General features: G+C 38.6%; 10 protein-coding genes across 19 annotated transcripts; 2 read left to right on the top strand and 8 right to left on the bottom strand.

Annotated features, from left to right (window-relative positions):
• Positions 1 to 4,912: 4,912 nt before the first annotated feature.
• Positions 4,913 to 10,661, bottom strand: LOC131317951 (probable trehalase). The gene is made up of 11 exons (XM_058347671.1): positions 10,483 to 10,661; positions 8,656 to 8,775; positions 7,834 to 7,949; positions 7,593 to 7,693; positions 7,162 to 7,271; positions 7,017 to 7,089; positions 6,722 to 6,889; positions 6,548 to 6,635; positions 6,067 to 6,166; positions 5,749 to 5,962; positions 4,913 to 5,099 (listed from the first exon to the last, which is right to left on the bottom strand). Exons 1-11 carry the CDS (start codon positions 10,659 to 10,661, stop codon positions 5,016 to 5,018), a joined length of 1,353 nt encoding a protein of 450 aa, XP_058203654.1. The 3' UTR covers positions 4,913 to 5,015.
• A 10,514-nt stretch (positions 10,662 to 21,175) lies between these two features.
• Positions 21,176 to 33,265, bottom strand: LOC131317948 (ABC transporter F family member 3). Its single transcript, XM_058347669.1, has 18 exons — positions 32,851 to 33,265; positions 30,598 to 30,813; positions 30,147 to 30,330; positions 29,491 to 29,699; positions 29,201 to 29,356; positions 28,340 to 28,468; positions 28,151 to 28,252; positions 27,890 to 28,036; positions 26,410 to 26,472; positions 25,754 to 25,800; positions 25,503 to 25,562; positions 25,204 to 25,286; positions 24,170 to 24,264; positions 23,419 to 23,505; positions 22,539 to 22,626; positions 22,163 to 22,248; positions 21,716 to 21,778; positions 21,176 to 21,609 (listed from the first exon to the last, which is right to left on the bottom strand). The coding sequence occupies exons 1-18, from the start codon at positions 33,052 to 33,054 to the stop codon at positions 21,487 to 21,489; spliced, it is 2,142 nt and encodes a 713-aa protein (XP_058203652.1). The 5' UTR covers positions 33,055 to 33,265; the 3' UTR covers positions 21,176 to 21,486.
• Positions 33,266 to 34,604: 1,339 nt separating this feature from the next.
• LOC131317949 (luminal-binding protein 5) lies at positions 34,605 to 39,521 on the bottom strand. The gene is made up of 8 exons (XM_058347670.1): positions 39,324 to 39,521; positions 37,555 to 37,822; positions 37,247 to 37,461; positions 36,911 to 37,153; positions 35,950 to 36,429; positions 35,649 to 35,803; positions 35,441 to 35,523; positions 34,605 to 35,344 (listed from the first exon to the last, which is right to left on the bottom strand). The coding sequence occupies exons 1-8, from the start codon at positions 39,385 to 39,387 to the stop codon at positions 34,840 to 34,842; spliced, it is 2,013 nt and encodes a 670-aa protein (XP_058203653.1). The 5' UTR covers positions 39,388 to 39,521; the 3' UTR covers positions 34,605 to 34,839.
• A 9,215-nt stretch (positions 39,522 to 48,736) lies between these two features.
• LOC131317947 (bidirectional sugar transporter SWEET4-like) lies at positions 48,737 to 52,158 on the top strand. The gene is made up of 5 exons (XM_058347668.1): positions 48,737 to 48,904; positions 49,286 to 49,322; positions 50,413 to 50,791; positions 50,911 to 51,030; positions 51,612 to 52,158. Exons 1-5 carry the CDS (start codon positions 48,766 to 48,768, stop codon positions 51,750 to 51,752), a joined length of 816 nt encoding a protein of 271 aa, XP_058203651.1. The 5' UTR covers positions 48,737 to 48,765; the 3' UTR covers positions 51,753 to 52,158.
• A 12,766-nt stretch (positions 52,159 to 64,924) lies between these two features.
• Positions 64,925 to 67,488, bottom strand: LOC131317946 (protein NLP7-like). 4 transcript variants are annotated; one of them, XM_058347662.1, is made up of 6 exons: positions 67,203 to 67,488; positions 66,985 to 67,058; positions 66,537 to 66,726; positions 66,338 to 66,456; positions 66,040 to 66,262; positions 64,925 to 65,893 (listed from the first exon to the last, which is right to left on the bottom strand). In XM_058347662.1, exons 1-6 carry the CDS (start codon positions 67,486 to 67,488, stop codon positions 65,448 to 65,450), a joined length of 1,338 nt encoding a protein of 445 aa, XP_058203645.1. In that variant the 3' UTR covers positions 64,925 to 65,447. The 4 variants fall into 4 exon arrangements, with proteins under 4 accessions (XP_058203645.1, XP_058203649.1, XP_058203648.1 ...); XM_058347666.1 differs by having other exon boundaries at positions 66,392 to 66,456; XM_058347665.1 differs by having other exon boundaries at positions 66,567 to 66,726.
• Positions 67,489 to 67,522: 34 nt separating this feature from the next.
• On the bottom strand, positions 67,523 to 77,155 carry LOC131317945 (protein NLP6-like). Of its 2 annotated transcripts, none has more exons than XM_058347660.1 (4): positions 76,904 to 77,155; positions 69,304 to 69,827; positions 68,189 to 68,236; positions 67,523 to 68,077 (listed from the first exon to the last, which is right to left on the bottom strand). In XM_058347660.1, exons 1-4 carry the CDS (start codon positions 77,115 to 77,117, stop codon positions 67,523 to 67,525), a joined length of 1,341 nt encoding a protein of 446 aa, XP_058203643.1. In that variant the 5' UTR covers positions 77,118 to 77,155. The 2 variants fall into 2 exon arrangements, with proteins under 2 accessions (XP_058203643.1, XP_058203644.1); XM_058347661.1 differs by having other exon boundaries at positions 69,304 to 69,821.
• Positions 77,156 to 80,119: 2,964 nt separating this feature from the next.
• LOC131317943 (small ribosomal subunit protein bS6c alpha) lies at positions 80,120 to 83,766 on the top strand. The gene is made up of 2 exons (XM_058347659.1): positions 80,120 to 80,599; positions 83,348 to 83,766. The coding sequence occupies exons 1-2, from the start codon at positions 80,210 to 80,212 to the stop codon at positions 83,585 to 83,587; spliced, it is 630 nt and encodes a 209-aa protein (XP_058203642.1). The 5' UTR covers positions 80,120 to 80,209; the 3' UTR covers positions 83,588 to 83,766.
• Positions 83,767 to 84,343: 577 nt separating this feature from the next.
• On the bottom strand, positions 84,344 to 88,245 carry LOC131317940 (auxin response factor 11-like). 5 transcript variants are annotated; one of them, XM_058347653.1, is made up of 12 exons: positions 87,846 to 88,245; positions 87,285 to 87,391; positions 87,060 to 87,155; positions 86,365 to 86,421; positions 86,123 to 86,275; positions 85,945 to 86,029; positions 85,626 to 85,734; positions 85,330 to 85,494; positions 85,112 to 85,225; positions 84,951 to 85,023; positions 84,749 to 84,866; positions 84,344 to 84,667 (listed from the first exon to the last, which is right to left on the bottom strand). In XM_058347653.1, the coding sequence occupies exons 1-12, from the start codon at positions 88,015 to 88,017 to the stop codon at positions 84,603 to 84,605; spliced, it is 1,314 nt and encodes a 437-aa protein (XP_058203636.1). In that variant the 5' UTR covers positions 88,018 to 88,245; the 3' UTR covers positions 84,344 to 84,602. The 5 variants fall into 5 exon arrangements, with proteins under 5 accessions (XP_058203636.1, XP_058203633.1, XP_058203635.1 ...); XM_058347650.1 differs by having other exon boundaries at positions 84,344 to 84,621; XM_058347652.1 differs by having other exon boundaries at positions 84,344 to 84,621; positions 85,626 to 85,716; positions 87,846 to 88,078.
• A 2,808-nt stretch (positions 88,246 to 91,053) lies between these two features.
• LOC131317942 (auxin response factor 11-like) lies at positions 91,054 to 95,011 on the bottom strand. Of its 2 annotated transcripts, none has more exons than XM_058347657.1 (11): positions 94,625 to 95,011; positions 94,126 to 94,232; positions 93,902 to 93,997; positions 93,207 to 93,263; positions 92,965 to 93,117; positions 92,787 to 92,871; positions 92,486 to 92,576; positions 92,190 to 92,354; positions 91,974 to 92,087; positions 91,813 to 91,885; positions 91,054 to 91,726 (listed from the first exon to the last, which is right to left on the bottom strand). In XM_058347657.1, the coding sequence occupies exons 1-11, from the start codon at positions 94,794 to 94,796 to the stop codon at positions 91,613 to 91,615; spliced, it is 1,227 nt and encodes a 408-aa protein (XP_058203640.1). In that variant the 5' UTR covers positions 94,797 to 95,011; the 3' UTR covers positions 91,054 to 91,612. The 2 variants fall into 2 exon arrangements, with proteins under 2 accessions (XP_058203640.1, XP_058203641.1); XM_058347658.1 differs by having other exon boundaries at positions 92,787 to 92,844.
• Positions 95,012 to 98,562: 3,551 nt separating this feature from the next.
• On the bottom strand, positions 98,563 to 103,642 carry LOC131317941 (auxin response factor 9-like). Its single transcript, XM_058347656.1, has 11 exons — positions 103,355 to 103,642; positions 102,930 to 103,045; positions 102,708 to 102,803; positions 100,682 to 100,738; positions 100,449 to 100,592; positions 100,272 to 100,356; positions 99,969 to 100,059; positions 99,664 to 99,828; positions 99,446 to 99,559; positions 99,285 to 99,357; positions 98,563 to 99,198 (listed from the first exon to the last, which is right to left on the bottom strand). The coding sequence occupies exons 1-11, from the start codon at positions 103,539 to 103,541 to the stop codon at positions 99,082 to 99,084; spliced, it is 1,245 nt and encodes a 414-aa protein (XP_058203639.1). The 5' UTR covers positions 103,542 to 103,642; the 3' UTR covers positions 98,563 to 99,081.
• Positions 103,643 to 118,020: the final 14,378 nt, after the last annotated feature.

Here is a 118,020-nt window from a genome sequence, read left to right as displayed (position 1 = left end):
TTCCGAATTTGCAGAAAAGCGGTCAATCCAACGTGTTGTGTCCTCGAATCTCATCACGTCGTACGTGGGATTGGGATAGTGTGAAAAACAAACGTTGCTGTTGCTGGTCAATCATTCCCCGGTAACCACCCCCGGACCTCATTTCTAATTTCTTCATTGTTATGAGACCACTGGTATTTTTCTGATTTTTTTTTTATAACCGGATGTTCGGGCCAGTTTATACTCACCTCGATTAATTCCAGGATCTTGAAGATAACGACCGGATATAACCCGCAGTGACCTCAAAATTTGAAATGTTTGGCCTCCTTGAGAATAAAACCAATGATTTTTCCGAAAACTTATCCCTTCCAGATGGTTCATTTGTCCAACGTCCCAACAATGTACGTAATGGTTATTGATTGATTATCCCATGCGATGGTTATATTCTTGAACAGATTTCACCGAGCCCTAGGGGCATGTTGCGTGTCAAGAATTAATCATCGCTCGGACCGACCGGCCGGCCTGCTCAGCTGAGGATATACTACTCGATCGATCGACAGAACGAATTGTGGGTCGGCGTGGCACAGTTCTGTTCCTGACTTCCTGGTTTATGGCATAATGGGGGGAAGTTACCACTCCCTACGACCTCTTACTCTTCGGTTATCTACAAGCTCGTGGGAGCACAACTCTCTTGCACTTTAAAGAAACCGCTCCAGTACTCACTCACGATCTAGGTCCACGACTTCAAAGGTGGCGTTCGTTCAAACTTCAAAGGATGCCTATAAATACGAGCATATATAATAGACATACACAGGTACGAACTCTGTTTCATTTCAATACAGAACTTTCACCTATCATCACCACTTCTAACTTGATCGTTGGAGGAGGGTTCACTACTAAAAACACGTACCCCCATTCATTGGGCTTGTTTTGCAGGAACCCTGGGAGGAGCTCGGAGTGACCTTCCATTTTCTCATCAACACCATGTATGTTTCTATCTAAATCCCATCAAAATTATTTCAGTGGAGAGACTGATCTCTTGTGAAACATGGTTGTGCGTAAGTCGACAGCCACATCATATCAAACGTTTCATAATTTTATCAACTTCTTTAACTTGAACTTTTAGCAAATGTGAGTGTTCAGGTTAATTTGTGAGAAACTCATCAAATTCCAAGACTCTTGAATTTAACAATTGGATTTATCTCCGGTGTCTACGGGAGCTACGTACTTTGCTGATAGAGAAAGTTGAACTTGTGAGCTGAAGAAAATAAACTCCTTACTTGCTGTTATGCGTCGACCGACCAACTCTTGGTATAACCAACTATAGTGCAATAATGAATGAATGCATGCCCGGGCCGGCCATTACATATTGTTCAGCAAACAAGACCATCAGTATCTAATGCTTAAAAGAAACTTGAAGTGGTCATGCCAATATAGGCTGTTAATTAAGTCATTAATATCTTTGAAAATGCAAAAATGGTCTCAGTTGGCGCCAACCAGTCCAGCGGTCCAGCCACATAAAATTTTGCACTAACTTTAATTGAGATCCCTCGCAAGTGAACAGTGAGATTGGTCCCTCAGAATTAATCGATATACACACAAGCTGACCCGGACACTTGAAACACGTCTGCTAATAATTATAGTAAGATATATTGACTAACACTAGTCTATTAATATTGCAAGATTACTTTTTCATTGCCAAATACAAATGGAAGGCCATGAATTTTGTAATAACAGGTGCACATGGTGGTAGATTTTGACTTCAACTTAAGATTCCTACCTCCCGGAATGCTCGGTGCTCCGTGAGCCCCCCATACCCTTATTACAATTTGAACCATCCATCATTCTTATTAGTTTCAATTAAAAAGAAGAAGTACGTACCATCATTCTTATTTCTTAATTCGCCACCTAAACTCTATTTTATAAGTAACATACGATCTTCCATCATTTGATCTAATGAATCGAGTTGCTAAGTAGACTCACTCCATTTCCAAAAATTTTGTCCCTTGTCTCTTTTTCGAATTTCCATTAATTCATGTTCGGTTCTTCTTTTTTCCCTTTTGGTTTCTCTCGTCAAGATGAATTTGAAATTCAAATATATTAATTGGCCAAAATCTAGAAAGAGTTTCCCAAATTATAAGAGTAGCGAGCGTATCGATCGGAAGGGAATTTGGAGATCTTGTAGTGCAGCCTACACTATAGGGGTTGTAGGGCGGCCAATTCGGCCGTCAATTTTGGCTTCGACGGTTCGAATTTAATCTGAGCTCCTATTGATTCGAGCCGTCCATTGCTTGGATTAAAATCATAACCGTCCATAACCCAAATGGACAACCAGATCGGCCGCTCTACAGCCTTGTAGAGCAGCCCGCTTTCGAAGCATCCATGCTTCATAGGCAGCATGGACTCTTAAGATTTGGTAACTTAATTCAGTTTGATTATCCGATTTTCTATAGTCTATCACCAATTTGGTACTGTGCATCTGTTGCTAGCCGACTCCGTTTGACCAAGTGTGTGATTGTGCATCTGGTCGTGCCTTGCCACTTGCTCATTTTAATACCAAAAATGGGTACCTGTTGGTGCCATTTAGAATACTAGCAGCCTTCAATGATTGCCACACTTTTTTCTGTGGGTACCCCGAATCTAGCAGGGTCCCTCCTACTTAGAATTAGGTTTAGAGCATATCCAATTTCTCTGCCTGAGTTAGCTTTTTTTGGTTAGATTAGGCTAATCATCTCACCACCTCTTCTTTTTTTTTTTTTTTGCTTTTTTAAATAATCAGGTGATCGAGCTAGCAGCATACGACTAACCTTGGAGCCACGAAATTAACGGCTGGGCAAACTTCTAGTAACCCCAAGATTTCTTTTTATGGACGGTGAGATTCAAATCTCTTACTTGCTGTCTTACTTCTACTTGACCAACCTGGTGAGTTATTTATCTAACCTCCTCCTTGGCTTCATTTATATCTTCCTAGTGTTATGGGTTGTGATAACCAATCATTAGTTGGAGGTTTTTTTTTTTCTCTTCCTTTGAATGAATATGGTTGTCAACTTCACCTTATCATACTATGGATGTACTGAATCTTTACAAAAAGGAGTTGCATTAAAAAATTACACTCCACCAAAAGAAAAGAAAAGAAAATGACACATATATGTATGGATGGAGAATTAAGAACTATATTTTGACAGGGAATGATCCTATAGATTCCAAATTTCTCCAATACAAAAAGATTGGTTTATTGATGGATCTAAGTTTCAGCAATTTGGTATCTGTATGTAGTTGATACCTGATGGCTCATCTCTCTTGTTTATGTGCAATGGCTATTATTGAGAGTTTTAATTTGGCCATTTCATATACTAACTTGCATGAATAAACAAACATATTTCAGTACTGCTAATCTCCTCCACATTAGGCTTTTTGGTGGAAGTGTGCATTTATCTATCTGATTAAAAGGATCTGTACATTACCCACCATCAACTAATTAGACCTAAAGATAATATATGGTGGGTCTTATGGGATGTCATACTTCCACAAATCTAGAATATGGGTTTGAGAGTACTGGGTTCGGATCCTCTCCGATCTAAGTTTTGGACGGGATGGTCCAAATCTGGACCTTACATTGGTATAATCAATGGTTTGAATTTGCTCCGATACTCTTACCGGAGCAAGTCCGAATTATTAATTGCAACAATGGATGATCCAGATTCGGACTGTCTCCTCCGGTCTAAATTAACAACATGAGAGGATCCAATTCTTTGAGATTAAGCTTATGTGCAACACATTTGTGCATTTTCTTTATTTATTGGTTAACCTTTTGCAAGTTCTTTAATTAGTTCTGATGTTGACAAAAACAGAATTAAGTAACAGGCAACTAACTCCACCGGCTTTGCAAATGATTGTGTGATCATTGTCCAAAAAATCAGTGCTGACTCCAGAGCAAATCAAGAATTGGTGTCACCATCTTCAACCTAATCTGTACTAAAAAATTTGCAATCTTCTGGAATCTTGTAGTTCTATCCCAATCCTCCATTGTTGGGGCCTGGGGGTCTATACCTACTAAGGTTTATGTTCTCACCATTATTCTAAGTACAGTTGAGGGTGCACAATCTGGCTCTCATCAGTTACTCCAATTTCGTGAGGACGAACAATCTAGCTCTTCGTCGGTTGAAATCGTGTGAGGCTTGTAGAATCAACACTTGTTTTGGTATGAACGAGATAATTCTTCTGTGGGACTCACACTGTCACGCATTTTCCACTAATTCGAGAGAGGTAACAAGGGTGAACGATATCATTCTTGGTTGTAATTTTGTAGTTCCAGACTAAGATAATGGATTTGCACAAAAGCTAAAACAAGGAATACAATTTTTGTTTTTTAGTGAAACATATGATAGAACATGGGGCTAAGCGATATGCCGTAGTTCCGCTTTAGGTCTTTTCGGGTGTTTGGGCTGTGTCCCATTTGATCTTCATTGTGTTATCTGGGCTTTGAGGCCTTTTAGGTGTTGGGCTTAGGCCCTTGGGTTTTTCTTCTTGGTTGGCGTCTTGCCAATCAAAATTTGGGTCTTGAATAGGCACTCGTTGCTTTCCTCCATGTCCTTTTAGTCTTTGTGATCTTTCAAAGATTAATAAAATTTCTTTTTGCCGTTCAAATAAAAAAAAGTGTTATGCCCGTAGTAGTGGGATGTAAAAATACATGCGTAGGGGAGCGTTCTGCCTTAGAGGAGAGCACCAGTGTGAGCGGTGGTGGTGGTGGACGAAGCGGAAGTGAGAATGTCGGTTTGAGTAACGCAAACATCGGTGAGAATCCAATCCTCCGAGTAAAAGGTCATGCTATCAAAATGGAATAGATTTGAATTCATTTGAATGTCATTTATACTTGTCACAATCAGAAATCAGAATGCAATGCTTTCCAACTTTTGGCCAATGACCAGAAACCTGGTAAGGAATTGATGGCTTTCTCAAGATGTTAAAAGAAAATTCTTCAATTCATTTCCTTGCTCAATAGCAATATAAAGAAAATCTAAGAATTTCTTTGCTCACTAGCAATCTATCTTCAGGTCTTTAGGCCATCCGAATTCCTCCAAGAATGCCAAAACAACTCCGTTTGACCACCCGAATCCCATCTGCAATATTATAGAAAACCAGAAACAGAATTGTATTAGCTAAGCAAATCGAGAAGCCGTTTTCTTTGAACACGAACGAACCTTCCAATTCCATGCAATTGGAGGTAAAATTGACATGAATCTCTAAATGTATACGATGTTCAAGAAAATTGTACCATACGCGAATGATATGTATCTTACGATTTGGTATTTTTATAAGTGAAACTGATATTTCTAATGCTTCAATAGACATGTTTGCGATACATTTGTCACCATGATACCTAAAATTTGCTAACGTTGCGATGCACGATACATGATACCTAAAATTTGCTACTATTATACCATATCATATGCTAGTTGAAAACGTGAAAGTATTTTTTCCAATACAATGAACAAAATAAGAAAGATGATACATGAAACGTATCCCGTTTTGAGAACCTTGACTATGACAAAAACGAACTTGTTTCCACAAAAAAGCTTAAAAGTAAAATGGGGGGAAAATGCAATCTCTATATTCCAAATATGATTTGGTTGAGCCGGCCGTATATAATCCGTGTGTTACTGTTATCAACCAAAAAACGTCATTTATAAGTTATAAGCCAGTTTGAGATTAATACTCCGACAAAATTTCCTAGTTTTTTAGGTATGACTTGCCTAGTATAATCCTTACCTGTGCAACGTACTCGCCACCTCCTCCCAATTCTCCACACTTTTCGACATCGTATTTTTCTATCATAGCATTCGTTTTCTTGTAAGCGACATAGTTGGTTCTGATCCACTTCACAGCAATGTCTTCTGCCATGGACTTTGCTTCCTCTGATCCAGAACTTACCAAACCTTCAACAATGAGATGCTGAAGTGGGGCCCAACCGTTTGGAAAGTCCCTATATGAAACATTTCAAAACACAATAGAAATGTGTTATCAGTGAAATCGCGTCTAAGCTTTATGAAGTACATGATCTTTTCAGGGTACTTTGAACATGCTTACCATTGTTGTCCAGAGTTCGTTAAAGAAGTTGCAATCCCAGCAGCACGGATCAGCCCTGACCTTTGAAGACTTTGTCTAACTTTCTCCACCAATTCGAGATCTTCACATATTGAGACAACAAACGTGTTCTTAGTGTACCTCCTCAAGATTAGAAACTATGTTCAATAGATATACTATACTCCATGGTATAGGATTGCCCCATTGTGACCTAGTGGTCACGGGTTTGAGTCACTGATACAGCCTTTCCGCTTGCGGGGATAAGGTTGCATATAACCAACCCTTTCCCAGAGACACTGAAGTATTAGGAGCTTCGTGTATTGGGTGGCTCTATTTTAATGGTATAGGGTTGGTAAAAAGGTACTGATTGGTAGTTTCAGTTCAGCTCGTTAACAAGTAAATAGTAAGACAAGCTGATGTTGAGCCTTTTCAAGTGATTACATGAAAGAGCCCATCAAGAAATCTCAGATGAGGCATCACAAACCTGAGTTGACTGACTCAATCGAAAGAGGAATGAAGTTTAAGGCAAATATGTTCCGATTCTGGTTTGAGGCCACCCAGTTGTAATTGTCCTAAAAGCATAAAAATAAACAGAAATCACAGCAATGAAGAAGCTTGTTCTAAGGATGCGATCATAGATCTCACTCGCAGAAACTACCTTGCACGTAGTTTTATCGCTGATCCAGTAATCTAACCATTGTCCCATCTCTTCGTTCCAAAAGACAGAGTTCATTGCCTGTTTTCTTGCTTCGGCCGCTTCAAGAAAATGTGCAGCAGTAATCTTATCTCCAGTAACATTTGCCAAGAAAGCTATGTTAAGTTCCATCTGGAACAATACGGAAAACAATCACGTTAGTATACAATATACATATTGTTCATTTATGAAGATATTTATATAGATTGTTTGAATTTGGTCTTATGAATTTGACCTTTAGAGGTGTTCTGTGCTAAACCTGGAGTATGTATGCATTTAAATCCACAGGGATGATTGAGGTTGTAGCCAATGTTGTGAGATCGGAAGCATTCCTGCAAAGCAACAGAAAGCCAATCTCAGAATTAAGCTACCAAGCTTCCTAAAGTCCAAAGTGAAAAAACCACCTCATCCATCTTGAGCTGAAATCCCATCCAGTTTCTGCACCTGAAGCCAATTCCCGGTAAAGATGCTGTTTTTCAGAAGCATTTGATAGCACGGAAGCAGTTTCCATGTCCTGAGACGAGTGTTACAAGTTTTCGAGCTAAGAACTCCATTATGTCTTTATAAACGATGCATATGACACCAAAAGAAAAACTTATTCCCAATGTTTACTGAGCCCTTTGCCCAGTTTTTTTTTCCGAGTAGAGGGTCTTTTGGTCCTCATTCAATCCTATGAACTTTATAGAAGAGCTCAACTCGGGGTAGAGCCCCTTCGACCATTCACATTGTTTTTGGAGTAAAAGTAGCATCCGAAGGCACCCCTTTGGGTGCTTCTAGTTTATTACACGGTTTTATGCTTGTTAGAAAAATGAGATTCAGGCTGGAGAGCATATACAATAGTTGAAGATTCTGGCCTGGGTTTATTCCACATTGCATAGTACCGGCTTAAAGTGCGATTGCATCCTTCAGCATCAAGAATTGTCACGCTATGAAATCCTGAAATAATCCAAGTGAATGGCCATTGAACCAGATTGACATACGAAGTCTTAAGATCCGTAGGAAGGAGACAAGTGACAAACCAACTGAGATGATCAAGAATAAACAGATACGGTAGAGAGACAAGACTTCCAGTTCACCTGAATTCCAAAACTGGTGTTCTTTCAACAAGGCGGGGAGAGACGTTTTGGCGAAGCCCATATCGCTGGTCCTGCTGTAAATCTCGTATACCATTGCACTCAAGAGTGGAGGTTGGCTGCAAAGTCCCGTGAGACTTGTAGTTAACGGAAAAAATACGACAGTAAAGGTAAGAAAAACAGGATGCACTCCTAAAACAACATTCGTATTTGATTTTTTCATGGATTACAACGCCTGTTACGGAAAAGCTACTCATATAGCTTACTTACATTAAGTGGAGTGCAACAGTCTCTATTACCTCTTTTTATTCACTTCAAATTGATGGCCGGTTGATTTTGATCATAAAGAACAAGGATAAAGGGCTGATAAATCCTCGAGAAATTTAATTTCTCAAAACTCATAACGACATTTTGGAAACCAACAAGGTTAATAGTTCGTAGTGACAAGGTTAACGAGTTCATCAGGTTCAACCGACATGAACAGCATCATGCCTTGTACATGACATGAACAGCATCATGCCTTGTACATGAAGAAAGATTGCGGTTCTAGAAATAACCAGATGATTTTGACAGCGAATTAAATGAAAAAAGAGAGAAAGAAAGATGTAAGCTTGGTAGTTAATTTATCCACAAGATAATTTCGATATGAAACTGCATCATCTAGGCATCTAAAAATATAGATACCGAGAAACAGTATTTAGAACTAATTACTTGATACGAATTCTTTAAATAAAAAAAAAGAAATTGCAAACTTAGTCGTTTATCAACAAGAGGAAGCAAACAGAGATTAGGGATATATTAGTTAAATGTTGAAAAAGGACTTACCTCCTATTAGTGTAGTATTTCCTTGCGCCGTTAAGAACAAATCCAAATTCATCTACCAGCGAAATGAGATTACTCACTATCCCCTTGGCAGTATCGTACATTTTACTTACTAACAAGCCCCTGCATGAAAAATCAATTGGTTCCACGAGAAATATGCCCGAGAAGTAACTTTAAAACATGCATGTCCACGGTTGCATTATCTACCTATTGCCTTGTTAAGAGACTAACACTGGTTTTGCAGCACATTTCAGTCCAAGTCGCACAAAAACATCAGTGAAAGAAACCTGGGAAGTAGATTTCTTTTTGAACATGGCAAATTTCATTCAAAGCCGGATGGCATTACATTACAAGCGTTTTCATCACATAATACAGGAATGAACAAAAACCACCAATCACCTAGACACGAGCACATGCACATTGTAGGCTCAAAGGGCACATAGTGCAAAGCAGACCGAAAATGAGTTTGGATGCAGCCCAGTGACAGATGTGGCAGCAGAGGATCCTTAAGGAAATCTAGCTCAAACCATAGGAGAAAAGCCAAAATGAAACTGAATACCCACCAACAAAGAGGTGAGAAAGTTCGGCGAAGGAAGAACCTCCACGTTGGAGGAGAACGGAGAAGTGAACGGAGAAGTTCACCTAGAATGTCCTCTATTTGGTGGTTGAGAAACTAGAGGAAGAGAAACTGAAAGAAAATTAAAATTAATAAGCATATATTGTCAATTGTTATTATCTCTACGAGTCTTTCCTTATTTTGCATCATGATTCTTATACTCCCAAGCAGGTCTTCAGTAATTTCAAATCATATAGTTCTGGAATGGACCCGGCTTCTCTACAGTCCAGTTGCAGAGAGGTCTCTGCCGTTACATCTCAATCGTTCATCTTTGCATGCAACGGTCCCGATTTTGAAAAAAAAACTCTTCCTTCGAATAGTCTTTCTAAAACCGGACTATTAAAAACAATTATGAAAGCCAAGATCACACAAACGGCTCTCTGCAGTTCAACACAAGACTGCAGAGACGTTCTTTTGGAATTCTCTCTCATAACTCACCAAACTATAGTATGGTCAAATCTTTCCAACTCATCATGGTTTCAATTGGCCCCTATTCCATCAAGTCCGTCATTACTAGATGACAAAACATCAGTCATAACAACTCAATTCGGTCATTTACATTCACATGGCCGGACCCAAGTTGGTGAACTTTTCCCCTAAACCAAACACAGAAGTCCTTTTCAAATTTCCACAAGCGAACCAGTAAACAAAGAAAAGCTGAAAGAAACTCATGGAAATAAATAAAAGCAAGCAAGCTACCACTTCATAGTGCAGAACTCTTGTTTGGTCCCACACAGAAAAACAAGCTCTCTGTTTAGTTCAGAATTTTGAAACACAAGCTTTAAGCAAAAATAGTCCTCGAGAATTTAAGAACGCTTTCCGGGTTTTTTTTTTTTTTTTTCTGGATTCGATTTTTCATCAACCAAACTATTCATCTTAAGCCCAAGCAAACCAAACCGAATCTTAAGTCTCAATCAACTGGGGTTGGCTACATGAATTTGTTGTCTCTAGTGAATTCTGTCAAGGGCATTGTACTTTTTTTTTTTTTGATCCGCAAGGGCATTGTACTTCGCGGTATACAAGAAACCTACGGCCTTAAGTCAATTTTTGTTGTTGTCTATCTATTTCCTTAGTGCTACTATCTACCGTAACGATATCACTCATTCAAACTACCTCATCGACCGATCCACCATAGACATATCAAAACAATCTCGATTCTATTTGTTCTCATCTTAATTTTCTTGCATACCAAACATAAAAATTCAGAAACTAACCTTATTACCCAATAAGAATCCCAGTAATAAACCTCTCTAAACCTTGACCCAGGAACCACAACAGGCTTAGACAGGGGAAGCAGAGTATGCAACTCCGGATGCTCGAAAACTCCTTCATCCACCCTCCTGCTCAAATTCTTCCACAGCTTGTGCACTTCCAACGCCCACTCCCTCCTCATGGGAAAAAAAAATGAACGGCATTTGATTTTGAGAACGCACTTCAGAATAAATTCTGTTCGATCGTGTGATTATCGATGTTCGATCGATGTTAGCTTTTTGTCAAGATGTTCATGTTCGTTTTGGGTTTCAAAACTCAATCCTTCTCTCTACACACTGTCTCTAATAAGTTTTTTCTCCAATTATTAGTTTCGTTACTCTATCTCTTTCTATTCATTACCCTCAAAACCTCTCAAAAAAACTAAACCGAACAAACTCAAGCAGACCGGATTAATTTTGGGTGAATATATTATGAGAGAATATATATAAAAAGGCATAGTAATTTATAGGAGAGTGGATATGTAGATGCTTGGTTTGTTTTGGGTGGATATAAAATAAAGAAAGGACGTGGCATTTTCAAATTAAGAAGGCGGATATGAAAGTAAATATAATAATACCATCTCTCTCTGTCCTTATTATATCTACCTACGGGATATTTAGATCTAGGTGACAAACACTAGATATAAGTACTTTAGATACACTATCCGGGGTGATAACATATCCGCTTCTTATATTCCGTCGGCAAACAAGCCGAGGTCTCTCCAACATAGGCCGCTTTATCGTTATAATACCTCACATAGGCCGGTTTTATTTGACAAATGAAATAGTACTATAATCTTTAGAATATGTCATTTTATTAGGCCAATAGTGAAGAGATTAATAGTAATACTAGTATATCATGTGAATTTCTAACTCCATATCTAGTGGAATCATAGTATTTAAAATAAGGATATATTTGACCGGACGGTAGCAATTTTGACCAAACACTTGACATATGCTTTTCTTCTCTGAATGCATAGTGCGGGTGGCGGCCGGGTCTAGGCTTCTGCTAATAATAATACAGTAGGAATTACAGTATTCATTGAGTTCCTGCCGGGAAGGTGTTGATTTTCCTTAACAACCTGAGCGCTACGTACGCTGATGGTGACGACAGAAAACGGCCTCTGACGGTCAAATTAGTCTCCGTTTCACTAAGAACTTTTTTCGCTTTTTTGATTTTGTTGAGAATGATGAAATCAACTCCAAATGATTGTGTCACATGTAAATTGACTTTGTTACTTTTCACTATTTCTAATGATGAATATATACAAGAGACTATTGATCATATCCCTACGTCTATGCCTATCATATCCCTACAATTATGCCTATCATATCATTCAATCACAAGATATGATTAGGCTCCATAGCCGATATGGAAACAAAATATTTTACATGAGACACAATCATTTGGAGTTGATTTCACCATTCTCAACATTCCCCCTCAATTTGCAGTGTATATTCATGACACTCAACTTGCCAAGTAAATGATGAAATTGTGACGTATCAAGAGCCTTGGTAAAAAGATCTGCTGGTTGTTGGAGTGTAGGCACATGAGCTGTCTGAATAATGCCAGCTTGGAGCTTCTCATGGACTAAGTGACAGTCTATCTCTATATGCTTTGTCCGTTCATGGAAAATAGGATTCGAAGCAATATGAAGAGCTGCTTTGTTGTCACAGTACAGCTTGGCTGGTTCTAGGTGTTCTACATTCAAATCTTCTAACACATATTTCAACCAAGTTATCTCACAGCAAGTTGGAGCCATAGACCTATACTCCGCTTCAGCTGAGGAACAAGAAACGGTCACTTGCTTCTTTGTTTTGCAAGATATGGGTGATTGACCAAGTAATATGCAGTAGCTAGTGATCGACCGGCGAGTATCTCGACATCGGGCCCAGTCGGCATCACAAAAGGCATTTAGCTCAAGAGAACTGCTGGTTGGCAAAAGAATTCCTTGGCCAAATGTTTGCTTAATGTATCTCAACACTCGATGGGCAACATCTAAGTGTGGAATGAGTGGTTTGTCCATAAATTGACTCAGCACATGTACCAAATATACCAAATCTGGACATGTGATGGTCAGGTAAATTAAGCGTCCAACAAGTATGAGGTATGAAGAAGGATCCGGTACAAGTGCTCCATCATGCTCATTAAGCTTCAAGTTTCGTTCCATTGGGAACCCAACTGGTTTGGCACCAAGGAATCCTACGTCTCCAACGATCTCAAGTGCATATTTTCTTTGAGACAAGAAAAGTCCTTTCTTTGAACGGGCAACTTCTATGCCCAAGAAATATTTCAAGCATCCAAGATCCTTAAGCTTGAAGCGATCACTTAAGAACTTCTTAAGTTATTGAATCTGCCCCAAGTCATTTCTTGCCAGGATGACATCATCGATATATACCAGAATAACAGTGAAGCTACATCCGTTGGAGTGGACAAATAAGGAATAATTTGCCTTAGATTGCTTGTATCCAACATCACTAATAGCTAAAGGGAGCTTAAAAAACCATTGCTGTGATGCCTATTTTAGCCCATACAAGGATTTGTTGAGCTTGCACACTTTTGTCTCCCCCTTTCCTCCAAAGCCTGGAGGAAGATCCATGTAAACATCCTCTACAAGGTCCCCGTGTAAAAATGCATTATTGACATCGAGTTGGTGGAGATGCCAACCTTGAATGGCTGCAATAGCAAGTAAGACATGCACAGTCACTAATTTGGCAACAGGAGCAAATGTTTCTTTATAGTCAAGACCCTCTGTTTGATGGCAGCTTTTAGCGACTAATCGGGCTTTGTATCTCTCCACTGAACCATCTGGCTTGTATTTTATCTTGTAAACCCATTTGCAACCAATGAATTTTTTGCCAAATGGGAGTGGTGTTAGTGTCCATGCATGTTTGGTTGGTTTCAAGAGCATCTATCTCAACTCGCATAGCAATTCTCCATTTCGGATCTTGAAGGGCCAACCTGCAGGTAAGACTTGGTTCTGCTTCAAGAGAGATGGAAGTTGTGAAAGCACGGTAAGTGGCAGATAAATGATCATAAGAAAGAGAGTTACTCAAAGGATACGGAGTTCTAAAGGAAGTTACCATTGCTGAGTCTGATGATTGAGTTGTTCAAGACGGGAGCCAGCATCCAAGATGGAAGTCTCGCAAATAATCAGGAGGTTTAGTTGTTCAACTGGATTTGTGAGTGATTTCTTGTGGTTCCATTTGGTCCAATTCGGGAGAACTTGCATTGGGAGGGACTGGCGTAAGATTGGACCTAGGAGTTGGTAAATCTGGAATTGCGTTTGGTGGGCTTACAGAAGGATTTGACTGAGGTAGATTGGGAGGAGAACTTATTGGTGGAGTGACGTGGAGACCCCCATCCGGAGTGTCTAATGGGCAAGGCAAGACAGGAGAACTAGATGACTCAACAGAACTCAAAAATGGAAAATGATCCTCATGGAAGATGACGTCATGAGAGGTGAGAATTTTGTGATTGCCAATATCATATAATCGATACCCTTTTTGCCCATAAGGATAACCAAGAAAAATACATTGTGTGGCAGGAGCATCAAACTTGGAAGGCTTTTGTGCATGTGTGGATGCAAAAAACAAACATCCAAAGACTCTCAAATGACCATAAGATGGTTTGACATTAAACAGCATCTCATATAGTGTCTTTCCAGACAAAATCGGTGTTGGAATTCTATTAATTAAATAAGTAGCAGTAAGGAGGGCATCTCCCCAAAAATGTTTGGGTAAGTTCGCTTGAAACAAAAGAGCACATGCTACATTAAGAAGATGACGGCGTTTTCTCTCTGCTACTCCATTTTGCTAGGGAATGGAAATACAACTAGATTGATGGATGATACCCTTTTTTGAGTAATAAGTTGTCATGTCAAATTCTTGCCCACTGTCACTCTGACTGGTCCTAACTTTGGATGAGATTGGGTTTCAACGAGTTGGACAATAATTCTAAAGGCTACTCCACCTATTGTCAATTGATTTTAGGTTGGAACCCTCTAAGAAATCTACCATGGTATCAGAGCTAGGTCTTGGGTGGCCACACCTCTCGTGGGAAAGTCTTTGTCATCTTTGTTGCTCGAGTTAGTCAGTCAGCTCCACGTGCATCCGGACTGCACGTGAGGGGGAGTGTTAGACTTGTCTCACATCGCTCATCTAAGTCACCCAAGTTTGGTTAATAAATTCTAGAGGCTACTCCACATATTGTCAATTGGTTTTAGTTTGGAACCTTCTAAGAAATCTAACAGAGTTTGTCCTTATTTGAATTTTTTTTGCATTTGTTCGTTTTGCGCCAAATTATTGACTTTTTGATGCTTTGTTCTCTTCACAACTTAAAAAGCATCTCAATCCAAACATAGCATGATTCGTCGCAAAAGTAAAAAAAAAAAATTTACATTTACTCAATTATTTTGAAAATGACCACTTTTAAGTATACTTTTTTCACGTTATTTACTTTTTCTACTTAAAAGTGGTTATTGTTCAAAATATTTGGGTAAAAGTAAAAGAAAAAATATTTACTACTATTCGTCTCGTTGAGACGAATCAAAAGGTCAAAAAAATTTGGTGCAAAATGAGTAAACGCGAAAAAAATTCAAATAAGGACAAAACAACACTTTTTCCAAAATTGCTAATGGAACTATTCTTTAGTTTCCTCTGAAATATAACTAATGAAACAGTAGTTAATTAAATTGTCTTGCACTGGTCTTAGTAGTTTTCACATGTGCTTGTTTCATTTCTTCTGCGGGTATTTATTGGCAAGTCACCTTGAGGCTCGTTACCATCTATTTAACCGTGATCTAGAGCCACATTGTTGTTGTTTTTTTGCTGAGATCCTTGCTTACGGTGAATATCATATCCGGGGAATACCATATTCATGATCTATATATCTGGGTGACAAACACCAGATATAAATATTTCGGATATACTATCTGATAGTAGACTTTTTGCTAATGATGGAAATTATACTACTATTACTCATTGAGTTCTTGCTGGGAAGACGTTAATTTCCCTTTAACAACCTGAGTTCTATGCCCATGCATGATGCATGGTGATGACCGAAAATGGCCTCTGACGGTCAAATTAGTTAGTTTCCCCTGAAATATAACTAACTATATAATTGCTTATTGGCAAGTCACCTTGAGGCTCGTTACCTCTATTTAACCGTGATCTATCGTTGTGACGTTGTCGTCTTCTTTTTACTGAGATCCTTGCGTACGCTCGATCTTGAACATGCCTTGAGGCCACCCGCCAACCGTAGTATTTTTCTATAAGCTGATGTGACAGATAACATATTAGGTTGGGGTGGCTTCAATCCTTCTCAGCCGCGTAATTCTTCTCGGAATGACGATTCACCAGGACGAGAGATACACACTACTCGGCTTGCCGGCTTAATTACCACATGCATGACCAGATTCAGGGAATAAGAGAGTAGAGTGACTCAACCGAGTCAGGTGATTTGATTAAGATTGCTGTTAGAACATGTGTAAAATGTTTTTCATATCAGATAAATAGAAAAATGATAGGACTATAATATACAATTGGATGACTCGATACTTATAAGATTTAGCCTTTTAAGTGGATATGAGTCATTCAATGTATATTAAGCTCAAGTGATGTGGTAGACTGTCTGCTGTTACGCACATACAAATAATTGGTCATTAAACACGCAGTGGCGGGTCGATGCATCAGACAAACTCTCAACAATTGCTTATTTTGTCAGACAAAAGATTATGCTGAGCACATATATTACTAGTAGTATGACTTACATTTGTGTGGAAGAATTCAACATGAGTAATACAAAAGCAGATTTGACAATCTTTTGTGGACGAAGTGAATTTGTCTAGTCTTGGCGAATTCAACATAATACAAAAGCAGATTTGACAATCTTTTGTGGACGAAGTGAATTTGTCTAGTCTTGGTGAATTCAACATAATACAAAAGCACATTTGACAATCTTTTGTGAATTTATCTTGTCTTCGATTAAGCCAGCATAATTAGCAAATGACCGGAGATTTGGCACAACAGCATGTTTAAGATTGTACATTTTTTTCTTTTGATCGGCAAAAAAAAAAATTTATTCAAAAATCTTGATAAAGAGTACATCAAGATGGGGGAGGGAGAAAAAGAAAATAATGTTGGGACAGAGCCCAAACACACCAGAACGGGCCAGGTCTCAAAAAATAAAACCCTAAAAATATATGGGCTTGGCCCACACCTCAAAAGGCTCAGCCCAAACAAACTTGGGCCAAGCCCAGAAAGAGCCAAAACCTACCCTACGGTAGCAATTTTCTTAGCTCAATCGGTCATGTACCAGTACTTAGGTGCTTAGAGATTCTGGGCTCGAGCTTATAGAATCGATACCCCGTGTAGTAATCTAACTTCAAAAAAACGGCTTCATAAGTGCTTAAAGCATGATGTGTAATGCCTGTATGAAACCGTGCACGGTGTTTTGTGTTTTCTAATAACGCCTGCACCCGGCGTACGTTTTTGTGTTTCCCGTTTCCTTCCTGTTCCTTCACAAAGCTGAGTCGTCAACAGAGAGAGAGAGAGAGAGAGAGAGGACTTCCCGAACACACTTTGAACGAATAAACATGGGAAACACAATGAAGGCTTCGAGGACTTCCCGAACACACTTTGAACGAATAAACATGGGAAACAATGAAGGCTTCACGGATCTCTCCCAAGTTAATCTCCACATGTAAGCCTCTCCACACAAGTAATTATCGCGTGGTCTGGGGCCCCGCCAAGAGCACCGCCATCATGTGGTGTGTAGAGCCCAAACACCTCTCAACACGATACATTTTCTTAGGGGCCATGCATTTAGCAGCAAACTCCACAAAAATACGTGGTGTTGAGAGGCGTTGAGTGACCACGTGACGTGCTTCAAGAGACTATCCTATAATTTTTCTCTCGATCCCAAAAGTTTTATTTCACTTACTTCTGGGGTGTTTACTTTTTATAGAAATTGCATAGCTGAATATCCGAATCTATGCATTCATGTCTTTGTCCATAGCATTAACAAAATAAACTAGAGACACATTTACTAAACTCCGTTATAATTTATCAAATCCGACTCAATAATTCTTGGAGCTCGGCTCAAACTCGGATCGCTAGCCTTAGAGACACTATAAAGAACTCGACCTCAACTCAATTAAAAACCGATTCAAATTGTTAAATTTAACTTGAACACATTTTCCAATAGGGAAAGTGTTTTTTTCACTCTATTTTTCGTCTTTATCCATATTTATTTACTATTTCACCCTTTTTTTCAATACATTTTTCACATATTGAAAGGCAACATTGTAAATTTGTGTGGATAAAGACAAAAACTAAAAGAATTTCCCTTCTAGAATGGTCCGTTCCGGAACCTTAAATAAGTAATTATTTTTTAAGAAGGCAATTTCAAGTTCAAAAATAATGTGTTTACGCAAATAATTTTCCTACTAATATGGATATTGTTTGAAAGATCCCATCAAGATCTTTTATACGGTGCAAAAAAAATTAAAAAATTATTTTTCATTTATATTATTTTTGAGTTTGAAAATGTGAAATAAACTGCTTATTTTTTAAGAAGGTTTCTGAAACGGGCCAAGTTTTTGAACCCAACTCAACTTAAACAACTCACTAGCTGGTCCGCTCAGCCCCTTTCCAGCCACCATACAACCAGAATGATTAATAAGCAGTGGAAGCCAGTGTTATCAGTGGCTTTTTTCAGTGCATTTAAGGAGTTTTGAATTGGAAGCTTGCCTCCCTCAGGCTTCAGCCTTTTGAGCAGGAGAGAGAGAGAGAGAGAGAGAGATGCCAGAAGATAATGGGGACATGTATATTAAACGCACATTTGACTGAAATAAGGTGGTCTAAGTGTCAGGTATGACCTCTGTTAGAAAGAAAAACGAGAACAAAATGTCTAGCAGTAGCAACATAACTCCGGACACGTCGTCATTTGGAGGACCGTCCGATATACGCAAGCACGTGCATCAAATGACTTTGGACGTAATTGTATCTGTGTTTTAAAATTGTGGTCCCAGCTCCTTGCACTTCTGGTTTTTAAAGAGATGCCAGCGGCTCAGTGGAGCCCTTTGTCCTTCGTCTTTCTGGCAATATAAATCCTGTCAAGTACAGGAGGAAACAAAACTGGAAAGCCAGGATTAAGGGACAGGGCTATGGCAGAAGACCCAACACTTGGAAGGAGTAGATTAAACCAGTCCCCCCAACCCCTCAACTCACTGCCAATTAAAAGCCTGAGACACATCTCTACTCCTAACAACTCTACTTAAATTAGCACTTCAACATAAGCCTTATTGGATTAGTTGGCTCAAGTTGAGCACTTAAATAGTGACATACTGTCTATCAGGGTTTTAAGTCGGGAGAAACCCAACGGTATCGGTAAGACGATCACATATTGGCCGGTATGGGACCGTATCGGCGATACGTAAGTAAATAAAGGTGTCAAAGGTTCCAAATCTTGTTACCTAACGGCCGATACAATATATAATGGCTTTTCTGTAAAAACCTGATGTTTATATTCTTGGGTGGGTTTGAGCCTGAACAGCCCCCTCTTCTCTATCCTTGATATCAAAAACAATAATAACAGTATGGGATAGGATCTTCACTGGTTCCTAAAAGGGACTAGACGGTCCCACTTTTATCGGACCCACTTCAATGATCATTTTTAGGGACTAGACAGTCGTGATGAGCACGCTGATCTAGAATTGATCAACAAATTTATAGTGAGATAAATGAGTTTCAATTCTTTGTTACCATCTACTTATTTTCCATATATATATATATATATATATATATATATATATATATATGAAAAATTACTGAATTAATGATATCGATAAAAGTAATTTTTTGGATAATTTATGTCCTCGACGGAGCCAAGATCCGGGGCTCCGTGCTGCGCGGCCGCCAGCACGGCCTTGCCAGCATTGGTCCGACGATCGGAGACGTCCACTGCGTAGAGCTCGTCGAATATTACAAGTTTATCAAAAATCAACTCGATTAAATATCTTTAAGTGCCTCATAGGAGTACATATGACATGGAAAATATGAATTCAGTGGTTCTGATCCAATGTTTCATATCCATTAGGATTCATTTTTTTTCAAGTTATATGTATTCTAATGAGGCACTTAACGATATTTGGTTAAGTTGATTTTTGGTACACTTGTAGTACTCAACGAGCTCTACACAATGGACGTCTCCGATCGTCGGACTGATGCCTGCAAGGCCGCGCCGGCGGCCGCGCAGCACCGGATCCGGCCAAACCATTGCAATGGTTCCGAAAGGGATTCACAAAAGAATTGATGAAACGGGACCCATCTACTGTTTTAGTCAATAGAAAGCTGAGTAGGCAAGATAGGACTCCTAGATTATAGTACCCTCCGAAAGAGGCTTCAAAAATAAAGGGCTAGCTCTCTATAAATTGACTAAAATTGAGGGAAACAGCTCAAAGGAGTTTTGTTGCAGAGGAGAGAGAGAGAGAGAGAGAGAAGTAATAAGTGCATTATATATCCATGGAAGTCTCTGGTGGTTCTTCTGATCAGCAAAGGAGAGGTGGAGGGAAGGTGCCTGGGAGTGGGACTCTGAAGGAGAAAAGAGCAAGGTTTTACATAATCCGGAGATGTGTATGCATGCTGGTTTGTTGGAGGAAGAAGGATGCAGATTAGCTGCAGATACTAGCTAGCAATGCTCTGGTAAAACCAACCATTCTGCAAGTTTTGTTGTTTCAAATGTATATTACTATTCATTTGTATCAAAACAGTGATATGGTTTTCTGTGTGCGTGCGTGCGTGCGTGTGTGTGTGTGTGTGTGAGAGAGAGAGTAGCAGGAACAACTGCAGAATTTTCTCTACTTCATTACATATTTTAAAAACAAATCAGCAGTCTGTGTCTACATAGTAGTATTTCATTTCTGCACTTATCACAAACTCAGCAGGAAACAAAATCAACCGAAAGGTTCATCCGAGTTTGAACCCAGTTCCGGATTCAAAAATGTTCTTTTTGTCAAACAAATGAAGAGATCTTGATCCAGAAGAAAAGAGAGAATGGCATGGTGAATGCATTTCTCTAGATACCAGTCAAGTCCTAAGTTTGCAATGCAATTAGAAAGTCAGTACTGCTAAAATTTTGTGTCCCAAAAGATGCACTCCCACTCTTATTTTTCCTTAATTTCGTATTTGAGGACATTTTAAGTTCCTAAGAATATGTAGATCAAACTATCAAAGAAGTGAAACAGTTTGCTACGACAGCTTTGTTTCTTTGTTTTCATACCAGAGAGCTTTATGTGGTAGTCCTATATCAAAGAAGCTAAAAACTGTACAACATTGAAGTACCAATGGTCATTTAGCGCTCCTTTAGAACGGGAGGTCGAGGATTTGACTCCTATGGACATGAGTTTGGCCCTCGTAGTAATCTAACGAACACTAACATACTAATATCCTATCGTCTGGCAAATAAAAAAGTACCAGAGCATTTTGTCAAGAGTCGTAGGACAATCCTCGTATAGATACGTACTTATGGCTATCCCAGCAGTTGCCCACAAAACACGGGTAGATAAGGTCACACTCCTGCCCTGCACAGCAGCTATGTTATCTCCATGCCCAAACACCAGATGATAAAAGAACATGGTCTGTATTGGACCACAAATGAAAAAACCAAAAGGAAATCCCCTTGTCCCATTTATCATTCATCCAATAATGTCCACAAATATGATGTCGAAAAAAAAAATCATGTTCATAAATAACTTGGGGGCTAACAATTAACCCCGATCAAGAAAGAAAAAAACCCGGGGTAACAGATAACATGTCCTTTGGATTGCATCAAAAAGCCTACATAATCATCTCCTATATGGTAAACATATCACTTGAGCCATAAACCTAGACTATCACGATGGAAAAGCTCCACAACCCGTTGTTTACTAAGGGCAACAATCCAGCAAAACTAAACTGCGATTTGGCTTAGGAATGCTGAAGTAGTTTCTTGTAATCCTGGAATGTTCCATTGAAAGGTGACACCTTGCCGTCAGTGACTGCCCACAGCTGTTCCACACTGCCCGATATCAGATGTTCATCGTGACTCACCTGCAAGTTGAAACCCAAATGCGTGAAGTTAACCCAAAAAAGTTCTACACGAGATCAAATACGGTGTTGTTGCAACTGGAAATTGAGGGGAAGAGAGGCAAAATACCATCAGCACGCCTCCTTGGAACAGGACAAGACCCTGAATTAATGCCTCCACAGCATCCAAATCCTGCATTTTAAGAATATCACTATGTATATTGCAGTGGTGGCTGCAGGGGAAAGTGAGAGAGGAAAAAAAACCCGCAAGATTTTGCATTTGCAAGTTCATGATGCTTCTATCTTGTTGCATAGCTTAAAAAGCATAAAAAGGGGTCCAGCGAACCCTAGTAGTTAAGCCTTTTGCACTAGTTTAAAGGGTAACAGCCGAGATAATTGAATCCAGAAATAAAATGCCAAGTTCCTGAGCATCCAGAATATGGATGAGCACTTGAGCAGTATAATCCCACAAACCACATGGGAACAAAGGATCTCTATACCCTCCTCCATCATACATGAGCGACATACACTCAAAAGCAAAATATGAAGCACATGAAAACACAATAGGAAAACTTACAAGATGATTCGATGGCTCATCAAGCAGTAAAATGTGAGGTTTTTTGAAAGTTATCTTTGCAAATGCAACTCTGCTTTTCTGACCACCTGAAACAGTATCCGGAGCCATTTACAACATTTGCAAAAAAAAAAATTTCAGCGATTAAGGTTAGACACTATAGGTCACAGCACGGGTTCACCATGATTAAGATAAAAAGAGTGTGGCACAGTAGTTTCTCAGTGTCATCATCCAAATTACAGTATGGCTTTACATTCAATCAACTAAATAAAATGTGGAACACCAGTCTTCACTTCCAAGTCCAATGAAGGTTTTATTGAGGGAAATGATATCTGCAACCCAAAAATTCAAAATAAAGGAAAAGGTTAAAGAAAGATACCAGACAAGGTGTACATTGGCTGTAGAGCAAGATTTCCAGTTATACCAAATGAACCCAAGTGACCTCGAAGCTTTTGTTCAGGCACTCCCTGCAAGAGGGGGGATAAACGAAGAAAGTTATATAAGATAATAAGACAAATTGTTGAAAAATCCAGCTCTAAAAACTTTTGTTCATGTCTGCAAATGCATTTATAAGATAATGTAAGTGCGAATCAAGATATCCCTGGTGTTTGAACATCTGATTTGTAGACTTGTTACTTTGTGCTTGGACCACTATTCAGCGAGTCACCTGACTCATCCTATCATGATTGCATTCCAGAGTTGCAGATCGGATATCATCACAAAACTAGCGTTCCTCTCTACGAACTTCAAAGATAGTGATACAGCTAAGATAGCGGCTTATCTTCATTGACTTGATTTACAGTGGCAGACACAAGAGGCACAGAACGAAACTCAATCCAACTATAGGATTGGTAAGCCTGGGGAAAAAGTTAACCAAGTGACGGACTATTACCATGTGTACACACCTTATAAGGAATCCTCTCCAAATTATGGGTATTACTTTTAATCGAAACATTCTACGATAATATTCGAATGTGGCGGGCTGTCACATTTGTTCATGCCGGGGGTTGGTGTACAAAAAAACAATTTGTTAAGTAATCGAAAAAGTTTTTAGCCTGAAGAATAAAGTAGAACAGACCAGCTGATTTTCAACAAGGTTATAGCTCCAAAGATGAGGTGAAAGTCATCTTGAATTTTTGGGCTATCTTAGCTAAATTTGCAATATTATACCTCGGCAAATGAACCAACCGCAATACGGAGATTAAGGAAAAAATCAGAGAGGAAGATACTTCGAAGACTAAAATAAATTAAGAACTTACTGGGAAGTTGCGCATCATATATAGAAGAGGATTTGAAGATAAGTCTAACCCGTCAACATGATGCTGACTGAACACAGCAATGCGAACCTATAAAAAGAACAACATTAGTGCCAGAAAAGTAAGGTAGGTGAAGCTACGCAAAGTTTGGAACTGGAAGTATGTGAAACTTTCAGCAGTCATAGTCATCTCCACAAAATAATAATAGTAATAAGACGAAGAAGAAAGAAAGAAAAACTGGGAAAGGTATCACACAAGTCCACAGAGCAATGATTTATGAATATGTCCAATGAGGACATAAAAGAACTTGGATGAAGCTAATAGAAGATTGAAAGTTTATTCAGGAACTTTAATTTACTCAGGAAGCTGGTTTTGTTTGGGATGTTATTTCTCATTCTTTGTCGAAATTACCCTTAACTTCATTCCCTCTCAATAGGTCCACAAGAGAGCACTTGATGATCTGAGAATCGAGCATTGATTTGGACTTGCAATCCCCGTGTCTCTCTTTCCTTCTACCTCTGCATTCTTACTATAAGGCATTACCATAGTTCGACCAGATTGGTATATTGTCCAAGGTCCGTGGCTGTGTATTTTTAGCGAATATCTCTGACTCTGTTTAGCTGTCGTTGATGGTAGCGTCATTTATTTATAATGAAGTAAAAATGGTATAAAAAAAACAAAAAAAAAACAAAACAAAAAAAAAAACCAGCTTTCCGTATAGCTCATTGTTCAATGGTGGCAAGAAAGCAAGTACCTTAGCCGAGCGGAAAACTGTCCCTGAGCTTGGTTGAAGGTCCCCAGCAATTAGCTTGAGTATAGTTGATTTTCCAATGCCATTTGGGCCAACCACTGAAATACAATTATGCTGTGTTGGAATCACAAAATTAACAAGAGAAATGAAATTACTCGCACATGTTCCCTTTTCCATGGATAGCTAAAAAAGGGGATATAATTTCCTTCTCATTTTCCCAACCACGCCAAAAAAGGAAAATTAGCCTCTTCCATTTCAGTTATTATTTCATGTTTTCCATTTCATTTCCTTTTACTCTGGAAATGTGACATTCAAGCATAGAAATAGAAATATAGAATAAAACAAGCAGTCTAAAATTGATATTGAATAGAAAGGGAGAACCCATCATTGGTGACCTCTTTTTTGAAATTGTGTATACTTTTACTATTCCATTAATGCCTCTCTCCCAAATCAATTAATGCACGCTTGTAAATTGGCATGGACGGTTACACTGGGGGAAAAAATAATTGATTAAAAATTATCTTATCATAGCCACTAGCCTTCTATGCACAACAATCCTAAAAATGTGCACACACAGTCTTTGCCAACCTTCTAGTTGATACTGAAATAAGCATTGTCAATTATCATCTATATCAATGTCTAGAAATTAAAAGAAGATTCTGTCTAAACACTAACATATCTTATCGTTAATACCGAAGAGTTCTCATTTATCATTTATCCCAATTATCATCTATATTCACTTTCTATCTTCCCCAAAAGACAGAAGTCTAACGTCTAGAAAAATCTCAAGGATATGATTACGCATAAACAGTAACTTAACCTGCAGTTATCTATAAAATGCCCTTGTAATGGTGTTGAATATTGAATGATAAGGAAACTGCCGACAAATAGATAAATGAGTAACAAATAGGTTGAAAAAGCAGAATTATTAACTATAAATTCTGAATAAGCTTGGAAAGAATCCAAATTAACCACCCAGCAATTTATGCAACGTACAGGAAGCAGGAAATGTCACCAATAAAGAGAATGATTCTTACTTGCTACGCGGCTGTCAAGATCAATCCCAAAATTTAAGTTCTTAAACAATAGTGGCCCCCCAGGATAACCAAAAGATGCATCGCTGCAATCACATTTTCAAACATCGACACCAATAAGCAGGTGTTCCACACACAGAGGGATAACATCAGTCAAGTAGAAAATAAAATCTACCATCACTAGTAAATTTTAAGTGGATGCATGACTTCATAAATATTTGACACTTGAAAAGCCAGAATAGAGACAACAATCACTTACATAAAAAACCAAAAAGTACGACTTGTAAGTAGTAATCACAGACCTGAAACTTATAATTGGTGGACCTGGTCTGTCATCTGGACTAGGGAACTCAAACTTGTAGCTGCATGTCAAAAGGCCAAAGTACTATAAGCAAAAACAGCTAAAACGGGAAATGTGAACTAAAACACATCCCCTATTAAAATCCCAGAAATTTGACTATTAAGAATGCAACAAACCACACACACACACACACAGAGAGAGAGAGAGAGAGAGAGAGAGAGAGAGAGAGATCTTTCAGGAAGAAATTCTTACTCAGGGTCATTAATAACTTCGTCCACACGCCCTATCCGCTCCAATGCCTGATGGATTCAAGGAAAAAAAAGAGGTAATAAGATAGATTATAGACCACATGAGCAACAAGAGAACCAAAGAAGATTAATAAATTAATCAAATAATGTTTCGCTCCTTTACCAGACGTGAGAACATCTTTTTCTTACTCATGATACATAAAACTTACCCACACCCACAGGCCACAACTAGGCCAAACTAAGTCCAAACCACACACTACCTCCAAAAGAGTACAACTCTTGGAGGAGTTATGAAGCTCACAAGGCCATCCAAAATGTAGAGAGTGGGTTCAAATTACTTTGCCTCTAGTGCAGTTGTGTCTCTTTCTATTCATGATAGATACTACGACAATCTGACAGATATATATTGAAATAGGTAAATCTTATAGAGATAGAAATTTAAATGAACTGAATTTTCAATTCATTTGCTAATTTCATCACCTTATATTAATAACTTGCTACAACCATAACCAATTCAAGGGAAAACTAGCCATATTACAGTTGGCGTCATTTGTACGCATCATTGCTCAAATTGTACCAACAAAAACATAAGAAATCACAGCTGAAAAAAGGGGTCCAACCAGCCAACAAAATGACATTTGACGTAATGGTAAAAAGTACCTTAATTCTTGATTGGACAAGAGATGCACGCTTTGCATTGTAGCGAAACTTATCAATGAAGGACTGCAGCATAAAAATAAACAAAAACAATACAATGTGCATATTAGAAAGTGTAGTTTTATAGCTCAAAACCACAACAAATATTTCACACTTCGTCAGTTATTTGTCACATCTGAGACACCAATTGTCATGAATAACAGGCATGTTACATCCGCAACAAACAGAACTTATTATTTCCACCAGTTGCAGAAAGCAACAGCTTTTTACACAAAGAAACGTGCAGTATCCATATCACTTGAGGATCCGTCACATATCGTATTACCTTCTTCAAAACTCATCACCATACCACCATCCTCTCAAAAAATGATTAATTAACAAACAACACACAACAACTACAACGCACGCACGCGCGCGCACGCACACAATGCCCATCTCTAAGGTGGCCCCAATCCCGTGGGGTCAGACGTTGGACTGCTTTGCTGATGGCCATCGGTGATAATTGTACCAAACTGCACAATTATATCCACAATTGCATGTGCGGCAACACAGTGTACCAACTTTATTATCTCTTTAAATTGGAAAGCCAATCATCCACCACAAAATGGATTTGTTTAAGGTGGACATCATACCTCAACTTTCATTTTCCCTACGGTGAAAAGAAAAGGGTTTTTTTGTACACAACTGTTAGAATATAGTGAGGGGTAGTTAGGTTTTCGTACTCTTCACTATATATTATTGATATGTGTGTATAGGGTTAGGTTACAATCCCTGAACACTTCCTCTAATAACAATAACCATCAGGCATATCATTCTACAGAACCTGAGGGCAGTTGTGTTTTATGGTACAAAATCTTAGCAATGAAGAGATAACAAGCCAGACAGTTAACATGCCTCCAACTAGTATGATGATTATAAAAAAGTATCAAGGACGAAGAAAAGAAGAAAATACGGCACAAGGGAAAGTATCTAGGGATTAGAACATAGAAGCAGCAGCACTTGATGATAAATGAATGAAGTTCAGACAAACCAACACAACAAGAAGGATAGATTTAATCTGATTTGATGGTGATACGAGGCCAGAAGGAACACAGGTAGAGCAATGGAAGTAGCAAGCAGGGACATGATTGCCTAATGGACTAAAATAACATGACTCTACAAGGGCCTGACTAGAAAAGAGAAGTCCATGTAACTGGCTTCAAGAAGTTTCGATCAAGTGTGTTAAATTGAGTTGCATTCTAACTTGATGAACTCTATAAAGATGCAAAATTTGAGCAAATAAATACAGTTGTACCCGCGACATCAATGCCACCAAAGTTTCAAGGCTATCTAAAATATTGAGAAATCTGATACTAAAACATTATGACCGACTCGAAATGATCAAGAAAGACACCATTAATGAAAGAACAAAAGTGAAAAAACATATACCACAGCAATGCTCTATGCAGGAAAAGCGTGTAGTAATGGAACAAATAATACAAACCTGCATATGTTCCCTCACACGTTCATTAGACTCAAATGCTTTCTGTTGGTTCTTAAGCTGCTCCTCTCGTGTCCTCTCAAAGGTATCGTAATCTCCCTTGTATGCAGTCAGTTTTTGCCCTTGTAGATGGAGAATATCTGTGACTACCTGAAAGAAAAGTTTCAAATAATTGTAGAACTTTTAAATTATGTAACAAATTGATGCATTACTTTGACCAATGACAATGATCTTCAATTAACATCCACGAGAATAAAAAGGTACCGTGTTCAAGAATTCTCTAGCATGAGAAACAACTATGAATGTTTTTGACCATTTCACCAAGTAAGTTTCCAGCCACAAGACAGCATGAAGATCAAGATGGTTCTGCCAGAATAGAGGGGTATCATAAGTCCTTTCTCAATGTAGCTCAAAAAAAAATGTGCGCGATGAGAAGAAAAACATGTAAAGCACCGTGGGTTCATCCAGTAGTAATATATCAGGCTCAATAAATAGTGCACGGGCAAGTGCTATTCGCATTCTCCATCCTCCAGAAAAGGTTTTTGTAGGCTTCTTCTGCATTTCTGTTGTGAAGCTGAGACCCTGGAGAGTTTCAAGATAGGTATATAAGAAAAACACATACAAGACTGACGATGAAAAAACTGTGACAAAGGTAAAATCAAGAAAGCAAGCTCAACTAAGTGTATTTTGCACAAAGCAAACAAAGTCAAAAGCATACTATTCCAAGAAAACCAGCTAGCCAAATCTAAAATAAATTATACACATTGTCCATCGACAGGTAGGCTCTTGGATCTCTCCAATTAAACCAAACAGTGTGGCATATGAAGGGGTTTCAGGGAAAGTGAAAGAAAGATCCCCAAACCAGTGAAAAAACTCCAAAAAGGGAACAACTTAAAATAGCGATTCCAGAAAGTCTGCAAAAATTCAACAAAGTCCTTGGAAGACTTGAAACGATATCAGAAAATGGAAAATTATTCAAGATTTCTTGGACGGTAAAACATGGCTCCACGGAGAATATTCATAGCTCTAAACTAATATGCCCAAACCCAAAAAAAAGGACCTCAGAGGAGAAAAACACAGAAAATGCTCAACTAAAGCACTTCAGGTTTCCTTCTTTCATTTTACTCTTTCTTGTTTCATTGTTCGACATTTTTATGTAAGAGTGCAACGTGTTTTTCTAATTTATAGCAGAGCTGAATCCAGCTGCAATTCACGATTTGCACAAGATGTTAATAATAACAACCCCCAGCAACTAGCTTCAAGGTCTATCCCGAAAGTTACATGGAAGTAACCAACAAAAGTTCATGAACTTACTGCAAGAATGGTAGCAGCACGTGACTCGGCAGAATCTGCATCTATTAACTCGAGTTTTTTGTATATCTCTTCAAGCCTTTGGGCGACAGCATTTTTGTCCATCCCATTTATCTCCCCTTTATCGTTTCCACTTTCAGCCTCCATCTCCAATTTCCTCTTGAGGACAAAGAAGTGTAGTCAGATACGAAATGGGAACACAATCCAACCGAGAATATAAAAAAAAATTATTTGAAGATTAAGAAAAGCAATAAGAACTACTATTCTCCAATATGGAAGAGCCCATAGTCAACCTGTAATGTAACTAGATGAGCTTCCTCTTCCAATAACTGGGCTCTTTCAACGTCAGCATTAAGAACACACTGCAAGGCTGTTGAGTCATCACCAACCACTTCCTGCTCCACATGCAATATCTGGCAGTTCGAAGGAATACCATCGATTGCATGCATGGCCATGTACCTCAGGAAAGTTGTTTTCCCAGTACCATTTCTTCCTACAAGACCTGTAAAAATCAAAGCAGTACAATACATTGAGATTAATACATTTGCACTTCAGCAACGGAGTGTCTACTCAAGGGACATCTGGTGTGCACTACATACAAAAAGGATCTCAAAACTCTACATATATTTGACAAGACTACTTTTCATCTTTCAAGAACATGGGGGATGATTGAATGGAAAGGATTTTGATTCTACGAATTGGTACTGCAATCTGATCCTATTCAGATGCGAGGCCCAGAGGTGCTGTAATCAAATGATGTTCTTCTCACATGAGTTCAGCATGAAGATAACAAAAGAGTGTCTGTTTAAATAGCCTCAAAACATCGGTGAAGTACTAGCATGAGTTTCTGTAGCTGAAAGTGCAGTAGGATCGCGAAACCAAAATGGCGAGGACACAAATACCATCAGAAACCTAGAAAACGTGTTGTTGAAAAACAAAGCAAACTCACCATAGTGCCTTCCAAATGAAAGTGTCACCGTGCCATCAACTATAAGCTCACGACCACCCACAGAGATACTGAAGTTCTCCATGTGGATATCCTTGACATTTGGTCCATCACCATGATTTACACATACAACAGGCATTCCAGCTTTGGTTGCTTCCATTTCTGCTAAATGCATCTGGTATTCTGCCTGTATAGTCAAAAGAAATGAACAGAAAAACAACAGCAAAGCACCAATCACCTACTGCCAACAATAACAAGCCAAGAGAAATGAAACAGCAAAGCACCAATCACCTACTGCCAACAATAACAAGCCAAGAGAAATGAAATTTGAACCAGCTTGACATGAAACCACTTACAAATCCACATCACTAATTACCAGTGGAATTGATAAGTTAGATTTTCAGAAACACCAATCACACATGTTCAAATCTTGATGTTGGAAGTTTTTTCTTACCTCCCTTTGGCGCTCCTCCTTTCTCTTTCTCCTTTCAAGCTTTATTTTGTCACGTTCAGTTAGCAAAGGACCATCTATCACCTCCGGCTTCTTCTTTGGAACTTCCTCTTCATCCATCCCATCAAACATTCTCAATGGTGTTGTGAGGCTTCTCACAGTTGGAATATCTTTAACCAACCCATGCTTTCCAAATTTTTCACAAAGTGTGCTACAAACCTACCACAAAGCTCCATAGCAATCACATCATTGTTTTAGAAAAAAATAAACTTACACCGAAAGACTCGTCTCTAGAGAGGGGGATGAAAAGAAGAAAAAAAGATGCTAGCATCACAATTGGAAATAAGCAGTTTTCCTTCTTGCACCTTGTTGTTGCAAAGAAACATGAAAAAGCTAAAAGAGCTCTCAAGTCCTAAGAATTTCTCTAATAGCATGAAGCATAAAAAATTTAAAAAAAATCATGTAAGAACATCTCCATCATAAACCAATATTTTCCCTCAAATTCGAGTAAAAGCTTCATTTAATATGAAGCATTCCAATGAGAAAAAACCCCAATTCAAGCATAAATTTGAGTAAAAGCTTCATCAACGCCATAGTCGTAAATTTGAGAGGCACAAAATAGTCTTCCCAAATTTGAGAAAGGATTTGAGACCCCCTTAGTTTGAGTAAAACTTTGAATAAAACTCACTTTTATATGAGTTTTGAATCAAGGAGTTGAGTGGGTTTTGAGGGGTATCTACTCAAATTTTGAGTTTACGTGAAAAAAAGGGGGTTAAGGGCAGGAGGCGCTCTAGCATCACATTCATTGATTACTATTTTATTTTTTATGCTAGTGGTTGCCAAGGAAAGGTATACAAGATAAAATATACCAGGCTCTAGTGTAAAAAAAAAAGTGTTCCAAAATAAGAACAAAAATCTAAAACAACTATTCCTTAAACCAAGTTCTCAGTTTGATTTCAAATTCAAACCAAAATTTTGTCTCTTTTGCCTTCGACTATTTTCCCAGAAACCAAATAAAAGCCATAAACTGTGCGACGTCTCAATAAAGTTAAGTAATAGCTTCTGGAATTCCTTAATCTAACCTGAAATAGGGAGGGGGGAACTGAAACACGCTCAATCTGAGTTCTCAATTCGTTTTCAAGTTCAAACCAAAAGTTTCATGTCTTTTGCATTCAAATATTTTCTCAGCAACCAAATGAGGCCATAAACCACACAAACTCCTCAAACTCAAATCAGACATATAAGAGCACCTCAAGCCCTTGACTCAAAACCAGAATTTAATTAAAAATCTCCTCAAAATCACTCCAATTTTTAATCTTTACTCAAACATATATCGGACTGTGTTTACTCATAATAAAAGAGAATCATATTTTCACACAAATTTTTGACGCATATTCATTCCCTCTCAAACTTTACAACGATACCATTAACGAAGCTTTTTCTTCAATTTACGCTTAAATTTGAGTTTGCCCATTCAAGTGATTCACACCAAATGAAGATTTTTCTCGAATTTGGGAAGGAGATGCTCTAAACGACATAAAACGAATTGAAAACAGGAGGAATTGAAGAGTTCGATTCGTATGGTGCCAGGCAACATTTGGGAAAACCGACATATAATCAGCACAAAACGAAATGAAACCACAATCATTTTCTTAATCGGAGTTCCTAATTTATTTCCAAGTTCAAACCAGAATTTCAGCTGTTTTGCATTCAATCAACAATATTCTTGGCAACCAAATGACCCGATGGTAGCCCTTTCTCTTTTTGGCGGCTCCCCTCACCTATCAGTATTCAATACTTTTTAAATATTTTAATCCAACCTTTAGGTCGCCCCTCTGCGGGTCAAATGATACCAAATGGTAGGTAGAACTCACCCTTGAAAGGGGAGGGTGCCCAAAAGTTTACATGCACAAGGTCAAGCTCATACTTAGTCGATGTGGGACATTAGAATCATAACACATAAACCGTGCAACCCCGAAGAATTGGCCTAGTAGTCAAGGCTTGGTACTTAGAGTTTGCATCCTAAGGTCTCAAGTTCGAAACCAATGCTACCAACTCCTTTGGGGCCAGTGCTCCCCGCAAGTAGGCAGTGGGATTGGCCCCCGGATTAGTATGGTGCGCATAAGCTGGCCCAGAGTTATCAAATAAACACATAAACCGTGCAACTCCTTAACATAATCAATTAATAACTTCTGAAATTGCGACATACAATCAACATAAAACAGAAGGAAATATAGAGTTTGATTCGTATGGTACCAAGCGACATTCCGTACTGTCAGAAACGCAGCCGGAATCGACCAGTAGTTCTCCTAGGGCTTCGAAAGCTCCGTCGCCGTCTTCGCCGAAATCGAAGTCCTCGTCGGCGAGGACATTGACGATGTAGTCGATGATTGGCTGGTCCACGTCTAGAGCTCTTCGGCCCAGTACGTCGTGAACGACCGTGCTCGCCACCTCCGTCATCTTTGAAAACTAGGGTTCGCTGGATTTTCCGATGGTTGATTACCGCGGTAGATGAAGTAGGCGGCCGGGATTAGCCGCGAAGGGAGAGAGAGAATGGCGCGTCCGGAGATTAACGGCGACGTAGGCTGTGGTTTTTAGTTCTTTTAGGGCTTTTTTACAGTTTACCCCTTGAAGAAAATTTCGATGCGCATTTGGCCTCTGCAAAGATCAATTGAAGCAAATAACAACAGGCGGACAATTAAACCGAACGAGCTTGACAATGTCCTCCCGCTATTGCTCTGCGTTCACACTTTCAATTTTCGTTATTATAAATTTTGGTAGATTGTTAATGTATGTTTTTTATAGACGGTTCCACATTTGGGTTCACGCTCCAGCACACACGCAAATTATGTGACTTAAGTCTAAACTCAAACCAGTATCCCATAGAATTTACTCAAATTTTTTGTACTAAAATCAAAAGAGACTCGGGTTTTTCAAACTTTTACTTCCCTCTCAAATTTACGACGATATCAGTCTTTTGGAAGCACCAATAATGGTTTGGTCCTCAAATTCTACCGACGGAACCCAACCAATTTAGATTGTGTGCATCCCAAGGCGGGAACGGTAGAGCCGTGAAGGATCCCCATTTGGAGAATTCATTAATGAAAAATAGTGAGTAAAGGAAAAGGAAAAATGAAAATCTTATCAATCATGTGGACAGATTAAAAAGCTGAGAAAGTATTTCATAGGGATGGTTCCCCTCACCATGTCTCTAGATGGGCTTTCCTTCATGGAGTGGCTTATTTACTGGGGAAGGTTGTCCATTAAGGACAGATTGGGGAGTTGGGGGATTAATCTGGATATGTCTTGCTGCCTGTGTAATGGTGCTGTGGAGTCCCATGAGCATCTTTTCTTTGCATGCCCTTATTTCTTCACAGATTTGGAACCATTTTTTCATTTTTTGGGGGATGAATAATGTGTAGGGGAGTGATTAATCTAGCTGAGGCAAGGTCAGGCTCTGCTCTCACAAGGCTGGGAAATATTTGGAGAATATTGTGCACAGGCTTTCTTTTGCTGCTTCTTTTTAATGGATTTGGAGAGAGGAAATTTCGTACCTTTCAGCAACATAGCAAGGATGTTTGTGGAATGATTAACCAGATTGAAGGGGATATGCTATCAAAAAGAGCTGTATACTGCGGATCAAAAAAAGAAGGGGATATTAGGGCCTGCATGGCTTCTTGGAGGGGTGTCCGAAGAACAATCCCTTTCTTGCAACCAGACGGAGGGTCGGAGGGTGTCATCGAGGATTTTTGTTCCATGAGTGTGAGTGAATAAGTTAGCTTTGCTTTCTGGGTTTGTATAGTATTGTGCAGATGGGCTGTGTTTTTGCTTTCTGGGTTTTTGGCTAAGGCCTAATGTAATTGTTGTTGAGCGATATAAATCTTCACAGTTTACCCAAAAGAAATGAATGGGATACATTGGTTCATCTTAGATTCTTTTAGTCTCGTATTGGTAAGAAACACCAATTTCTCGTCTTTTTTCATCATCCTAACGGGCTGTTAAGATCCATAAGCAGCAACTAAATTTTCTGAAATGTTGATAGAAATTCAAAGAGTACAACTGGAAATAGGAAAAAAATCACTTGATGTATCTACACCAAAAACATAACAAAACTAGTGAAGAAGGGAAATCATTCCCCCTAACTCTTTCAAGAGCCACAAAAATTAACAGTCCAAAGCCTTCTTGCCTATCCTGTATCTCAATCTTTCGTTCTTACCAGTGGTCACCGAATTTGTGCTTGGCTTCCTACAGTTCATCATGGGAGTCGTCGTCGTCGTCAGAATCTGCTGATCCGGCGCCCGGGGCACCACCTGATCTTTGATAAACAGCTGTGATAATTGGGTTACAAACAGCTTCCACCTCCTTGAGCTTCTCTTCAAAGTCCTCCTTTTCAGCGCTCTGGTTATCATCAAGCCACTCAAGAGCCTCCTTCACAGCTGTCTCAATCTTCTCCTTCTCATCAGACTCTAGCTTGTCGGCCAACTTATCTTTGTCGTTGACTTGGTTTTTCATGTTGTAAACGTAAGTCTCAAGGCTGTTACGGGCATCGATCTTCTCCTTCACCTTCTTATCTTCCTCAGCAAACTCTTCTGCCTCTCTAACCATCCGGTCAATCTCGTCTTGGCTTAATCGGCCCTTGTCATTGGTGATGGTGATCTTCTCTGATTTACCTGATGCTTTGTCTTCTGCCTTGACGTTTAAGATACCATTTGCATCTACTTCGAATGTGACTTCAATTTGAGGGGTACCCCTGTTCAAACAAACCGAAGTATTGGATACTGATTAGTTTCCAACTGCAGCAGAACCAATTTACATTCAACTGAACAAAAAAGAACACACAACTAACCTTGGAGCTGGAGGAAGTCCAGACAGATCAAAGTTACCAAGTAGTCTACAATCCTTAGTGAGACTCCTTTCACCTTCAAAAACCTGGTAACATAATGAGCAACTCAAGTTAAGAATAAACATGTACATAATCAAGGTTCTCAATTTTTCCACCTTTCTTTTCAGTCTTAGGAGCAAGAGGAAAAGCGAAGGTAGTATTCTGTTGGTACCTGAATTGAGACGGTGGTCTGCTGATCTTGGTAGGTGGTGAAAACTTGAGATTTCTTGGTTGGGATGACAGTGTTTCTAGGAATCAATTTGGTCATCACCCCTCCGACCGTTTCAATCCCAAGCGTCAAAGGCGCCACATCCAATAGAAGTATATCTGCGTAGAACGTTTCACATCACAAATTAGACATGACTAGATAGACTGTCTTTTGAACTCCTAGAAAATGCAGATCCAGCTTTCACTATTTAGGTGTAACTGGAATTATGAATAGAAGTCAAGTATTCATAAAAGACAAGTAATACCTTTAGTTTCGTCACCACCCTCTCCACTCAAGATGCCTCCTTGTACAGCAGCACCAAAAGCAACTGCCTCATCAGGGTTTACACCCTTGTTGGGTTCCTTTCCATCAAAATAATCCTTGAGGAGTTGCTGAACTTTGGGTATCCTGGTGCTACCACCAACAAGAACAATTTCATCTATTTGTTTCTTCTCCAATCCGGCATCTTCCATAGCCTTCTTCACGGGACCCATGGTTTTTCTAAACAAATCGTTGTTCAATTCTTCGAACCGAGCACGGGTCAGTGGTTCAGAGAAATCTGTGCCATCGAACAGAGATTCAATCTCCACGCGGACCTGGTGCTGACTGCTCAAGGCTCTCTTTGCACGCTCACATTCTCTCCTCAACTTCCCAAGAGCTCTGTTGTCCTTGCTGATGTCCTTTCCGTGCTTCTTTTTGATCAATTTAATGAAATAATCCATAACCCTATGATCAAAATCCTCACCTGCAGAAAACAGAAACTTAGCATGCGACTATAAGACATTTATTGAGACAAAAATGTAGAATTCTAACTCAATTACAGACCAACCCAATATCCAACGTCCTTTGTACTCTTATTTGAAAAGCAATGCCCCTTGTCACCTCAAAAATTTTAAAAGTTGTTGTAACAAAGATTATGCGCAAAGGGCTTCTTGACTTAATTCTTGGTTCCAAATACCCAGTTGCATACCAAAAATCTATCCATTCTCCCATGTGTTCGTTTGGAAGGCAAATAAGATGCAACTAATGGCAAGTACATGGGAAAATGATAAGATTGGGATTTAATCATTTAACTACTCAGCATTTTAGCTATGCGGCTTTAAGTGGTCATGTTCACAAATGCTACGGAATCAATCCTTTCCAAAGCACCAGAGAACATTCTGGAACGTATGCATTGTATGGTTCCGTAAAGGTGACAGAGTATCAATGACAAACATTGTTCTTACCTCCAAGATGAGTGTCACCGTTTGTGGATAGGACCTCAAACACACCGTTATCTATGGTCAAGATACTGACATCAAATGTCCCACCACCAAGATCGAATACAAGAATGTTCTTCTCACCACCTTTCTTGTCCAATCCATAGGCAATGGCTGCAGCAGTGGGTTCATTTATAATTCTAGCAACATTTAGCCCAGCAATGACACCAGCATCCTTGGTAGCTTGCCTTTGGGCATCATTAAAGTAGGCTGCAGATTGCAATAAAAAAGTACGAGTGAATACTGATTATACAACCAGGATACAGCAAAACTGATAGTCGTGCTTAGAAGAGTATTACTCACCAGGAACAGTGACAACAGCATCCTTGATTTTCTTCCCAAGAAATGCTTCAGCTGTCTCCTTCATTTTCGTCAAAATCATAGCGCTGATCTCTTCGGGGCTGAAGACCTTAGTCTCTCCATCCTTAGCCTGAACCTCGATATAAGGCTTTCCATCCTTATTTATAATCTTGTAGGGAACAAGCTTCATATCTTTTTGCACCTCCTTGTCGTCAAACCTGCAAATCAATAGGAAAATGCCTTTAGAAGTTAGAAGTTATCCCCCAAATCTCACAGCTTAACAATGAACAAAACGAGAATAGAGACATTACTTTCTTCCTATAAGTCTTTTGACATCAAAGACGGTCCTTTCAGGATTAACAGCCGCTTGATTCTTCGCTGCCTCACCAATCAACCTCTCAGAATCACTGAAACCTACCCATGAGGGGGTAATACGGTTTCCTTGGTCATTTGCTATTATCTCAACATGACCATTTTTGTAAACTCCAACACAAGAATAGGTTGTTCCAAGATCTATCCCGATGACGGTTCCCAACTTCGAGGCTTCTTCTTTGGCGATGGAAATTGCAGATAGACAACCTGTTACACAAAATACAGGTAATAAATAATTAATTATAACTCAAAGTTATCATCACTAACAATTACTCCTGAGTTCAGTCATTAAGCAGTCATTAAGAAGCAATAACATAGAGTTCAAATAGCATATGAGACTGCCATAAAATGGAAAACATGCAATAAAACATGGTATAATTCAAGAAAAGTGCTTCAATTCTTCAGAAAATTCGGCACAACTTTACCAGAATGTTGCGCGGTGGCATTTTGAAAATGATAGACCAACTTCACTGGTGTTTTGGTTTAAAACGTAAAGACCTAATCAACAGGGATTCATTTCCCGTATAATATTGTCATTTACATATCGCTTCTCGTAATTCAAATACAGGCCTGAGTGATAACAATTGAAATAACGTGTAGTTCGCACTCATTTTCAATAGGCACCACAACTACCCTAAGCACCAGTGTCAGAACAAGCTATCCAGAGTGTTAATTCTATACCTTCATTGAAGGTGTATACCTAAAGGCTAAAGTTTTAGACACTATGCAGGTGTTCTAAACCTGTAATGCAAAAGCATTGAGCCTATAAGTGTTTGTCTGCATCTAGCCATCTACAATAGAATTTACTCGACTAAACCCTTTCCAGGTTTTACAAACATCAAAAGTTTTACCGAATAACAGAAACTTCCACTAAAATGCTCACACTAGCTTTGTTATGATAACTCATACTGCGAACAAAAAAACACATGTAAGCTTATCAGTTATCAGTGGCGGATACAAGGGGGAGCCCGGACCCCCTACGCAACTCCAAATATTCACACTTACTACACTTGTTTTTAAGGTTAATTTAGTAGAATATCAAAGGGATTGGCACCTACAAGTTCCTAGAGTGATTTTTTTTTTTAAATATCCTACAGATGTGTGGAAATTCCTAAAATCTCACTAATCGATCAATATACTTGTCGCATGTAGCCATGTATAACATTAAATGATGACTATGTACATCACAATCTCATCTCTTCTCGGACCTCACAAGTAGAATTATGCATTATACACATTTGAAGTAGATTTTTTGTTATCAATATAGTAAAAACTACATGTAGTTCAAATCAATCAGTATTAGGCACAAATCATGTGTCTGCCTCTGAAGCTTATCTAGCACTACCAAAATACATCTTACCGGCCACAATTAGATCGTCACCTGCTAGAGCCTAGAGCTAATAGCTATAAAACATTCAACAGAATCGGTTTGACACAAATGACCATGCTTGCATCACAAAAATGATAAGTAAGACCGTCGATACACATCAGATCTACAAACAAGCAAGAAACAAGTTTCCGCCTAAATTGCTGTGGAAGATTTGAAACAGACGTAAGATGAATCTACACCTGACTATCAGTGCCAGATCTACTTACGTTTTACCAATCTACTAACAACAATACTCACAGACAAGAAAGCAAAAAAAAAAAAATACTGTTTCGAATGACACATGAACCAGATCTGTAGTACAGAGAGAGGATCGTTTACCGAAGAAAACAATGGCTAATGCGATCAGAGAGCCGCCGCCGCCTCTCCTCCACGACCCGCCCATGGCTTCAGCCTTCTCTCTCTCTCTCTCTCTCTACAGAAGCTGTATGTATCTGCGGAGACGATTTTTCTGTGTTCGAGTAGTGGATCTACAATGGCGTTAACAATTCCGCGAAAAGTTTATATATAGGGAGTTGTAATTTGCTGCCTTCGGAAACAGGAATTATTTTAAAGACCGACAGGAAGGGAAGTGTCATTGGAGATGACGTGGACCAATGAGATTCGGTGGCCGTGCTGGTTTGACCAATTGGAAACTGCTTTGTTCGAGGTCGATGGAATTAGCTTGTCATGGGCGATGACGTGGACCAATGGGATTCGTGGAACGGCTCGTTTAAGCCAAATGGCATTCAAATGGCAAGGTCTGGCTGGGATGACCCGGTACGTTTGTTTGTCAACGTGGCAATGGACTAGGCTTTTTTCAATAAAACTTTGGTTGTTGTTCTCCAAACCAAAGTTGTCAATACCGTACCGGCCAGCGTACCGTTTTCACTACTGGAATGGTACGTACCGGTACCGGGCTGTATCCCGGTACCGTTCCGAATTTACCGCAATTAATATTTTATATATATATTTAATATATATCTACCATATTTTAAGTATAAACATAAATAAAATGTAAAAAAAAAAAAAAAAAGAGGGTAATTTTGTACCGGCCGGAACACCGGAATATGTCCGGAACAGGCCGGTATTGTCCGGTACACCCGGTATTGGTCGGAATAGGCCGGTATTTCAACCGGAACGGAACATGACTTTTTGCGTTCCGTTTACGCACCGGTACGGTACGTACCGGCCGGTACGGAACGGATTTGACAACTTTGCTCCAAACCAATATTTTTGCGATCAAAAAAACTTTTTTTTGATAATAAACTTTTTTCTAATGTAAAAAAAATTTTGATTATAAACTTTTTTCTAATGTAAATTGATCAATTCCGAGCAGACTTATAGAGCTCCAACTTGGATTATCGCGTGGCTCAGGAATTATTTTAAGGACAGGTTTTGTTGTTCGTTTATTAAGGGTCAATAAGGTTTTGCGCATTGTATCAACGGAAAACCACATGTTCCACCGCTTGCGCAGGCTCCGATCAATTTCTTTGAATTCGGTCTTGCCACCATACTTCCCAGGCGAAGTGTTACACACGTTAGTTGGCCCTCGTTCTGCATAGACCAAAGACGAACACTTATCGTTTATGGCATAGATTACGGGGGTACCTGATGTCGTTATGGATCAACATTTAATGGGTAGCCTAGGAATATGCTAAAGGTAAATGAGTAGGCTTATGAACCCCACCCTAATTGGCCCAGATGATAACCGGCCATTATTTCGTGGGAAAATGACGGCCCAGGATGTGTTTTGATAATTAATACCCGCCAAGGACATGTTTGAGAACATTTGAGAACATTTGTTAATACTGAAAATGTCCTTGGAAGGTATTAATTATCAAACACGTCCTTGGCCGTCATTTTCCCTTATTTCGTCGTCTAGCCCAATACTCTCGTTAAAACATGGGCTAAAGCCCACTATGCTTATTTCCTCAGTTTGGCCCAATATTCTTGGTCCCTTATGTTCGTTTGTAGTCTGGCCTTCTGTTGTAGTCCCTCCCCCCATATTGTTTCCCCCAAAAATCATGTTATATTTGAAAATATAGATAAAATATTTTCGTGCATAAGTTTTTTTTTTTTTGAATATTTTTGCACCATTTTAGAGAGCTTAATGATTATTGAATTATAGTAAAGAACATCAAAAAAATTTACATGAAAGTGATTTATTTTTGTTTAAAATAATACGAATACTTCAAAATAACAAATAATAATGAGACGGAGAAAGCAGTAGTTATCACTCGAATTATACCCACAACGACGATACGTAGCATTCGTTGACAAGAATCAAGTGTAGAGAGCTGATGCATGTGACTATTTGAGATATGGCTGATGCCGGCCACTACTACTTATAATCATTCTCTCTTGAATTTTCAGTAGAGCAGGCAGTAATGTATGGGTGGAGGAGTTCTCATTTCCTTTTCTGAGACCCTCTAGGTAAAATTTGCATCATCATCAGTTAATGTCAAGCTAAAAGTAGAAAATCAAAACCTTGAATTTTTAATAACCACGCAAAATGATCAGCACACAATATCAAGTGTTTGACTATATACCATTCAATGCACTTAGATATAGGAGTGGCACTTCCCATTAATTACAGAGATGAATGATCAATACGCAACTGCAAAGACTTCTCTGCAATATACCGACTTAGAAACTGTGTCCTAGATTTATTTATTTTTGTGACAATAGTGTAGTATATATTAGTAGAGAGGATTAGCGGAAAATTAGCGTGTTAACAACCGAAGGGTGTTCAATGTCTCTCCATGCACTCGAATCTCAGACCTCCCCTTCAAGATAAGAGGTACAACCAGATGGGTTAAGAGCCACATCTTACATCTATCAGCCTAAAACATACCATGCCCGGCCCAACTGACGTCAAACTTCGTTTATTTGCCTATATTTAAATGGGTCCAATGAAACTCAATGCAAGATGGGTTAAGAAAGATTATATTATTCCTACAATGAATAAGGTTTGAAACAAAGCAGCAAGAACCATTAAGTTGGGAAAAGGGAATGAAGTGGGAAATAAAAAGCAAGCCACAAGGCACACGCTATATATTTTTATTCATATGTATATGATTTTCGTTTGTAATTTAGCCACCAATTTATTTTTTTTACATCTTTCATCCGAAAAACATGTGTCGTGATCGTTCTCCTAAATAAGTAAAATGCTGAAAGTGAGATTGATTATACGAAAATCAGTTAACGGCTAGAAGGGTCCAAGCAGGGCCGAGGGCCATAGCAACCCTATGCATTTAAGTAATCTCATTTTTTCGCGTATATGTTAATATATTTACGACAAAGTTTATTGTTTTCCCTGCTCCAAAATCTTGGAATTTTACTATAGCGGTATAGCCCCTTCCAAATGGGTTTCTTTTAATTTATATCACAATCCCTCCAAGCTCAAAATTTTGCATTAATTTGGTCTCCTTTTCGTCAGACTTTCGGCCAACAAGGCAACAGCATTGGCGAAAAACCTAATTGACTAACCCGTAAAAATAAGCTAATCCAACAGTGGATAAAATCCACACTAAATTGTGAAGAGCCATGAAAGGGGAGATTTTTTATTTATTTTTTCAATCGATAACATGCTTTATTCATCAACTCAAAGTTGAAACATCCAAAGATGTTTCCCTATATATTTAACTCGGGAAATCCTTTTGCCAGACCGTAGGGTGAGCAATAGATAGGACATATCTGGCTATAGCATTAGTCACCCTAGCTATTACAACTATGAGGAATGAAAGCAAAACAAGAATTATTTGGTGGTCTGGGAGATATTGCTACATGGTGCTCCAACACCCTTCTTCACCACAAATTTTTGCGGAGCCTATTACTATGTGTATGGACCTCATAAAAATATGTGATGTAAAAGGATATTGAAATCACGTGGTGGTGCGCCAAAACCCAAACATTCACTTTAGGTGGATGAAAGTTCCTATCAATTGATGTGACATATTTTTTTAGTGCAGTTGACATTTGATATTGGAATAGGAACTGCAATTCCATTACCATATTCTAGAAAAGCTTTTTGAGTGGGATAGCGGCACCATTTGCAGCTTCACACAATGTCATACCATAATTAGGTCACATAATTCAAGGGAGCACGAGTGTGAAAACGTTTTTAAAACACATTTTAATCTTCTAAAATTCGCAAAAGCAAAGATTGGAGAGTGTTGGGATGGAGAGCGGGAGCGCGCGACATTTTGAAGGATCATGTGACTAACGTCATTCCGTCCCAACTACAATAGATATAAATATATATGTAGACTCTATACATAACCTCACAACCAAAAATACTCATTCAAACAACAAGAACACCACCACCACAGCATTCAAAATGGGCCAGTGGATCAAGGCCTTTGTCTATGCCCTCCTACTCTCTATGTTTATAACAGGTACGTCTGTAATAATCCGTGCGTTTAATTTAAACAAAATCTTGGTGATCTAGACTAACCGATGTTCTGATTATTCTGTAGCCATGGTTGAAGGCCTCAGGTATCACGTGGATCCTGCAAACAAACTCAACGAGGTAAGCAATCTTTATATCTTTATGGGATACCGATATGATACGAGATGATACAGTGACACCGTAAAATCTTAAAAATTATGTAATTTGTTTACTTTTTTAGGGTTTTTTGTTGTTGTTGTTCGAGAGTGTAATCTTGCACATGGATGGGCCACCATGCAAGGGTGGAGGCATGTAGAGGCAATTAATATTGAAGTCACTTGACCTTACTCATTTTGATTTCTCAAATAGACGTTTTATAGTTTTGTAGTCAAATTTTTCTATTTTGACCCCGCGAAAATTCAATAAAGTACCCCAACTTGATTCAAATATTGTACGGAAATCATATACGTTCTTTTCCTTTCGAGAGTTGATCGTATTATAAATGAGGTTATCATTCATTATTTTCAAAATATAATAAATCTTTGATACCAATTATAAAGCAAGCTTATGTAGACCTTATAATTAACCTCTTAATGTAGATATATTTTAGATTAGTAAGTAGACAAATTAAATATTTTTTACTCTACCAACCGGAATTCCTTGCTCCATCTCTGCCGCCAACACCACGTGTGTGTTTGTTGAGTGACATAGACATAGAGAGAGAGAGAGAGAGAGAGAGAGAGAGAGAGAGAGAGAGAGTAGGGATGTGTATGCTGGACTTAAATTGGGAGGTTGGAAATTAGTTGAGTTTGTGTGGTTGTTGTGTAATTGCGATTTGTATAAGTACGTGTGTATGTTATCAGCGCAATGTGTATGTGGGATTCAGAGAGAAGAAGAGAGAGCAGAGGAGAGTGAGAGATCGAGCCGCCCTGGGGTGATTTCCCCATCGCGAGTTTGTGTGTGAGAGATTGTGCGTGACAGCGTGAGAAAGAGTGAAGAGTACTGAGATGTTTGTAATGTGTAATTTTGTGTGAGATTAATATAACGTTAGTTTGTGTTTGGTTGTGTGAAGTGAATTCTCTCTATTCCTACAACACATTTTTCCTTCTGATTCAGTAAGTCAAGTTGGGCCATAATTGGGCCTGTGGCCAGTGTAAAATAGCCAGGTTGTTTGGGTTATAAAATGGACCCGTAGGATTGTTATACAAAAAAATAGTTGAAAATAAATACCGAGTATTAAAAAAAATCAAGGCGAGGGCATCTTGAGCCTTAGTCTAGGGCTGAACCTGCTTGCTGTATCTGATACGTCTCGGCCGGGTATGGATATCCAATACATATTCCGAACCGATATGGCACTACTTTCGGAGTATCCATGATTCATAGCTCTTGGCTTGTAAAGCGAACTTTGAAATGTGACACTGACAAAATAAAGATAGTAAAATAAGGAAAGCAGCACGAATTAAAGAGAAGCATTTGTTATCGATTAGCTAATTAATTATACATATTAAAGTTAAAGAATTTTTTTGCCTAACGTATGTGCTTGCAGAAGAACACGAGGGAGCTTATAATGGTTGAAGCTATGTTGGATTATGAAAAACCAGGGCACAACTCAGGACATGAACAATGCAAGGGAAAGCCTGGCGGCTGCACAAATCCATAGTCCATAAGTAGTTGCATGTGGGGTTTTGCGACATTTATATATTTTATACAACAATAAATGTAATATAAGACCCATCGTATATCGGATGGCTTCAAATAAATGTCTTTGTATCCAGGTCTGTATCCACGTGTATCGGATAACTTCAAATACGTGCGTGTCCACAACATTATGGTTCCGCGAGGCCTTATTATAGGAGTGTAGTAAAAGTGACAATATGAGTTTGATTGGCACTTAAATATGTAAGCTATTAGTAATTAATAAAATGCCTAGATCTTTGATTGGCAATATTAGGAGATGGTTTTTGCCACATTGAGGTGAGTCTTCTATATACTATCACGTATGAACTTTCAATGAAATTGAGATTATAGGTCAATATCTTAACCAAATTGTTTACAAATTGAATTGACCTTTCATAAGATTTCTAACTGGGAGGTTGTATTCTCACACTTAATTTAGACCCCTATAAGTGCACAGCATTAATCATTTATTGCCTAAACAATTGTACTAGCTAGTGCCCCTATATATTACCTGAAATCTTAAAACCTTCACTACTCTCACTAAGCCTAGGCCATCTCAAGTAATGGGGTTATTGGCAAAAATTATGGCTGAATTAGTGCAGGTAACTAATTAACATTTTTCATTTTTGTGTCCCAATACTATAATTAGTGCAATATTATGTGTGACGTCGAAAATTGGTGCAGTTACCTGGCGAGTGAACTGTCAAGTGCACAATAGTTTAATTCTAAGTGGGGCCTACACCATAAACAATTGATAAAGAACCAATTTCAATTTTAAAATCCAACCATTACTAGGCCGACGCTTCAAATACAACGTACTTTTACTTGTTTTTAGCAGTTGCGGACTATGGCACAAACTCTCAAAAAAGAACTATTAAATCCGAACGGAAGAAGTATAACATTGAGGCATGAATACAAAACTGAATTGAACTCCACCATAACAACACATAGTTGACCCCCAATTTTTTTGTGTCGTTTAACAAAAAAAAAAAAGGCTTAACCTTAGTATTGGAGATGGGCCAGATGGCCTAATACAAGTAGTCCATAAATTAATTTTGTTGGGAAAATGACGGTCAATGACGTGTTTTGATAATTAATACTTGTCAAAGAAATTTTTAGCATTAACAAATATTCTTAACATGTCTTTGACGAGTATTAATTATCAAAACACGTCCTAGGCCGTCATTTTCCCTAATTTGTTTCACCAATTTTTCTCTTCAATATATATCACGTCTCCTCTCTCCCTTCCTATCGCAACAGGATAAATATTTTTTTTTTCTTATATATTTATGACTTGGCTTTTAGTTGCTCGAGTTTTGACCAATCTATCAACATAGCATTGGGCTTGATCGCAAAAAAGTATTTTCACGATCACGATTGAATTCTGTATTAAATTTTTTGGATTCGTCACTACAAATGTGAGAGAAGCTTGGAAAATTAAGCAAATTGTGAAAGAAGCATGCAGGTTGAAAGCAAGGCGAAAGAAATGGAAAATCTAGTTGACCGGCCAACTCTAGCTAAAACGACAAAGAAAGAGGCATCAAAGTGTTGGTCGGCCTTTTGAATTTGGATATGATCCATCACGATTTTTAATTCTCTCTCTTTTTCAATTATTTTGTTTGGTTTCTATTGTTGACCTTGAAGTTGTTTTATCGGTGGTAGATAGCATTTGGATCATGCATGAACTTGTGAATTCTTATATATGTAGTTGTCCTACGTTATACTCAAATCTTGTACGCTTTAATCAGGTGTGAGAAACGAACCAAACTACTGGAGTTCGTGTTCGTTTGTAAAAAGTTTTGTTTGATATCGATTTGTGAACAACCTGTTGGAAGTTTGTATGATTCATTGACCGGCCGTTGTGTGCTCAACACTTGAGAATGAGGGCATAGAGTCAGCCACATCACTTTGTCCTAATATACTAACTTTTGATGAACCCCGATTCACTTAAAAACTTAGTCAGCCATCCAACATTAATTATATGTATGTAAGACCCGACCTTTTTTATGTTTATATGGTGTGGGACTTAACATTCACAAATGTTCCAACACAAACTAAGCTTGAATATCTCTTCAAAACTCATTAAATTTTCAAACCAAACTCTATTAATCTACGCCTTGACTCGTTTGACCTATGATGTTTAAAGAATTCAACATCAAACTTCCTCCGCCCCAAATTGTTGGTCCTGTTTACTATTTGGGATATCGTAAAAAATTGGCTATATCATTTAATTTTTAATATGTGTTTTATATCAAATATAAATCTTATTTAATAAATCTCAATTAATTTTATTAATTTTTTTTGAAATCATAAAAAGTATTACAGATTGTGACATATAAACAGTTGTTTGAGTGACACAAAAGTGAAACATAACCAATAATTTGGGAGGAAGGGGAGTATTGCTTTAATTTTTCCCGTCAACCTCGTAAAGCTGGTGGTATTAAAGGAAAATGTTATGATACATGAAAATGGTCCATGAAAGTGTCCATAAAAGAGAAATGAATGACCCAGATTGTTGAGTGAATTTAGGTTATTAATTTTCCTTTTCATGGACACTTTTCTGTATTTTCATGTATCCTATCAACCCTAACTATTAAGCACCAAATGTATGGCAAGCTGATCATCAACTAACTATGACTGACCTGTCGACCATCACGATTTCTGCAATCCAAAGGAACATCAAACCAAGATAAAAGAAACAAAAAAAAAAAAAAAGCAAAGCAAAAGGACCATCCGATTCCTGCAATCCATATTTAGTTTCAGTGATTACTGCAACAGAACCATACATGGTGACATTCATATATTTGACCACTATTTTGGGTACTATATATTCAATGACATATATCTTACTTGATTGTTCCATTCACATATATATTACGTATATACCATCACGTACGTTACACGATCACTACAACGAAAATCATATGTGGCAGTTTTTTATTTTTTATTTTTTTTATGATGTGTATATTTCATTCACATAAGATACACGTACAGATTATCAATCAATTTTATGTGAGGTTTGACGTCAATCAGTATCACAAAATACATAAAGTGACCCTCATGCACGATTACCTTAATTTTACAGCTTCCACGAGCGAGAGTTGTACAACTAACCACTTTCTTTCAATGAGCCCACTAGCTCGTTGCACATTTCACTTGTTACATGATGTGTCATATTACGAAACTGGGATGTGGTACACATATGTAGGTACTGTCTCATAAAGAAGTAGTAGTAAAATAGTAATAGTCATGCACTTTTTCCTTTGAAAAGTTTGCATTTTCTATCCATTTATGTACCTGATCGAATTAATGCATTAACCAAACACCCCTTTCAGTGCAAAGTGTTAAAATTGACTGCAAAAGCAGCTATATTACAAACGTCCACCCCAAATCTTCATTATCCGCAAGCAGATAAGTCTGCAATAACTTCACTAGCAATGTGGATAAAAAAAAGTGATCGATCCCCCAAACAAATCTTTGCTTGAAGAAATGAATGCCATGCAAAAGAATCCATAACTCTCTCTCTCTCTCTCTCTCTCTCTCTCTCTCTCTCTCTCTCTCTCTCAGTGTGTGTGTGTGTAGAAAGTCATGACTTAATCCAAGTGTTGAACTGATGGATACATACATGTGCATGCAGATAAAAAGAGAGTAATCTTATTTTTAGAAGATAACACCCAAACCCAACCTGTTTTCCCTTTTCTTCCTACTATATATATGGCCTTATCTTGGTGCTTCTCCATATCTGCATTTCTCAACGAAATCTCGATATCTCTCTCTCTCTCTCCAACACACGCACGAACGCAGCCAGCCATGGTTTCGAAAGAGGCTGCTCGAACTGCAGTTGGTGTTCTAGGTGGGTTGAACTTGTTTTCATTTATATGTGCATATATAATAGAACTTCTTTTTTTCTTTTTTTTTTTTTGTGTGGGGGTTGAGCAATTCTACGTTTGCGGATCCGAGACCCTATATTATGGAGGTGCATTAATTACAAAGGTAGTGCGTGATCCGAGTCTTTTATCCTTACAATTAATAATGGTTACTTTTGGACCGCTTGGATTGCGCACTGCACCATGGTGTCCCCGGTTCCTAGGATTGCACATGATCATTAGCTGCTCAGTGCTAGCTCATCTTAGATCTCTATTATTTTAATTTTAGCAAAGTCAATAAAAAAAAAAACTTGGTCACAAAATGGTGAATGGGAAGAACTAACATGGGTTTGTTTCGTTTGTTTCAGGAAACGTCATCTCATTCGTCTTGTTCATGTCGCCATTGTAAGCACCAGTTCCAATTTTATTTGGATCAAAGATCCCTGGAAAATTTTGTCAAGGGAAAATAAAAGGACAGAGAGAAAAGAATGTGTTGGTTTACAATTCGGCCACCGACATAAATAAATAAAAAATGACGCTAGGTTTATTTTGGATGAATCACTCATTTAAGATGAATGTGATGTTGCCAACAATGTAGGGGAGTGATCTCCCACACTCTCCTATTTTATAACCGCACTCTTTATTTTTGTCATTTTATGTGTATATTTAGGCCTCGTTTGGCTAAATAAGACAATTGGCTTATTTTTTTGTCCTTATTCAATTTTTTTTTATATTTGTTAGTTTTTCATCAATTTTTAGAAATTATTGTATCATCATGACGAGAGAAATCTAAAAAGTAAAAAATTATGATTGAAATCCAATTTTTTTAATAAAGACGAAACAATTGGCTTATTGGTGTCTTATTAAAAAAAAAAGGTTTCGATCGTAATTTTTTACTTTTTAGATTCCCCTTGTCATGACGATGCAACAATCACCAAAAAATTGACAAAAAACTAACAAATACGATAAAAAATTGAATAAGGACAAAAAAATAAGCCAGTTAACTTATTTAGCCGAACGGGGCCTTACACGATTATCCTTTTATGAGTGGATATTTTGGTACTTGGAAGGGTAATATTGTAAAACGTAGCTTCTTCACTTTTGAAAATTAATCCAATGGGAACTGACGAGAAGTGCAGTGATGGTGCACAGATCGGCACTCACAGCCCAGAAGTAATAATCCGAACCATTTATTAGTTTTGAAATTCGATTGAGTTAATTTTTCACAAGCATTTTTCGTCAGCTGAGTTGGTTCTCTCGAAGGAATACAATACTCTACACACAAAGACTTTTGTATAAAATATCATTTGAAAAGATTTTGTTTTTATATCATTTCATTCCAAATCAACTCACCAACTAGTAATTTTTATTTATAGTCCCAAAAGTATTACAATTACATCATTCTAATAATGAGTTTCTATACGAACAAATCTTTATGAAAGTAATTTTCCAATCTTATGTAACAATCATGAAGACTATGTGCTAATATTTTCAGGCCAACATTTTTTCAAATATGCAAGAAAGGGTCAGTCGAGCAGTACTCACCAGCACCATACCTGGGCACCTTTATCAACTGCGGCCTTTGGGCGGTGTACGGGCTGCCCGCAGTGCACCCACACAGCTTGCTGGTCACAAGCATTAACGGAGCAGGAATGGCCATCGAGCTAGTGTATCTGCTCCTCTTCATCCGGTACTGTGACCGGAAGAAGAGACTCCAGGTGATGTTGGTGATGGTCGTTGAGCTTGTGGTAGTCGGTGCTGTCGCGTTTCTGGTTCTAACCCTTGCCCATACGACCAAGCTTCGGTCTACCATTGTTGGAAGTATAGCCATGCTGGGTAATGTGATCATGTACGCTGCGCCATTGTCTGTCATGGTTAGCGCCGTGTACTCAAATTTGGTCACTTCGACAAATTTTAAATTTGTTCACAATTTTATTTTATTTTTATTTACAGTGTAGCAAAATATAGGCAAACAGATTTCTTTTTATTGCAGAGATTGGTTATATCGACAAAAAGTGTTGAGTACATGCCCCTCTCGTTGTCCCTAGCTTCCTTTGCCAATGCCATTTGCTGGAGTTCTTATGCCCTCATCGGTTTTGACCCCTTCATTATGGTAAAAATCAATCTCTCTCTCTCTCTCTCTCTCTCTCTCTCTCTCTCTCTCTCTCTCTCTCTCTCTCTCCTCTCTCTCTCTCTCTCTCTCTCTCTCTCTCTCTCTCTCCATACATACACAAATATGTAACATAATGCATGCATGCATGTATGTACAACTTTTAACACAAATTTTCAAAAAACCTTGTGTGGTACCCATTTTGAAATCAAGCGTCTCCTAAGAACACATGACTAGTGATTGTCTTAAAAAATGAAGGGGCATTATGAATTTGAATTAAAGAGGAGCAAAATCACCATTGTGCTAAAAAATAGTCATCCATTTGCGGGACCAAAAAAAGAGAGAAACGAAAACATAGAGTGCTGGTGGATTGAACACTATTTTATTTGTCGTAAAACTCAAGTCTCATGCATTTTCAAGGATAGTAGCTTTTCCTTCCTTAACTATTCAGCTAATATTCACCACACACACACACACAAAAGAGGTTTTGGAAAAAAAGGTAATTTCTCTTTTTTAATGCCTCTTAAATCAATGTTTAATAGTTTGTTAATCAAAAAACTGTGTTTGTGATTTTTCTATTTCAGGCACCTAATGGGCTGGGCGCAGTGTTTGGGATGGCCCAGCTCATACTCTACGCCATATTCTACAGAAAATCCAAAAAGCAACAGATGACAGAAAGCCAAGGCAAAGGCGAGATGGGCTTGAATGGGAACTCAAAAGTATAAGCACTTCGGCCCAATTCTGGTTTCTCCAATGGGCTGGGCCCATCATTCACCAAACTCTCTTTTTCAAGATGTTTTTTGGACAATGACGGTCCATGACGTGTTTTGATAATTAATTATTAAAACACGTCATTGGCCGTCATTCTCCCGTGTTTTTTTTCCTTCTCTACATGCAAGTATTTTCTTTTTCTTCTTGTTCTTTTTAAAATTGTGGTACATGCAAGTATGTAATGTAATCCTCACATAGTAACATGCGGGGAAAAAGCATGCAAGTGTGTTCCATTATTTCTTTTACTTTGCTATGCCTAAGTGTTCATAGAAAGCCGATGTAGCTTATAGAAAAGAAGAAATTAAATAGGCATCCTAATTGGAAAACTTATTTAGGTATTCCTCCTAGTGCGTTTGAATACTTATGTGCTCATCCTCAAATTGTTATGTTGCCCCATTATACCCTTGGTAATTAATTAATATATATATATTGTATTTTACATATCTTTATCTATAAGATTAGGATGTTCCTAAATTTGTGGGATTAGTTGAATTTGGCATAAGTGGTTGACGGGAAACAATACACCCAATTACCCACTTTGAATCACAATCAATCTCTCTCTCTCTCTCTCTCTCTCTCTCTCCAATGGTAAGCAGACCCCGTGAGAATGGATGCAGAAAAAGAATCTCTTCTGCACTTACCCATACGCACTCTACTTCGTCCAAAGCCCATCAATTGTCCTCTCCCACTTCAACATCGATTTCCGACTCACCGCCGAACTATCACCACCCAACTCCCCTTCCTGACCAGAGTTATTCTATAAAAAGAGTTATTTTCGATGAAAATACAGGTCGGAGATTCTCTATTTCAAATATGACTGTCTCGCCATCTATATCCAATCCCAAGTCACAATTACGCAAAGCATGTGAATCTTGAAGCTCTTGTAATTCCTTATAATCACTAGGTTGATACTCCAAAATCGTTCGTCTTAGTTAAACGGAAGTGCTCGAATACACTTACGTACTTGACCAGGGTTTGATATAGGAAGGAAAACAAGAATTTTTTGGGTCCGGGTCCGGAACTAGAAGTGGTAGTTGGTGGAATACCGCCTTACAGCAGTAGTAGGGGCGTTAAGATCGAATGTCCCCGTATTTTTATTTAAGACTGCCAAACATCTCATTTCATTCTTCCTTCCCGGCAGGAGGGAACATCGTAGAACGAAAGACTTTGGAGGAAACTGCCTTCATGGCTTCCATGTAAGGACGTCCGAGTAGAATGTGGTAGTCAAATCAACAACTTCGATATCAATCACAATACTATCTTGCCCTCTAGCTAGGGCTGCAAACGAGCCGAGCCGAGCCGAGTTTTAGAGTGTTCGAGCTTGGCTCGCCAAAAATTTGGTTGGCTTGAGCTCGTGACGAGCTGCAGGACTCGAGCTCGAGCTCAGCTCGAGAAGTATTTACAGAGCTCGAGCTCGGCTCGCTCGGCTCGTTTATGAAACAATATATATATAATATAGTTGGGCTCGCGAGCCAATTCGAGCCGAGTTTCGACGAGCTCAAGCTCGGCTCGTTTATGAAACGAGCCCAACATTTTAGCTCGAGCTCGTTCGTTTGTGTCTCAAACCGAGCCGTTGTCGAGCCGAGCTTCGAGCCGCTCGCGAGCGGCTCGGATCGTTTGCACCCCTACATCTAGCCCAATGGGGACGTTTTGATATAGACCCAAAGGTTGGGAAAGACAACCATAATAGGCCCGAATGGAATTGCATTTAGCCGCTATGAATTGCACTTGGCCGCTACAAATTACTCTTGGCCGTATCGAATTACTTTTGGCCGCATCGAATTACTTCTAGCTGCGTCCAATTGCAGTTGGCCGCAACGAATTACTCTTGGCCACATCAAATTACTTTTAGCCGCATCGAATTGCACTTGGTGGCATCGAATTCCTCTTGGCCGCATCGAATTGCACTTGACGCATCCAATTACTCCTGGCCACATTGAATTGCACTTGGCCGCTACGAATTCCTCTTGACCGCATTGAATTACTTTTGGCCGCATCAAATTACTCCTAACCGCATCGAACTGCACTTGACCGCTACGAATTACTCTTGGTCGCATCGAATTATTCCTGGCAGCATCGAATTGCACCTGGCTGTATTGAATTGTACTTGGCCGCTGCGAATTCCTATTGACCGCATCGAATTACTCCTAGCCACTACAAATTCCTCTTGGCCGCATCGAACTACTTTTGGCAGCTACGAATTCCTCTTGGCCGCATCGAATTACACTTGGCCGCATTTAATTGCACTTGGCTGCATCGAATTGCTTTTGGCCGCATCAAATTGCACTTAGCCGCATCAAATTGCACTTAGCCAATACAAACGATGAGGGTCAGCCACAAGAAAAAAAATTCTTGTGAATACCCTAAGTCTCAATGTGAATGGCCTGCCTTTAACCAGACCTAGGAGATGATTAATCAAGATGCGCATAAACTAACTCAGACACCGCTGACCATTGAAAAAAAAAAGGGAACACACTTACGTACTTGACATGGAAGCCTAGATAAAGCTCTAACTTCAAGCTTTTTGCCACTTGATGTATTTTTCACCCAACAATTCAAGGTAATTCTACAACTTCATACTTTACTATGCTGCCCTCAATGCCTTACCTTGAATTGAGATGTGGGATGTAGCTAATCAAACAAAAGAGCACTTGAGATTGCTTGGGAAAAGCTGGTTTTAGTTTCCATAGGAACCCCTACAGTTAGTGAAATAGAGTCATCAACAAAATGAACTCACTTTCTGTTGGTAGGCTAATATCATTTACACGAATGGGTCATTGGCTTCTTTGGCGCAAGCACTACCTCAGTATTTTTACCTAGAGATCTAGAAGTGTTTATACAATCCAGCAGGTCTTCATCGCAAGCCATTAAAATACTCTTACGTATTTCACCCTTATCATCACTGTTTTTCCTTATTCCCTTTCTTGCATTTTGATGGTGCCTTCTCTTGAACAAGTTATTTCCGAGTTGATTCGTACTGCACTAATGAAACTCCTACCAGTATTTACTACATCCATTGATGGCTGATATTCTGAATCTAGCTGCATCTTCACTCCTCCTCCATTATGCAACGGTGCAAGAACACTGACCTGATTTCATAATGTTTACAAAATTTGGGGAGAAAATAATTTCTCTTTTTACCATAATTACTGCAAACAAAAAGAATTGGCTTATCAGGAATGAACGAGTGAGTTACTTGTCGATTTGGCCATTGTTTGATCCCATGCTGCCTACAGATGCATTTCATTGTGGATACGCTACCTGCATGAGAAAGTATTTCATGGTTCACACACAAGATCCAGATAGAAGGCAACTGGTACTTTAGGTGAGGAGCTTAATTACCAAGACTTTCCGCAGCATCTTTAAGCGCGCTTACCTCCAAAATGTTGTGGAAGACCCTCAAGTGTTCGTGGATTTTCATTCTCCAAATGAGAAATAGATGGCCAGCTATGATTTAATAAGTAAATTTGACATTCCGTAGATTTACTATTTTTTTCTAACCCCGTTTACGAAAAAGGAAGTATTATTATGCTAACATCCAAATCTTCTTAATTAAACACAACAGTGTCGAGATTCCTGATAACTACTGACTGATGCAGAAGATATATAGAAAAATTTGGACCCTTACAGATATCACATTTCAATTCATTTTGTCATCTAATTTCAAAAAGCACATAGTTCAAAGGAAGTTGAAACTATGCTTGAATAATGTCTCTGAACCTGAACTAAAGTTGAATGATATGTGTATGGCATGGTCTGAAAGTGACTAACCTTGTTTATATCGTGAGGAGGCCACCGGTCCATACGATATCTCCTACAGACATGCTTCAACATTGATTCGCTGGCTGAAATAGAAAAATTCAGATAACACAAATTATTTTCTGATTTCTACTGAGAAAGCTCAAGAATTTCTCTATGAGAATAGACTATCATTGAAAAAAACAATTAAGACGAGAAGCAAGGATACTGTCTAATTTTTTAGAGTGCACCAACCTTTGAGTTCCCTTGCGGCATCCCTATGGCTCAAGGCTAAATATTGTAGGACATGCATCCTCTAAAGAAATGTCAAATCTAAGTCTAGTTTTATTTTATTTTATTTTATTATGTGTTTCCTTTCTTGTCTCTTTGTTGTAAACAAATTATGAACCGTTAAGGGGATAAAAGTGTTAAAATCCCAAGATAATTTCCCCCCCCCCCCCCCCCCCCCCCCCCCCCCCCCCCCCCCCCCTTCCTAGATGCACTTGCAAATACACTTGCTCATTGTGTTATATTTCAGAAAAGGCCATCGCTATGTCACGTTGTGGTTAGGGGCTTAGGACCTATTGTTTGATTTTCTCACCTTATCACCATATATGTAGTGTAAAATACACATTATATATTATGATGTACTATATCAGCCCCTCTAAACTTTAATAACTAAAAAAGGAAGTGGTTGTGTAGTGGAAAATGGAAATTAAATTACTACTTCCCTTTTATGTGTACATGTATGTTTTGCCTAGTATGATTAGAAAGTGGCTGTATTTTCTTGTCGAAAATTATTCCTTAGATTTCATGCTTGAATTTGAAACTATATGTAAGGAAAACGTATGGATTATAGGTTCATGTACTGTTATGTGTCTTATCAGGTCTAACGTCAATTTAAGGCATACCTTTCAAAAACTTTGGCATGCATACCTTTCAGGTGATTTCTTTGAGTTTTACTCCCTTGTTATGTGCAGAGGGGTTTCGATCAACAATGGCTGTCACTTACCTTCTCCAAGGCAATATTTCTTGGCTATGGTCTAGTAGCCGTTTTTTGTTTGGGAATCAACTGGTCGGTACGTTCAGCTTTGGCCAAGCTGCTCCATTTGCAGCTGCTGCTGCATGCTTTCTTCCAATTGGTATGACATTTCTATTGTCGTCGTGGACCAAAAATCATGGCGACCCTTCAGAAAGCAAGGACTTGCTTAGATTTCATGCTTGAATTTGAAACTATATGGAAGGAAAATGTATGGATTACATGACACAAGATTTGCCCCATTTATCGGGGAATTCCTGAAATTTTTTTTTTTTTTTTTGAGGACTACTGGACATATGGTGCGAATTGGCAATTGCTGTTGTATTTTCCTGTCCTGTTCAGTTGATTTCTTTGAGTTATACTCCCTTGTGATGTGCAGAGGGGTTTCGATCAACAATTGCTGTCACTTACCTTCTCGAAAGGCATATTTCTTGGCAATGGTCTAGTAGCCGTTTTGGCAGGTTTGTTTGGGAATCTACTGGTCGATACATTCAGCTTTGGCCGAGCTGCTCCATTGCTGCTGCTGCTGCATGCTTTCTTCCAGTTGGTATGACATTTCTATTGTCGTCGTGGACCGAAAATTATGGTGACCCTTCAGAAAGCAAGGACTGGCTTACCCAGTCTAAGGGTGAGCTGCTGTGGCCATTGCTTCTGGTTAATACTAAACTTCTTTGTTCTGTTTTTTGTTATTCTTTTAATCAAGTCTGGAGTCCACATTGCATGTACAGCAAGCGTTGCGCTTTCTAAAGTTAGTAACTAGGTTTCACGATTTACATACCTTTCTACACCTATGTTATGTGTTCATGTATGGCCAACTAGGTGAATATCTTGACATAGTGTTTTATTTGAATTGTTTTCGGCTAATATAATCCTCGAGTTTGGAGCATTTGGTAATCTTCTTTGCTACTCAACCAAAGTTGCTAGTGTTCCAAATTTCCCTACTTAGACCACTTGATTACACTATAGGCCCATTTATAATCATTTTGCATAACTGTACTAAAAACAACAGGGAGAGATTATGGATGAGAATTGGAACACAAAGAAAATTAAACAAAACTCTTCACTCTTCCGTGTAGCTTATCCATAGAACTTTCGCTTTCTGGTTCCGAACTCCCTTCTAGTTTGTGTAACTCTTGATATTACGTCCATGGCACGTGGACCGGGTGAGAAAATTGCGCTACTTGCTGCCAGCCAGTCCTTATTTGAAGGTTCCATGTAAACTTCTGTGTTCCTATGGACTCCTGCTTTGAGCACAAATGACGAAGAGATTTTAGATTTGCAACATTCATGTTGGCTCCAATGTTGGAATTTGTTCGGCAACGTGAATGAGCAGAAAATGAAACTAGCTGAGCTCCGATCCACAGACCAAATGCGCCTGAGGCACAATCAAAGTGCGCCCCGGGCGCATCCTCTACTGACCACAGAATCACAGATCAAATGCGCCTCAGGTGCACTCCTAGTGCGCCCCAGGCGCATGCCCCACAGATCAAGTGCGCCTCAGGCGCAGGCGCACTCCAAGTGCTCCCCGAGCGCATCCTCCACTTATCAAGTGCGCCTCAGGTGTGACATAAATACTCATTTCCCTAATCTTTCCTGAAATAATGTACTTGAGTGTTGTTTTTATCGATAATAATGGATTACAACTTTTTGATGATATGTCCTTGGTGCCACTTTCTGGTAAGAAACCATCTCATTCTCAGGATGTATCCAACTTTTTTCGCTACTGTGTGTTTGAGGCATTTGTAGGCCTATTTTAATTTGTGCCCTCAAATCATTAAGATGAGACCTCAATACATTCCTAAGGAGGCATGAAACACAATGACGAACTTCTTTTTGCATAACTGTACTAAAAACAACAGGGAGAGATTATGGAAGAGAATTGGAACACAAAGAAATCACTCTTCAGTGTAGCTTATCCGTAGAACTTTTGCTTTCTGGTTTCGTACTCCCTTCTAGTTTGTGTAAACATGGATCGGGTGAGAAAATTACGCTGCTTGCTGCCAGCCAGTCCTTATTTGAAGGTTCCATGTAAACTTTTGTGTTCCTATGGACTCCTACTTTGAGCACAAATGACAAAGAGATTTTAGATTTGCAACATTCATGTTGGCTTTAATGTTGGAATTGGTTCGGGAACGTGAATGAGCAGAAAAATGAAACTGAGCAGGGTGTTTTTGTTTTTTGATCGGCAACCGAGCAGGGTGTTGTTGCCGAAGATCTCAGTTGGGATCAGCTTCCATCTAATATAGTAGTACAATATTACTGGCTTCTCTCCTCGTTTGGTTTTGTACGATCCATTCACGGTTTACAGCTACTCCTGTCCATTTCATGTTCAGGATGGGAGATTTTAAAAAGCTCTCTCTCTCTCTCTCTCTCTCTCTCTCTCTCTCTCTCTGCTTCATCTCCTTCTTCATAAAATTTGGTTACAGGGGAGCTATAGGCTTCTTGAGACCAAAGTGTTGGGGCAAACTAGCTGAGCTCCACAGACCAAATGCGCCTCAGGAGCAATCAAAGTGCGCCCCGGGCGCATCCTCTACTGACCAAATGCGCCTCGGGTGCATCCTCCACAGATCAAATGCGTCTCAGGCGCACTCCAAGTGCGCCCCGGGCGCATGCCCCACAGATCAAGTGCGCCTCAGGCGCAATACAAGTGCTCCCTGAGCTCATCCTCCACATGTCAAGTGTGCCTCAAAGTTGAAAGCTATATGCAGATTGTCTATGATATCTCTGCTTCCTCAATCTTCATTCCGGTTGCAATAAATGTGTGACATAAATACTCATTTCCCTAATCTTTCCTGAAATAATGTACTTGAGTGTCGTGTTTTTATCGACTATCATGGATTACAACTTTTGATCTCTGTCCTTGGTGCCACTTTCTGGTGAGAAAGGTGGAAGCATCTCATTCTCAGGATTTATGCAACTTTTTTGGCTTCTCTGTGTTTGAGGCATTTGTAGGCCTATTTTAATTTGTGCCCTCCAATCATAAGATGAGACCTCAATACATTCCTGAGGAGGCATGAAACACAATAACGTTAACCTCAAAAAAATAGGCATTTGTAGTTCTCTCTCTCTCTCTCTCTCTCTCTCTCTCTCTCTCTCTCTCTCTCTCTCTCTCTCTCTCTCTCTCTCTCTCTCTCTCTCTCTCTCTCAACTTCTCCTGTAAAGATATGCATAGCATGTTGACAAGGCATCAAACCTAGTCTATAGTTTCATATAAACTTTTAAAGCAAAATGGCCTTCGGAAACATACCACTATTATCCTTCCTTTGTGTTCCGGTATTTTGTATCTATGATGCTGGCAGCCACTTGTATCTAGTTTTCTGAATTGTCATGTGTGTTATTTTAGGGGAGGGTGATGAAGGTTGATGATGCATTCCGGTCGATTAATTTTCCTTTTTGTGGCATCTCTCTTGCATGGGTGCCTCATGGCGATTGCAGAGAGCCAAAAATCCAGCAAGTTAATTCATAAAGAAAGGGAGATGGAGGCAGAGGTCTACATGTAACCACAATTTCTGGAAGCTGGCAGCGGTGTCCAAGCCAGCTAGCTACCTTCAAGAAGTATCATTTTGGCTGCTATTGGTAGTGTGATAAGCAATCAAAGAGAAGAATATTGGCTATTGGTAGAAAATTATGGTCTAGCATAGCCATGTTCGTTAGAAATTCGTTTTCTTTGGAGAAAGAAGGATGAAGGCGGTGCTTTTAGATTAGAGTGTTCTGTAATCTGCAGTTTCTGCAAATGTTATTGGGTACATTTCCTAGGGTGTTATTGGGTCCCGGGTAAGTCAAGGTGCGTGTAAGCAGGTCTGGATATTTGAGTTATTAAAAAAAGTTGCAAGGACTTCCTATTGCCGTTCATTCGTTGTTAGAAAAGGGTATTTGTAAAGCAAGATTTCTGTGTTTTTCTTTCTTTCTCACCACTTTTGACACTTGTGTATGTACGGAGCACCTGAAAGCTTCATGGAATGGAAACAAGGCAATTCTCTGAAGATTTACCTGTGTATTTATACCCCTTTTTGTGGGAGTATTGAGGATTTGCCTTTGATGTTTAGTCTTTAGCCATTGCAGTATGCATTTATTTAAGAGCAGTTGTATTGAACTGAACAAATTCAAATTAAAATGTCTCTCCAATTCAAGGTCTTGTATCTGTCATTTTTTTTATGGGCGATTGTTTCTGTCTTGTTGGTTGTTCCAGTTGGAAATAATTATCTCGTCCAAACTAGTATATAAGCCTGAGCGGCCTCTTCACTCATTGTCAATTGGTTTTGAGGTGTATGCTTTAACATGGTATCGGACCAAGGTTTTCGGAGGCTTTTTTCCCTTGTTTGTGTCATAGTTACACTTTATTTCGTTGTAATCCGTGTGTTCTGGATCCTTTGTTGACCTCTCCAAGTGCGAGTTGGGGGTCACACGTGAGAGGGAGTGTTGAAAATTGTCCCACATCGGTTCATATATCTCCTCCAAAACTAATATATAAGCCTAGACGGTCTCTCCACTTATTGCCAATTAATTTTGAGGTGGATGCTTTAATTTGCATCTTCAATTTGTGAAGTATTTAAATCCAGTAAATCTAAAACAACACAGGTTTACAGGATATGAAGTTTTTTTTTCTCCAAATAATCTCAGATGTTCAAGTCTACTTATGCGAATTTCGATTAATTTTGAGGATCAATCTCACCACTTCCTTGCAGGCTACCAAAGCTCTGTATTGAATTTGCCTCAAAGAAATTGATAGTATCTAAGAGATTTCGAATTTGAGATCTTAAAATGGAGCAAATTCTTACTTCATGGCCCTTTGCCGCCAACCCCAAGAATATGAAGTTGGAATCTTACCCTGAACAATGCTATCACCAGATGCAGTTTTTGGGAAAAGATCTCGAAAGTACCCCCCCCACCTCCTCTCCCTTGACATTGGCAGAGATTTTCTGCTTGATCTGATTAATAATGTGACGGGCATTTTTCCAACATCATTTAAATTAAAAAAATAAAGGAATCATTTGATACTTTTGTCCAACAAGATATAGTAGTTTGCGGATAAAAAAAAAATATACTCCAGTAGTTATTATGGCACCCACGTGTTCGCCGTTGTAATATCGTGCTTCAATTCCGATATGTTACGCAAATACGGTAATTGGGAGTTTTTCTTTTATGATAGAATAGATACACACTTTTAAGAATTGTGTACCTTATGCATCTATTTTATGATTCATTCATAATATTTTAGTGTGTTTCGTAATTTTTGTTCTAGTTTTCATAACCTTTCAGCAAGACGATTCGTAACATTTTTATTATGATTTATAACATTTTGATGCACATCGTAACTTTTATACTAAAAAATCATAACTTTTTAGTAATACAATTCGTAATATTTAGGATTCGTCACTTTTTAACAATATGATTCGTAACTTTTTAACAATATATGATTCGTAACATTTTCTCTATGAATTATATAACATTTGGGGGTGCATATGATACACACCTAAATAAGAAATGTGTATTGTACTCTCTCTCTCTCTCTCTCTCTCTCTCTCTCTCTCTCTCTATATATATATATATATATATATATATATATATATATATATATATAACATCCTCACAGTAAAATAGCTCCCTTATTAACAAGCCTATGGGCAGCTTTTACCGCATTTCTGGATTCTTTCATAAGTTTGACCTACATCATGGGTTTTGTTTGTTTCGACGTAAAATGGACGGTAAAATGAAGAGGATGAGGTTTTTTTTTCTGGTAAGTACGAAGAGGAAGAAGTTGTGGGTTAGTCAGGGCCGCCCTAAGGATTTGTAGTGCCCAAGGCCTAAATAAAAAAAGTGTGCCCTTAAAGAGTTAATACTTAACAATTTCTATAACAATCATAATATGAGAACCAATATAAAATTTGGCAAAACCTCTCAAGCATAGAAAGGAGCATGCCCTTAAAATGCTAATACCAAGCAAGAATTATGTTTCAAAACTAACTTTCTAAATTATGGTTCGCAAACATTTCGAAATGGTGAATTTAGTGATTTAGAGTGATATCAGGGCCTTTCTTTAGAAACTAGAGCAAGTGGAGCTTTAGCAAGCTAAATCATAAGAAACTAGAGCGAGTAAAGCTTTAGCCCTCTCACACATGCAGAATGTGAGGATATCATCTGTTAGAATTGGTATGTAATCTGTTGAAATTTTTAGTGTATTTGTTAAAACCCTGTGGTTGCCTTATCCCACATTGGCTAGTTACAAAACTTTTTTTTACCTTAAATGACAATGCACCTTAGTGGGCCTGCAAACGTGGCTAGACACAAGGAGAGGTCTCAGGTGCTCGGAGAAATGGGCCAAGGCCTAAGGCAATTTGAAAAAACTTATCCAGAATTCAATTAACCGGGTTCGCGTCATGAGTTACTCGCCCTCAGGAGGGGTGCAAAGCCAAGATTTGAGCCTGGACACATCACATTTTGCGAAAAAAACAGAAGTACATATAACCTGTCCATTAGCCATGTTTTTTATTTGGGTTTCTTAAAAAGAGTTGTAACAACCTGGATCCTCAAGCACCACGATATTAAAAAGACCACAATCTGTCTTTTATTCCAAATTTTTTTTACAATTTACAACTATCTCTAAAATAAATAAACACCCACTCTCGCAGCAACTCAGACAAGCTCGCACCACCGGCACCTGGCCTGCTAACCAACCTACAAGCTGGAGTCCCAAGGACTCCAGAAGTGTGTGAGACATAATAACGTGTACAATATCAACACCAAATAAACTACACAACATCAACCACCACTTATAACACCAATTAACAACGAATATAACACATTCCACATAAATGGAACCATATATCCGGTCCTCCTCAGTATATGACGGATGACATACCACCTCACTAGCCTCACCACAGCCCATTGGCCAACTTGTCTTTTGGCATAGCTTATTAGCTAGTCACCCCGTCACATACTAAACAGTTCCACGACATACAGTTACTGCACATAACACAACAAACAAGAATCCCAACATTAATATTGTACAAGAACATGTATCTCACACTCACCCTCACCCTCAAATCGCCTTGTCATCAGATATAGTTCCACCTTATATTCCTCTTCAAAGAATAACGTACAAGATCTCATCACCATCAAAATTGAACCCACTGTCCATAACTTTGCTCTATGAAAGACTATTAGGGGGTGTTCCAGGCAGGATTCTTTTTTTAAAAGTTCTTTTTCTTTAATTTTCAAACTCAACTATAATGAAAATAAAAGATAATTTTTTGATTTTTCTTGCACCGTATAAAAGATCTCAATGAAATCTATCAAACAAGATCCATATTGGTAGGAAAATTATTTGCGTAAACACATGATTTTTAGGCTTGAAATTACCTTCTTTTTTCTAAAACTTTCTTTTTCTTTAGTTGGAACACCACCTAATTTTTTTAGTTTCCTACCACCGTAATGATTCGAGCCTTCAGGTTCACTTATATAGTAACTGATGCTTAGTCATCAATTCAAACCACCAAGTTCACCTTATGAGTTCCACCTCCAGCTTAGTTCCCAAGTCCAGCACATGCCAACACAAAATGCTCTACACATTGCACAAGGCACCGAATGCCTTTTCTTTTGTTTTGTTCTCTATATTTTCTAAATACACAACTAAAGTAAAGTTACTTTTAAGACAAATACGGGTATTACAAGAGTCCTACTCAAACCCAAGTAATAAAAATATTTGAGTGCCCCAATAACTTGGGATTTTGGGGATGGTCCGGCCCTGGGGTTAGTGTGAACAAAATGCAATAACTTTTAGCGAAAATGCCCCTTGGCGCCTAAAGAGCGAAAAAATAGAAGGATGGGTTGCAGAAAAGGTTTAGCCTCATTCGAGTTATGGACACCTTTGACAGACTCCTCACAGTCGGGCTGGATGCTCAACTCATTACAGAGAACCACTCCAGAGCACAAAGGCCAGCCAAGGGGGCCGGATCCCGTCCATTTGCTTCTGACTAATTTGGTCCATTTGGGGCATCCAGGCACTTTGGGACGGCCCCAACATACCAGCCGAAACAGAGGTCACACTCCAAGCAGTAGCATTTCCATCATAAAGCCCCAGTCAAGGGTTTTTGCGCAACAGGCCTTTCTAGTTCTGGTCGGTTTTAGTAACTATTAAGATCCGTAACAGAGTTTTGCATATAAAACGCGAGAGGCTCAGGTGAACCCAAATCTTGCCATTTTGACATTTTGCACACTACTGATACTATTTGACCTTATTTTGCCATTTTGTTACTTTTCCGCAGGAAAATTCGAGATACTTCGTGTCAAACGAGAGAAATCTGTACAAACTTTAACAGCATAATAAATTTCTTTTACTGAGATCATGAAGTTAACTAATTTTGAATTATTTGTATTTTTTGAGATGGCACTCGAGATGAATCAATAACTGACACAACAAATTCACGTATTGCTAATAATTGTTCATGTAAGACCAAAAATAATAAATAAATAAAAATTACATTGGCTGGGAATTCCGTTGTCTAAACCTTCTGAACTAGGAACTACACTCCTCTATTCTCCGGTCTCTCGCCATGTAAAACCATTGTCAATTTCTGTTCAACACTGAGAGCAATGCATAGCTAAAAACCAGATGGTTTTTGGTTGCATACCTGTACCAACCTCTCTGCGGTTTTCTAGATTTCTTCCATTCATCAATTTTTCTTCCATACAAATGAGATATAAACCTTCAGTGGCCGGAATAGGAGTGGCTGAAAAAGGAACGCACAACTTCCTGACATTGAAATGACTAATTGAACAACTACTGTAAGTGCAGATCTTTAGGGCAGCACGACCATCAGATGCTTACAGAACACAAGATCATATAGATATATACATGCCTAATTAGCAGGATTCAAAATGGATGCTTTAGCTCAAGCAGTACCAATGTCGAAGTGTTGCCCAGAGATATAGAACTGTGCACACAAGCTCGTAAGTCATCATCGCAAGCTAATAAAATCAAATCATCATCCTCATCTTGATACTTGACATAGTAAGTTCCAACGTCCAGGTTCAGTCTTTTAGCCACTTCATGCTCCAGCTCTCTAAACCCGGCCGACAAAGACAGCCCAAACTTCAACATCAAATCTCCATATTTTGCCTTAACTAAAACCTTATTCGCTTCTTGGGATTCTGGCTTTATGTGAGCAACACTAACTGAGGCTTGATTCAAAGGCAGATCAGAATTTAGTTGTACGGTTTGTCCCTCGTTCTTAATATGCGAGGGCTCACTTATGTTGTGAGGTGGCCACCGATGGATACCATAACCCCTACAGATACGCTTCAATGTAGATCCGCTAACTGCAAAAGGAAAATTTACATGAGAGATTCCTTTATGTTCTCTACTGCTATCTGTATGGAGACTGTCGAGATGAAAGCAACAATTAGGACCACGGTCCACAAGCAACAATGTGATTTAACCTTCTCGAGAGTGTACTCCTTCCTACCTTTGAGGTCCATTGCAGCATCTTTAAGTTTCTTATCAGAATATAGAAGGATATCGTCTAGAGAAATTTCAATTCGAACTCCAGTTTTTCCCTGCTCCCTTTTTTGCATTTTGATGGTGCCTTCTGTTGGACAAGTTACCTCCAAGTCATTTCGTTCAGCAATTAATGCATCCATTGATGGCTGATCCAATGAATCTGGACATGTCATCGCTCCTTCTCCATTCTGCGAGAGTTCGAGAATACTTATCTAATTTCATAATTTGTAAAAATTTAGGGGCAAAATTATTGCTCTTTTTACACAATTACTACTAACAAAACAAATTGACTTATCAAAAATGAACGAGTGAACTACTTGTCGATTTGGCCACGGAGTGATCCCATGTTGTCCCCCGATGTGCTTGAATGTGGAAGCTCTAACTGCATGAGCAAGAATTTAGATGGTTCACAAACAAGATCCAAGATTGCAAGCAACCCTTAACTTAGGTGAAGAAGCTTACCGCCAAGACTCTTCGCAAAAGTAGGTTGACCTTTATTCTCCAAATTAGAAATAGATGGCAAGCTATCGTCTTCCCAGAGATCATGTCCTCCATCTATTGCAGCATCAAGTTCCCTCCATGAAGGTTCTTCTAGTGAATCAACGTGCACAATAGCTCCAACATTTGGTAACGCTATGGGAAATGCCTCATCCTTTTGCCAATTTGGAATCAAGTAGAATTAATAAGTAAATTTGAACTCTTATGGATTTACTTTTTTTTTTTTTCAGTTTAAAAAAAAGGAAGTCTTTATTGTGTAAATATTCAAATCTCCTCAAACAACATAACTACCGAGTCTTGCAAAATATAAAACATTTGGACCCTGTAAGTCAGATTTCAATTCATTATGTAATAACCAAACCAAGCCTCATGTCCCAATTCATTATGTAATCCAATTTCAAAAAGCCCTAACCTTGTTTATGTTGCGAGGAGGCCACCGAAGAATACCATGTCTCCTACAGATACGCTTCAATGTCGAGTCGCTGACTGCAACAGAGAAATTCAGATAACACAAACTATTGGCAAAAGCTTAACAACTTTTCTATGAGAGGCGATTGTCGTGTTGAAAATAATAATGAAGACCACAAAAAAAGCAACACTATTGTCAAATTTTTGGGAGCATACTATTACCTTGGAGTCCCCTTGCAGCCTCACTACGGCTCAATGTTGAAAATCGTAGGACATCGTCTAAAGAAAAATCAACCCTGACTCCAGTTTTTTTGAGTTTCTTTTCTGTTGTCTTGGTTGTGCCGTCTCGTGAAATAGTAGCAACTGTATCGTCCTGTTCTGTATTCGTAACATCCATTCCATTGTTTATTGCATCAAATGATGACTGATACAGTTGACCTAGTGGCAATATCTCTCCTGCATCCTTAAAGAGTTGAGGACTAGGAATAATTCTACCAGCTTGGACCATTTGCACGGGTTGACTTTTCCAACCATTCTGACTATCAAAAACTTCGATGGATGATACTTCTCCCAATTCTTTTCCGGAAGCAAGTTTTAAAATTTTCCTTTATGGTTCGCAATATCATGTCCACAGTGGTCAGTGTGTTCTCATTGTCTTCGCCGCTCTTGGGCAAAAAGAACTCGAGTATGTAAACATCTTCCCCTGTGTAACTGCTATGCAAGCATATAGTGAACCAACCACTTAATTTGCAATGTCGTGCAAAGGGTACCAACGGGTACTCAGCTATGCTGAATTGTGTTACGTCCTTGCAGTACAACATGTTAGGAAATGAAAGTACCCTCTCAGCAACTTCCCCCTTTGGTAGGTGATATCCAGTATTGGCTATCAAGAAATCAACGAGGTGGTTATTGTTGGCCTCAAAAGCCCCGAGATATTCTCCACCCTCGGATGAGAGTCGGCCTAGCAATAAAGAGTCGCAAGCACTGCACGGGACCCAAGTCAGAGCCAAAGGTAACTTATGTATTTTAGACACTGATTCCAATACCAACGCGAGTTCATGGAAGGCAGATGTAAGAGTTTTATCCTCGTCCTTGTACTGATTCACAATTTTTACCATGTAAAAATGCATGTGAGAACTTGTTCTGTACAATCTTGACATAAGAATTAAAATAGTAGATAACACATTGCATTATAATTTGGTACTTACTTTCATTTGATAGTGTTTATATACATCAATAGATTGCAAGCCTAGCTCCTGCAGGGAAATGGAAAGGATAAAATGAGGAATCTCAAATTCTTGAAACGTAAAATATTGTCAATAAAGGAAGCACATCAGAAAATCCACGGAAACTTTAGAATGACATCATAACTACACAATGCAAGAAGTATCAAGGACACTTCTTGGGAATTCACACAATAGAGTAAGTAAAAAATAAATATGTGCTTACTTCCGGTCATCCCTCCCATTGAGAGGATTGATTAATCCCAGAATGCAAATGCAATTGCTCTATGAATCAAAATGAGAAGGATGATTGGAAATAAGTGCAACAGCATTAAGACAGAGCAAGAAGAAGGTTAAGTGGAATATCCCCGGATTCCAAAGCAACAAAAGAAAAACTCCACAAATTAATTGTCCTTCTAGGGCTGTTAAATGAAATTCATGGAGATCAATAAAAACAAATAAAGCAAGGTATTCAACAACAAAGTTCTTGTTAAATCCAAATAAATCTATTCATTTTGTAAAAGCAGGATCAGAGTAAAGCAAAGTGAAGAAACCGTATGTCCAAATAGATACCAGTCTTTTGTACAAATAGATACAGGTGTATATCTTCGGGTCGGGCACCTCAAACCTGAAAATAGAGGAATGGTGGATATGTATCCAAATTTGGATATGGATACAAGGATACGCTGAATTTATTTATTCCAGCACAAATACTAAAAATAGTGCTAAATAGTCAAGGGTAAGCACATGTCTTTACGGCCCATTAATAAATGGAATGTCTTTATGGCCCATCAAAGAAATGCAAAGCTTTCAAGTAAGCTTTGGTCCAAGGGGCTATACAATAAAGATGCAACACAGCTTTGTAGATTGATCAGCTTTCAGGATTGCATATGATGATAGTTTCTTCTGAGTTCCTCTGGTTGATACTATGGTCTACACTACATGGCAACGAAAATGGCTATACAAAAATGCTGGACTGTGTCACATTCACCTATTGTCTTCTTTTATTGTCAAATAAAACATATAATAAGAGAAAAAAACAAGAAGAAAGGAAGTAATGAATGTTAATAAGACAGCGAAAATGCTAATTAGGGACAAACCTGAAAAACATCGTGCAGGTTGCAAAGGAAAGATTTGTGATACCAATCTGTAATGGCGTCAACGGTAGAGACTAGCTCAAGTACACCAACACAGATTTGGCTGGAATGTTCGAACACCGGCAAAGCCCAGGATGCTCTAACTTGGCAACGAGAAGCGTCATCGCGTTGTGGATACTCTTTCACAGAGTAATATTGCACATCAGCAGCAGATTCAGGCAATTTATACAGGAACACACGGCCAGGAAGCCCAAGTTCTTCTTCTCCAATATCCCCGTAAAATTTATACTCCATAGATTTCATCCTATACTCACAAAGCCCCCATGTTGACTTTCCCATTTTACTAACAGCACAAGGTTGGTTTTGAGTTGTAAGCAAAGTCCGCCCCTCGGTTGTGGTAGTTGCAGCCCAATATTGAACAAGTGATTGACCAAATCTTGGGTGTAAGACTATTCTCCCAAGCGCAAGTCTGATCTTGTCTTTCACCGTCGGACTAGAATCAGGGCTAACAACCAGATTCTCTGAAACTAAAAATATGAAACAGAAAATGAACGAGCGGACCAATGGAAAAAGTCGGGGGATTCAAAACTTTTGAGTTTCTTTCCCAAACAACAATCAGAGATAAACAACAAAACTAGGAAGACAAGTGATTCAAAGAGTAGGTACAAATAACATAACAAGGTAAGACCATATCTCCATTCCTTACATTCTTTTTTACTAAAAAAAAAATTTTGATTAAAAACCTGTTAAAACTCACTTCACCTACTTTACTCCTTAACTCAAAACTATAGCACGTTGTGTTTGACTCACAATTTTACCCAAATTAAGAGTTACTCAAATTTTAAAAAGCTATTTTCTTCCTTTCAAATGGATAACTATAGCTGTCACTACTTAAGCATTTTCTCAAATTTGTACGAGGAATTGGGTTTCTGAACCAAATTTGAAATCGGAGTTAAAACCCTCAAAATCCAATTACAGCCCTTTACTCAGAATCGTACCACATGGAGATTTACCCTTTTATTAACCCAAATCAAGGAGACTTTAATTCCTATACCAAATTTACGCTAGGTTTTGGTTGTTCCTGGTGGTGGATGCTGGTGGTTGTGGTGGTGGGTTTTGAATCTGATGGTGTTGCGTGGGAATACTTTTTTGGGGGGCAAATGAAGAAATTATTAGAACGAAGAAACAGGATACAAATCAAAGGGGCATGCCCCAGATCAAAACATGGTCAACATGACCACCAAAACTAGTAATTCTTAAAAGCAAAACAGACAACCCAAAACAACCTGTCTTACACTTTGAAAATGCTAACTCAAAAATTCGAGCTGGAAGGTGCCAAAGGGAAGAGAGACAGGTTTTCATCTGACTTCTGGACTCTTCTCCATGAACAGATGCAAGCTCTAATATCAGTTACAGTTTTTTACTCCAACAGCTGAACAAGGCCACAATGTTGAAATATTCTTCTATTACACAGTTAACACTCACCCCAAGCTAGGGAACTGAGAACCACTTATGATATTGTCCCATCCATTCCACAATCTCAGCCAACCCATTGAATGGACAAGGATCATTGAGTTTGGTCTGCAAACCCCACCAAAACTGCAGAGCATAGGAGCATTGGAAGAAGAGATGATTATGAGTCTCTACTGCATCAGAACGTAGAAAACAATGAGCATCTGTGATGCAGGACAGATTTGGAATAGGGCTAAGTATTATCAAACACGAGGGAAAGGGGCTATTTTTTGGGGCTGTGAATAGTAGATGTGAACAGTATTTTGTAAGAAGGAGAGAAGAATTAGAGAAGGATAGATCTAGGCCTCACACCTAGGTTACCAAAGGCATCACACCTAAGGCCTCTTTAGCATCACACCAAAGAATGAGATTGCATCACACAATCAGTAAAGCTTAAAGCTAATTTTTCATTCATTCAATCATAATTCAAGCTCTTGAGATTACATGACTTATATAGACTCCATAATACTTGAATGCAAATAACTACTCCTATTCCCAATAGGTCTAGGCATAATGAATGTGTGAATGCGAATAACTATTCATATTCCCTAGATGGCCGGATAGGATGAATGTATACATAAAGGTTGAATGCATTAAATATGTGGTCAAACTTCCCTAAATGAAAAGACACAAGGCTCATGAAAAGTCACGGCCTTTAATGTTCCAACCAATACCTAATTAATATCCCAGGTAGGGGCACATCATCCAACATATGCCAAATTAAGGCTGGAGCCATAGAATCATCCAATCCATGTTTTTTATAGCCTTTTATCGGGTGCTGCCATTTTCAATCAACTCTCCCCGGCTTGAGGGAACTCGACCCCGATGAGTTAAAAGCATGGAACCGTTCATGAAGGTCCGGGTTGAGGCGGTGAAATTCCTCTTCAGTAATCCAAGTACAATCTGAAAGTGAACGCCCCTTCCACTTAATGAGATACTTTTGATAACCTCCATGACAAGTCGAAATAATTTGATGATCGACCACATCTTCGATTTCATCCTCGAAACGTTTGGATGCCGGGAGAGATGCCACAGGGTCAGCCCGGTTACTATCTCAACATGCCAAGAATATCGAGTCAGATCCTCAATATTGAACACGTTACTTATGCCCATATCATCAGGTAATTCAAGCACATAGGCGTTAGAGCTGATTTTCTTGAGAACTTTAAATGGACCAGCACTCTTTGAATGAAGTTTCTTATAAACCCCTTTAGGATATCGTTCTGGTTTGACTCAAACCATAACCATGTCACCTTCATCAAATTCAGCAAACCTCCGCCTCAAATCAGCATGTTGTTTGTAGCTCTCATTGCTGATGGCAATCTTTCGCCGCACATCATCATGGATATCACGGATGTGTTGACTAAAAGCTTCAGCTTCAGCACTTGGGAAAGCCTGAATAGGTAGAGGAACCAAATCTATTGGTTTCCTAGGAAGCAAACCTGTGAATATTTCGAAAGGGCTGCGTCCTGTAGATCTATTTACGGAGCTGTTGAATGTAAATTCAGCCATTCAGCCATGGGAACCACCTAATCCCAGCTGCCAACATGATCACCCACAAGGCAGCGAAGTAGTTTACCCAAACTGCGGTTAACAACTTCCGTTTGACCATCAGTTTGCGGATGAAAAGCCGAAGAAAATTTCAGTTTTGTATTCAGCAACTTCCATAGCATTCGCCAGAAGTAACTCACAAACTTCGAATCACGGTCAGAGACGATGGTCTTTGGTAATCCATGAAGTCTAACAACTTCTTGAAAGAAGAGCTTAGCAATGTGGACAGCATCAGATGTCTTTGAACAAGGAATGAAGTGTGCCATTTTGGAGAAGCGATCCACAACCACAAAGATAAAGTCATGTTACCGAAGGGTTTTTGGTAATCCAAGGACAAAATCCATACTTAAATCCTGCCAAGGCTCATGAGGCACAAGTAGCGGAGTGTATAAACCTGTATTCTTCTTTCTTCCCTTTGAAAGTTGGCAAGTACGGCATTGCGAAACAACTGCCCACACCTCGCTTCAGCTTTGGTCAATAAAAGCAATCTTCAGCTTTGGCCAATAAAAGCGATCTTCAGCCATTGCAATTGTCTTATCTCTTCCAAAATGACCTGCTGCCCCTCCGGAATGCAATTCCCAAATCATTTCTTCATGGAGTGATGTGTTAGGTAAGCAAAGTCAGGTTCCCTTGAAGAGGAAACCATCATGCAAAGAAAAATCACCATATCCTCCCTGCTGTCCAGCCAGCAGCTGAGCATGTATGGAGCTGAAATCCTTACAAGAAGGATAGTCTCTCTTGAGCAAATCAAAACCCACCACTTGTATAGCCATGGAAGAGAGAACATACACCACTCGGCTAAGGGCATCAGCAACCTTATTTTCCGAACCAGCCTTATGTTTGATAACAAAAGAATATTCCTGCAGAAATGAAACCCATTTGCAATGTCGATGATTCAGCTTCTTTTGAGAGTTGATGTACTTGAGTGCCTCATGGTCGGAAAACAACACAAACTCCTTAAAAAGAAGATAGTGTCTCCAATGGCGAAGTGCTTGAATCACTGCATAAAATTCTTTGTCATAGGTGGAATACTTTTGCTTGGCTTCATTGAGTTTTTCACTAAAATAAGCAACCGGGTGCCCTTCTTGACTAAGAACACCTCCAATCCCAACATGTGATGCATCGCATGCCACTTCAAATACCTTTGAGAAGTCAGGAAGACGTAGAACAGGAGCCTCAGGCATCAATCTGCTCAACCCTTAAACCTGTAATCTACCGCTGGTAGATTACCTGCCCAACACAGATAACCACTGGATAATGGACCATCTGTGCAGGAATACTTGGTTGTGTTCTTCAAGAATCTGACCACGTTCTTCAAGAATCTTCCCAATCGCTACCGCAGGAAACTTCCAATGGCAGAGGTGAAGGATGCCTCTTAACTTGGGGTGGAGAAACAGAAAGGTCAGGAAAAAATTTGTAGATTTTCTTTCCCGTCGTGTTTAGGAATTTAGGGTTTTGAAATCCTAGAAAGAAAAGGAGGAATTAAAGTAATAAGTAATAACGTCTTTGAATTTTTTACAACCAAAATTTGAGTTAAATTTGGTTAGCCATTGGAGTGCATGATACCAAATATAGCTTTTAATTGAATTTTGAGTAAAAATTGAGTAAAGGCTGGAGATGCTCTAATGAAGCGTGACTCATATCAAATGACTGAAATTTACATCTAAAGCTGTTTTCTCCCTTACAAATTTACTTCCCGAATTGGGTTTGCCTAACGAAGTGCGTCTCATATCAAATGACGGAAATTTTTACCTAAACTTGAGTAAGGAATTGATGAAATTGAGTATAAGCTGGAGATGCTCTAATGAAGCGTGAATCATATCAAATGACTGAAATTTACATGTAAAAATTCCTCTTCAGTAATCCAAGTACAATCTGAAAGTGAACGCCCCTTCCACTTAATGAGATACTTTTGATAACCTCCATGTCAAGTCGAAATAATTTGATGATCGACCACATCTTCGATTTCATCCTCGAAACGTTTGGATGCCCGGAGAGATGCCACAGGGTCAGCCCGGTTACTATCTCAACATGCCCAGAATATCGAGTCAGATCCTCAATATTGAACACGTTACTTATGCCCATATCATCAGGTAATTCAAGCACATAGGCATTAGAGCTGATTTTCTTGAGAACTTTAAATGGACCAGCACTCTTTGAATGAAGTTTCTTATAAACCCCTTTAGGATATCGTTCTAGTTTGACTCGAACCATAACCATGTCACCTTCATCAAATTCAGCAAATCTCCGCCTCAAATCAGCATGTTGTTTGTAGCTCTCATTGCTGATGGCAATCTTTCGCCGCACATCATCATGGATATCACGGATGTGTTGACTAAAAGCTTCAGCTTCAGCACTTGGGAAAGCCTGAATAGGTAGAGGAACCAAATCTATTGGTTTCCTAGGAAGCAAACCTGTGACAATTTCGAAAGGGCTGCGTCCTGTAGATCTATTTACGGAGCTGTTGAATGCAAATTCAGCCATGGGAAGCACCTGATCCCAGCTTCCAACATGATCACCCATAAGGCAGCGAAGTAGTTTACCCAAACTGCGGTTAACAACTTCCGTTTGACCATCAGTTTGCGGATGAAAAGCCGAAGAAAATTTCAGCTTTGTATTCAGCAACTTCCATAGCATTCGCCAGAAGTAACTCACAAACTTCGAATCACGGTCAGAGACGATGGTCTTTGGTAATCCATGAAGTCTAACAACTTCTTGAAAGAAGAGCTTAGCAATGTGGACAGCATCCGATGTCTTTGAACAAGGAATGAAGTGTGCCATTTTGGAGAAGCGATCCACAACCACAAAGATAAAGTCATGTTACCGAAGGGTTTTTGGTAATCCAAGGACAAAATCCATACTTAAATCCTGCCAAGGCTCATGGGGCACAAGTAGCGGAGTGTATAAACCTGTATTCTTCTTTCTTCCCTTTGAAAGTTGGCAAGTACGGCATTGCGAAACAACCCTGCCCACATCTCGCTTCAGCTTTGGCCAATAAAAGCAATCTTCAGCCATTGCAATTGTCTTATCTCTTCCAAAATGACCTGTTGCCCCTCCGGAATGCAATTCCCAAATCATTTCTTCATGGAGTGATGTGTTAGGTAAGCAAAGTCAGGTTCCCTTGAAGAGGAAACCATCATGCAAAGAAAAATCACCATATCCTCCCTGCTGTCCAGCCAGCAGCTGAGCATGTATGGAGCTGAAATCCTTACAAGAAGGATAGTCTCTCTTGAGCAAATCAAAACCCACCACTTGTATAGCCATGGAAGAGAGTACATACAACACTCAGCTAAGGGCATCAGCAACCTTATTCTCTGAACCAGCCTTATGTTTGATAACAAAAGAATATTCCTGCAGAAATGAAACCCATTTGCAATGTCGATGATTCAGCTTCTTTTGAGAGTTGATGTACTTGAGTGCTTCATGGTCGGAAAACAACACAAACTCCTTAAAAAGAAGATAATGTCACCAATAGCAAAGTGCTTGAATCACTGCATAAAATTCTTTGTCATAGGTGGAATACTTTTGCTTGGCTTCATTGAGTTTTTCACTAAAAGAAGCAACCGGGTGCCCTTCTTGACTAAGAACACCTCCAATCCCAACATGTGATGCATCGCATGCCACTTCAAATACCTTTGAGAAGTCAGGAAGACGTAGAACAGGAGCCTCAGACATCGATCCGCTATCAACCCCCAAACCTGTAATCTACCGCTGGTAGATTATCTGCCCAACACAGCTAACCACTGGATAATGGACCATCTGTGCAGGAATACTTGGTTGTGTTCTTCAAGAATCTGACCACGTTCTTCAAGAATCTTCCCAATCGCTACCGCAGGAAACTTCCAACGGCAGAGGTGAAGGATGCCTCTTAACTTGGGGTGGAGAAACAGAAAGGTCAGGACAAAATTTGTAGATTTTCTTTCTCGTCGTGTTTAGGAATTTAGGGTTTTGAAATCCTAGAAAGAAAAGGAGGAATGAAAGTAATAAGTAATAACGTCTTTGAATTTTTTACAACCAAAGTTTGAGTTAAAATTGGTTAGCCATTGGAGTGCATGATACCAAATATAGCTTTTAATTGAATTTTGAGTAAAAATTGAGTAAAGGCTGGAGATGCTCTAATGAAGCGTGACTCATATCAAATGACTGAAATTTACATCTAAAGCTGTTTTCTCCCTTACAAATTTACTTCCCAAATTGGGTTTCCCAAACGAAGTGCGTTTCATATCAAATGACGGAAATTTTTACCTAAACTTGAGTAAGGAATTGATGAAATTGAGTATAAGCTGGAGATGCTCTAATGAAGCGTGAATCATATCAAATGACTGAAATTTACATGTAAAGCTATTTCCTCCCTTGCAAATCTACTTCCTGAAGTGCGTTTCATATCAAATGACGGAAATTTTTACCTAAACTTGAGTAAGGCTGACTCTAAAGAATTGATGAAATTGAGTGCCCCAAAATCGAAAGCATAATTTTACTGGAAGAAATTAGAGAGAGAGAGAGAGAGAGAGAGAGAGAGAGGAACAGCAGTAGTTCATACCGTAACCGGAGACCGGAAGACGATGACGGGGTTTGTCGTCTTGTCGACTCCAGAAAACCCATCCCGTAACACGATGGGGTTCGCCGTCGTCGTCGTCCTCCAATCGAGACCAGTTGAGTTCTCTCTGCAAATACAGCCCGAAATCTGGCGGGAGTTCTTCTATTTCGTCAACGCTACTAATCACGGGAAGTAGTGATTGATTTGCTCCCTCCATTAATCTTTTCTGAGCAAATGGTGAACCTTCTTGGGTGGGGGGGGGGGGGGGGGGGGCGGGGTTCAAGGGTAGTCGGGGATCCTGGCCTTTCTAGTGCTGGTTCCAAGATCCATTTTAAGTACAAACTTCACTTTTGACCCCTATGGTTCGGACCATGTGCGAGTGACCCCCTGACTTATATTTATCAGCATTTACGCTAGTGCCTTCCCCATCGGGCTTCAACCATAGAACCAAAACCTCGAAGGCATTGAGTTTATCATCAGAGATCTCGAGTCGCGACCATTGGAGTCCTCCCTTTAGCATGTACTCCTTGAAATCGGGAGGGAAATAGTCTTCTTCTTCTTCTTCTTGATTACTGCTAGTACTATGTTCGAGGCCGTACTCCGCCATTTCCAATTTTGCCGATGGAGAAGAATCCATAAAAAGTACTCCAGCAAATAGGGCTTCTCTTCAAGACTTCAACCCACGAAACTCAACTGCAAAAGATCAGAAATTTAACCAGGCGAAGGATGAGTGTGGAATGAGGACCGAAATCGCCATTGTTGTTCAGCTTGCCCTGCCCGACGTCCGTATCAATCAACCTCGCGTTTCCAAAACAGGAGGTTAACACCGACGCGGTTTTCAATTTCCACTCTCCAGAACAATAATTTTACAGAAATGATTCGTTCGCAGCAAGCTGTGCACAGCAGCCATTTTCTCCCTCTTCGGGTCGCACAAAGATGATCGGAGCCGTTCATTTTGTTCAAAATATATCGTTTAAGGTCTCTGTAAACAATGAGCTTCGTTCGATATCATTTGAGGCGTTAACAAAACACCTAAAATCACTTCAGAATTTAAGAGCGGCTCCGATCATCTTTGTGCGACCCGAGGCGGGAGAAAATGGCTACTGTGCACAGCAGTCTGTGCACGTAGCACAGCTCATAATTTTATGAGAACAAATCCTATCCACTGCCAATGTAAAATCACACTTTTCTACCATTTTCTGTTGTGTGGGTCGCGCTGAATATCTATTGTTATAATCTGAATTGTTCATATTTTAAAACTTGTAATATTGTATTACCATGAAAAAATTAACTTGATAGAAAGTTGGTAGATATATTAAATTTTAAAATTTTGGTTTTATGGAATGGATGATTTGATTCTATCAATAATAATAAAGATAAATTGTTCATTTTACAAAACAAAATTCAAAAAATTTTGATACTCATGTTGATGTCTGATCAAGTTTATTTTTTGCGTAGGTACACTACTACGTGGGATTTACAAGATGAACGGTTCTGATCAACAATAAACACATGGTAGGACCAAAAAAGACGATGATAAAAAAGTGAGGATTTCCACTGGTGGATAGAATTTAACCTCTAATATTACAACTACTAGGGTTTGCCCGTACCTGAAGGCGCGGCGCAACATGAGATCTAATTAGTGGCAATTGTGTAATTAATATTGTGAGAGAGAGAGGGGAGGATAGCCGTAGGATTTATGGAGCAAATTAATGGTTAAGATTTATAGAGAGATAAGATTAAAAAACTCTTCTTCCTTATTATGTAGATAAACAAACACGCAAATAATTTACCCACACACTCACAAAGGGACCTGCAGAGTGTGTCGGGCCCACTCCACTCCCTTTGTGAGTGTGTGTGTTTGCGTGTGGTTGTAACATTGTTATTTCCAAAAGTAAAAAATTTTGGGTGTTAGGTGGATACCACGTCACGTGGTTGATGTGGTGTTGAGCACTCACATCCAGACCATTCAAAAGTACATTAGATGATCCAGATTGAAACACTCTCTCTTCTCTTTCTCTTTCCAAATTTGAGCTGTCCAAAATCGAAATCGAAAGCTCGAGTGATTTGAGCGAGCATCGCGTGGTACCTGCTTGTCAGTTCAAGCTTTGACATCCGATAATGCTCACCGACGCGGTTTTTTATTTCCCGGTTTTTTATTTCCCTTGGTCTTCAGATCCAGTACTCCTTACTCTTTTATTGACATTAAACTAAAAAATTGAGTAAAAATTCTTTAAAAAAAACTTCTCCCCCGCCTTACTCAAATCTATATCAAATTCGAATTTTACTCAAAGTTAAGCTCAAATCTAATTAGACTCAAACTCTTAATCAAAATTTTAAAGGTCAATTTCACACTCTTATATTTGAGACTCTACCATTTAGTAAAAATTTTACTCATATTTTGTGTTTGGATTTGAGTTTACCCATTATCATACGCAATACCAAAAGAAACTTTTACTCATTTTTACTCAAATCTGAGTAAGGGTTCCACTAAGCTTTCATAAAAAATACTTTACAACTTTGGAAAAAAAAAAAAGAACTATTGTTCCACTAAAGCAAATAAGTAGCAAAAAGGTTATTTGAACTATTGACCATAACGACATTGTTTTGGGGAAGGAAGACCAAAACGATGTGGTTTTGGTAAGAGTTTTTGGAAAAAATAAGGTTGGAACTTGGAACAGGTGTTCTGATTGGGTAAAAATAAGTTCTTAAATCTCAGTAGAACACCACTTAAGTACTTAGTTGATGAGTTAAAGTCGATATATTGTGCAATAATGATAGGTCTCGTAAAGCGGAATATAATGACTTAAAAAATAAGAACATTAACAGAACGGTGTCTTACTGGCCTCATTTTTCCAGAACATGGGGGTTGTTTTTTTGTTACATTTTATACATCCACGAACGTTAGCGGCCGTATTACTATGTTAGTCAACAAAGAATTCAAAGATTATTCATAACCATGAACTCCATACCCACCCCTCGTGAAGACTCGAACTCAGGCCTCTATCGGGGGAAATGAGACAAGCAACGTCACCAAGTGGTTTTCTAAAAAACAGGAGGTTAATGTACACAGGTGCCGTTTTGATTTCCTTGACCTTACATCCAGGGTTCCAAACGCGAGGTTGTAGTTCACCGACGTCGTTTTTCTAAAGTCCCTTGCGCTTTGACGCGCCCAATCCCCTACATCCCAATCCATGGCCCTCACCCTGCACCCACGCCATTGACGCCAACGTCCTACTACTCCATTCCCCTTATCCACTTCAAAAAACACAGGAGAGAGAGAGAGAGCGCGAGCGAGCTTGCTCAACAATGGCGTCCACTTCAATCGCCTTAACCCTCACCTCCCCCTCATCTTCCACTCCCCTTCTTCGCCCACCACTACCCACAATCTCCTTCACCCGTACCAGCTTCAGAACTTTCCCCCACCACCACATCAGGATTACCCCAACCCGATCAACCAAAGCCCAGGCCTTCGATTTTTCCAGCACCTTCTTCGAACAAGGATTCGGGGGAGGCGACGACGACGACAACGACGAAGACCCGACGAACACTATCGGGTCGATCCTCATGGGCATCGATGACGAGGAAAAGGAGGAGCCCCAGTGCCCGCCGGGGCTCCGTCAGTACGAGACCATGGCCGTCTTGAGACCCGACATGTCCGAAGAAGACCGCCTCTCTCTTACCCAGAAGTACGAGGAGGTAAATTGATTCGTGGGTTGTGTTTCATTTGCTCGTTTTGAGTTCAGTTGAAGATTCTGTAGTTAAAGTAGGGCTTGCGTTGGTAGGATTTTTAGAGCTGTTTTTGTTTTAGTTGATTTATCTGACCTTGGATTCGACTCGTTAGCTAAGCTCTCTGAATAAATAACCATGTGAAAGTTACACATAGTGAGAGTTGAAATCCCTTTAGGCTCAGTTTGAGGACATGAATCTTGAAGGGAAGGAGAATGTGGTGGATTTCTTTGATTCCCGTGTTCAATGGAATGGGCCATAATATGAATGTGATTCGTAATGACATATCGACCAAGAATTACATTGTCCCATGGTAATTTTAGATATCAGGCTCAATCGTACAACAACCTGTAATAGTACCTGTGTAGTCCCAATGAAGATATGGGCGGGGGAGGACCAGAGACAGACGGCAATATGTGCACAAAATGTCTGCCTGCCCTCAGAAAGTTTTACCAGTAAAGTAGCGCCCCCTATGCCTCAAAAAATCGAGGAACTCTGGGATATGCTGTAGAATTATTTCCGCAAATCAAAGTTGGGAGGCATCAGAGAGGGCAATCCTAGAGAGCCGATTAATTTCTGTGCTTATTACCTTGCCTCTTCATTCTGAATTCAGAGCATTAGTAATGCACAACAACATGCTCAATCCACCCAAAAAATGAAAATGTCGACTTTAATAGATTTTGGAAATAATCCTTTCCTGAATAAGATTGTTGTAATGGACTTACCTCAGGTATTTGATTGTTGGCAATCTTATTTAACTTGGTTATAAAGTAGCATCGTACGATAATGAAACTCTGGAGCAACCAAATGATCCACATTATATGTCCCCGAATACTCTTACGAATGTAATGAGCCAAATTGCATACTAACTTTATGCTAAAATAGGATAAAAGTGTTTTCAAATCGGAATACGTATCGTGTATCGTTTTTCTCATTTTATGAATCGTATCGGGATACATGTTGCGTATCGTAAGATATGTTAACAGAACCTAATAGGCAAAAAAATAATAGTTATACTTAATTATAGTATAAAAATCTAGTGTATATTTGAAAATTTAAGTGTTTTATATATGAAAAAATGCTTTGAGGATGAAAAAATCCAAGTCTCTTAGGCAGGGTCTATCGCATTGAGGCTTTCTAGTGCCTGAGTTAAGGAAAGAGAAAAAGTGCCCTTATCTGATTCGCACAAAACGTGATCGAAATATGTTCTTTCTTTTATTCGAGCTTTGAGTGTGGGTATTCTTTAAATGATTTTGATACGACCATAACTAGATGAAAAGATCAGAACGCATTTGGTGTTCCACTTCTCAAAATATTGTATGATTTGTTCTCTCTAGGTAATCTTAGGATACGCTGTGAATCGGGATACGCTATAATATTGTAGATACGCCACCGTATAGTAGGATTTCTATACAAAAAAGATACGGGGTGTGATACGTATCAATTTTGGAAGGAGACGATATGAATTGTAGGATACGTATCCCGTATTGTAAGATTTTAACAACCATTACAAGTGTAACCTGATGAACATTCAGGAGTGCCAAGAAGTGTCAAAACTGAAACTTTTTGAGGATCCTTTGATAACCCTTTCAAGGTGTGGTTGTATTGCTACCTGGACTTGGAAGCTTTGGGGATGCATAAGGTTGCTCAATGTACTACTTCTAAAATCATCACTTCTTATTAAGCCATTATTATTTGGCACCCAACATTAAGTCTATTTGAAACTTCAATGAGTCCCTAGTAAGAGTTATTGCAGTCTCGTTGTATTTATTCTGACTCTTGATTTCTGTAGTTTACCTTAACCTTGTTTTTCGTGGAAACAAGTTAGCTGTGGGTTAGAATATGGTTGAATGTGAGACATTAAGGTTCCATGTCAAGTCTGATTTTCTCAAATTATAATGATAGAAGTTATGAGTGTTGATTCTACCAGTGAAGTTAATATTTTATTCAGTTTCTTTACATCCCATATAGAACTGTATGTCTCCATCTTTTGGTTTGCAACTACCATCCCGTGAAGTTTATCTTACTCCACTTTGTTTTTGGTCACTCATGGAGTCAAAATGGCATCTTATTAGTCATCTTTCAACTGATATTGCCGAATGAATTATGAAGACTATTGGTGTTAATGCTCTCTTTTGGGGGTTGACATTACATATTTCCTGTGCATATTACCCATTAAAACTATTAGGAAAGTTAAGCGATTCTGTGTTATTGTATTAGTAATTTAAGAACTCGACTTATGGTTCCAATAAATCAGTTTGGTTACTTTGTTCCCAAAAAATGGTAGTCCATGACTCCATGATTGATAATTTGATATGTTCAATATCTTTGTTGAAGTGTTGCTTTCTTGCATCGCGAGGCATTTCTTTATTTATAATCAAATAAGAGATATTATGTCATGTAGAAAGGAGAGGCTGTCAACCCAAAAGGTCCTACATCCGACCATGTATATCAAATAACTCTGCGAGATCCAGAAATTAGTCTAGCGTGGCGTAGCCTTCCTTGGCTTCCCCAACTATCCAAACTACTAATGAAAGCATTAATCAACATAATGAGCATGTGAAACCTTAGGTAGTATCGTGCTAATGAATTCCTCTTGGGGTGTTGCCATCTTGTGTGGACCAGTGAAATGAGCATATGAAACCTCAGGTATCATGTTGTGAATTGGAATATTGATTTTGAAGGAGATTAATGATGCGTTTTTTTCTTTCGGTGCAGTTGCTTGTCGCCGGGGGTGGCATGTACGTGGATGTGTTCAATAGAGGAGTTATCCCTCTCGCCTACCCCATCAAGAGGAAAAACAAAGACGGAGTGGTCAATACATACTTGGATGGTATCTACCTTCTCTTCACTTACTTCACCAAGCCCGAGTCCATGCCAGTTCTCGAGGAAACACTGCAAACAGATGATAGTGTAATTCGATTCTCCAGTTTTAAAGTAAGAAAGAGAAAGTACTGATGTGGGTACATTTTTTGGTAAATCAGTTGTGTTGCTGAGAGAGAAAGGAGGATACAAAACTAAAAGCTTTTGAGCTCATAGAGTTGTAGACCTCTTTCCCATCTCCTTCTTGTTGTGGATTTATTTGTTTGTGTAGCATAATCAATTTTCTGGTATTAAGAAGACATGCTTTCCCTGTTTGTTTGTTTGTTTCCTCTTCTTTACAGCTAATTTACCTTAAAACTTGAATTCACACATTTGGGAGACTGTTTACAAAGATGAAAATAGTAAGCAACAATTATTCAGTGTCCCTGCAACATTCCTTCATAGGCGTTCAACACCACACATTTGGGTGTCGAAACGAAAAACTCCGTTGGAAAACAAGACGAGAGAAGCCTATTCTTCATATTCTAATTCTAATTATATTGATACCAAAGTTGAGCTAATAAGTTGTATAACATCATGCGGGATCGTTTTCCCTTTGATTTTTGTAAAAAAAAAATGGCACATCAGAAACAAAAAACAAAAACCGCTAAGATTGTAACCAACTAATACCACAAAATGGTGTAACGTCTTCACCACCGTTAGCAACCAAAAAGGATGACATAAATATTTACATGTACAAGAAAAAAGAAAGAAAGGGGGAAGTGATTTTGCCACTCCCCTTTGTGTCTTTATTAAATGATTTATTTTGTGAGAGAAGGGGAGTGACATTAACAAAAATGAGAGTGGCAAAATCAATTCCCAAAAAAAAAAAGAAAGAAGAAAAAAGGAAGGTCACAGCGACTTTGATCACCAGGATTATTCATAATATGTACACAGATTCTGATCCTAACCATTCATTACTCGTATTAACACAACAGTCTTCGCATAATGAGCTGCGGATTGGCTATTGTTTTCATCTGTTCTCCACCTTCAGGCAACCGTGCTGTTAACTCCTCATCCGTGACTCTCACCATGAATTGGGACCTCAATTCGTGGTCGCGGCCCTCTACTAATCAGCACAAAGGGTTCAAACTTCCAAGGAGAAACCCTATCAGGCATTCGAGGGATTTCTCAAATCAACACCAAATAGCCAGAATGCAGCAGCAGATGCGGTGTCTAAAGGAAGAAAAGGAAGTCATGGCCATGCAAAGAACAAAGGGAAAAGAAAAGAAAAGTCTCCTTATCTGTGACTCTCACCATGAATTGGGACCTCAATTGGTGGTTGCGGCCCTCTACTCGTCGGCACAAAGGATTCAATCTCCCAAGGAGAAACCCTATCAGGCCTGGGAATTGATGCAGGTTCATCCCATTGAACCTGGGAAAAAATCAGAACATTTGGAAAAACAAAGCAAAAAATTGAAAACTACCTATCGCAAGTGAATAAGTCAACTAAATTTACCCTCAGAGACCGCCATTTCGAATTTTCCCATTGGGAAGAAAGATCCTCAACCCCCACTATGGTGCCTGTATAACTGACGACCAATAATAATGCATCATTATCTTCACTAGCTTAGCTCCAGTGGAAGAAATGCACATAACTAGCATGGGATGCGTTACTACCTTCTCCAAGGAGATACCTCCCCCTCAAATCTCATCTTGAATCTCATGCCGACTCCGAAACATTTGTTGACAGCTTCTAGGTACTTGTTCAAGCCTACAATGAATTGACTCATCCTGAAATTTTTTATATCAATGCAATAAATTAAACTTGAATTCTGTGTGGTCTCTGAAACACAAAGAGCTTTCCGAGTACAAATCGCAAAAGTAAAAAAACATACCTCGGCTTGTTGGAGACAACAAAGAGGGTGCGGGTAGCCACAGCATGAGATGCAGCTGCTAGATCTCGTAGGTGCATGCTCTGACTTGAAATTATTGATGTTGGCATAGTGCACTGTTGACGAGCAGCACGCCGAACACCGACTCTTAGTTCTCCATTCTCTCCCCTAGAGGAAACAAATTCGTGTGTGTTAACATGTCTCTACTCCAAAGCAGTTGCAGAGAAAATAAGAAATAGTTTAGTGGGGATATTAGACATGGAACGAAACAAAACAAATATAAAGGACAAGAACAGTACCTCAGGAACATGACACTATCCCCAGCAACTAGTCTTTTTGATGTAACAAATGTACTCCATCCTGTTGTAAGCAAATGCCTCCTGGGTTGTCCTGCACATATATATTGTCCTGCACATATATGATACATAGGTGAAATGAGGTCTCAGTTGCTCGAAGACAATTTATAGAACTGATGTTACTTAACCTGCAAACATTTGATCATATAAGGGTTACTTCCTGTTGCGAGTCTCGACAATCAAGGAAAGATGCTCTCCCTTCCTAAATCACAGCTGCATCAGAAGAACTAGAAGCAAAATGGACAAAACTTAAAACCATTACCCCGAAAAATATGCCTAAATGGCCATTCCCTGCCATGAAGATCCTTGGCTATCAGTTCCTGCATGGGTGTTGGCTGATTCATATCCTGAACAAGGATATCAAGTAATTTGATCAACAAAATGGCAATAACGAAAGAACTGAACAAGGTCAAAACAAGTTCAACATGAGGACGATTTACCAGTGCAGGGAAGCATTCATTGGCGTGCCTTTGAAGAGCAGAAAATCCACCATGAGTGCTAGTATCAGAGGCAGTTAAAGCCTTGCAGAATGAATAAACTATTGGCGACAGAGGTTCCGGACGGTACGAATCAGGGCTTGTTGGTTCACTTTGCTGCATATATAACTTATGACGCTTAATAACGACGAAAAGTCCATCAGAAGAATAGGAAAATTAACTTCACAGGGTTCATATCTTCATACATCTTGCTCTGGCACTAAAGTAATTTGAGCATAAACCTCATCAGTGTCTTGTTCAGCCTACAATCACAACCAATGATCTTGCAGAATCAACCACACATTGAGTTGCTGAATCAAAATTAGCGATTGAAAAAAAAGGCAATTCATTGGGATATAATATTGAGAGTATTCATCCTACAGTAGCAGATATTGATTACTTAAAAACTAGCCTAAAGTGGTTTAACTGAAAAAGCAGAAGGGCATGGGATGTCAATCAGCGAAATTGAGAAGCGAGACTACAATAAAATATACGAATTTATTACTTTTTAGTTCATTGTGCGTTAGGTACGTAGCGGACAACATGTAAAAGACTCCGTTAAACATTTATGACATGAATCCATTTATGACGAAGAAAAGAGATTCATGTAGCCTTCCCCAGTTGATTTGTAACTTCATGCTCAACTCGGTTTGGTTTGGTTTGTGAAGAGCATCTCTGGCCCATACCTTTTTTCCTACTCAAACTCAAAATTTAAGTGAAAACCCTCTAAAATCCACTCCTTGACCTAAACTCATACCATGCAAAACGGCCGACCCCAACTGACTGGGATACAAGATGTAAGTTTGTGTTAGGGTTTGTGAAAAGAAACCCAAGTTTCCAGCACTTTCTCAGGAACCAAATAGAAACTTAAATTAGCAATAAGAAGCCAAGTAGAGCATACCCGAAGCTGAATGTCCATAACACTACATAGGATCTTTGAGGGAAGATTGAAGAGCGGAGCTCTCTGATTCAGTTCCTGATTTGCTGATGCATCCAACTAATAAAACCCCAAAGAAATGTCATAAATTTTAGAACCCAGATAACTCAAAAAACACAAAACACCATATAAAATTCTTAAGTCAAATATCCGGAATATGAAACTGATCTGAATTCCTACTGACTTAACTTGTTCCATATGCCCTTGGGGAAAATAGAACACTCTTTCCCCAACCCTTGGAACGTCCACCAATGGACCAGCACAGGCCTTCCATAGCTCTTTGTACAGAACCAAATCTACATACAAATCCAAAATATGAAACCCCCCCCCCCCCCCCCCCCCCCCAAAAAAAAAAAAAAAATGGAACTTGTAAGTTATAAATCAAAAAAAGAAAAGGGTTGTTTCGAAATTGACCTTGAGATGAGAAATTAGGCTGTGAAAATTAACCTCTATTTTCCATGATAAAAAGCACAAAGTAAAAAAACATGGGGTTAAAAAAGAAAAAGAGAAGGCCAGTAGGCCACCCTTCAAATCATATCGATCAGGTGCTAAAAAAGACTCTCTTCCGTGTGCTCAAATTCTCACTTAACTGATCCACCAGGTTTGGTAAGTATCGTGTATTTCTTTGTGGTGAGATTACAAACAATGCATTGCCATCCATAACTACAGCATTTTAGTAAGGGGACGTTGTGCGTGTAGCAGTGTTTATCGCAGGCAGGAGAGTTTCATTTCTTCTGTAGAACTACAAACCTAAGATCGAGGTGAGGAGAGAGAGCCAGTCCTTGGACACGCACTTGAATCGGGCCATGGATTTTGCCGGCAAACGTGCAAGGATTTCTGTAAGGAGATCGACGTTGTTGGCAATAAATTCCTCCACCGGTGGGATTTCCGACGGAGCGAGAATCGCCTTTCCCTTATTCATTCTGGCAGATGACCTTCCAATGCTTTACCGGTGACGGTGACCAATTCGCCTCCCTATATTGTAAACTAGAGAGAACTGATTATTACAGGGGGGGAAGGGGATTAGAATTTGATAGACCTTCTTAGAAGGGATCATCAATCAGCTCCAGCCGTGGAGCGTCTCTGATGAAAAAGGAAGTTGGTTTTGGTAGTTGGTAGTATTGCCTTTAGGCTTGATGAGGTTAAGCTCGAGTCTTTGAGGAAGGCCGTTTCACCGACTAAAATAAGTTGGATTAAATGTGCTTCTCGACGGAAGGGAGCCTAACTTTTTTGGGATTAATTTTTATCCGCCGGCGGTGGACATATTTTATCCTAAAGGGTGACTGTATTATGGAATGAGAATTTTTTCAGCGGTCTTTTTTTTTTAAAAACCGTTCATCTTCTAAAACCCGCAGAATAGTATATTTGTGAAAAAAATCAGCTTGATCATACATCAAAAATTAGATTTTGATTTATAATATGGATGGTCATGGTTTTGAAGTTAAATTGTCCTAACCGTCCATTTCTATAAACCAAGATTCGAGTTTTGTTTTGATATAAGTATCAATGTTTGATCAAGCTGATTTTTTTCACGAATGTACTGCTGTGGAAGCTATTCAATGAACGGTTCATATTATAACAAAACACGATAAAACCCACAAGGCCGTGGTGAAAAGAATTTAAACTCATTTTTTATACAAATTTTCCCTTCTGTAAATTCAGCTTTTGATAATAAAAAAATGTTTTCCGCAAGAACATAGAGGCTGATTTTACGCGGAACCTAAGTCCCTGCAGTCAGCAAAAAAGACCGTAGTTTGCAGCCCCCAAAACAACGCCTTGGGGGCAATTTACCCTACATGCAGTTGATTCTTCCCTGACTCACCAAATTGGACTAACAAACACGGATTGAGGGAGTATCTTTCTCTTAGGGTGCAAATGAATCAAGCTATTCGTGACATGTTCAAAGCTCAACTCGGTAAAAATTGGTTCGAATTTGTTTCATGTAGTAAATAAATCGAATCTGACAGTATTCGACTCGATTAGACTCACGAACCTAGAATATATGTATATCATGACAATTTCATCTCTAAACTTGTATATGTAAAAATTTGTGTAACTTATACATGTGTAAACTTATATCTGCAAACCAATTGGGGCTAGCTCACAGTGAGCTGCTCACTTGTAGGTCAGGATTCGAATCTTTCCACCTGCGTGCATGTGTTCTTCCTTTCTTTCTTTGTTTCTATGATGGGTTTATTTCTTATATTAGTTGAGCTGCTGGACTTGGTAATCCCATGAATAGTTGTAGTGTCCCGTGATGTGTACTTTGTAATTTATACATGATATAAATAATCTCTTGTATTGATTGACCGAAACACCCCCCCCCCCCCCCCCCCTATATCATAATAAGAAGGGAAAAAAACCGAAATGGTCCATGTAGTTAAGTGTTTGTGTCAATTTGGTCCTTGTAGTTGTAATTGACTGGATTTATACTCTGTACTTTCTATTTTGTTCCAATTTGGTCCAATTGTTAACTGCCGTTAGTTCGCCGTTAGTCCCTTTAAATAAAGAAGACAAAAATAAGCCAATAAGCCAATTTTTTCTTCTTTATTCAAAAAAAATTGAATTTCGATGGTAATTTTTTACTTTTTAGGTTCCTCTCGTCATGACGAAGCAATAATCTCCAAAAAACTAACAAATGCGAAGAAAAAAAATTGAATAACGACAACAACAACAAAAAAAGCCACTTTTGCTTATTTAGCCGAACAACTCTTGAGTTTATGTAATATTTTGACTTTTAGACATGGTTCTTTCTCATGTTGTGACTTTTGGATCTATATCATGTTGTGACTTTTGGACATGGTTCAATATGCATTTTCAGCATTATGCAGAAAAATAAGGCATCTCAGTATTTGTCCATAAGTTGAACAGGTAGACAATACCTGTGGTTATGTTGCCTCATGGCTGATCATGAAAATGCCGAATTGGAGGGCAACTTTTTGTAGAAAACTATAACCAAATTTCTTCTCAGGTGCTTCAATATCAATGGAGAATGGAAGAATGAGCTGTATTTTGGTTCAGATGTATATTAGGTAGGCCTGTGCAAAAAGTCCGCCCACCCGCGGACCCGACCCGAAGGGTCTTGGGGGGTCGAACATGTGGTTCGGACAGGTACGAGTTCATTTTCTGTTAAAAATCAGATTTCGGTTCCGGGTTGGTGTGTTTCTTACCCGACCCGACTCAATCAATTCAAAAAGATTAATTCAGTCTTTTGGTCGGACCCGACCCGACGTAAAGAATTGGGCTCGCGGACAGTTCTTACTTCTTTTCGGTTCATTTTGCGGGCCTAAAATATTTGTTACCTGACATGTCGGGCCGGGTTCGGGGGTCAAACCCGACCCGTGCACACCCCTAATATTAGGGCAAGAGGGGAATGAGAGAATTACTGTTTTAACCCCAAAAAAGGGGGTCATTTGATTTTGCTGTTAAAAGGACTAACGGTGGACTAACGGCGGTTAGTAATTGGACCAAGTTGGAACAAAATGGAAAGTACAAAGTGTAAATCGAGCCAATTACAACTACAGGGATCAAATTGACACAAACACTTAACTATAGGGACCATTTCAGTTTTTTTCCCTAATAAGAATTGTATAATTAACTTGAACATTTATAGACTTTTACAAGTAGGATATGAACTTGTATATGTTTTTACAATTTTATAAATACATGAACAGATTTATGTATATAATAAAAATTTACTTGCAGCCCTAGATTTGTATGAGAGCATAAGTACTTGATATTTTTGCCTTGGTAAGACTTGTGAATAAGCTCGAGCTCGACTCAAACTCAGGCAACCTTGATTCGAGCTCGATTTGGTTAAAAAAAATTAGCGAACAAACTTGAATATTCAAAAAAATTGGCTCATTTGCTGCCCTACGTACTCTAAACAACGAAATTTTCCCTTTCCAAACGATGGGTTAGCAAATACAAACAGTGAAAACAATAGAGAGAAATTGCGTTTGACCCAAACAAAGCCTTTAACCAAGACCTTCATGTAGAGAAATTCAAGTCATAAAACTCTAAAAACAAACAACGGAAACAAGTCCTTACTACGTACGGTACAGCAAAGAAAAAAAAAAAGGGCAAAAAGGTCTCAGCGACTTTTTTTTGAACCGTAAAAGGGTGAGAGGGGGCAACCAGCATAGCAGCCCCCCTAGGCGTGACCATAGGGGCTCCCTGACCGTTGTGGAATGCCCGGTTGAGCCATAGCTACTACTCGGGAGAGCAGGTCGTCACCAGAGCACCACTTAGGTACATAGTTGGCAAAGGGCCCTGTCCGCGAAATACAGCACCGAGACGAAGTCCTACGGTCTCAACGATTTTGATCACCAGGAATATGCTAAATATGTACACAGATTCTAATCCTAAAAACAGTCTTTGCATAATGAGCTGATTGGCTATTGTTTTCATCCGTTCTCCACCTTCAAAGAACCTTCAAGCAACCGTGCTGCCAACTCCTCACCCTCGGCCTTCTAATCGTCGGCACAAAGGGTTCAATCTCCCAAAGAGAAGCCCTATCAGGCTTTCGGGGGATTTCTCAATTCAACACCAAATAACAGTGTTATAGGTTCAATCTCCCAAGGGGAAACCCTTTCGGGCCTTGGAATGGATGCAGCTTCATCCCATTGAACCTGGAAAAAAATCAGAACATTTTGAAAAACCAAAGCAAAAAATTCAAAACTACCTATTGCGATTAAATAAGTTCAACTATATTTACCCTCAGAGACCGCCATTTCGAATTTTCCCAATGGGCAGAAAGATCCTCAACCCCCACTATGGTGCCTGTAAATCTGAAATCCAATAAAAATGCATCAGTTTCTTCACTAGCTTAGCTCCAGTGGAAGAAATACACAGAACAAGTATGGAACGTGTTACTACATTTCCAAAGAACAATCCTCCCCCGCAAATCTCATCTTGAATCTCCTGCCAACTCTGAAACATTTGTTGACAGCTTCCAGGTACTTGTTCAAGCCTACAATGAATTGACTCATCCTGAAATTTTTTATATCAATGCAATAAATTAAACTTGAATTCTGTGTGGTCTCTGAAACACAGAGCTTTCCGAGTACAAATCGCAAAAGTAAAAAAACATACCTCGGCTTGTTGGAGACAACAAAGAGGGTGCGGGTAGCCACAGCATGAGATGCAGCAGCTAGATCTCGTAGGTGCATGCTCTGAGTTGAAATTACTGATGTTAGCATAGGGCACTGTTGACGAGCAGCACGCCGAACACCGATTCTTAGTTCTCCATTCTCTCCCCTAGAGGAAACAAATTCGTGTGTGTTAACATGTCTCTACTCCAAAGCAATTGTAGAGAAAAGAGGAAATAGTTTAGTGGGTATATTAGACATGGAACGAAACAAAACAAATATAAAGGACAAGAACAGTACCTCAGGAACATGACACTATCCCCAGCAACTAGTCTTTTTGATGTAACAAATGTACTCCATCCTGTTGTAAGCAAATGCCTCCTGGGTTGTCCTGCACATATATAATACATAGGTGAAATGAGGTCTCAGTTGCTCGAAGACAATTTATAGAACTAATGTTTCTTAACCTGCAAACATTTGATCATATGAGGGTTACTTCCTGTTGCGAGTCTCCACAATCAAGGAAAGATGTTCTCCCTTCCTAAATCACAGCTGCATCAGAAGAACTAGAAGCAAAATGGACAAAACTTAAAACCATTACCCCGAAAAATATGCCTAAATGGCCATTCCCTGCCATGAAGATCCTTGGCTATCAGTTGCTGCGAAGATGTTGGCTGATTAATATCCTGAACAAGGATATCAAGTAATTCGATCAACAAAACGGCAATAACAAAAGAACCGAACAAGGTCAAAACAAGTTCCACATGAGGACGATTTACCAGTGCAGGGAAGCATTCATTGGCGTGCCTTCGAAGAACAGAAAATCCACCATGAGTGCTAGTATCAGAGGCAGTTAAAGCCTTGCAGAATGAATAAACTATTGGCGACAGAGGTTCCGGACAGTACGAATCAGGGCTTGTTGGTTCACTTTGCTGCATACATAACTTATGATGCTTAATAACGATGTAAAGTCCATCAGAAGAATAGGAAAATTAACTTCACAGGGTTCATATCTTCATACATCTTGCTCTGGCACTAAAGTAATTCGAGCATAAACCTCATCAGTGTCTTGTTCAGCCTACAATCACAACCAATGATCTTGCAGAATCAACCATACATTGAGTTGCTGAATCAAAATTAGCGATTGAAAAAAAAGGCAATTCATTGGGATATAATATTGAGAGTATTCATCCTACAGTAGCAGATATTGATTACTTAAAAACTAGCCTAAAGTGGTTTAACTGAAAAAGCAGAAGGGCATGGGATGTCAATCAGCAAAATTGAGAAGCAAGACTACAATAAAATATACGAATTTATTACTTTTTAGTTCATTGTGCGTTAGGTACGTAGCGGACAACATGTAAAAGAATCCGTTAAACACTTGTGACATGAATCCATTTATGACGAAGAAAAGAGATTCATGTAGCCTTCCCCAGTTGATTTGTAACTTCATGCTCAACTCGGTTTGGTTTGGTTTGTGAAGAGCATCTCTGGCCCTTACCTTTTTTCCTACTCAAACTCAAAATTTAAGTGAAAACCCTCTAAAATCCACTCCTTGACCTAAACTCATACCATGCAAAACGGCCGACCCCAACTGACTGGGATACAAGATGTAAGTGTGTGTTAGGGTTTGTGAAAAGAAACCCAAGTTTCCAGCACTTTCTCAGGAACCAAATAGAAACTTAAATTAGCAATAAGAAGCCAAGTAGAGCATACCCGAAGCTGAATGTCCATAACACTACATAGGATCTTTGAGGGAAGATTGAAGAGCGGAGCTCTCTGATTCAGTTCCTGATTTGCTGATGCATCCAACTAATAAAACCCCAAAAAAGGTCATAAATTTTAGAACCCAGACAACTCAAAAAACACAAAACACCATATAAAATTCTTAAGTCAAATATCCGAAATATGAAACTGATCTGAATTCCTACTGACTTAACTTGTTCCATATGCCCTTGGGGAAAATAGAACACTCTTTCCCCAACCCTTGGAACGTCCACCAATGGACCAGCACAGGCCTTCCATAGCTGTTTGTACAGAACCATACCTACATACAAATCTAAAATATGGAAAAACCCAAAAAAAAAAAAAATGGAACTTGTAAGTTATAATATAAATCAAAAAAAGAAAAGGGTTGTTTCAAAATTGACCTTGAGATGAGAAATTAGGCTGTGAAAATTAACCTCGATTTTCCATGATAAAAGGCACAAAGTAAAAAAACATGGGGTTAAAAAAGAAAAGGAGAAGGCCGGTAGGCCACCCTTCAAATCATATCGATCAGGTGCTAAAAAAGACTCTCTTCCGTGTGCTCAAATTCTCACTTAACTGATCCACCAGGTTTGCCATCCATAACTATAGCATTTTAGTAAGGGGATGTTGTGCGTGTAGCAGTGTTTATCGCAGGCAGGAGAGTTTCATTTCTTCTGTAGAACTACAAACCTAAGATCGAGGAGAGGAGAGAGAGCCAGTCCTTGGACACGCACTTGAATCGGGCCATGGATTTTGCCGGCAAACGTGCAAGGATTTCTGTAAGGAGATCGACGTTGTTGGCAATAAATTCCTCCACCGGTGGGATTTCCGACGGAGCGAGAATCGCCTTTCCCTTATTCATTCTGGCAGACGACCTTCCTATGTTTTACTGGTGACCAATTCGCCTCCCTGTATTGTAAACTAGAGAGAACTGATTATTACAGGGGAAGGGGATTAGAATTTGATAGACCTTCTTAAAAGGGATCATCAATCAACTCCAGCTGTGGAGCTTCTCTGATGAGAAAGGAAGTTGGTTTTGGTAGTTGGTAGTATGGCCTTTAGGCTTGATGAGGTTAAGATTGATTGAGTCCTTGAGTAAGGCCCGTATCCCTGACTTAAAATAAGTTGAATTAAAGATGATATATTATGAAAAAATGACGTGTTTCGGTAGAACGGGACCTAACTTTTTTGGGATTAATTTTTATCCGTCAGCCCCCCACAGAGTAGTATATTTGTGAAAAAAAATCAGCTTGATCCTACATCAAAAATAAATTTTGGTTTATAATATGAATGGTCATGGTTTTAAAGTTAAATTGTCCTAACCGCCCATTTCTATAAACCAAGATTTGAGTTTTGTTTTGATATATATGTATCAATGTTCGATCAGGTTGATTTTTTGCCCGAATATACTGCTCTGGAAGCCATTCAATGAACGGTTCATATTATAATAAATACACGGTGGAACCCACAAAACTGTGGTGAAAAGAATTTAAACTCATTTTTTATACAAATTTTCCTTCTGTAAATTCGGCTTTTGATAATAAAAAAATATTTTTCGCAAGAAAATAGAGGCTGGTCTTACGCGGAACCCAAGTCCCTGCAGTAAGCAGTAAGCAAAAAAGACCGTAGTTTGCAGCCCCCAAAACAACGTCTTGGGGGCAACTTACCCTCCATGTAGTTGATTCTTCCCCGACTCACCAAATTGGATTGACAAACACGGACGGATGGAGTATCTTCCTCTTAGGGTGCAAATGAATCAAGCTATTTGTGACATGTTCAAGGCTCAACTCGGTAAAGATTGGTTCGAATTTGTTTCATGTAGTAAATAAATCGAATTTGACAGTATTCGACTCAATTAGACTCACGAACCTAGAGTATATGTCATGACAATTTCATATCTAAACTTGTATATGTAAAAATTTGTGTAACTTATATATGTGTAAATTTATATTTGCAAACCAACTGGGGCTAGCTCACAATGAGCTGCTCACTTGGAGGTCAGGATTCGAATCTTCTCACCTACATGCATGTGTTCTTCCTTTCTTTCTTTGTTTTCATGATGGGCTTATTTTTTGTATTAGTTGAGTTGTTGGACTTGGTAATTTCATAAATAGTTATAGGGCCTCGTGATGTGTACTTTGTAATTTATATATAATGTAAATTATTTCTTCTATCGATTGATCGCAAACCACCCCCCTCCCCCCCATATTTGCACATAACAATGATCATATAATTAACTTGAACATTTATAGGCTTTTACAAGTAGGATATGAACTTGTATATGTTTTTACAATTTTATAAATACATGAACTGATTTATGTATATAATAAAAATTTACTTGCAGCCCTAGATTTGTATGAGAGCATAAGTACTTGATATTTTTGTCTCGATAAGGCTCGTGAATAAGTTCGAGCTTGACTCAAACTCAAGCAACCTTGGCTCAAGCTCGATTTGGCTAAAAAAAAATTAGCAAACGAACTTGAATATTCAAAAAAATTGGCTCATTTGCCGCCCTATGTCCTCTAAACAAAGAAATTTTCCCTTTCCAAACGATGGGTTATGTGGGCACGCGCCCTAAAATCTTCGATTTTAGTTTTAAAAATCGGGTGTGGCCCTCTTTGAAAAGCGCGGCGAAACGCCTCGATTCAGAGTCACCACTCGGGTTTTAGCGGTGAAATACCCAAGGAACCGAACTCAAAAACGCTTGCCACGTTCGTTTGATTTTGAAAAGGCATAGACCGGTCCGTCGTCACCTTCGATATCTGAGGTTCAGGAGCCAGGTTACTAGAGGGGAAGGGTTTTATGGCACCCTTCTCGCCCAATCCAGAGATTGGTCTCTACTCAGGCATTTTGTTTTGTAAAACACTTGTATTTTTCTCTCATTTGATCATTTTTTAACCAGTTAGGGCGGGGGAACAGTTAATGGGGATAAAAGCTGTAACAAGTTGCATTTATGTGACAAAATATTTATGAATGACTTGATTGCAATGCTAAATATAGATTGAGAACAAGCACTGAGCAACCCGAATAAATTGAAGTACGCTGCCCTGAAGGGACGTGAGTAGATTCTGTGCCAACATACACTAGCCAAGCCACTGCATGCTGATTAGACCTACGCACGCCACCACCAAACTGGCGTACTCCACTTGTTTGATTTCTCAGCCTTTGTTCGCAATCCTTTGGGCTCTGGAAAGGGACCAGCGCACACTCAGGACAAACCACGCAGTTAATAAAGCAGAAATAAATATATTTACAAACAGATGAAACGGCTTCAAGCCATGAAAAACAGAAGAAATACCACAAAAACAGTGTGGGGATATAAAAGAGGCCAAGATTAAACTAAGATGCAAGGGCCAGCCACTGGATCTTGGGACAACTGCCGTACACCAGTCATAGGATGCCGTACGCAGGTTTGACCCTCATCCAGTGTATGGCTTTACATCATCTGGGCTCTGGAACACGACCAGAAGGATCCCAGAGGCCTTTTGAACAGATAGAAGGTAAGCATAAGCGACAACATCTAAGCAAATCCGAATATACAGAAAGCAGTAAACTGTTTATTAGCATGCAAGGGTGATTGACAGAAAAATGAGGTGACAGAAATGATGATCCATGATCCCCACGCCAGTAGTGCTCGTACTGCCATGACTGGCGTACGGCATAGGTGTACTGGCGTGCGCCATGTAGCATCTCATTCGATGGTTGTATTTTACCAGTTTAAGGCCAGGACTAGTATTGCTTACTAGCCTGGACCTTGCTGGTCCCCCTCAGGAGCTGAAAATAGAAAGGGACGTAAAGGTGGTATACCTTTTTGTGTTGAGGTTTGAAGGTGGTATTGAGCTTTAAAGGTTGAAGATGGAGGTTGTATGGGGACTGGACATCAGTGGGTGTATGGGAGTGGGTTGCCTTCCTTTTTCTTTCAATGGAAGAAGAGAGATAGAGGGCAAGAAGAGAGGAGAAGAAGACCTTTTGCTTCTTAATGTGTCTAACCCCTTGCAAATGAATGCAAGGGGGGTATTTATAGAGGAGAGAGAGACTGAGATCAGTTTGATCTAGGGCCTTGTTTGGCTGGTTGTAACAAGGATGGAGCCTCCCATGCATTAAATGCATGGGACTTGCCTTGATGGGGGGTATAGGAGAGACAGAGAACGCCTCTATCGAGAGTAATCATCAGGGAGACTGTAGCCGACGTCACGGTGGCACAAAAGTCTCGTCCATGTGGCTGAATAAAGTTGATTTGACTGGATTGGACCGGCGTGCGCCATTTATGGACCGGCGTGCGCCAGTTATAACTGAGTCAACAATCGATGACCGACACGTGGCAGTTAACTAGCGTACGTCACCAAGGTACTGGCGTAAGCCAGTTGGGTTTTGCTGGGGTTATTTGGCTCTGGTTTGAAGGTTGTGAAACGGGTTTGAAAGGGGTTCGGGATGCTCAAAACTCAAACGTACCATCGTCCTCAAACTGTTCTCGACTATAATCATCATTGGGAAAATAAAAGATCGACAAATAACGTTATCTGGTCAGTCCAGAATGGGGTGTCTACAGGTTAGCAAATACAAACAGTGAAAACAATAGAGAGAAATTGCGTTTGACCCAAACAAAGCCTTTAAGCAAGACCTTCATGTAGAGAAATTCAAGTCATAAAACTCTAAAAACAAACAACGGAAACAAGTCCTTACTACGTACAGTACAGCAAAAGAAAAAAAAAAAAAGGAAAAAAGGTCTCAGCGACTCTTTTTTGAACTGTAAAAGGGTGAGAGGGGGCAACCAGCGTAACAGCCCCCCGGACGTGACCATGGGGTCGCCCGGACTGTTGTGGAATGCCCAGTTGAGCCATAGCTACTGCCTGAGAGAGCAGGTCGTTACCAGAGCACCACCTAGGTACATAGTTGGCAAAAGGCCGTGTCCGCGAAGTACAGCAGCGAGACGAAGTCCTACGGTCTCAACAACTTTGATAACCAGGAATATGCTTAATATGTACACAGATTCTAATCCTAAAAACAGTCTTTGCATAATGAGCAGATTGGCTATTGTTTTCATCCGTTGTCCGCCTTCAAAGAACCTTCAAGCAACCGTGCTGCCAACTCCTCATCCTCGGCCTTCTAATCGTCGGCACAAAGGTTCAATCTCCCAAAGAGAAACCCTATCGGGCATTCGGGGGATTTCTCAAATCAACACCAAATAACAGTGTCCTAGGTTCAATCTCCCAAGGAGAAACCCTTTCGGGCCTTGGAATTGATGCAGCTTCATCCCATCGAACCTGGAAAAAAATCAGAACATTTTGAAAAACCAAAGCAAAAAATTCAAAACTACCTATAGCAATTAAATAAGTTCAACTATATTTACCCTCAGAGACCGCCATTTCGAATTTTCCCAATGGGCAGAAAGATCCTCAACCCCCACTATTGTGCCTGTATAACTGACGACCAATAATAATGCATCAGTTTCTTCACTAGCTTAGCTCCAGTGGAAGATATACACATAACAAGCATGGAATGTGTCACTACCTTATCGAAGAAGAATCCTCCCCCTCAAATCTCATCTTGAATCTCCTGCCAACTCTGAAACGGTTGTTGACAGCTTCTAGGTACTTGTTCAAGCCTACGATGAATTGACTCGTCCTGAAAGTTTTTATATCAATGCAATAAATTAAACTTGAACTTCGTGTGGTCTCTAAAACACAAGGAACTTTCCGAGGAAAAATCACAAAAGTAAAAAATCATACCTCGGCTTGTTGAAGACAACAAAGAGGGTCCTGTGAGCCAGAGCATTATATGCAGCTCCTTGAACTCCTAGGTGCATGCTCTGGATTGAAATCACTGAAGATGGCATAGGGCACTGTTGACGAGCAGCACGGCGAACACCGACTCGTAGTTCTCCATCCGCTCCCCTAGAGGAAACAAATTCGTGTGTGTTAACATGTCTCTGACTTACCAACTCCAAAGCAATTGTCGAGAAAATAGGAAACAGTTTAGTGGGGATATTAGACTTGGAAGGGAACTAAACAAATATAAAGGACAAGAACTGTACCTCAGGAACACGACACTATCCCCAGCAACTAATCTTTTTAAATTAACAAATCTACTCCATCCTGTGTCAAACATATGCCTCTTGGGATGTCCTGCACATTTTTAATACATAGGTGAAATGAGGTCTCAGGTGCTCAAAGACAGTATTAACACTTTTGTTTCTTAACCTGCAAACAGATGATTATATAAGGGTACTTCCTGTTACTAGTCTTGAGTCTCTCGGCAATCAAAGAAAGATGTTCTCTTTTCCTAAATCAAAGCTGCAACATTAGAACTAGAGGCAAAAAGGACTAAAAACAATTACCCCGAAAAATATGCTTAAATGGCCATTCCTTGCCATGAAGATCCTTGGCTATCAGTTCCTGCATAGGTGTTGGCTGATTCATATCCTGAACAAGGATATCAAGTAATTCGATCAACAAAATGGCAATAATGAAAGAACTGAACAAGGTGAACAAGTTCAACATGAGGAGGATTTTACCAGCGCAGGGAGGCATTCATTGGCGTGCCTTCGATGAACAGAAAATCCACCATTAGTATCAGAGGCAGTTAAAACCTTGCAGAATTTAAGAAATGGAGTCAGAGGTTCCGGAGGGTACGAATCAGGACTCGTTGGCTCACTTTGCTGCATACATAACTTATAATGGTTAATAACGGCGTAAAGTCCATCAGAAGAATGGAAAAATTAACTTCACAGGGTTTTAATGTTCATACATCTTGCTCTGGCACTAAAGTAATATGAGCATAAACCTCATCAGTGTCACGTTCAGCCTACAATCACAAACAATAATCTTGCAGAATCAACCATAGATTGAGTTGCTGAATCAAAATTAGTGATAGAAAAATAGGAAATTTTGCAATATAATATTGAGAGTCTTCATCTTACAGTAGCAGAGATTGATTACTCCCCCTGCCACATAAAGCCAATGCAAGTTAAAGCAATTCCAATGAATGATCAAGGACCCATTGTTGGATGCAAGCTGACAGAACTGATCTTGAAGCAATGCAATTCTGTACAACCATCCAATGAAATAGCTCCACCTTTGGAGGACATATGTTCCTCCACATTGTGAGTAGACCAGGATCTTCAAAGTGCTTTTGAGTTTCCAAAATCTAGCCGAAAGTAGTTGTAGGTGTGGTCAAAATTATTAATCATTGACCAAAGAAGACTATTTGACTCTCCAATTAGCAACGGACACGTGGCAGTATAGTCCGCGAGGAAAAGAGACGTCGGTCAAACCTTGACCTGAAAAAGGAGGTTTGACCATCCAATCTGGGAAAGAACACGTGTATGAAAAATGGAAGGAGCACCCGCGGAAAGCATCCGCAGAAGAGGAAGTCTCCGCGAGAGTCAGCCTACTCCGTCGAAGTTGAGAAATGAGCTCTAAAGACCACTTCAACAGCAGAGGACCATGGGTGAAGTCCCGCGAGTCAATGAGGTCTGCCGATTACGAAGAAAGATTTAATTACAGAGTCCCCAGAGTTTCATCCAGACCACAAGGCAGGGTCTAGAAGGAGCTCTGCGATGGGAACTCGATCGCCGCAGGTTGCAACCTTGCTCTAGCGGGAATAGGGGAGTCTCTTGTGGCTTGGGATGGAGGTCACGTCACGGAGAATCGAGTTATCCTACGGAAAAGAGTCCGCGGGAGGACGAGTTTCTCCAAGACCCAGAGGTGTAGGAGGGACACGTGTTGGGGTTTCATAGGAGCGCCATCCAGGGCCTGACCTAGGCCCAAGTACCCTTTAAATACCCCTGACATTCCTCCTGATTGGACAGAGTTGACTTTTTCTAGAAAGAGTCTGTGAGTACTGAATTTGAGGAAGGAGAACATTCTTCCCCAGAGAAAAGGTGACCCCACTCATTCCGTCCGGAAAAAGCCAGATGTTAAGCCTCGTAGAAAGAAACAAGGGACACGCTACCTTTGTCTCTTCTGTACCTCTTGCTATTTCCCTCACCCCACAAGATTACTCCTCCCATCCCCCTACTGACCATCGGTCAATCGCACCTCTCCAGCTCACGATAGATCTACACGTAAGCGACTCTCCGCGGAACCCCAACCTACAGTAGTTTAACTAAAAAGGCAGAACGGCATCGGGTGTCAATCAGCCGAAATTGAAAAGGGAGACTGCATGAAAATAAATGAATTTTTTACTTTTTAGTTCGTTGTATGTTAGGTAGTTGACAGCATGTAAAAGACTTCGTTAAACACATATGACATGAATCCATTTATGACGGAGGAAAGAGAATCTTGTAGCCTACCCCAGTTGATTTGTAACTTAAGGCTTAGTTCAGTGTTGTTGTTTGGTTATTAAGAGCATCTCCAACCCTTAACCTTCTTCCTACTCAAACTCCAAATGTAAGTGAAAACCCTTTAAAATTCACTCCACTCATTGACCCAAACCCATAGCAAATTGAGTTTGACTCAAATTTTGCAAGGCTATGATTTCTCTCTCAAATTAACAATCATGCCATTAATAAAGCTTTTACTCAAATTTGTACCTAGATTTCGGTTTTCCCATCGGAGTGCATCATACCAATAAAGCTTTTACTTAAATTTTTACTCAAAATTGAGTAAGGGCTAGAGAAGCTCTAACTTTAGTTGATTAAGTCGATTATAATCAAGCAAAATAGCCAACCCCAACCGATTGGGATACACCGATACAAGACGCAAGTTTCCAGCACTTTCTCAGGAACCAAACAGAAACTTAAATTAGCAATAAAACGCCAAGTAGAGCATACCCGAAGTTGAATATCCATAACTCTGCAAAGGATATTTGAGGGAAGATCGAAGAGTGGAGCTCTCTGTTTCGGTTCCACATTTGTTGATGCCTCCAACTAACAAAACCCCAAAAAATATCATAAATTTTAGAACCCAGATAACACAAAAAACTGAACACTATATAAAATTCTTTAATCAAATATCGGAAATATGAAACTGATCTGAATTTTTACTGACTTAACTTGTTCCATATGCCCTTGGGGAAAATAGAACACTCTTTCCCCAACCCTTGGAACGTCCACCAATGGACCAGCACAGGCCTTCCATAGCTCTTTGTACAGATCATCACCTCCACAACCTGTAAATCAAAACAAATCAAAAATAACAAACCCAAAAGAAAAAACTGGAACTAATAAATCAAAGAAAAGAAAAGGGTCTTTTCGAAATGGACCTTGAGATGAGAAATTAAGCTGTGAAAATGGAAAAAAAGTTTGGGTAAACAATTATTTATAACGCCGCTTCCACGCTTGATGGGACCCACATGTGAGCGTTATAAACAACCACAATATTTGATACGGCCAATATATGCTAGTGGAGTAGTATTATTCACAAAACAGCATGTTACTACTTACTTGTAAGCACCACGAGTGAGTGTAGAAATACAAACCTGCGATGGAGGAGAGGAGAGAGAGCCAATGCTTGGACACGCTCTTGAATCGGGCTACGGATTTCTGCGGCAAACGTGCAAGGATCTTCGTGAGGAGATCGACGTTGTCGGCAATTATTTCCTCCGCCGGTGCGAGTTCCGACGGAGTAGCCATGAGAATGGCCATTCCTCTTGCTTCCTCGTTCATATTGCCCCCGGTAGACTAGAAGGGACTCCAATCTCAATCTGGGTTGGTTTTTTGGTAACTGGTAAGGTTAGAACAACTCAGTGTGATTGAAAACAAGTTCTCCTAACTATGCAAATCATAATCCATATATATAGATATTGGCGAAGGACCGGAGACGTCAACTTAGTAAGAGAATGAAAAATAATTATTTAAAAAATAAGAAACTTTCGCAGATCAAGGGCTAAGAGCATCCACAATGTAATAATTAAAATTAAAAGATTGCTAAAGTTAACAATGTTTGCTCAAAAAAGTGCTCACATTGTAATAACCAAACTTAGGAACCTCTTAGCAACTCATCAAATTTTGACCTTTGAATAACCAAACTTAACAATTTTTACCAATAACCAAAACTCAATAACCAAACCCAATAACCAAATTCAAAACTAAAAAATTAAAAAACACCCCACATTAGAATCGTCTCATCGAGACAAATAATTTGGTGTGATCGGGTGCGTGATTGAAACTCGTTTGCAATTGGACATAGATGCATTGCGTATTGTTGGGGGGGGGGGTTTATAGGGATACAAAAATAACCAATGCGGAGATCAAGTTTGTTAAGTTTGATTATGAACTAAATGGATAATCAAATGCTGACGTGGCACATTTTGGTTATCGATTTTGATTATTCCCATTGCGGATGCTCTAACTATAACTAAAGCGCTATTATTTACCGTCTTTTATTTTCTCCTATAGCCCGTTAAAAAATTTCAGTTATACTCGACAGTTAGTTACCGAAATTGAGATATATTTTCAGCATCCAATTACCGAAATATAATATTTTTTTCCACAGTTATTTACCGAAAATGTATGTTCGGCAGTTGTTTACCAAAATTTGAACATATTTTCGACATGTAGTTATCGAAATAACCGTGTTTTCAACAGCTATTTACCGAAATGTTATGTATGATTTTCAACAACCATTTACCGAAATGTAGTGGGCTATGGGAGAAAATAAAGGGCTGCGAATAACATCGCACTATAACTACGTTTCTACAAGATATTAACAAAAGTTTTCATTTTGGAAAAATTTCACGTAGGCACCTGACATTTCATACAAATCGCACATAAATACCTGACTTTTCTTAAATTTTATATAAACGCCTGAGCTTTCTAAAAACTCAACAATTCAACACCTGACATTTTTTAAATTTCATATAAACACCTGAGTTTTTTAAAAACTCATCAATTCAACACCTGCCGTCACCCTTCCGTCTAAAACCAAACGGAAAAAAATTAAGTGCTCTAATTTTTTATTTGTTTGAACCAGTGCAAAGATCTTATTTTTTTGATCATTTTATTCTAAAGAATCATAATTAATTTTTGACTCTAAAGCTCTCGTTAGTCAGTCCTAAGAAAGTCGTATAATCAAATACCTCTTAGGGCTAACTAACGAGAGCTTTAGAGTCAAAAATTAATTATGATTCTTCAGGATAAAATAATCAAAAAAATAAGATCTTCGCACTGATTTAAATTGATTAAAAATTAGAGCAATTAATTTTTCAATCATGTATAAACCGTTTATATATTAAAAAATGTGGTTAAAAAATTAAGTGTTCAAATTTTCAATCCGTTTAAACTAATGTGAAGATCTTATTTCTCTGATCATTTTATCCTAAAGAATCATAATTAATTTTTGACTCTAAAGCTCTCGTTAGTCAGCTCTAAAAAAGTCATAGAATCAAATACCTCTTAGAGCTAACTAATGAGAGCCTCAGAGTCAAAAATTAATTATGACCCTTTAGAATGAAATGATCAGAGAAATAAGATCTTCACATCGGTTCAAACGAATTGAAAATTGGAGCAATTACTTTTTCAACCATGTACAGACCGTTTATATATTAAAAAATATGATTAAAAAATTAAGTGCTTAAATTTTCATTTCGTTTAAACCGGTGTGAAGATATAATTTCTCTGATCATTTTATCCTAAAGAATCATAATTAATTTTTAACTCTAGCTCTCCTAAGTTAGCTCTGAGAGATATTTGATTTTACGACTTTCTTAGGGCTGACTAACGAGAGCTTTAGAGTCAAAAATTAATTATGATTCTTTAGAATAAAATGATCAAAAAAATAAAATCTTTGCACTGGTTCAAACAAATAAAAAATTAGAGCACTTAATTTTTTTCCGTTTGGTTTTAGACGGAAGGGTGACGGCAGGTGTTGAATTGATGAGTTTTTAAAAAACTCGGGTGTTTATATGAAATTTAAAAAAGGTCAGGTGTTGAATTGTTGAGTTTTTAGAAAGCTCAGGTGTTTATATAAAATTTAAGAAAAGTCAGGTATTTATGTGTGATTTGTGTAAAAGGTCAGGTGCCTATGTGAAATTTTTCCTTTCATTTTATCAAAGCATGGAAGAAAATAACTTCTTTTTTTTCACTTTCTCTTACTTGTCTCTCTCATTTTCACTTTCAAACATAAATTCCTTTCTAATCAAACGGATTGTAATAATATAAACAAAATTTTCGAACTACTTTTACTATAATATGAAAAGGCAAAAAAATACTGAAGATGAAAATACACCAAGCAGTTGTCTTTGTAATTTTAGAGCCGTTACATATGAATTTTTTTAACTTTGGTCTACATTTCTATACTTTTCTAATTCCTTTCATGGAGAAGAATGATTAATTCTAAAAATCATAACGAAAATCTTAATAAAAATTACGAGAAATAAATAACACTGAAAAATACCAGAACAAAAATTAAGGAATAACAGGATGCAAATCTGATCAGTTCAATATTTTGCATGAACAATCAAATAAACAAAAAAGAAATATAAAATTCCAAATCAATTCGACCGGCCCAAAGTGGATCTCCCAAGGGAAGGTTGTGTGTGAAAAATCTTCTGAGATTTTCTCTCTTGATAGAGTCATACGTGTAAAGATCTTTTCTTTTTTTTTTTTTAAATGAATTTTTTTTTATGGAGGTCAAGAAGATAACTTCACCTAGGCAATTGCTAACTAGAGAGAGATAGAGTGAACCATATAAACACACACACACAAACCCAAACTCCTGATGTGGGAGCCAGCCTAACTGACGCAAGCCCAAGAGCCTTGCCGTGGATCGCAGCACTACGACAGGCGGGCCCAAGGAGTTTGCACCAGAGGTCAGACACCACCACAACGTGTAGGCACGACTTAGTTTTTTTTTTATGGAAGTCAAGAAGGTAACTTCACCTACCAACTCCCGATGTGAGAGCCTTTTTTAAATGATAAAGCCATGATTCTTTTGGGGGAAAGTCTTCAATACACACCCCTTTAAGGTGTGTACCATATGCACCTATTGTGTGGTTCATATTGTGCCACCTCATAAAAAATTACTTGTAGGACCGGTCATTCATAACATTTTATTTCGTATCGTAACTTTTATACTAAAAATTCGTAACTTTTCAACAATATGATTCGTAACTTTTTAGCAATAGATTCGTAACATTTTGGGATTCATAACATTTTGGTGTATTTTAATAAGGGTGCATATGATACACACCCAAATAAGGGATGTGTATTGTAGCACTTCCCTTCTTTTGGTTAGTGCTACGACATTTCTTAGATTGTGACTTCACAACTCACACTGTGACTTATGCATTTTCACTATGAGTTGTCAAATTTACACTGTGAATTTTGAATTGTTAATCGACACTGTGAAGTGTGACGTTTATAAATTAGCACTGTGAATTGGTTATTTAACACTATGAATTGTGAATTTGACGCTGTGAATTGTAATTTTCTCTCTCGCTAAGCTAGGATCTTGTTTCGCAATAATCTTTTTTCCTACTAAAAAATCTCACTTTTCGTCTGTTTTTCTCATTGCAAAAAATGTATGGGGAAAACTGTCAAGTTATTTTTAGGGCTTTAGCACTTTTTGAAGATTTTGTTCTTATTAAAAAATTCAAGCTTGTTGGTTTTGAGCCAAATTTTTATGGATTGTTGATTCGTCCCGATGAGAGAAATTGAAAAAGTAAATTTTTTTACTTTACTCAAATATTTTTAGAAAAATCCACTTTTAAGCCAAAAAAGCCAACTTTTTTTTTTTACTTTTTTTTGCTGAAAATTGGATATTTTCCAAAATATTTGGAAAAAAAAATTTACTTTTCTGATTCCTCTTGTTGAGCCGAATCAATAATCCACAAAAATTTGGTGAAAAACTATCGAACGCGAAAAAATTTGAATAAGGACAAAACCTTGAAAAAGTTATTTTAGCTTAGTAGTGGAACTCCACCTAAATTTTTGTTTTGGTATTAATTTTGTATTTTTTAAATATTTTTTAGATTCACTTTGAAATTTTTGATTGGTCATTTGTCTCGACGAGAGAATTCTAAAAAGTTATAAAAATTACGTACAAATAAAAGTAAAAAAATTCACTAAAGAAGAAAAAATAGCAAATGAAAGCCTTTTTTTTTTGGTCTTGATTGTCGTCTAATTAAAATTAACTTTTTTCAACTTCGGTCCACATTTTTATACTTCTTTGATTCCTCTAGTTGAGGCAAATTTTTAATCTAGAAATTACGATGAAAAACTAAACAAAACTTGAGTAAAATTAAACAATACCAAGAATAATACACTAGGGCAAAATTGAAAGAACAAGCTATCACATGAGCATAATAGATTTGTCCTGTAATTCATTCTCTGAATCGGATTAACCATATGTAACCCGTTGCGCATTAGTACTTTACATGGACTCCAGGTCCATATCCTCGATATTGGAAATTAAAGATGGACTTTCTAGGAATAGATAGAAGCAACACGTAGAATGCACTAAATAATGAAAGATAATGTACATCATACTGTAATATCCAATATTATGTATAGGTATAGGGGAACATGGACTGAATGTGTATTTAATTTATTGATAAAAGATTAGGAATTAAGCAACAATAAATAATAGGATGATGAGGAAAGGTAACATCATCGAACCTTTCATGCTATTAGCTCATCTTTTATACGAAAGAAAAGACTATTAGAAAAAGACTTTTGAAGCCCAATAACTACAGTAGTTATGAGAATAAACAATTTCAGGGAACTTTATTCTCCAAAGTTGAATGCAATTTTTATGTATGGTTTTCAATATTTTTGGGAACAATTGACTTATTCACTTGTGGAACGCTTTTAAACGATTTCCAATTAGCTAGGCACATAACGAGTCGGTCAAACTTGCGTGATCGAGGATCTTTAAGTTGACTTTGTTATCTTTTTGAACATCAAGGTTGAATAAATTAATATTTGTAGGTCCTGTAATGCAAAAGGTTAGACAACTAACCAGAGTTCGAAATGTGTTAAATTTCATTTGTTCATAAAAAAAAACTGAACTCATAATATTTACCGTATCAGACTTAGCGTATCAAACAATGTTTATCGTATCAGACTTAGCGTATCAAACAATGTTTGCCCCTACACTCCGTTATTAGTTTTATTTAGTAAATTCACAACCATAGGTTCATACATTAATGACGAGGTTAATGAATAGATCGCCATGTATTTTTTAAGGATATAAAATCGCCATTGGAAAATACCCTATTTGTTTTTTTGTTGACCTTTATTTTTAGATACCTGAAAATGACACATAAAACATTTGTTCTTCACAATATATAATGTTCCTTGTGAGGTTGCATGTCTCCAAGTCTTCCAGCAATTCCATTGCACGTCTACCATATAGAAGCACATTTAAGAACACTCTTTAATTTTATTTAAGTAATGATCTTTTTGCCTTCTTGCATGTATCTTGTGCAACTTCCTCATGTGATAACCGCGATAATTTCTGCGTCATTGGTACGACCGTCAAGTTTGTGAAGTCTAATTCAGTTCTGGTTTGTAAACTTCGCAATGACGGCGGGTTCAGGAATAGTATTTCCAAAATTCAGACAGGAGCATTGCGGTAATTGATGATCTGTACTGACTATACGTACCATAAAATATAATTGGTGTTATGTGCCAAAAACGAAAAAAGTTGTGCCCTTTCTTCGTTAGATCTGGCTTTGTTTGGTTTTCATCTTTGGGTATTTTAGTTTTAGTAGTGGATGGAGAGAGAAATAGAGTAATAATTGGAGGGAGAGAAATGAAAGTAATAATAGGAGAAATAAGGTAATGATTGAAGAGAAAAATAGGATAATGATTAAAAAACAAAAACAAAACAATGTTAAAATGGAAAACGAACAAAAAAGTGAAAACTGATGTTAGCCTTGAATCTATACCTAGTAACAAAACTGGGAAATCATGTTAAAACATTTGTTTCGTTTCCTTCTATTCTTCTTGCGTCAAGTCGCCTGCTCCACGAAACCAAAATGAAAAGAAGTTGCTATAAAGAATTTGATCAAGTTTTTCTTAGTAACTCAGGTGTTCGGGAAGTCTACGCGCACTTCGACTAATTTATGGAGACCAATCCTTTTGTCCACGTACACTAGCGAGGGGCCGAATTAAAATCGAGGCAAAGCTGCGTGTGAACTCACCCTAAAAAAAGTTGATAGCATCTGGAAAGCATCAAACCTGAGAGCTTGGGAGTGAATAAATCCCCAAGTCTCTGGCCTTAGCAACGAGGCCAACCCTTGGGGAAAAAAAATTGCAAGGGCAGCCTACGTACTGGATCTTATTATCTCAGCCAACCAAACGGTAAACGAGAGACTTATGTGTATTTGTATTTGTGTAAGTGTTTGTGGTGCTACCATTTGTGTGCGGGACCCATAGTGAATGTGAGTGTGTTTATGTGCAATTTGTCATGACTGTGTGTGTGCTAATATTTATATATGTGCAGTCTCCTTGTAAAGGTGTCCTTACTTAGCTTAAAGAAAGACTTCACATTTTCCGATCGAATTTTGATGATTTGAACCGTTTAATGTGTTTAGAACGTGATTTTAAGGGACTTCGTAAGAAATCGGCAAAAAATATGACCGGAAAAGGCTTCATCAGAATAGTTTTTCATAAAAATGCATTTATATCATTTTTATGAAAAACTACTTGGATCAAGTCCTTTCCAGTCATATTTTTTGCCAATTTGTTTAGGTAGTAACCTTAAAATCACGTTTTGTACACATTCAACGGTTCGGATCATCAAAATTTGATCTGGAAATATGAAGTTCTTCCATAAGATATGTAAGGGAGTCCTTATAGGAAGCCTACTATATATGTGGGTGTGGGTGTGGGCAATAATTGAAACATTAATTGGTAAATAAGTTTGTAAAGTCTACGTAAACCAAGGGTTTCCGTAATTAATTAACCCTAATATCCTACTCAGGTTAACAATAATTATTACCTCTAAATGGTGTTTCTTAATCCTTCCTAATAGAGAATCAAGGTCATGAATTGAGACAAAACCAATCACAATTGTTTTGTGGGTATGCTACCCTCACCCTGTGCACAATTGGGTTACTGCGGATCTGTGATATTGATCTAATCTTTGTTTTATGGTAATGAGTAATTAATTAAGGAGATGCATCACACATTTTGCAGAGTCCGGTTCCTCTCCAATCCCATAGGAATTGGAGGATCCTCCAATTCCACATCCAAAGGTTAGGATTAATCCATTAGCTTATCTATTTTTTTTTTATCCTTTCCTAATTTTAACTCAAGTGCTACTCAATGAGCACCCAATTACCTAATATGACTTCCGTTCATTATCTAAGGTTTTCCATTCATTACTAAGTACTGGTGGAGCTTTTAGATTTTGGATGGATGAGCTTTTATCTTCTATGGAGCCTTTGTATTTTTATTTTTAGAATTGATTGAAGCTTCACAAATCTGAAATCTAAACAGAGTTAGAAAAATGCAAATTAACATCGAGACTAGGATCCCTCTTTGGCTCCACCAAGAATCTTCCCTGCGTTAGCAACTTTTCTACCAGAAAAATGGGGCAGGATTTGAGGTCAATTACCTCAAAAGACTTTTTTTTTTGTACTTCCTATGATGCAATTGGAGCTTATCGATAGAAACAAATCAATTTAGATAGCCCGCTGTGGCGACGAGATCAACGTGTTATTTCTTTAAGAGAAGTTCCCCTAGAGATCTTTTTTTTTTTGAACAAAAAAAAAAACAGATACTTTGTTGACAAAAGAACACATGATGGGTAAGAGACAAATACTTTAGAGGAAGGATTAACAGAGATAATTGAGTGCCCGTAGAGTATCACATGAGTTAAAATTAGGAAAGAAGAAAATATATTAGTTAATGAATTAATCCTGACCTTTGAATGTAGAATTGGAGGATCTTTCAATTCTTATGGGATTGGAGAGGAGCCGCCGGACTCACATTTGCGAGTAAGCTACGATCACTCATGAAATTGGAAAGGAATAAAGAAATTTTAAACATTTATTTAAGTTTTCAGTCACGATTGGATTTAGAACTAGGACATTCTATCGAAGACGACCGTATCAAAGTACGATCGTTGTGACTTCTTTGGGAATTGCTGGTGATAGTTCTTTTGGGGAGAGATCAACTTTTAAGGCTATTAATAAGATGGAAAGGAGGTTGAGAATATCAAAGAGGAAAATTAAGGAGAAACTTCTTGCCGAGGTTGGGGTCAAGGCCGACAAAGTAATAGAAAAAAGATGATCCCTTCTTCCTCTTTATCTTTCGGTGATATCAAGAATCGAAACTCTTTTTTCTTCAAGGAAGTTCAAGAGATGATGGATTTTGGTGCCGGATTGGGCAGTCAATATAAAGGGGGAGGAACTTTATGCTTTAGACTCCTGGGGAAATGCAGGAGGCCGAATTAGCAAAAAGAATTGATGCTCTTGATGATTTGGAGAATGAGTTTCAGATGGAGGATGATGTCGACTTCGTGGAACATATCTCCCTTTCTTGACAAATTTTTCGGTGCAAGGTGGCTACCACGTCACCCGGCTGATATAGTGCCCGAGCAACACATCCAAGCTGTCCAAAAGTGTATTGGACGGCCCGGATTGAACCACTCTCTCTCCTCTCACCTCAACACTCTCTCTCCTGTTTCTCTCTCCGAATCCGAGCCGTCCAAAATCGAAATGGACTGCCCAATTCGCCGAGCGAGCACCACGTGGCACCTGCTCGACACTAAAAATCTTCTCCCCTTTCTTTGGAATTCTGAACCGTCATCTGATATGTTTGGTATTTTCAGGGTTCAGGTCATGTTCCTTTTGGTTTGTTCCTTTTTGCTTCAGTTGTGGTTGTAGGTGTTTTTTCATCATCTTGTTTTCGGGTTCGGTTTTAGGTGTTGGGTCTTTCACTTGCTTTTTTGGGCAGCTTTTATGGCTCTTGTGGTGTTGGGGAGTGTTGTTAATTTTTAGATGTCTCTTTGCTTTCAGACGTGTTACTTCAGTTGGTTTCATGCCATTTTTTGGTGTTGGTTTTCAGGTGACGTTTTCGCCGGTATGCCCAAAATCCGTTTAATCTTTGTATCATCTTCAAAGATTAGTAAAAAAATCTTCTTTTTCAATAAAAAGTACGATAGTTGGAATTTCAGTTTCAAAACTTACGATACTTGAGAAACAATAATAAAAGAGAATATTAACGTAGAAAAGAGACATAAAAAAAAAGAACGGGGAAAGGATGAATTCTTTAATGAAATTGAGTTGGAGCATAGAGTAGTATTTATCTCTGATAAAATAAAAAAAAATTATACGGTAGAAGTTGACTGGCTAAAACATAAAAGTAAACTAGTATTAGTTAAAATCTGGTAGTATAAAATTTGTTGAGATTAGTTTGAATGCTTAAAGGTGAATTCTTTATCACTTTTTGCACCAATCTTTCCAAGCGTAAGGGAAGAATATTCTGAAAACAAGTTAGATGATACTCATGCAGTTGATTCTTCCCCCGGTCACCCACTTGGTAATCTTCCTCTCGGGGTGCAAACAAACTGAGCAGTTCGCAAATTATTCGAAGCTTGATTCGGTGAAAGTTCACTTGAGTTCTTTTGGTGTTGCTAAACATACGAACCTGAAACCTGACAATGGGTCACTTGAGTTCTTTTGGTGTTACTAAACATACGAACCTGAAACTTGACAATGGGTTAATATCGCATCAGCAAATACCAACAATGGGTTAATATCGCATCAGCAAATACCAACAGAGACAACAATAGAAATAGTGTTTGACCCAAACAAAACCTTTGTAGAGAAATTCAAGTTATAAAACTCTAAAACAAAAAAAGAAGAAGAAAAAGAAACAAGCCCATGCAAATTTCCACCCACTTGAAATCAAAACCGGCAAGGTCAATAGACATAAATATTTACACGTACAGAAAATAAAAAATAAAAAGGAAAAAAACGTCTCGGCGACGTTCATCGCCGGGAATATCCTCAATATGTACATAGATTCTAATTCTAACCATTCAGTACTCATATTAGTTCCTCCCTAACACAACAGTCTTTCCATAATGAGCCGCGGATTAGCTACTGTTTTCACCCGTTCTCCACCTTCAAGAAACCGTGCAACCCGGTTCGACAAACTACCAAACGAAGGAAAAACCTCACCCCAAAAAAAAAAGTACGATAAAACAAGGAGGAAATGATTTTAATTCAGGTTTCAGCTCTCTGCAGTGTCGAAGCTAAAAACATTCCCTTCGCCAAAGACTCCGGTTAGAATTCTGCTTCCTGCACTCATTTTCCTTACACCTAGGCTTGAACAAATGAGGATCCTCTGTACCACGTTACGAAATTCCATGCGAAAAAATGACAGTGGATCATTGACTTTAAAAAGGTACCAAATGCGACTCAGAAATAAATCTCATCGGATCAAAAGATCATTAAGAGTGTAGGAAGAAATCTCGCTTAACGAATTTCACATGGTTTCAGGGCACTTACCCCCGTGGACAGTGGTATAGAGGGTTTCAGAGTCACAAATCTTAGTATATCTTTGCCACCTACCCTCTCTGCTTATGGCCGAGGTTTTGAAATGTTAGGGGCACATTACCTTAGGTTTTGAAATGTTAGGGGCACATTACCTTAGAGGCACACCAACCACACCTCCCTCACATACAGGTGGGTGCTTAGAGCTCTGACATCAAATTGTGACACTCCAGATTTTGGGAACATTAATTATAACTATTTAATCCAAATTTAATATTTGTTAAATAAAAGTAGAATAATCAGTCATTATATCCCAACTTATTCTCAAATCAAGATTACATTTAGGGCAAATTTTACTGACCTCTCCTGAGGTTTTTGATACGAACAGAAACCTCCCCTGAGGTTTCTGAAATGACACTGCCCTCCCCTCCTTTATCTGACAATACCAAGGGACTCCCCTCTCCGTTAATTGCACGTTAGAAAATGGATGGAAACGATTATTTCTCTCTCCACCCACTACTAAAACTAAACTAAACTAAACTCTCAACCAAATAAAACCATGTCATTGTACTATACTTTTTACAATACCTATACTATCCTTACCAGACTCTTTACCCCTCTTATTTATAAAATATAAAATACAAACATCACTACACTTTGTACCCGTTTCACTTTGAAATTTTGTCCTTATTTAAAAGGATTCACATTTGTTAATCTTCTATCAAATTTTTGTGAATTATTAGTTCGTCTCGATAAAAGAAATTGAAAAAGTAAAAAATTAAGACTTTTTCCAAATATTTTGAGAAATTCAATATTTTGGGTAAAAATAATAATTTTGTACTCTTTTAATTCATCTTGTTGAGATTTGCCAATAATCCACAAAAAATTAACGCAAAACTTGCAAATACGAAAAAATTCAAATATGAACAAAAATCAAAAAGCCTAAAAATCCCACAAACAAACCCTGTAAAAATCAAAAAGCCTAAAAATCCCACCAACAAGCCCGTACCCTCCATTGCCAATAGTTTGTTTTTGGTTTTTACAGGATTTGTTTGTGAAATTTTTAGGCTTTTTAGTTTTTGTTCATATTCGAATTTTTTCATGCGGACTTGTTTGTGGGATTTTTAGGTTTTTTTATTTTTGTCCATATTTGAATTTTTTTTGTATTTACTAGTTTTGTGTTAATTTTTGTGGATCATTGGTTTGTTTCAACGAGAGGAATCAAAAGAATATAAAATTATTACTTTTATCCAAAATATTGAATTTCTCAAAATATTTGGTAAAAGTCTTAATTTTTTACTTTTTCAATTCCTCTTATCGAGACGAACGAATAATTCAAAAAAGTTTGATAGAAAATTAACAAATGTGAAATCTTTTAAATAAGGACAAAATCTCAAAGTGAAACGGGTACAAAGTGTAGTGATTTTTGTATTTTATATTTTATAAATAAGAGGGGTAAAGAGTGATCTAGTGAGGGTAGTATATGTATTGTAAAAAATATAGTACAATGACATCGGTTTTGTTTAGTTGGAAGTTTAGTTTAGTTTAGTTTTAGTAGTGGGTGGAGAGAGAAATAATCTTTTCCATCCGTTTTCTAATGTGCAATTAACGGAGAGGGGGGTCCCTTGGTATTTTCAGGTAAAGGCGGGGAGGGCAGTGTTATTTCAGAAACCTCAGGGGAGGTTTCTGTTCGTGTCAGAAACCTCAGAGGAGGTCAGTGAAATTTGCCCTTACATTTATTTTAGGGTAGAGAGGGGTACTACGGGAAATTTCTACTCTTCAAGGTGGTTATCTTTTTCAGTGATATTCTGCTCAGCTACATGCTGCTCCAGATTGTAGTATGCCTCATGTTTGCCTTCTATATCTAGCATGAAATGCCAGGGCCACAAAAGTGTTTGCGTAGAGCATTTCCAATCGTTACCCATTTTATTACCTATATTCAAAATTTAAGCAAAAAACCTAAAAACTCATCTCCTATGTCATATCTATTTGCTTATTATATCCATTTCCTTAGCCAAATTTGAGAAGACTCAAACCCATATCAATTTTTTTCAAATCTTTCTTTCACTCATCAATTACGAATTTGTCACTCATTAATTACAAATGTATCATTCAATAATAAATTTAAATAAAAATATGAGTTTAAAATTGGAGATGCTCTAACCCAATTCTCAACCCAAATTTGGGTAAAAAAATGGTAACAATCTCCGGATGGACTTGGGGAGCCTGTGGTGAGCTCCCCACCACAGGGTTGTAGCAAGGCAAAATGTTGTCGTTTCCATTAATGAGGCACACTCATTAAAGATGTTCTACGATGCCAAGACAACGCCATGCTCATTTAATTTTTTAGGACAGTTTATATATTAGTAAAAAATATATAATTAAAAAATTAAGTGCTTCAATTTTTAATCCATTTAAATCAGAGCGAATATTTTATTTTATTGATCATATTATTCTAAATGATCATAATTAACTTTTGTCTTCAGAGCTCTCATAATTAAGTATCTGCTCTTTATAGACAAAAATTAATTATGACCCTTTAAGATAATATGATCAGAAAAATAAGATCTTCGTATTGGTTCAATTGGATTGAAAATTGGAATATTTAATTTTTTAGACCGTTTATATAATAAAAAATATGGTTAAAAAATTAAGCGCTCCAATTTTCAATCCGTTTGAACCAGTATGAGATCTTATTTTTCTAATCATATTATCCTACATGGTCATAATTAATTTTTTTTTCTAAAGCTCTCATAATCAAATTTATGCTCTACAGTGTCCCAAATAAAGAATACTTAATTATGGGAATCCTAGAGACAAATTAATTATGATCCTTTAGAAGAATATAATAAAAAAATAAATTTTTCACACTGATTTAAAAAAATTAAAAATTGAAGCACTTAATTTTTTAATTATATATTTTTTACTAATATATAAACTCTCTTAAAAAATTAAAGCATCTTTGATGCGTGTTAAGGATGGCAATGGGGAGGGTCGGGGATGGATACCACTATCCCCGTCCCCGATCCCCGAACTCAAATTCCTCCCCATCCCCGCCCCAATCCCCACCGAGGATTTATTTTTACCCTCCATCCCCGCCCCAAACGGGGAACGGGGATCCCCATGGGGAATCGGGGATCCAAAGATCCCAAAACTTTTTAAAAAAAAGTCACCTGCCATAAAATACGAACCAAGAAACTAAATTCAAAAAAAAGAAAAAGAAAAACAATCTACGCTGACATTACAAACCAAATGCCAAGGAAAATAGCCACAGTTGCTGCCATAGTGCCATTACAAACCAAATCAAAATGAAAACAGTCACATCTGCTGTCGTAGTGCCATTATAAACCAAATTCAATTTAAAACAGTCACATAGTTGCTGCCATAGTGTATTACAAACCAAATTGAAATAAAAACAGTTTCAAACAAACAAGACGAGTAGGCTAGTGGGGCTGGGGATTGGAGACGTCAGTCTCTAGAGTGGCGACTGGGAAATGGGAAAACCCTAACTTATCTATATATATAGTAGGCTAGTGGGGCTGGGGCGGGGATCAGGAACCCTAAGTCCCTAACTTATGTATATACTAGCGAATGTCCGTGCCTGAAAGCACGGCGCAACACATTTTGAAGACAACTAAAGCTACATGTCGAACAATGAGCAAATGATGGACAAAAAATGGGTAGGAACAAAGTAA

Source organism: Rhododendron vialii, chromosome 2a (genome assembly GCF_030253575.1).
Source record: "Rhododendron vialii isolate Sample 1 chromosome 2a, ASM3025357v1".
NCBI lineage: Eukaryota > Viridiplantae > Streptophyta > Magnoliopsida > Ericales > Ericaceae > Rhododendron > Rhododendron vialii.
Note: the sequence above shows the minus strand (reverse complement) of the source record. Positions and strands in the feature narration are given on the sequence as shown.

What these genes read in the sequence shown, in the direction of transcription:
- LOC131317951 (XM_058347671.1), bottom strand. Translation starts at nt 10,661, where the DNA reads ATGAGGAGGGAGTGGGCGTTGGAAGTGCACAAGCTGTGGAAGAATTTG. An exon ending in GGCCAGAATCTTCAACTATT is followed by an intron (nt 7,272 to 7,592) that starts GTATATGCTCTC and finishes CACTCGTCTCAG; the next exon opens with GACATGGAAACTGCTTCCGT. An exon ending in TTCAGCTCAAGATGGATGAG is followed by an intron (nt 7,090 to 7,161) that starts GTGGTTTTTTCA and finishes GTTGCTTTGCAG; the next exon opens with GAATGCTTCCGATCTCACAA.
- LOC131317948 (XM_058347669.1), bottom strand. Translation starts at nt 33,054, where the DNA reads ATGACGGAGGTGGCGAGCACGGTCGTTCACGACGTACTGGGCCGAAGA. An exon ending in TTCATTTGGAAGGCACTATG is followed by an intron (nt 29,700 to 30,146) that starts GTGAGTTTGCTT and finishes TGATTTTTACAG; the next exon opens with GTCTTGTAGGAAGAAATGGT. An exon ending in GTGTGAGGGAACATATGCAG is followed by an intron (nt 26,473 to 27,889) that starts GTTTGTATTATT and finishes TTTATGCTGCAG; the next exon opens with TCCTTCATTGATAAGTTTCG.
- LOC131317949 (XM_058347670.1), bottom strand. Translation starts at nt 39,387, where the DNA reads ATGGGCGGGTCGTGGAGGAGAGGCGGCGGCGGCTCTCTGATCGCATTA. An exon ending in ATTAGCCATTGTTTTCTTCG is followed by an intron (nt 37,823 to 39,323) that starts GTAAACGATCCT and finishes TTTGTGTAACAG; the next exon opens with GTTGTCTATCTGCAATTTCC. An exon ending in CGGTGACACTCATCTTGGAG is followed by an intron (nt 36,430 to 36,910) that starts GTAAGAACAATG and finishes TGTTTTCTGCAG; the next exon opens with GTGAGGATTTTGATCATAGG.
- LOC131317947 (XM_058347668.1), top strand. Translation starts at nt 48,766, where the DNA reads ATGGCCTTATCTTGGTGCTTCTCCATATCTGCATTTCTCAACGAAATC. An exon ending in AACTGCAGTTGGTGTTCTAG is followed by an intron (nt 48,905 to 49,285) that starts GTGGGTTGAACT and finishes CGTTTGTTTCAG; the next exon opens with GAAACGTCATCTCATTCGTC. An exon ending in GTTTTGACCCCTTCATTATG is followed by an intron (nt 51,031 to 51,611) that starts GTAAAAATCAAT and finishes TTTCTATTTCAG; the next exon opens with GCACCTAATGGGCTGGGCGC.
- LOC131317946 (XM_058347662.1), bottom strand. Translation starts at nt 67,488, where the DNA reads ATGGTCCAAGCTGGTAGAATTATTCCTAGTCCTCAACTCTTTAAGGAT. An exon ending in GGCTGCAAGGGGACTCCAAG is followed by an intron (nt 67,059 to 67,202) that starts GTAATAGTATGC and finishes TCTCTGTTGCAG; the next exon opens with TCAGCGACTCGACATTGAAG. An exon ending in CTCCTCGCAACATAAACAAG is followed by an intron (nt 66,727 to 66,984) that starts GTTAGGGCTTTT and finishes AATTGGCAAAAG; the next exon opens with GATGAGGCATTTCCCATAGC.
- LOC131317945 (XM_058347660.1), bottom strand. Translation starts at nt 77,117, where the DNA reads ATGGAGGGAGCAAATCAATCACTACTTCCCGTGATTAGTAGCGTTGAC. An exon ending in TCTTCCGGTCTCCGGTTACG is followed by an intron (nt 69,828 to 76,903) that starts GTATGAACTACT and finishes TCATATTTTTAG; the next exon opens with TTTCAGAGAATCTGGTTGTT. An exon ending in ACCTGCACGATGTTTTTCAG is followed by an intron (nt 68,237 to 69,303) that starts GTTTGTCCCTAA and finishes ATTTCCCTGCAG; the next exon opens with GAGCTAGGCTTGCAATCTAT.
- LOC131317943 (XM_058347659.1), top strand. Translation starts at nt 80,210, where the DNA reads ATGGCGTCCACTTCAATCGCCTTAACCCTCACCTCCCCCTCATCTTCC. An exon ending in TTACCCAGAAGTACGAGGAG is followed by an intron (nt 80,600 to 83,347) that starts GTAAATTGATTC and finishes CTTTCGGTGCAG; the next exon opens with TTGCTTGTCGCCGGGGGTGG.
- LOC131317940 (XM_058347650.1), bottom strand. Translation starts at nt 88,017, where the DNA reads ATGAATAAGGGAAAGGCGATTCTCGCTCCGTCGGAAATCCCACCGGTG. An exon ending in GTTGTCTCCAACAAGCCGAG is followed by an intron (nt 85,226 to 85,329) that starts GTATGTTTTTTT and finishes AAAAAATTTCAG; the next exon opens with GATGAGTCAATTCATTGTAG. An exon ending in GAGGTATCTCCTTGGAGAAG is followed by an intron (nt 85,024 to 85,111) that starts GTAGTAACGCAT and finishes ATTGGTCGTCAG; the next exon opens with TTATACAGGCACCATAGTGG.
- LOC131317942 (XM_058347657.1), bottom strand. Translation starts at nt 94,796, where the DNA reads ATGAATAAGGGAAAGGCGATTCTCGCTCCGTCGGAAATCCCACCGGTG. An exon ending in TTATGGACATTCAGCTTCGG is followed by an intron (nt 93,264 to 93,901) that starts GTATGCTCTACT and finishes TTGTGATTGTAG; the next exon opens with GCTGAACAAGACACTGATGA. An exon ending in GATAGTGTCATGTTCCTGAG is followed by an intron (nt 92,355 to 92,485) that starts GTACTGTTCTTG and finishes TGTTTCCTCTAG; the next exon opens with GGGAGAGAATGGAGAACTAA.
- LOC131317941 (XM_058347656.1), bottom strand. Translation starts at nt 103,541, where the DNA reads ATGAACGAGGAAGCAAGAGGAATGGCCATTCTCATGGCTACTCCGTCG. An exon ending in CCCAAGGGCATATGGAACAA is followed by an intron (nt 102,804 to 102,929) that starts GTTAAGTCAGTA and finishes GGGTTTTGTTAG; the next exon opens with TTGGAGGCATCAACAAATGT. An exon ending in ATGAATGCCTCCCTGCGCTG is followed by an intron (nt 100,357 to 100,448) that starts GTAAAATCCTCC and finishes ATCCTTGTTCAG; the next exon opens with GATATGAATCAGCCAACACC.